Raw genomic sequence first — 111,992 nt, 5'->3', positions numbered from 1 at the left:
TGTTTAGGCAAAATAAGCTGATCAAGGAAAGCTGGGTGTTTAAGAAATGCCCTTCCCACACTGCTGTACACACCCCGGGGCAGGGGCTGCCTGGAGAGCTACCTGTGGCGTCTGATCAACGGGATGCAAAGGGCAAGAGTCAGGTGGTGCAGACCAGGACACGAGGCTCAGCGCCCCAGGCCCTGGAATTTCCTATGATGCACTGGGATTACCACTGGCCCGCCTAGCCTGTGTCGCCCTGCCCTGCACACCACTCAGAAAAACCCAGACTTCAGATAGTTGGTTTATAGGAGCTCTTCCAATGGTTGATGAGAGGCCATAAGTCAGAGGGAAGCGGCTGTGGTGGTGATGGTCAGTGAAGTCCTGTTACCGTTGGCTCTTTCCTGAAGCCTCTGTTCACTGCTGTCGTCAAGCTCATCACTTGCAAGGGAAGAGAGCAGTAGGTTCGTTTGCTGTCTCATCCCTCATGTGTCTGTTCCTACCTCCTTCCTACCCCAGCCGTACCCTGCCTTTAAGATGTTACCCAAGGCATAGGAGAAGTTTGCTGTGCTTAAACCTGGAGAAGTCATCCTGGAGTTCTGTTAGCTGTGTTTTCAGTGTATTTGGACAGTGTTTTTTTCTAATCCGTCAACACTTGGTCCTCCTGGTATCTTAATTCCCTTTGTAAGGTTTATGCACTTTTTGCAAGGAAATCTGTCTTTTCAGGACACTAGTAAGCAGCTCCGTTCCGTCTGGATGCTTCTCTGCACCCCACGGAACTACACAAGAGGAACTCAAGAGCAGCCTAGGGGAGTGAGTCCTGCTTGACCCGGTGACCATGTGCCTGGCCCTCTGTGGTGTTTCCAGCTGATAGAAACTGTTGTTGTTCCCTGTGAGTTTTCCAGGGGATCCTGTCTGCCTTTCCTGCCTGGGGCATCTTGCTGGTACTCCTGAGGCACCAGGAGCTGCCTACATGTGTAGAGGTACAGGTGGCAGTGTTGTGTGTGAAAGAGCATGTCTGGTTGTGGCCATGCTGCCAAGATGAGGACGTGCAGGAGCCCGAGGATGGGAGTGCTTTCTGTGCGACTGCTACTGTGCTGTGCACGAGGCTGGAAAGAAAAGGTTGTGTAACTTAAAGTTGGTATAAATTCAGTATGTGGATGTGGGACCGAGGTTGCAAGGAAAGGACTTAAGGGTCTGGAAAGCTGAAGAAATTCCTGCGAGCTCTGTCGTTGACCATGTGACCAGCCCCAAGCTAGCACAAGATTTAACGTACAAACCCACATCTTTTTCCTCCTTTGAGTCTATAGGATGGCAGCATTTCATGGATGGTCACATGCCACAGGAGAGTACGTAGCTTGGGGAACTTGGATCATCAGACATGCACATCAATCCCCCAAGCCTCTGCCTCTGGGGATTGAAAGTGTTAGCTTGTCCAGGGAGGACCATGCGTAAAGAAGCTTCAGCTGGCTTTGTTGACTCTGGAAGGACACAGTGTTGGAAGTGCATAAGCAGAGGCGACCGCTCTCTTCCGGGACTGCTCTTCCTCTTCAGTCCCCACTCGCCTGTCAGTGTTGAGTGCTGAGGCAGTTGGAAATGTGTGGGAGCGTAGGAAGTGTCTGTGACAAGAAGTGCCATGGATGGACTCGTGTTCAGCTGCCCATTAGGAAAGTACTGCCAGGATCCACTTCTGCATCCTCAGCGTTTGTTCTTGTGATTCCTGGGTAGGCTTAGCTGCCAGGTGCCACCCAAGAGGCTTGTCTTTCCTTCTGCAGCACTGGTCCTTTTTGGGTGTCAGTCTTTGGCATGTTCACAGGCTGTGTTGGGTTGGGACTAAGAAAGCACGGAATCTGAGGGCTGGAACTTCTGCCCAGACCCAGAGAGTGCTGATTCCAGGGTCAGGAAGCAGCTAGCAAGGTGATCCTTTTTTGTTAACGTGCAGGACTCGTGCTTCTAACAGTTCCTCTTGTCGCCGCCTATTGTATGTTGCAAGGTGGGAGCACTGCTGTCACCAGGTCACAGGTCTGGTTACGGTTTTACCGACTTCTTAGCAGAAAAGGCTTGTGGGTCTTCCTGGACCTTCCCCGGGGAAAGGCTGGGAGCCTCTGTCTGTCTTGGACTGTTCCTCACAGGACAGGCTCTGGGTGCGAGCCAGGCTGAATGCCTTTACCATTTAATGGTGAGCCTTGTATTTGTAAGTGATACTTTTGATGTTGAGGTTAAGTCACTACTTGGATCAAGCTTTTTTCCTTTTTGGCAACTAGAAGTTTGAGAATGTGTATAGAAATGGAGCATGTATTTTTAACAGGCTGGTCCCAGTGTTAGTGGTGATTGACTTGTTTTCGTTATTGTGATTATTTGACTCTGAAACTCCAAGATGAAGATAACGTATGTCCTTATCTTCAAGGGGAAAAAAAGTTGAGGAATGCTTTTTCCATTTTTCTAGGCCTTTGAACTGTGGCAGAAAATTTGAAGATATTGCCTGAACCTGGGCCCATTTCTAACTGTAATAGTTAGCTTTTGGGACTCATATAAGGTCAAACCCAAAGATGACAAGGCACAGGCTGGACCTTTGCAGCCTCTTTAGTTTCCAAAGTCAGAACAGCTGGGCTCTCTTTAGTTATAATGTGGCAGCGGCTTAAAAATAAATATTTTTAGTGAAATATTAAGCCGCATTTTCCAAAGGTTGGTTGCTGTCATGTCAAATTTTGCCTTTGGAGAGGCTGGAAGGTAGGGAAGGCAGAGGAACACTTAGGCACTTCCCGTGCCAGAGAAAGCTTTGTGAACAGGCAACCCCAGTACACAGCCTGCAGCTTTCCCCCTTGCCTTCAGGCTGCTGTGAGCCCAGTGTAGACAGAGGGCTGTTTATATTCCCGAGTCCACCTACCGCGCCTGGAGAGAACAGGCCACCTTCAGTAAGGGCCCTTAGGTGGTACTGAGGTGTGGGAACTGGTGGTGGAGAAGTGACAAACCTGCCCACAATTTGGAGGCGTCCACCTGATGGGAAATATCATGTCCCCGACCACTCTCCTCTGGGATACCGTGAACGTCATTAGTTTGGGGAGCCCGGTGGAGGGCTCAGCATCGACCTGGATGTGGTATGTAGTAGGGATCTTGACCTCCTGCCTTTGCCTTCAAATCCCTGTGTGAATCACTTCACACCTCACTGCCCCTGGAGATCATTAGCTGTGCGGGTCTGGGTGGCATGCAATGGACCTCCTGCAGCCTCTGCTGTGCTGCCTTGTGAATTTCATCCTTGGACTTGGTTGGCTGTAGTTGGGAGTCTTTTTTTTTCCTCTTTTGTTTTGATCTCCTTTATTGAAGTTGCTATTGGTACGGGGACAGGGGAGCAGGAAACCTACCTAAGGAAACACTCAAGTTTCCTGGGTGCTACTTTGCGTTGTGTCCCCACTGCCCAACCTCTTCCTGCTGCTCCCCATCAGTCTTTATTTTCAGGGGAGGGGGTCATGGGAATAGGACAGCTGGATATGGATCTCTACAGGGTGCCAGCCAAGTGCGTCACACTCCCAAGAGATCTGTGGACGGACAGGCGAATGCATTATCTTTTATTAGAATCTCACCTCAGATCTGCTGAATTTTCTTCCCCAATCCTACCTTCTTACTGGCTGCCTTTTTTTTTTTTTTTAAATAATAAAGAAAGTCTAGCTATTTAATACTACAAAAATACTACTGCAGCAATAAAGTTGTTAAATGCTATTTTACAGTTACTAAAATGTATTTGCTAAAACAGTGAAACATTTCACTCTGTAAATCGGCACTAAGTGATGCTCCTGTCCTGCTTCCTGTGAGCCTTCAAACACGTTGAACTGATGCACGAAGGGTGCTTTGAGAGGCAAGGAGTGCTGTTTTTAAACATCTTTAATGAGGCATGTTTTACGTATATCATAAAATTCACCCACTTCAGGTGTACGAGTCAGTGATTTCAGTAACCTTCTCCAGTGGTGCAGCCACAGCCCTCTCAGTAAGGCCCTTCATGCTCAGTTACAGTTCATCCCTGTTCCCTCCTCCAGACCCAGGCTCCCACGAGGCTGCTTTCTGTCCCTATGTCTGCCTTTTCCGGACATTTCATCCAGTCTCTGATCTCTTCACGTGGCTCGGTATCTCTGTGGTTCACCCATGACCTGTGAGATGTCTGAGTAGTTTGTCCCATTTCTTGCCGAGCAGCATTCCACCGAGGGGCCACATCTGGTCAGCAGACAGCCTTCTAAACTTGAATTTCAACTTCCTGTGGTCTAAATGGAACCCTCTGGGCATAGGAACAGAGGACTTGTCGGGGAAGCTGCTGTGCACGCCAGAGAGCTCTGCTTATCAGAACCAGCTTTGTCATCAGAAGCCACACAGGAACCTGAACTCCTGCAGAAATCTTTATAATTTTGCAACTGTTTTATAAAGAGCTTTTGTGCTGTCTACAACACAAGGACTTTTGAAGCATCTTCTAACTCCACTTAATGAGTTTGGGCATGTGTCTGAGTGGACATGAAAGTGAAACCATCAGTGCCATGCAGGATGTTCTTTCCTTGCCCAGACTGGATGGGGAAATCTGTGAACTTTCTAAATAACTCATGCAGTATCGTGTCTCTATTTATAAAGCTGAGTATGTATTAAACATCACGCTGCTTGGTCAGACACGTGTCAGGCTGACAGCAGAGGTGGATGGAGAGAAACGGATTGGGGCCTGTGGTGGCAGCAGCCCCCAGAGCCCATGCACGGCCCCCTGGCTGTTGGTGTGGATGGTGCGTGAAGTGCTGACACTATCATGGGGCAGCCTGGCACCTCCAGAAGGAGGGTCTAGACTTTGAACCTTGACCCGTTTCACAAGTGTTTATAAGCTGTTTTTGCTCTTTTTTTCCCTAAGTGAACATGACATGGTAGTTATTAATACTTCTTTGGGGGAGGGACAGGGCTTTCATTGAAAATAATAATTTTCATAAAAATATCAAAAATGAAAAAGTTACTTTAAATTTTTTTGCTATACAAACCAAATGGCAGCTGTTGAAAATCTCAATAAAATGAGAATAAAATGCACTTACTGGCAGTGGTGCCTTTTTTTCTAAAGCCGGGTTACTCTGTACCCGCATACCATGGGGTGTGTATGGTGTGGTGTGTGTGTGACAGACTTGCAAGATGGAGCATAGTTTTAGTTGCACAAAGTAGCAAGATCATGCACTTGGAAGTCACTGGACTGAGTGAGTCCCACCTTTACCACTTCCTCTGTGCCTTTGGCCTGAACCTCAACTTATTTGTAAAGGTGTGTGTGACACATCCCTGCTGAGGCTATTAGAAAACTGCAGAATTTAATTTAAAAATGTTGCCTGGCACATCAAAGGCTCTTAATACCCAGGACCAGTGGTGGCAGTCATTTGTACAGCCCGAACACAGGGTGGTGACAGGCTCCTTAGGTCTAAAGAGAAGCTGGAGTTTCCAGTGTCTGCACAGAACTGATGCCTGCCTGGGACGTTAATGAAGGATTCTGTGCCTGCTACCTTCCAAGTGTTGCCTCAAGCGGACACAACCCCTGCTCTTGAAGGAATGATGATTTGGGGATTTGGACTTGTTTCCAGCTTACCCAGCTGGAATCTCCCCACTGATTTTTTGAGGCATTTTATCATATGGTAGAAACATCTTGGGAGTTTTGAGTACTACTATTTCTTGATCTCCTTCCTAAAACCAGGGAGAAGTGGTAGGGATCTGACCTGACTTGCCTATTTATATATAGCTTTATGAGACACTGTGGTTAGGTAGATATATATGGCTGACCTGTTGGAGTGTAAAATTGTTGAAGATGTAAATAATATGTCCATTTTTAAAAATGCCATTAACTAAAGCTTGATATAGCCAAGTACAGATAGCATAAATGAGCAGTTACATGAATTTTCACTGAAAAAAGATACAATCATTTTTAATCCTTTGAGCACTAGTCACACCTAGAAGATATTCTGAAACGTTTGTGGAATAGTGGCATGGATGTGACTGTGCCGTCAATCAGAGCAAACAGGTAGATAAAAGCAGTGCTGGCCTTACTGGAGCCCAGTGTTTTTGCTAAGTCCTCCTGCCTGGAAGCAGATACCCATGAGGCACTCCTGTTCTCTTGTTGGGGAAGAGATGTGAGTTTAAAGAGAGAGGAAACTCATCAAAACCACACCAACGTTGTGGCACAGCAAGCTAAGCTGCCACCCTGAGATGCCAGCATCCCATTTTGGAGTGTTGTTTCAAGTCCTGGCTGCTCCGTCTCAGATTCTGCTCCCTGCTGATGAGCCCGGGCAAGCAGCAGTGGGTACCCAAGTGCTTGGGCCCCTGCCACTCCCATGGGAGGCCAGATGGAGTTCCTAGCCCCTGGCTTCGGCCTAGCCCAGCACCAGCCACAGCAATCACTTGGGAAGTGAACCAGCAGATGGAAGATACCTTCCTGTCATTCTGCCCTTCAAATAATTAACAAATCAGTGATGTCCAGCTGCGTAAGCTGTGTAAGACAGCTTTACTGACTGGAGAGTAAACAGCCTCATCACATCTACTAAATGTGTTAACTAGTAACATAACTGACCTTGTACCTTTTTAACTAACATTTGGCCCTTACCCACTGTGACTGAACAGCCAGCTATGGTGTGCTCCCTGCTCTGCTCTCAAATTTCCACTGTCCAATGGGAGCTGCAGTCAAGACAGTGGAAAGGCGGCGATGGCTGCACCATACCTCACGTGAAGTACCTAACGCAGGCCTCAGTGTTTATACTCTCCTCACCAGAACTCCATTGACCCTCATCCTGCAGGCATGGCAGGGAACCCCCAGAGCTCACCACTCATCAGAACAGGTATAACTGAGGCCCGCAGGACACGGCAAAGGCATCCCTGTCCTGCAGGCCTCAGTGCTGTTCTCTACAAGCTTTGTCTCAGGTGAGGAACTGGAGACTCCTGACTGCAGGAGTGTAAAGGTTTGGTCACGGGTGGATATAAAAATGGCTGACTGTGTATCCCTTGGAAGGGACCTGGCTTGAGTTGCCACTCAGCACTCCAGCTCCCTGCACCGGGCTAGAGCTGAAGGGATGAGAGCTGCTGCCATCCTGTTCAGTCTGAGTGCTACGTGTGAAGGAACACTGGCATCGGACTTAGGTAGGCAATCAGCTAGTGGGCAAGACCCCTTGGAGGGCCTAATCTGAACGTCTGCAGCAGAAATTACCCAAGGGACTCAGTAGAAGTGACAATGTCCCATCATCCCTGGGGCTGGGGGTAGAAGACAGAACTCAGAAATTGGATTTTCAAACTGTAGACGGATGGGTGTGAGTTTGAGAACTTGAGGTCTAGGACATGCTCCATTTCCTGTAATAGTTCACGCTCCCAACGCCTGTGGAGGCAGCCAGTGGGGATCAAGACTGTTCAAGCTCCACCAGGAGGCAGGGGCAGGTGGCTTCAGGCTTGCCTTCACCCCCCACACCTGGCTCTCCTACTCATGGGCGCTCACTCTCAGCCATACAACACACACAAGCGTCACGCTGGACCCAGAGCCACCTACTTAACTGTGCCTAGCTAGCTGCCTTCTTGGGTCTCCCCGACCCTCATCATCTCCCAGGAACTCATTCATATGAAAAGCTGCAAAGTGTGCTGCCTCCCCGCAGGTACCAAACCCACGGAGACGCACGTTGTCCCAGCCCAGACCTGCACCCTGCAGGGTGACACGCCTGTGCTCTCTCTGGTCACGTTTTGCAAGGAGAGCATTTAGTAGGGCAGGCCTTATTACCCACTCTGACAAGACGAAACAAGTCACAGGTTAAACGCCGCCACACGGCATGTACGTCTGTCAGGTGTGGCTGGGGGAGGGGTGGCATACAGCTCTTATCTGCATGTGAGTGGACACTCCTGAGCCCTCTGGGATGCCGGCTGGCAGGCGGTGTGCTTCATAACACAATCCAATTGGGGAAGTGGGTAAAGTGCGTTTATTTTCTTCTATGTGTTTAAAAAAGAAAAAAAAAAAGACTCCTCTCCTCCAGCACCCAATGTCCACTGGGCTTGGAGAGGGTGGAGCCAGAAGCAGCCCCCTAGGAGAAGGTGTAGGAGTAGAAGGCAATGGCATTGACGTTGTAGTCCATGGGTAGAAGGTGGCCAATGTGCCTGGCCCCTAGGCTGGCCCCGCCCAGGGCAGAGGAGTGTCTCAGCTTCATCAGCGTGAAGCTGGAGAAGGAGTTCTGAGCCTGGATCTCCCGGCCCTGGGTCAGCGCCAAAAGGAAACCTAGAGGGCAGAAGGCCAGGACAGAGGTGAGAGGAGACCGGCTACTTGGAGGAAACCAGGGTCGAGGGAGGGACAAAGGTGCCCAGGCTCTGAGACAATCCTTTAGAGGTGTGGGGGGCGCACCAAGGCACGCGGGCCCAGTGACAGCTGTGGGCACTGGAGCCAGCAGCCTGAGGGGCACCTGGTTCCAGAGATTCCGTGGTAGCAATGGAGGCCCTCAGCTCCTTTAAACTCCTAGTGGAAGCCACCTGGCTAGCTGGGATAAAGCTACAGAGCTCAGCGGTCATCCTCCTCTCCTCCCGGCTAGGGTTGTGCTGACCGGGGAGGTGGCCACAGGAGAGGCTGCTCAGAGCACGGTTTTAAGTCAGAGTTGTCTTTAATGTTGAAACCATGGTTCCATCATAAATCACCTGGCATACACACATCTGTTCAAGCATTCCAGGCAGCTGGGTGGGATGCTACAAAAGGGCTCGAGACATTGTGAGGCCTGAGGCATCAGCAGCCCGTGCGGGCCTCAGGCCCGGGGCCACGTCTTCCCTGGGCCACATCCTCTCTAGCCCCATCCTCTGCCCTTGCCCCTGGCCTCCAGCTCCACCTGAGACTCACCTTCCTTCAGCAGCTCCCAGCTCTTCCACACGGAGCCCACGCACAGGATGGGGAGGCCAATCTCCCCCTGGAACAGGACCTGGGTGGAGAGCAGGAGACAGATGCTGGGGGCCATCCATGCCTCTCCAGTGCTGCAGGGGGGGCTCCTTCTTAGGACCTCCCAGCGCCCTCCCATCCAGCCCAGTGACTCTCTAGCCAAGAAGCAGAAGGGGACTCATACAGGTGAGAGAGAGAGAAGAGGAAAAAGAAGGGTTAAGCAGCAGCAGAGAGGAAGGAAAGAGACAGAGAGGGGAATGAATGGAAACATGGCTGAAAGACATTAGCCCATTTACCGCACACACACACACACACACTGTGGACCAGCCAAGGAGGGAGACCAAAGGGTTTCTTCATGTTACAGACGCTTTGCAGAGTTTAGCATGCCCCACCAGTTCTCCTACAAGTGTCCAGTTCACATAGGGTTTATGGCACAACCCCCTAGTCCCACCCGCGGTGGGCAAGGGCCAGATCCGGCCCAGCAGTTCCCACTTCAACTCACCGGGTCAATCTCAGGCAACACGGCCACAACATGTCTGCCCAGCATCTCCCCTGCCTTCCTGAAGATGTAACGCGACAGGGGGTCTCCCTGCTGAGCACCTGGGGGAGGCAGGAGGGAAGATGGGAGCTGCTAGGGAGCTGCCAAGCCTGGGGTGTTCTCGCTGTTGCAAGGCAGCAGGTGCAGGAGCACCTGGAGCTAGCGAGAGTCTGGTTGGCTGGATGCCCACCTCCTGGCATGCATGCAGCAATTCTCAGTGCCTCCTCTCACCCCCACCCTTCACACACACCAGCTCCTTCCCCAGATGGAGGAAGGGTAAGCCCACCAGAGCAGCACACTGGCGCCTGCTGTATACCTGGCTTACCCCCAGTTACTGTGGATCTGTCCCTATTGAGTCTGTCAGCTCTAGGGACCCCAGACCCTGACTAGGCAGCGCCCCTCTCCCCCAGCTGAGTTCTCAGTCCAGTGGAAACTAAGAAAGCCGTACAAGCCCTGAGATGAAGAGCATCCGAAGCTTACAGTGGACCACGAGCACCGTGTCCACACATGGTCTATGGTCGGCTTCCTGACACCCAACAAATACGCCCAAGCTCTCCATAATCCTCAAGTTCCTTGGATATAATTTTTTTTTTAAATACGGATTTGTTCAAAGGACAGCTGCTTCATATAATTTCTCAGAAACAGGCACAGAGCCTGCACCAGCTACGACTGCACAGGGAATATAAACCAACTGTCAATACAACCGTGCACCCTTCCACTTCCCCTCCATGGCTCACCACCACCAAACACTGTGGTGGCACAGCACCCAGCTCCCTTGGCGAGGGGGAAACTGGCATCCAGCCCATCTATAGCTTACTCCTCCCACCAACAGGGGAAGTCTCTGGGGAACAAAGCCAGAAAAACCCTGCCCCACTTCCAGTACCTTCTGCAATTTTCCGGCAAAACCCAGCAAACCTGCATTTATCAAAGTCCCTATACAGGTGGGTGAGGATTCCTAGCCGATCCGGCACCTGGGAGAGAGAAAGGACACAAGGTGGTCATTGAAAGCAAAGGAAAATCCCAGTCCACCCACCCAGATGGGCCTTCCTCATGTCGCTACAACTGGACAAGTTGGAATAGTTTTGGTTATTTGAGGGTTTGGGGGTTTTTTTAGCTCTAGAAAGTACAAGAATTTAAGATTTCTCATTTGAGAAAAGTTGTTTTCCCAAACAAACTTCACTGCTTGTTACAGATTAGCATGAAAGCAGCACTGTGTTCTCCAAGTGGTCTCTGTGGTTCCTGGACATACTCCTCAAAAGATTTCTTTGGTCAAAGAGATCTAAAGAATATTGCACACTGCTATGCTCCCTTGCAGAGTCACACTGCACGTTAGCAGGTTACAGCCTCTGAGAACTCCTGCAACCAATACATTGGGTTCTCCCAACTTTCTTCATTACAGAAGGTCCTTTTTCCACACCAACACACGCACACTCCCTTAGTTCTTCTCAGGCGTCACTGATTCCACCAGAACATGTTTTTTAGTCAACAGAAGGGGGGGGGGGTGCTAAAATCTGAGCACTTATAGCAACGTGCGAAGTATTTATACACTATCCCACTTCATCTCTGTAGCAAGGTTACAGGGATAGAAGAAGGAGCAACAGACTCACTAGTGGGGTTCAGAAGTAACTGGCTGAGTCAGGACAGCTTAACTCCACTTTTAGGAGCAACCTCCGGAGAAGTGAGTGCTGCTGCTGATCCCTCCCTAGTCCTCACCCTGGCCTGGGGCCAGAGTTCCTCTTCAATCACTAACCCCTACTTTGCAGCACCTCTAATCTCCTCCCTTGGCCTCAGCCCCAGTTTGCCTAAGTGGCTGGACAAAGACTCTGGCCATCACATACAAACAAATCAATCTACCAAGCAAACTTATCTTCCCTCTCCTCTCCCATCTTTCACCTATGGATCTGCTAAAGGCAGCTGTTTCCTAACCCATGACAAATGAGCGCAGCACTGAGTCAAGCCCTAATGCCCTAAGCAGGCTATACCTCCCCTGAACCCTCCCGGCCTACATGTTCAGCCGCTCTGCAGGCCAGCAGCAGTTCGGCAGCCAATGCACTCATTCAGACGCTACCTGCTCTCTCTGCTCCTGACCTCACCCTGCACTTTCCATCTGAGCTTAGAACGCTGCCTTCACCACCCAGCAAGCTCCAGCAGCACAAGCAGAGAGTCTGACTCACTACCCCCTAACAAACCACCCCTTCCTCATGGCTGACACCCTCCTGGAACCCACTGCCTACCTCGCTCAGAATCCCGCCCTCACCAACGACTTCGCTCTTCTACAGCTGACCCACACTACCCTGCTCTCTCCCTCTGGCCCAGCTGTCCCTCTCCTGCATCCAGTCTCCCCATGCCCTCTCCCAGGCACACGTTTGTTTCTTGGGGGCAAGGGAGTACCTGGAAATAGTTGAACATGGCCTGCTTGACGTAGCCAATGTCATGAGGAGCCGCCTCTAGGTTGTCAATGGAGTCAAACACTATTTTCACTGCTTGGTGTGCAATCCAGTAGGCTGCAGAGAGCAGAGAGGACTAAGAGGATGGGGCAGTCTTCCTGAGCTCAGGGAGAAGGAACTCAGACCCACATGGGATGAATGATCTGCTAGAGTTTTATAGCAAACTAGGCTTCCTCATCCCCAGCCTGGAGAGCCTCTATACTATGTTTGATTGTCCCAGATAGGGAAAGCTGGCTGGGGACCAGGTGAAGCTGTGTCACAGGAGCTCCTACCCAAACACAAGACAAGGTCAGTCATTACAAACACCACTGGAGTCACTTCCATGAGCTGGGCCCCAAGGGCCCATATGAAAATATACACACACTACCTCTAAGGAGGTGGGGTTGGGGGAGCTTCTGCACCCCTCTCCCACCAGCAGTCTGATACAACACCTCCTGGCATCTATGGCCTCACCCTTCACAATTTCAACTCCTCCCTAAGGACTCCAAGAGTCAACCCTGGTAGCCAACAACCATTATTATGCTGAGGCGAGCATCTGAATCCTGGGTGCAAGTCACAGCTGAAGAGCAAGGTCAGCAGTTAGCCCAGCATTTGCATCCATGAAATCCCAGTCCTGATCTTGTCTTTACATGGTCAAGTTCAGGAGATAGCCCCAGAGAGCCCCCAAGGGGCAGGGCAAGGGAGAGGAAGACAGGGAGCTGCAGAAAGGGAAGGGTCCACTCACCTGAGCCCTCATCTCCCATCATGTGGCCCCAGCCACCGCAGCCACTCTCAGAGCCATCGGGGTTGATGAGCCTGCAGTTGGAGCCTGTGCCAGAGATGAGCACGATCCCACCTGGGGAGAAGGCATGGAGGCTCAGTGTGGCTGTGGCAACTCCCACCGTACAGACAGGACAGAAAGCAGCCCCAGGCCAACGGGCCACCACCCCCTGCACCAGCTGTTTCCTGCCTGAGGGTGAGGGCTGCGTCTCAGAGAAACTCCAATCACAGAGCCCTTCTCTGGGGGACACGGAGCAACACAGGTCTGCACGGCCCTCAGGGAAGGTGGCTCCTTGCCAGCCAGTCCCCGCAAGTGTCTACCTGCTGTGAGGCCCACTGTGCCAGGGACGGGGCAGATCAGTGACACCCTAAACCACAGGGTGGATACAATTACTCTCATTCTGTAGATGCAGAAACTGAAACTCAAGGGGTTCTGTAACTTTCCCAAGATGGTAGTTGGCAAAACAGGAGCTAGGATTCAAACACTGAGCCCATGATGCCAGCGTCACCCCATCACAGAGCTCCTGCTTTCTCCGGGTCCTCTGGGCTTTCCCCAGCCTGCCTTCAGCCCTGCACTGCCCCCCGGTGCTCGCTCTTCTGTGGTGGGGTCTTACGTTTGATTCCACTGCTCACTTCCCATCAAGATACCCTTCCTGCCCTCCCTCCTCTGGACAGTCTGTCCCCACTCCGGCTGGAGTGTGTGCTAATGAAATGAGACAGGGCTGACCTTCCATGGATCTGCGAGATGAGTTTTGCCAGTTTTTCTACTTAAGGGGCTTTCCCAAGAAGACCGTGCCTCGACCTCCACCCTCCCTCCACATCCTCACCATCTGGCGTAGCTGTGGCGATGGAGCCAGCGGCATCAGTGGTGATTAAGTAGCTTTCACTCAGGTAGGGAAATCGGTCCCTCAGCTCCTCTATCAGGATCCTCACCGCGTCCTCCTGCTCCCCACCGCTCAGGGACAGGCCCTAGGCCATGCAGGAGGTGAACAAGTGAGCAGAGCCCCACACCCAGTTCCTCTCAACCCCCTCCCCTCCTGATGCCTGCCTCCTGCTCTCTCCATCAGGCCATACCCTGCCCATCCAGCCCCCACCCTCCTTCCACCCGACACAGGTGAAGAACCTGGGGCCAGAAATGTACAGAGGAACAAGGGGATTCAATGATGCTAGGTGTGGGGCTTGGGGGGACAGCTTAGGAAACTCCCTCTTCACAGGGGAGTCAGGTGCAGGGGGGTGATGGGTGGGGAAGGCACAGGCAGATGGAGGTAGGCTTGGTCTGGAACACACAGGGTTTGGCTGTGTCTGCACAACGCCTCACTGGCATGTCCAGGGAGCAGTGAGACCTACAGCAACTCAGGAAAAAGATCTGAGCTTCGAATAACAGCTCACGTTTGATGAGCAGAGGTCATGCTCTATGCTAACCACTGTAGGATGCCTCATGCCATTTTACTTTCACAACAGCTCTGAGGTGGCTACTGCTATTCCTGTTTCCCAAATGAGGAAACTGAGACTTGGCGAGAGCAAGCAGTCTGCCCTGCTCATAGTCACGTGGATGCTGAGTGGCAAGCCAAGGTTTCAATGGCTCTCCAACATGTAATGCTCTTCCAGTTGTGGCTTCTAAGTGGCAACTGAAGCCACAAGAACGGGTGAACTCTAAAAGGACACAGGTCCTGAGCCCTGAAGACCCTTGCTTCTACAGCCATCAAACTCACCTAGTCCAAACTTGCTCCCTGTCTGGTGCGGACGGCTTACTACCCAGGCTCCATCCCAGACTCACCAAGCTTCGCAGAGGCACCAGAGGGTCCACCCCTGCTTTCCGCTTGGCCCTGTTCACCATCTCGTTGATCCTCTCCACACACTTGTCTGTCCCGATCAGCTGGCCCCAATCAAGGGAAGGCAGGGTTACAAAACCTTGCAGGACCTGTGTTGCCCCTACAGGCTGCTCTATGAGCCCCGGCCACCATCTCAACAGGAGTCAGAACAAAGTCAGAACCAACCCCTCCGGTCCCCTCAGTGTGGCTTTTACCCAGTGGTTTGTGCTCAGTCCATCTGCTTCTGCCAGGATCTGCCCATCCTCCGAGAGCAAAAGGACCTTGGACCGTGTGCCTCCCCTACAGAACACAAGAGGGCACTCAGTCCTGCTCAGGAAAACATGCAGAGCGAAGCTTCTACGCTTCTCGTCCCAGGCAGAGCCCCACGAGGTAGAGGAGACAGCTTCAGCAAACCCAACTACCACTCTCAACCCGTCTCTGGTTGGTGTGTTCTTGATTGGATCCACAGTTTTTACTCATCCCCTTGGGGAGACCTTCTTATCCCATGTGACCCTTACCTACATCACCAAGTCCTTGAAAGCTTCAACGGGTAGCCCAGCCCACACACTTGCCAAAGCTCCATTAGTGAAGCCTTCCCGGTGCCCCCATTGCTACTACAGAGTCCTTTCTATGAGGAGATGCTCAGGTGTTCTATCTGCTTCTCGCTGGATTCTGAACTCCGTTAGGTCACGTTTAGGTTCATATATTTATCCTTGTAACTAGCACTGGGCCCAATATAGACCCAAGAGAATAGCACATGCGTCTCTGCTTCTCTCACAATGGCTAAAGGCTGTCTTTCAGGACCCAGACCCAGCTGCCAAGGTCTGTAAGACAGCCTTGCAAGAAATGCTGAGCAGATGGCAGGGAGGACACACACATTACCTAGGCACCTAAACCCTCCACCGCTGGTTACTGGGGAGAGAGTTGTTTGGAGGGAGGCGTGTGGTGGTGCGATGTATGTTTCTTTACTGAGCCACACTTCTGGGAAGGTCTTAAAGAGGATGCTGAAGACCTGATCAAACTCAATGATGTCCACAAGTTCCGGGGATAGTCAATGCATGAAATGGTAGATTCAACATATAAAAGAATCTTGTGACAAACTGAAAAAAAAACCTGGTTTTTATCTTACAGATGTATATAACAGAACTAGGTGCATACTTACTTTACTGTTTAGACAAAAGGGGAGGGGGCTATAGAGACAGGATGAGGGAGATCGACCCTAACAATTCACACGAGGACTTTGGGGTCTATGAGTCAGCAGATGTGGCTGCCAGACAAGTGAATCTCAGATCTGGAAGTACAGTGCCCAGGCTGAGATGACAGCCACCTTCTATCGTGCCCTGATTGGACACACCCAGATTCACTTCATGTTGTCACTGGCAGAGGACGTGGTGACCCATCATCTGTTCCTCCCTGACCTCACTTCACACTTGCAGCAGCTGGAACCCAGCGAGGGCATGTGCCTTGTCCACAGTCATACTCAGGAGCAGTTATTTCAAAAAGTCCGGCAGACAAGCTTCTGAGCAGGAAGAAAAGCAGTAACAGAGAGTTCGATCTGGTGTCAGGAGCCTGAAGCGCCGACAGGAGCGGAGGGTTTTCAGGACCACAGCTAGCTAGCACTCTGCAGGGACCCTCCGGCAAGGACTGCGGTCTCCGCCCCTTTCTCACTCCCCACCCCAGCCCAGCAACTTCACACCTGACACCTGTTCCGCCAAACTCTCTCCGGGATTGGCAATGGCGAAACGAAGCTGCTTCTCCAGCGGAAGACAGCGGAATGGGTACCTTCACGGGGGAGAGGGGCGTGGTCCCGCCGTGAAACACAAAGGACCCCCCCGGGGTGTGGCAGGGCAAACGCGCGGCGTCCCCACGAGATACACGGCCGCGCGCGCTGGGGTGTCCGTGCGCGTGCACACACCCGCCCGTCTGCAAGGCCCCGCAGTCCAAACGCCCCAAGCGGCACGTCCTGAGGCGAGAGGCCACCACCTGCCTGCTGGCCTGGCCACCGCCCTCCGCCCCGCCCACGGGCACGGGATGGCACAAGACGCCCCTCCTCGGCTCCCTCCGCCGGGCCTCACTCACCCCTCTACACCCCCGTAGAGCGCGGCCATACTGCTACCGCCGCCGCCGCCGGTCCCGCCGTTTGCTTCCCCCCAGCCTGCCGCTTCCCTCCCTTCAGCCTGCTGGGCACCGCCCCGCGTCACGTGGCTGCCCGCGTAGCCCAGCTGATTCGCGGCGCGCGTGCGCGGGGCGTGGCGCGCAGAGCCGCCCCTTGTCCCAGGTCGGACAGGCTACAGCAAGTCCCCCAGGCTGAGCGAGTGCCGTTCGAAGCGGCTCCTTCGAACCTCGGCTGGCCTCTCCTTTCCTGGTGACCCCGTTTCCGGAGCCGGATCCCCAGCGGAGGGGCCAGAAGGGGAGTGCCAGTTGGACCTGTTGGACACGTCACCGCCCTGCCGGCCCTGTAGCGCCCGGAAGTTGCTGGCAGCCCGACCTGACGCGTGCGCACTGCGACGGGGGGGGCGGCGTCGCCTGTGGCGCGCGCAGTGACGCAGCCGGGGCCGGACCCCCGTGGAGACCCGGGGTGCGGGAATAGTGCGCGGAGAGAGGCAGCGTGGCGTGTTCCGGGCTCGGCGTCGTGTTCAGCGTGGTATCTGACTGGCAATGGAGAAAGCCCCACGTGCGTGACGCACACAGCAGGGTTTCCGCAGCGATTCTGGGACTTGGAGAGTTCGCCATGAAGTTTGGGGGAAATGGAATTAACGGATGCTTATTTTGGTGTTAAAAATAACGAAATCCTTGCACAGTTTTCTCAAAATGCACACTTTCCATGACCTTTCTGAAGACCCCCTTTCATGTGCATGGATTTCAAAACTGGTTGTGGGCTTGCATTGGGGCGCAGCGGAGTAGGCTCAGGACTGCCGGTTCCAGTCCCGGCAGCTCCACTTGTGATCCAGCTCTCTGCTATGGCTTGGGAAAAAGCAGCAGCAGATGACCCAAGTCCTTGGGCCCCTGCACCCATGTGGGAGGCCCGGATGGAGCTCCAGGCTTCCACCTGGCCCAGCCGCCTTTGAATCCATATGGGAAATGAACCAGTGCATTCTCTCTCTCTCTCTCTCTCGCCTCCCATAACTCTACGTTCTGAATGAATGAATCTCTGAAAAATTTTTTTTCTTTTTGTACCGCACATTTTAAATTACATTTTTCCACAAACGTTTTGAGGTACCTTCTCTAGGGAGCCGGAAGGAACTAGAAGCTGGTTGGAAAAGGAGAAAAACCCTGGAGGCAGCCCTGGCATCCCTGAGAAGGGAGCTTGCAGCTTTTACCACCCACCCACTTGAGTTATGTATGGGAGGTGTTTGAGAGGACAAGGGCTACAGAGCCGGAGATGAGCAGATTTGGCTTTACAGGCTTCCGTACAGTGCCTCGGAAAAGGGAGTGCAGGTTGGGTGGGGGAAACCTTGCTCATCAGGGCAGCACGGGACTTCCCCTGCTAGGAGGGCGTTTAGCTGCCCTGAGTGTGGAAACTTCAGCCTAGGGATGGGTCATCCACAGAGCAGTTTTGAAGCTAGCCTGTCCTCTAACGCCCTCCCCACCCTTGCCATTCCTGCCATCTTCTTGTAGAGCAATCCTGTCCTGGGTCCTGACTCCCTCATGGCCAGCTTGGTCAGGCCGTGCTCTGTCGTGAGCATTTGCTGCACACGTGCTTTTTCTACCAGCACACAGGACTCTGCAGCTCCTACCTATTTGGGTCGCTGAAGCACTGGATAATTCACAAGGATAAAAATTGGGGTGGTACATTAGGGAGAGAGAGAGGTAAGACTTTTATGCCTGCCTATATAATTTTTATTTAGCACTGGTAGGTACTCAATCCAACACACACGTACTTTTCGAATAACAGAGGTAATAGATTCTGGTGGTACTAAACTGGGTGAGACTTTCAGAGGAGATGGGACTGTAGGTGGATTTTGAAAGAACTGTTCCTTCTCTACACTAGTGCCATGAGCCTTGGGACCTATATCACAGCCTTGAAAAAGTTAACGGTATGCACGTTATGAAAAAATATGCCTGGATTTCAATATTTTGCACCAAAGTAAACTTATCTTTATTTCCATTTCTCCACAAGATTTTCAAAATATCATCATATGCATGAGAATAAGTTTGCCTTAGTATTGCTTGCTTAGAAAAGAAAGCAAAAAGGAAAGTGCCTAGGTTTGAAAACAAGGCTTAAGTTCACTGTTGGCTAGCACGATGATCTTGGGTGAATTTTACACAGTTGCTGCTGCTTCGGATCTGCAACATGGAGATGACAGACATCCACCTTCCAGGGCCAGCAGGAACAGACTTTGGGAAACTGGAAAGCATAGCACAGACCTTAATTATCTTTATTGACAGTACTAATTAGTGTGTGCTGTCCTACACAGTCTCCATGTGTGACTGTTGAGCGCTTGAAATGTGGCTAGTCCAAAACAAGATGCATCGTCATTGCAAAATACACCAAGGATTTCCAAGACTTAGAACCAAAAACGAACCTACCATGTCTCATTAATCTTTTAAATCCAGGATGGGGACTATCTGGCCCGTGGACTAGGGAAGTCCTGCAAATCATTTGGTCTGGCCCTGCCAAGGCAACCACAGGTAGGATTTGAAATTTAATAAATCTATAGAGGTTAATTTTTAAGCTGAGATAATTTTGTATGGCCCACGAATGATTTCATAAATATCCAAATGGCCCTTGGCAGAAAAACTGTTTCAAACCCCTGTAAATGAATTACACATTGAAATAACACTTTGGATTTAATGGGTTAAAATGATATATTTTGGGGGGCTGGTATTGTGGCTTTAGTGGATTAAACCACTGCCTGCAATGCTGGCATCCCATGTGGGTACTGGTTTGAGTCCCAGCTGCTCCACTTCAGATCCCGCTCCCTGCTAATGTGCCTGTAAAGCAGCAGAGGATGGCCCATGTAGTTGGGCCTGTGTACCCGTGTGGGAGACCTGGATGAAGCTCCTGGCTTCTCGCTCCTGGCTTCAGCCTGGCCCAGCCTTAGGGGATTATGGCCATTTTGGGAGTGAACCAGTGAATGGACTATCTCCCTCTGTCTCTCCCTGTTTCTCTATAACTATGCCTTTCAAATAAATACATCTTTTTAAAAAGATATGTTATTAAAGTTAATTTTGCCTACCTCTTCTTTATTAGCATAGCTGGTAGAAAATTTTAAATTTCCTATGTAATTCATATTCACAACTCAGATTTTGTTAGTACAGAACTGTACTGTCTTTTTTCCTACCCAATCAGATTAGAATATTTCAGTCACTGAGTGCCTATTTATGAAATAAATAATGGCCATATGATTGATTTAAAGAACACAGCATTGAATAAAACATCAATAACAATGCCACTGTATGTTACACTTCTATACAGCTCTTTCTTTATCTTGTTTAATCATCCCAAAAACCTTACAGGAGTGATAGAGATTTCTAACCATATATTACAATTGAAATCAGCCTAGGCTCACACAGATAATAGGTGTTGCTTATTGGGGGTGTGGGCAGTTACTGTAATTGTTAAGGCAGCTAGGTAGAATTAACCTATGTGTGTAAGAGAGGCCAAAGAAAATGAGAATTTTTTTTTTTGACAGGCAGAGTGGACAGTGAGAGAGAGAGACAGAGAGAAAGGTCTTCCTTTTGCCCTTGGTTCACCCTCCAATGGCCGCCGCGGTAGCGCGCTGCGGCCGGCGCACCGCGCTGTTCAGATGGCAGGAGCCAGGTGCTTCTCCTGGTCTCCCATGGGGTGCAGGACCCAAGGACTTGGGCCATCCTCCACTGCACTCCCTAGCCACAGCAGAGAGCTGGCCTGGAAGAGGGGCAACCGGGACAGGATCGGTGCCCCGACCGGGACTAGAACCCGGTGTGCTGGCGCCGCAAGGCGGAGGATTAGCCTGTTGAGCCACGGCGCCGGCCAGAAAATGAGAATTTTTAAAGAAAAATGAATTTTTGTAGAACGGAATGAGGAAACAAGCTCTGAGAGCAAACCAGCAATGACACCTAAAGTCATTGCTCTTGTTCAGTAACCTGGGAGGTGAGCAGGTGAGCGTCAGCCTGCTCCCTGGGGACAGCCTGGGGGCACTGCCCCTGCCCAGCACCAACAGGGCTGTTCGGTGCAGTAGCACCAGGTTGCTAAGGTCCTGGGGTGGGGGAGGGGAACTCCACATCCAGAAAACTCTATACCCACAATTTTCCAGAAGAGGGAGGAGTGGAGAAGAGACAGGGGACTCAGACTCATGTCCATGAAAACTCCAGTCTGCACAGACTAGGCTGCCAGTCCCTTTCTGCAGGACCGCCTGCCCTGTCAGGTGCACTTGTCTTCTTTAAACTTTGCTGCCTCGCTTACCACGCCTGTCTGTCTCACTTCTGAATTCCTTCTCGTGTGAAGTCAAGAACCTCTGAGTAGACATCTCCGGTAGCATAAATGGGAAGGAAATAAAAGATGCTGGGATGCGTTAACGTCCATATAACTTTGCAAAAGCTTACTGTCCCTTTGCACTGGGCTTGCAGCATCCCAGCAGTGGTTCCTGTGATGCTCGCAAGCTTGCTGAAGTCTCCTACAAGCCACAGTCCTGCTTTCTGTCTCCTTTATGTTGTCCCTGTGACCCCAGAGGTGCTACAGTCACAGGGGGGTGGGGTGGCAGGAGGGACAGTGAGAAATCCCTCTCCTGCTAATTCCAGTTATGATCTGGGAGCAGAGAAGTAACCTAATGGTTATGTTGACTTAGCTCATGAAATACAGCCATATCTTTTTAACTCACCACTGAATTTCCAGGTCTAACCTTAGTGCCAGGCAGTCTGGGGAGTGCTTATAAACTAGAAATCACTGTGCCACACACATTAGGGGTAGTAAATGTGCCGTTGCTTACTAAAGGGGGGAGAAAGCAAATTCCATGGCAAAGACAAATTGCAGAACATACTGGGGAAAGAAAGGGGTGTGGGGTGTAAGAGAAGTGAAAATATGAACTGGGGAAGTAGGACTGGGACTGTGGTCAGGGGGCCTCAGCGTGATGGAGCCCTAACCTGTCTTACTCTAGGAAGCTGCCAGTAACGTGTGACCTCAACAATGTGCTTTAGAATAATTGATCTGGCAGGTGGACAAATGGGAGGAGAGAGCTTGGAGCAGGGAGACAATTAGATGGCAAGGCAATGACCAGGCAGGAGATAAAGAAGTGCTAAAGGGACAGGGCAGAGCAGGAGCCCAGGAGAGGGATGCAAGCAAAGAGCGTGCTATAATCCCCTGTGGGTGATCTGAGATGAGGAAGGGGACAGCAGCCAGAGCTGACTTTCCCATAGTGAAAGAGAGGGGTGAGGGGCTGCCTGTCCAGGGGTGGAGGTGGTGTTCAGGCTGGTCGCTGCATAGCAGGGGAAGGGCTCTTCATGACTAACCCAGAAGGGGGTTCCTGGGGCCCCCAGAGTGCAGAGAACACAGCAGGTATAGATAGCTGTCATGAATGCTCTGTCTTTCAAGATGTTTCAGCCACAGTGCAGTTGGTACAGCAATTAGGACCCTTGGGACTCCCACATCCTATTTCAGAGGGGGTCCAGTCTCAGTTCTCTCTTTTCTAACTTCCGCTAATGTGTACCTTGTGGGGCAGCAGGTGATGGCTCAAGTAAAGTTGGGTCCCTGCCATCCACCATCCACATGGGAGATCTGGACTGAGTGCCTTTTTGGGCATTTGGGGAGTAATCAATGTGTGAGAGCTTTTTCTCTCTCTGTCTCTGATTCTGCCCCTCAAAAGTAATTAATTAATTGTAATTTTCACTGAGACAATTGTAGACTCACATGCAGTTGTAACAAACACTTGTACTTCTGAGAGATCTGTTTCCCCCAACGTAACATCTGGCACAACTACAAGACAAGGTTATGACTGGATATTGACACAGGTCCAGTCCTCCATTTTTCTGATTTCTGCAGATCTGTCTATCTCTGTTGTTGTGTGTGTATCACATGTGTAGATCCATGTACCCCTCTACCACCACCACGACACAGAACATTCCCATCTCTACCAGAAGCCTCCCGCTGCCCTTTTATACCCACACTCCCATTCTTTCTTTCCATTTTTTTTAAAAGATTTATTTATTTATTTGAAAGAGTTACACAGAGAGAGGAAAGGCAGAGAGAGAGAGAGAGAATGAGAGGTCTTTTATCCGCTGGTTTACTCCCCAACTGGCCGCAACGTCCAGAGCTGCTCCAATCCGAAGCCAGGAACCAGGGGCTTCTTCCGGGTCTCCCACATGGGTGCAGGGGCCCAAGCACTTGGGCCATCTTCTACTGCTTTCCCAGGCCAAAGCAGAGAGCTGGATCGGAAGTGAAGTGGCCGGGTCTCATACCAGCGCCCATATGGGGTGCCGGCACTTCAGGCCAGGGCGTTAACCCTCTGCACCACAGCACCAGCCCCACCCACACTCCCTTTCTTCCCCCAACCCTGCCTCCAACCCCTGGCACCTCATTTTTTCTTCATTTCCAAAACTTTTTCATCTCAAGGATGTTATTATATTAGTGTACTTCTACTTATGTATGGAAACGCTCTCCAGCCATCATGTCTCCCTGGAGATTCATCCCAGAGGCTGCATGGCCCAGTAGCTGTGCCTTTCCATTGCTGATATGTAGCCCATGTGGTAGATACAACATATTTCTTTTTATTGAACTATCTAGACAAAAACCCATGTACTGCAAATAAGGGCTATAACATCATAGCTTCTTATCTGAGATCCTTGAGCCTCCCAGAAGGACCTGGGAAATGAGAAAGTTTGTGTTTGCAATCAATTTTTCAGCCCCCATGAATGAGCCATCTGTCATCAGGCACAGAGGGGCTGCCTCCTGAGAGTGTGGGGGTGGGGACCTCCGCATGACCAGAAGAGGTAGAGACCAGAGCTTGACCAGGACCAGAGCATGTCTGGGTGCTCAGACCTCTTGGGGGAGGGCCTGGGCAGAAAGACCCTTCTCGGGGTTGGTCACCACCTCTGGCAGCACCAGCTGCTGTCCAGGGATGAGGACAAGTGCAGTAGCAGCCATGCAGCCACATGGGCCTCTGCCAGGAAGAAGTGGGAAGGCAGGACAGAGGCCTCTCTGGGGCCATCTCCTCAGCTCCTCGAACTAAGTCTGGCAAGGATGGTCCAGTAGACACCAACAGTCTGGAACTGAGCCAGGGCCTCCAGGGAGAGAAGGGACTGTGTGGGGAGTAGAAACATTGGGGTTTGGCAGAGCAAGTTGGGAGGGTGAAGGCAAGCAGAGGCTGGGGTACGTGTTCCAGGGCAGGTGGCTGCCCTGACTGGCTGTGCCACTCCCTGCCAGCTGCTGGGAGGGCTCAGCTTCCAGCCTGAGCTCCCTCCAGAGGATTCACACTCCCCGCTCCAGCTGATCAGTTCCGCTGTCCACCAGTGCCTCTGTGTGTGTGGTGGGGAAGCCTGTTCTCACCTCATGATGCCCTCAGGACCTATCTAAGGACAGGCCCCTGACCCAGGGTCTCTGGAGTGGGGATGAGAGACAGGGGCTGGGAGCGTCAACAGCACTCAGACCTCTGAGCTCCTCCCTCGTGCCCGGTCCGACGTTTGACCAGGCTGTCAAACCAGTCTTGGGGTCTCCAGAATCGCTGGGGGGGAAGGTGTGAACTCCTGGCAAGTTAAAGAAGCAAGAGAAAGTCACAAGGAGGCCATGAGTGAGCCCAAGGAGGACCAGGAGCAAACAGGAGGCCAGAGAAGAAAGGGGTTGGAATGAACTGCAGCAACTGGGAAGGCTCCCTGGATGGTACTGGGTCTCCAAAGACTGTAGGGAGCCAGATAGGCAGAGGGAAGGGGCAGGAAGGTGCTTCGAGTGAAGCAGGGGGAGTGGGGGAAGGCTGGTGCCAGAGGCAGGGGACAGGCGGGGCAGGGGTCCTCAGGGAACCCTCAGTGTCTTGTGTGGCAGCTGGGAGGTCAGGTCAGGTGGCTTCCCTCCCCTTCCTACCTGCCCAAGGGACCTAGGCAGTATGATCTGCAGGCAGGAGACAGGACAGAAGGAAGAGGAAGGTCTGGCTGGTAGCTTCATCAGTGGAAAGTCTCCTTGTAGGGGCCATATGGGTCTCAGATTGCGGCCTGGCCTCCTCGCAGCCCATCCTGTTCCAAGACCTGCAAAAGAACAGCAAGACCAACAGTCTGGTTTTCTTGGGACAGAAGGAGTTCCTGGGACACGAGACTTTCAGCTTTAGAAATGAGAGGGGTTGGCCAGCACCATGGCTTAATAGGCTAATCCTCTGCCTGTGGTGCTAGCACACCGGGTTCTAGCCCCAGTTGGGGTGCTGGATTCTGTCCCAGTTGCCCCTCTTCCAGGCCAGCTCTCTGCTGTGGCCCGGGAAGGCAGTGGAGGATGGCCCAAGTGTTTGGGCCCTATACCCGCATGAAAGACCAGGAGAAGCACCTGGCTCCTGGCTTCGAATCAGCATGGTGTGCCGGCCGCAGCCTGCCGGCCACGGCAACCATTGGAGGGTGAACCAACGGTAAAGGAAGACCTTTCTCTCTGTCTCTCTCTCTCTCTCACTGTCCACTCTGCCTGTCAAAAATAAATTAATAAATTTTTTTAAAAATGAGAGGGGTTGCACACCGTGAAGAAATCCCTTCCGGAGAGGGCTGCTAGAGAGGGGTCCTAGAGCAATCGAGGGAGTGACCCTGGGGACCCATGCTGTAAGTGTTTTCAGGAGTGCTCAGTTCTCAGTTTTACAGAACTGTCTTCCAAAGCTGAAGAGAGCAGGATTTACACACATGGCAATAGCAGAACAGTGTTGTCCACAGATGGAGTCAGCATGGTTCCCCAAGCGGTGTTCCCTTGGGAGATGTTAGCTGTTGCTTCTAAAACAAAGGTTTCTTGTGATCCCTGCAACATGGAGCCCTGGAAAGTCCCCTGGCCTAACCCCTACTTTGAGTGCCCATCCGTACAGTAAGGGCCAGAAACCCCAAAACAGAGAACCCTATTTTGTCCTCCTTAACGGCTGAAAGTCAAGGTTATGTGCACAGTGATAGTCTTGTATTTCAGGAGGTATTAAATTTCCAATACATTTTCCCTAAACATTCCACATGTTTTGTCTTCATTCCAGTTTGGAAAACTCTGGAAGAGAATATAGATTTACAGGATCACAGCTTTATGATCCTGGAAATAAGAACTCAGTAATCCCATGGGGAGATTTTAAGGATAACCCAGTTAGAAGCATGATTTTTTAAAAGATTAATTTATTTTATTTGAAAGAGTTACACGGAAAAGGAGAGGCAGAGAGAGAGAGAGAAAGGGAAAGAGAAAGGTCTTCCATCTGCTGGTTCACTCCTCAGATGGCTGCAACGGCCACAGCTGTGCCGATCCGAAGCCAGGATCCAGGAGCTTCTTCCGGGTCTCCCACATGGGTTCAGGGACCCAAGGATTTGGGCCATCTTCCACTGCTATCCCAGGCCATAGCAGAGAGTTCGATCGAAAGAGGAGCAGCCTGGGCTCGAACCGGCGCCCGTATGGGATGCTGGCACTGCAGGCGGCAGCTTTACCTACTACGCCACAGTGCTGGCCCCCATGATTTATTTTTAAAAATTAGGGGCCGGTGCTGTGGCACAGCAGGTTAACACCCTGGCCTGAAGCACCAGCATCCCATATGGGCGCCGGTTCGAGGCCCGGCCACTTCACTTCTGATCCAGCTCTCTGCTTTGGCCTGAGAGAGCAGTGGAAGATGGCCCAAGTCCTTGGGCCCCTGCACCCACGTGGGAGACCCAGAAGACACTCCTGGCTCCTGGCTTCAGATCAGCACAGCTCCAGCTATTGTAGCCAATTAGGGAGTGAACCAGCGGATGGAAGACCTCTTTCTCTTTCTCTCTCTCTCTCTCTCTCTCTCTCTACCTCTCTCTGTAACTCTGTCTTTCAAAATAAATAAAATAAATCTTTTATTTTTTTTTTTGACAGGCAGAGTGGACAGTGAGAGAGAGACAGAGAGAAAGGTCTTCCTTTTTGCCGTTGGTTCACCCTCCAATGGCCGCCGCGGTAGCGCGCTGCGGCCGGCGCACCGCGCTGATCCAATGGCAGGAGCCAGGTGCTTATCCTGGTCTCCCATGGGGTGCAGGGCCCAAGCACTTGGGCCATCCTCCACTGCACTCCCTGGCCACAGCAGAGAGCTGGCCTGGAAGAAGGGCAACTGGGACAGGATCGGTGCCCCGACCGGGACTAGAACCCGGTGTGCCGGCGCCGCAAGGCGGAGGATTAGCCTAGTGAGCCGCGGCGCCGGCCAAAATAAATCTTTTTTAAAAAATTAGTTAATCAGGGGCTGGTACTGTGGTGTAGTGGGTAAAGCCTCCGCCTGCAGTGCCAGCATCCCATATGGGCACCGGTTTGAGTCCTTGGCTGCTCCATTTCCAATCCAGCTCTCTGTTATGGCCTGGGAAAGTAGTAGAAGATGGCTCAAGTCCTTGGGCCCCTGCATCTGCATGGGAAGACCCAGAGGAAGCTCCTGGCTCCTGGCTTTGGATCGGCACAGCTCCAGCCATTGCAGCCACCTGAGGAGTGAACCAGCAGATGGAAGACTTCTTTCTCTCTCGCTCTCTCTGGCTCTCCTTCTCTCTCTGTGTAACTCTGACTTTCAAATAAGTAAATAAATAAATATTTTTTAAAAATTAGTTAACTTAAAAGACAAACAAAGGGAAGTGTGTGTGAGAGAGTGAATCTTCCATCCACTGGTTCATTCCCCAGATATCTTCCAACATCGAGGGCCACACCAGGCAGAAGCCAGGAGCCAGGAACTCCATGTGGTATTCCATGTGGGTGCCAGGGACCCAAGTACTTGAGGCATCACCTTCTGCCTCCTGATATGGGATAGGCAAGTAGCTAGTTAGATCTGCTGAGCTGGAAGTCACAAGCCCTCACTCCAAGTGTAATATTATCCTTCTAATTGTCAATCAGAATGTCTCCCCACGCCCCCCCCCCAGGATGCATCATCCAGGATCTGGGGGAGAGGGTGCCATTGAAATATGTATATTAAGATCCACGAGGAATTTTATGGCAGTATCATAAAACTCACAGGTGTCTTTATGCCCACAGAGGTACACCCTCCCACCTCATGAAAGAGGCCAACAAGTGGGGAGAGCCCCCTCTTCCACTGGAGACCATGACTGAAGGGGGTTCTGGGGTGCTCGCTCTCCTTCCCTTCCACCACCCCTTTCTTTTTGGGGCCCACTGCCCACTCATGATGGGTATTTCTCTGTGTGGGGCAATCCATATGTGCGTGTGCATGTGTTCACTTTCTCACTCTGAATAAAATTTACTTTATTTATGACAGCACCAAGAATTCCTGTCTTTGTGCATGGCAAGGCCCTGGAATAGACATATTAAGACCCCAGCCCCCCAACAACACTGCAGGGGAACACATTCGTCGGAAGCACAGCTGAGACTTGAAACCTAGGTATTCAGATATGGGATATGGGTGTCCCAGGCAGCGTATTCACCACTGTGCCAAACACCCTTTGCCTAAAAGTATAGTTTCTATTCCTGGTCAGTTTCTTTTCTTTTCTTTTCTTTCTTTCTTCTTTTTTTTTTTTTTTTTTTTTTTTTTTTTTTTTTTTTTTTTTTTTTTTTTTTTTTTGACAGGCAGAGTGGACAGTGAGAGAGAGAGACAGAGAGAAAGGTCTTCCTTTGCCGTTGGTTCACCCTCCAATGGCCGCCACGGCTGGCGCACTGCGGCTGGCGCACCGCGCTGATCCGATGGCAGGAGCCAGGTGCTTCTCCTGGTCTCCCATGGGGTGCAGGGCCCAAGCACTTGGGCCATCCTCCACTGCACTCCCTGGCCACAGCAGAGAGCTGGCCTGGAAGAGGAGCAACCAGGACAGAATCCAGTGCCCCGACCGGGACTAGAACCTGGTGTGCCGGCGCCGCAAGGCGGAGGATTAGCCTAGTGAGCCGCTCTTTTCTTTTTTATAAATGTTATATCCTATTCAAAGGCTGCAGGATTTCTCAGCTCCCCAGGAGCCCCACTCAATGTCCCAGGCCTGGGCTTTACTTCCCTTGAGGTGGAAACACCAGCAGCTGGGGGCCCAGCTCCCCCCTGCAGGACACCTGAGGCTGAGAAAGGTGAACCAAGTGGAACTCTGGCTCCCCTCCGCCTCCTTCCTCTTCCCTTTCCCCGGAGGCAGCCCAGAGTCTCTCCCAGGCTTTGTTTCAGTGAAACTTTGACCTACCCTGGCCTTTTCTGTCCCCTACAGAGGAATAGCGAGGGGGCCTTCAATGCTCCAGACCAGAACAGGGACCAGGCTAACGTCAGAGCTGCTCTGGAGCTAGGTGCAACCACCTGTGGCCACATGACGGGCCCCATCCCAAGGCAGGCCCTTGGGGTTGCTGCCCTGGGAAGGGGGTGTTCTCAGTGATGACGCCCACCTGGGGCTCTGGAGGAAGAAGGACAGGAGATGCACGCCCCCACAAACTCTGCCCTGAGCTCTGCAGCCCCTGATGGGGGCAGATGGGCAAGGATGGAACCTCGGGTTACAAGGCTAGGAAAGCCATGCAGTGAGGGAGACCTCCTGGAGGAGGCAGGATTTCAGGATGGCTTGGAGATGGGGGAGGGTATTTCTGTCTCAAACTAGGAGGATGTGTGGGCCATTAAAACACCTGAATCTGGCAAGATTGTAAAGGGGTACAAGTTGGGCTCTGGAGGTGGTAACAGCGAGAGTAGATGGGCTCCCCTGCAGGAAGCCAGGTCTTTTTTTTTTTTTTTTAAGATTTATGTATTTATTTGAAAGTCAGATTTATACAGAGAGAGAAGGAGAGGCAGAAAGAGAGAGGTCTTCCATCTGCTGGTTCACTCCCCAATTGGCTGCAATGGCTGGAGCTGTGCCGATCTGAAGCCAGGAGCCAGGAGCTTCTTTCAGGTCTCCCACACGGGTGCAGGAGCCCAAGGACTTGGGCCATCTTCCATTGCTATCCCAGGCCATAGCAGAGTGCTGGATTGGAAGTGGAACAGCCGGGACTCAAACCAACGCCCATATGGAATGCTGGCACTGCAGGCAGAGGCTTTACCTGCTATGCCATAGCGCTGGCCCCAGGAAGCCAAGTCTTGAGGTTTCTCCCGGTCCAGGTACTGCCCCCTTCTGTGCCCTCAACCCCACTGGGAGGAAGGTCAGGGACGCCAGTCCCCACGGAAGGTCCCAGCCTGGGCTGAGGGCAAGCCGCCTCACCTTCCCTGGGGCCAGAGAGCCGCAGAGCCGCAGAGTCGCAGCTGCTCTCTGACAGCATCCAGAGTCCCTGGAACCGGGGGGTGGGGTGGGGGGGTGGCAGCTCAGAGACCAGACTCGCAGGCTCAGGGGAGGGTCCAGGATGGGATGCCAGTTAGTGGCTTTCCTGTCCCACCCTTCAGAACATGGCCCTGCCCCCTGTCCCCCAGTTAGGGGCTGTGCACTCTCAGAGAAACCCCGAGGGAGAGCCAGGATTGACCTAGAAGATGTCCTGTCCATGGAGGCACATCAGGCCCCTGGACAGGCTCTTCCTCATCCTCCAGTTGTCACCCACGCCCCTCGGATGGCCACCCGCCCCGAGGCCAGGCCTGCCCAATGAGCTCTCTCTGAAGAGGGCGTGCAGTGGGGGCCGCCATCAGAGTCCCACATGGCCAGGCATGTGCGGTTCAGTGGCCGGCTGAGGCCTAAGCAGAGGGGACAGCAGTGCCTTTCCCGAGACAAGTGGGAAGACGGTATCAGCCATGGCTGACCGAGCGGTGACCCAAGGCCCATCACAGAGCCAATTAGCAGCCACAGCAATGGTGGTGGGCTCTTGGCCGCTTCCACTAGAGGCCTCATGTGCAACCGGCGTGTCAGGCCGTGTTAGCACCAGGAGGGCTGAGTAGAGCCCGGCTGGAGGCTGCCTGGATGGCAGAACGTGGGTGATGACACTTCCCCTGGGCTCTGGGGAGCCAAGCCGTGTGAGACATGTGTGGAAGCCTGCCCCTGCTCCTGAGCACACGTGTGGCTGTGCATGTGTGTGCTGTGTGGATGCTCATGCACGGCGTGTCAGTTGTAGCATACTTACTGCATGCCTACTTTGTGTGCACTGAGAATTCTGGGACTAACCAGGCCTGAGCTTCCCTTCTAGTGGGAGACACAGAAAATATACAGCATAGGGGTTGCCAGGGTGGGTAAAGCCACTGCCTGTGACACCGACATCCCATATGGGCACTGATTTGTGTCCCAGCTGCTCCACTTTCAGTCCAACTGTCTGCTAAAGGCCTGGGAAAAAGCAGCAGAAAATGGCCCAAGTTCTTGGGCCCCGCCACCCATGTGGGAGACCCCGGTGAAGCTCCTGGCTCAGAGCTGGCCTTTGTGGCCATCTGGGCGTGAACCAGTGGATGGAAAATCCGTGTCTCCCTCTTTGTAAGTCTGACCTTCAAAATAAAATAAATAAATCTTTAAAAGAAGAGAAGAAAATACATGACATTGATTCTGTTGTTGTGTCATGACAGCTGCAATGAGGAAGGTAAAACAGGAAATGGGATGGAGGTTCCATGTGCTGCTGCGAAGAAGGGGGGCCCTCAGAGGAAGTGATCTGGGCTGAACGACAAGGAAGCAGTCTGTTGCGCATCTGGAGGAGAAGAGCTGTAGACCAAAGGCCAAGAGGAGGGCCACAGTCAGAGCAGCTGGCACTCTGCTCTACTGCTGGTGTGGGTGGCCCATGTAGGAGGCAGCGTGAGACAGCGTGGCTGGGGTGACATCAGCAGCCAGGATGGGGGAAGGAAGAAGCTTCTCAACCAGCTTGCCTCTGACCTCCAGCCGAACTCCAGCCCCGCTGCTTAGCACCCTGGGGGCTTGCCTGGCTCAAGCAGACAGCACCTGGGACTGTCCCCAGGGGATACCCCTAGTCATACAGATCCAACTGTGTCCATGTAGGAGGGCAGGGCCAGGGAGAGCATTCAGGGCTCACTCAGCCAGGCTGGGCCAGGGGACCAGAGCCTGAGACTGCTCCTGAAGCTGCGTCTAGGGGCCAGCAGCGAGACTGTCAGAGTGTGCTCTGATGCCTGGGACCTGTGGGCAGGTTGTGGGGCAGTCCTGCACAAGAAGGATGCTGGAACTCCCAGAGCAGGCTGGCTCAGCCCAGACTTCCCCTCGGGAGTCCAAAGCCTGACTCAGTGCCCAGTCCGCGCAAGGGCAGCAACTAGGGCTGGGCCTTGGGAAAACCTGGAGGCTCTGCCCCAGCCATGCCCCTTCTGTGGAAGGGGTGGGCTCAAGACCCCAGCAAAGGTGTGGAAAGCCAGATTCCAGCTTTGACCTCCATCTCCCAAAGCCCACGGCCCTGACCATCTCTTAGGCCCAGGGGAACAGATGCTGAGCCAGCCTCCCCTTGGGTGGCCTCAAGCGAGGTTGAGTGGATACAAGGAAGGGAGGTGATGAGTGGGGAAAGCAGTTGGCACTATGCCAAGCCAGCCAAAGGCTTCATTCCACCTGGGGAGGGGGATTGATCTGGGTGTCTCCAGAGGACGTCAGGTGTGAAAGCAGTGGGTCTGCCCCACGTGTGTTGGTCTGGCACCCTCCTGATGGCTCCCCCATCTGGGGTGAGTGCCAGGGGCCTCCGCACCTGGGTCTACCCATGCACCGCCTGCAGCCCTGCTCTGCCAGCTGCATGGGGACTACTGTGTGTATGTGCCTTTCTGGGTGTGAGCATGTGAGGGCGTGTGAATGGCTCAGGGCTTGTCACCTGTCAGCCTCTGAAGCCTGTAACACCCGTTTTCTGGCCTGCCCCTGAGGCTCCCATGGGAGAGGCTGCCTGCTCCACTCTCGTCAAGGCTGCCAACAGCGGAGGCAAGGAGCCGCAAGCAGCTCTGGAGAGAGGCCACTCTGCTGCCGTTGGTCAGCAGAGATCTGCACTTAGCATCACCTTCACCTTCACCCTCAGTACATACACGCACACACTTGTGCACACATACATGTGTGCACACACGCTGCTGCCATGCCACTAGTCAGGCCAGGGCCCTGACCCCAGCCACACATTGATCCCGGCCTCTTACTGACCTCTGGCTGGGGTTTCAGACTCACATCCATGCCATGCCCTGAGGGTGATGGGGAGAAAAGGCAGGCAAGGCAGCATGGAGGCAGCTCATCAGGAGTGCTGGGCTCAGAGATTTCAGACTTGGGAGGACATTAAGCAAAATCCAGCACCACTCCCAGCCCAACTTATCAATTCCATTGGCCACTGCCACCTCTCTATGCGTGGGGGCAGGGGGAGAACCTGCTCCTGTCCCACCCACCTAATGAACTCAGGACCTTTCTAAGGATGGGCCCCTGACCCGGGGTCTCTGGAGTGGGGGTGAGAAACAGAGGCTGGGAGCATCAACAGCACACAGACTTCTGGGCTCCTCTCTCATACCCAGCTCGGCATTTGACCAGGCTGTGAGTGCGCAGACACAGGGCTTCCCAGACTGGCTGGGGAGGAACTCCTGGCAAGTTAAAGAAGGGGCCAGCACTGTGGCGCAGCTGGTTGAAATGCTTCCTGCAACATCGGCATCCCATTTGGGCACTGGTTCGAGTCCCGGCTGCTCCACTTCTAATCCAGCTTCCTGCTAATGCATCTGGGAAAAGTAGTGGGAGATGGCCCAAATCCTTGGGCCCCTGCACCCACATGGGAGGCCTGGAAGAAGCTCCTGGCTTCAGTCTGGCCTGGCCCAGACATTGAGGCCATTTGGGGAGTAAACCAGTGGATGAAAGATCTCTTTCTCTTTCTCTCTGTCTCTTCCTCTCTCTGTGTAACTTAAAAAAAGCAAGAGGAAGTCACAAGGATGCTGTGAGTGAGCCCAAGGAGGACCAGGAACTGCAGGTGCAAACAGGAGGCCAGAGAAGAAAGGGGTTGGAATGGACTGGAGCAATCGAGAAGGCTCCCTGGTTGATACCTGGGTCTTGAAAGTGGAAGGAACTAGATAGGGAGATAAAGGGCAAGAATGGTGCTCTGCAGCTGGGTGCTGTGCTGGGCCCAGGGACACGGGGAGGAGTGCACTCCCATGGGCTGCTCAGGAAGTATTTGGGCTGGGTGTTAAAGAATGAATAGGAGTTTTCTGTGTGGAATGGCAGGCAGGGTAGAGGGAATGAGGCTGGAGAGTCTGTTTCTGAGGCAAGAACAGCAGAGATAGAGAAGAGACTGCCCAGCTCTCTCTTCTCTGATGGGGGGAGAGGGACAGTGCCAAGGCAAGGGGGATCTTGAAGGACCAGCCTAGACCCATGTGGCCTTAGGCTTCTGCTTCCCACTGCCCCTAAATCAGATTTTCCTGCTCCACTGGCTCGGTGGAGGCTGACTGCCTCTCCAAGCAAAAGAGGGGTTCTGTTAGGAAGGAAGAACAGGCAAGAGGAGGCAGGGCAGTAAACCCTCATGGCTACACAGACTCACTCCCCTCCAGTGGAAGTACCAGGCACACCTTGGAGGTGCTGCCCAAGGAGGCCATGGGTGTGCTTACCAGGGAAGAAGCTGGCAAAGTGGGTCTCACATGGGCCACGGTGAAAAGGTGAGAAGACTTGGGAGGAGCATGTGTGAAAGAGACACAGGAGGCCGGCGTTGTGGTGTAGCGGGTTAAGCTGCCACCTGCAATGTCATCATTCCATATCGGGGCTGGTTCAAGCCCTGGGCTGCTCTGCTTCTGATTCAGCTCCCTGCTAATGTGCCTGAGAAAGCAGCAGAAGATGGCCCAAGTCCTTGGGCCCCTTTACCCATGTGGGAGACCCAAATGAAGCTCCTGGCTCCTGGCTTCAGCCTGGCCTAGCCCTGGCCATTGTAGTCATTTGGGGAGTGAACCATCAGATGGCAGATTTCTCTGTTTCTCTCTCCTTCTCTGTAATTGTGCCTTTAAAATAACTAACATAAATCTTAAAAAGAAAAGGAAAGGGGGCCAGCACTGTGGCTTAGCAGGTAAGGCCACTGCCTGCAGTGCCAGCATCCCATATGGGCGCTGGTTCATGTCCTAGCTGCTCCACTTCTGATGTGGCTCTCTGCTGATGGCCTGGGAAAGCAGTAGAAGATGGCCCAAGGATTTGGGCCCCTGCACCCATGTGGGAGACATGGAAGAAGCTCCTGGTTCCTGGCTTCGGATCAACGCAGCTCTGGCCCTTGAGGTCATCTGGGAAGTGAACCAGCAGACGGAAGATCTCTCTCTCTCTCTCTCTGCCTCTTTGTAAATCTGCCTTTCAAAATAAATAAATAAATCTTTTACAAAAAAAAAGGAAGAAATAAATAAAGACAAAGAGAAACGGGCTTCTGAAGAGGGGATATTCTGAGGTCGTGTACCTCGGAGGTTACACTTGTGAGTGCCGGTGCTGGGAAGACTGGGGGTTGGGTGACCTGCCTCAGTTTGCCCACAGCTTTCCAAATTTTACTGTCCTACACATAACAGTTCAGTTGGTCACCCTATCTGAGACTCACTGGCTGTGACCTAAATTCTCTGTGCCTCTGGTTCCTGTGTAAAATAGATATGAAACTTGAGAAAGGAATTTAGGACCAGATAAGAAGGACAGGTGTTGCAGTGCAAGGGGTTAAACTCCTGCCTGGAATGTGTGCATCCCTTATCAGAGCTCTGGGTGGAGTGATGGCCACTCTTCAGCCAATCCAGCTTCCTGCTAGTGCATCCTGGGAGGCACTGGATAATGGCTCGGGTGCCCACACCCTTACCATCCATATGGAAGACCTAGATGGAGCCCCTGGATCCTGGTTTCAGTCTGGCCTAGTCCTGGCTGTTGCAGTCATTTGGGGAATGAACCAGTGGATGGAAAAATCTCTCTGTCTCTCTTGTCACTATGCCCTTCAAGTGAATGCATATAAATAAATAAATACAAGCCAGAGAAATTGAGGATCATGAAAACCAGTAGCCTGGGGAAAAATGAGATGGGGCCCTGGTCACACAAGGCCTTGACACATTGGTTAATCCTGGGGGACTCGCTGACGCCATCCGGACAGCAAGTAACTCAGGAAAAAGCATATATTCCCTTAAATAACTCGAGCAAATCAAGCAAACCCCTTATTGCTATTGCTTCCAAATGTGTGTAGCCCAAGGTCACCAAAAGCCAGTGGGCAGCCCGTGCTATTCTTGGTAACCAGAGTAATTGCAACAAGCAATTTGTGGTAACCCACTGTTCTCTCTCTCTCTCTCTCAATCTCGCACATGCAGCTTTGGTCTGTGTATGCCGTTACAGAGCCTCTTTCCTGGGGCAGACACAATCCGTGTTTCCTGGGCTTGGCTTTCCTCACTTTGTCTCCATGTTCACACTTTGGTGTGTCTCAACTTGCTTTAGGTTGACAATAGTATCTATTTTATGGAATTATTATGTTAAACAAGAGAGTTTGTAGCAAGGACTTGGTTCAACAAACATTAACTAGCTGCGTGGGCTTTTTCTGAAAAGTCCCCAGGGGAAGCCAGAGCAGCCTGCCCAGCAGGAGACACTTCCTCCCAGACGGCAGGGCAGGCAGCTGCGGGGCCCTCAGACCCTGGGTGGCGACGAGGAAGGCAGATCTAGCTTCCTCCCTGGCCCGGAGGCGCCCGAGTTCCGGGGCACACTCCGTCTTTCCCTCTCCTTGTTTTCCCTGCGGTGGGGTGCTGGCTTGTGGAAGAGACTGCCTGTTCCTTCTCGTCAGGAAGTCCTGTGGTGGGAGACCACTGCAGCAGCTTAATAAAGGCAGGGAGCGCCTACAGCGCATGGGGATGAGGGGCGAGGCCCCATCAGCCAGCTCGTCCCCTGCAGGTTGCAGAACTGGAACAAGGGCTCTGCTGCGAGTGTGCATGCTTGGGGTGGGAGGGAGGGTGGGCCATGCACGCGGGGTCTTCTGTGACAAGTGCATTGAAAGCCCCAGGTTGCTCCCCTCCCTCACCCTGTCCCTTCCCGTCATCCCCCCCCCCACACACACACACATAGGAGCACCTCCTGGGCCTCATAGCTTAGCTGAAGACAGTGCTGAGGTGACTAATAGAGCTCTCTGAGGACTTGTCACTAGAAAGCTCTCTACCAGCCACCTTGGTAGCCCCAGGCATGGGCGAGGGCGGGAGGAGGGTGCAAGGGCCATGGGGGCAGCTGTGGTGTGGAGACAGGCTGGGGAAGCCTGGGTTCCTGGGCCTGCACACAGATGGTGGGGACGAAGCAGCGGCGCTGTTTCCCACTGTCTGGCTAACCTGCTCCAGAACCAGGAGCCGAGAGGCAGGACAACACACAGCAAACCTGCTGGGCACACGGGCCGTCACAGGCTGTGGGCCCTCAAGCCAGGGTGCCTCACAGGAGACCACGCAGGAGGAAGAGGGGCTTGGAGGAGTGGGGGGGCTGACGTCCTGGTGTCTCTCACACAAGCAAACACTGTTACAGCCAGGCCCAGCCCGCCAGCAGAGGCCCTGGAAGCTGAGGTGGATCCTGTCCCCTACCGCGTGCAGGTGTGTACGTGTGATGGATGTGATGTGGGTGTTTGTGTGTGTGTGTGTGTGTGTTCTCAGGACCTGCCCCAGCTCTAGGACTCCCACGAGGGACCCCAGTCCTCTTAAAGCTTTCAGGTCTGCGCCCCGGTGCTCCGGGCCTGGCCAGCGCCTCGGGTCGCCACTAGAGGGCAGCAGGCGACACGCCCGGCAGGAGGCGCTGGGGCTGCAGACTGCCCGCTCCCCCTGCCCTGGGTTTATTCCACGCAGAATGTACGGGCCCCAGCAGGCTGAGCCAGAGAGTTCACAGAGCCAACTAAACTCCTGCCCCGCGCCTTGGGCACAATGAGTGTGTAGTCTGTGACCCTGTGAGAAGGAGAGTTAGTGACGACACTGAAAGGGAGCAGAGGTGAGCAGAGATAACCCGAGAGCGCCAAAGCCGGCCCCTGTGGGAGTGAGTTCATGAGTTACTGCGAGGCTGTAGGGAGAGGCAGAGGGAGAAAGAGAAGGCAAAGAGCCCAGGGGACCAGGCGGTCGCCAGGGAGTTAAGGCAGGACCCATCCGAGGGGCAAACGTGGCAGGATCACAGAGGAGGCCCGGGACACAGCATGGGTTTTGCTGCAGACTGCCCACAGAAAACCCCAGGTCCTCCAAGCGTGAGCTGTGTGGCTTTGGAAAGTGTTGAACTCCCTGCGCCTCATCTCCCTACCTGTGAGGGAGGCGGCACAGTGCGGTCTGCAGCAAAGATGAGCCGAAACGGACTCCAAGGGGCGAATGGCCGCAGGGGTGCTGGACACACAGGAAGAACGCTGTCATGGCCGGCGGTACCATTGTCTGCCCTTGTTCTGCGTCCAGAGGCCAAGAAGCTGCACAGTGACCATTTTCTGAGAAAGATCCGTATGACGTTCAAACAGCTGGCTTTCCCTCTTGAATCAGCTGGAAATTGGCTCCCGGCTGTGTGGGCATTAAGTTGTAACACATACGGGCATGCGTTTGGCACATAGGTTAAATAGCCACTTGGGATTCTGCCTCCCATATGGAGCTCCAGGTTCTAGTTCTGGCTCCTTTGCTTCTGATACAGCTTCCTAATAATGCGCACTCGGGGCGGGGGGGTGGGGGGAGGCAGTAATGGCTCAAGTACTTTGGTACATCTCTCTCAAAATGAAAATAAACAGGTGCAAGTGTTGTAGTACAGTGGGTTAACCTGCTGCTTGAGACACTTCCTATATCAGAGAGCCTGGTTTGGGTCCTGCCATCTCTGCTTACAATGCAGTTCCCTGCTAATGCACCTGGGAAGGCGACAGGTGATGGCTCAAGGACTTGAGCTCCTGCCACTCACGTGGGAGACTCACATGCACATGGAGTTCTTTTTTTTTTTTTTCCTTTGACAGGCAGAGTGGACAGTGAGAGAGAGAGAGACAGAGAGAAAGGTCTTCCTTTGCCGTTGGTTTACCCTCCAATGGCCGCTGCGGCCAGCGCATTGCGCTGATCCGAAGCCAGGAGCCAGGTACTTCTCCTGGTCTCCCATGCGGGTGCAGGGCCCAAGGAGTTGGGCCATCCTCCACTGCCTTCCCGGGCCATAGCAGAGAGCTGGCCTGGAAGAGGGGCAACCGGGATAGAATCCGGTGCCCGGACCGGGACTAGAACCCGGTGTGCCGGTGCCGCAAGGCAGAGGATTAGCCTGTTAAGCCACGGCGCCGGCCATGGCCCCTTCCTTAGTGCCCTCAGAGAACATCTAGATTCTCAGCTCTGACTACTGGGTGCCAAGTTTTGCTTCAAAGCTGTGGGAACGTGAAAGTGCCCAGTCTGGGACTGGCATTGTGGTGCAGCAGGTTAAGCTGCTGCCTGGGATGCTTGCAGCCCAACATGAGTGCCAGTTTGAATCCTGGCTGCACCACTTCCCATCTAGCTCTTTGCTAATGCGCCAGGGAAAGCTGCCCATGATGACCCAAGTGTGTGGGCCCCCTGTCACCCATGTGGGAGATCCAGATCGAGTTCCAGGCTTCTTGCTTCAGCCTTTCAAATCAATAAATCTTAAAAGAAAGTGCCCGGTCCTGGAACAATGCTGGCTCAGTGAGAGGCAGGTGGACTTCATCTTTTGGGGCCTCCGTTTCCCTTATCTAGAGCAGCATGACGGAGACTCCTCTTTCCTCCCTCCCTGGGAGTATAAACAAGAAAAAGACGATTTGAGAGTTTACTGTGCCTGTTCCCACCGATGCGTTTGTGTCTCAAATATAAACTCCCCAATAAAAGGGACCTGAGCATGAAGCTGCCCCACGGGGCCAATCGGGGCAGACAGGGTCACGTAAGCCAAGGTCAGCTTTTCTCACAAAGCAACTGGGTCACGGCAGGAAATGTAAGGACTCCTAACGCTCCAACATGCCATGACCACTTTAATGTTAAACCTGCAGTTTAATTTTAACTCATTTTATTCATGAATATGTAACACATGTACATATATTTACATAGTTTAACGTTCTAAGGTTATAAAAAGATATACAGTGGGAATGTTCTCTCCCGTTCCTAATTCCTGAACCCGGCTCCTTCTCTTCCTTTGGAAGCCAGCAATGTTTCCATTTCCTAATGTAGCCTTCCAGAGTAAATTTATAGAAAGAAATGCACACATAGTTTCTTTCTGCCCATCAATTTGCTTTTTCTAAAAAGCGGTACTATATAAGTACCTAAAGAACATCCTCATTCCTGCTTATGGGCCTGCTCCTATATATTTATTTTTTAAAAGATTTATTTATTTATTTTGAAAGAGTTACACAGAGAGAGAAGGAGAGGCAGTGAGGGGGTGGGGGTCTTCCATCCACTGGTTCACTTCCCAATTGGCCACAATGGCCAGAGCTGCGCCAGTCTGAAGCCAGGAGCCAGGAGCTTCTTCTGGGTCTCCTATGCGGGTGCAGGGGTCCAAAGACTTGTGCCATCTTCTACTGCTTTCCAAGGCCATAGCAGAGAGCTGGATCAGAAGTGGAGCAGCCAGGACTCAAACCAGCGCCCATATGGGATGCTGACACTGCAGGCAGCGGCTTTACCCACTACGCCATAGCTCTGGCCCCTGCCCTCATATATTTATACACCCACGTATATTTAGCCAGTTTCCTGGTTAATGAACCTTCAGGTGGTTTTAAGGCTCACAGAGCTGCAGGGAAAAGCCTTGTCGGTACAGACATGGTCCTTTGAAGTCTCGCTTCTCCTCCCGTGCCTGCCCCTCAGGAAACCCCAACTGGGTGGCCGGGACCCCTTACAAGTCAGCAGATACAGAATTCAGGGAGAGAAGCTCAAGGAACCTGGAAACTTGGAAGAGAAAAAAGTTCCCTTTTTAAAACTTCATTATTTGAAATCCAGAGCGGCAGAGAGAGAAAGAGAAAGATCTTCCATCTACTGGTTCACTTCCCAAACGCCTCCAACAGCTGGGGCTGGGCCGAGCTGAAGCCAGGAGCCAGGAACTCCAACCAGGTCTTCCACATGGGTGGCAGGGGCCCAAGGGCTTGAGGCATCACCTGCTGCCTTCTTGGGTGTACATCAGCAAAAAGCTAGATCGGAAGCAGAGGAACTAGGGCTGGAGCCAGGCACTCTTCCAAGAGTCCCAAGCAGTCCTTGCGGCGCCGGCACACCAGGTTCTAGTCCCGGTCGGGGCACCGATCCTGTCCCGATTGCCCCTCTTCCAGGCCAGCTCTCTGCTGTGGCCAGGGAGTGCAGTGGAGGATGGCCCAAGTTCTTGGGCCCTGCACCCCATGGGAGACCAGGATAAGCACCTGGCTCCTGCCATCGGAACGGCGTGGTGCGCCGGCCGCAGCGCACCAGCCGCGGCGGCCATTGGAGGGTGAACCAACGGCAAAAAGGAAGACCTTTCTCTCTGTCTCCCTCTACTGTCCACTCTGCCTGTCAAAAATAAAAAATAATAATAATAATAAAATAAAATAAAAAAAATAAAAGAGTCCCAAGCAGTGACTTAACCTCTGCCCCCAAAGCCCGCCCAGAATCGCCTTTCTTTTTCAGGCTGAGTACTATTCCTTTACAAGTGGGCCCCCTTTGGTTTCCTTCCATCCATCCATGGACATCGGGTTGTTCTCATGTGGCGACTGTTGGAAATAATGCTGCTGTGATCACGGATGTGCAAATGTCTGTCTCAGTTCTTTTCAGTCTACTCTGCCCACAAGTGGAATTGCTAGCGTCTGTGTCTTACGTGTTGAGGACCGTGTAATGACTTTTAGGCACAAATTGGGAAGCACACCAGACTCACGTTACAGGGGTCTGTCCTGTTCTGGTGCCCGCTCAGCGCCTCTCCCTGGAGCGGTGCAGTAAGCGCGGGACGTACCCCGACCTTGACCTGGTGGGAGCCGGGCCGGGAATGTCCGATTGAGGGCGCTCTAACTCGCAACCCAGGCCGCCAGCTACAGGTGTGACGCGGGGCAAGGTGGCCTCTCTCGGCCCCAGCTTCCCATACAGAAAATGACCCGCATCAATCATCGGATCCATTTCCTCACGAACACAGAGCCTGGCCCGACACTCAATAATTCTGCCCCTGGCACCTGCGACAGCAAGGGGGGCCACCTGCCGGAGGCTTCTGGCCGGGACTTCCTCCAGGCTGGCGCCGGAGTGCACAGGGAGGGGGCAGGAGGCTCCGAGCCCCCGCACGGCCGCTTCCTTCCAGTGTCTGCGGTCAGTTCCTCGTCCCCCAGCGGGGCAGCCCCCTGCCGGAGTCCCTCCGTGGGGTCCGGGGGAAGTAAGTGGGCGGGCGGCGGGCGAGACGCCACGCGGAGCAGTGGCACTTGGCCCTCCGCTCCTGTGGGTGGCGCTGGCGCCAATCGGGCCGGGGGCGGCGCTCGGGCCGGGCTCCTCTCGGCGGCGGCTCACGGCCGGCGGCCGTCCGCGGGGCGGGGACGCGGCGGCGGTGGCGGCGGCGGCTCGGTGGCGGCTCCGTGTCGCCGGAGCCCAAGCGCGCGGGCCGGTCCCGGCGGCCGGGGGCGCCATGTGGTTCATGTACGTGCTGAGCTGGCTGTCGCTGTTCATCCAAGTGGCCTTCATCACGCTGGCCGTCGGTGAGAGTGCGCGACGGTGGCCCGCGCGGGCTCCCGCGCTGGCGTCTGTGCTCGCCGGGGGTCGCATCGCGGGGTTCCGGGGCGACTCCGGGGGCCCCTATCGGCGCTGCCGACCTGCGCCGCCCCCTCCCCGCCCTGCCCTCCAGTCCTGCCCTTCCTGCTGAGCCCAGCAAACCCGGCCTGGCCGCGGGTCCTGCCAGATGTCACAAAGTTCGCCCTGGCAGAGCCCGTGCCCGCGAACCACCAACCGCTGCAGCTCCCAGCTTGCTGGCCGGAGGCGCCGAACGTCCCCCAACACCGCCCGCCGCTCTTTCCGCTGTGCCTCCCTCTACTTGCAGCTCCTCCGCTTTTAACACCTTTCCCTCTTCCTGCACCTCCTCCCGGAAGCCCTCTGTGGTGGGTTGGTGGTCCAGCAGGTGCCCCGAACATTCCCTAGAGCAGCACTGTCGCACTGGGAGCGTCAGACTCCTTTCCCAAGCTGCGTTAGGAAGGAGCCCTGTCTGCCTTGTTCTGTAGTAGTCTCGGCACTCAGCCTGGCACCTGGTCTCCTCCGTGCCCAGCGGGCGTTTACTGCGGGCGTGAGTGAAATGCCGCTTTCTGGGCAGAGGTTAGCCCGGTGCTGAGGTGTCCGGTGGAGCCTACCACTGCATGAAACCTCTTAGTTGCCCTGACCGAGTTTCGCGTGGGTTCTTTGGTTTACTCCTGACCTGGCATCCACACAGGGTCTGTGGGGTTCGGGGTCGGGGCAGTGACCCTGGCTGATGCTCTCCCCATCCCCTCAGCGGCCGGACTCTATTACCTGGCGGAGCTGATAGAAGAATACACAGTGGCCACCAGCAGGATCATCAAGTACATGATCTGGGTAAGTGGCAGCCTCCTCTGGGATTCTCCCTGGCTCTCTGCTGTACCCCAAAGGCAGGAAGGGAGGAAAGTGGCGGAAATGCTGAGACCTGTGAGCTGTTCGCCGAGGGGAACCGCCCGCAGCCCTGCCCTGTACCCTGCCTTTGGGTCTGCACCCCGGGCCCACATCTTCCCTAAGTGCTGTCTTCACCTCATTCTCAGCTCCTTAAGGTGACAGCCGGATGCACCTTCCCTGTCCACAGGGCCCTGGCTTGGCCTTTGCTTGGCTGTCTTCCACCGCCTCTAGTCCCTTGCTGTGTTCACAGCATTTGGAACTTGGAGGAACCTTCGGGACAGTGTTGAGTTCTTGTTCATTGCCCTCCTCCTGATCCGATCGAGCGATTTGTCCTAAGAGGGGAGGACTTTCCTCGGCCCGGGCCCATGGGAGGCTTCTCTTCCTGGAGACACAGCCCTCGCCATTGATGCCAATGCCACAGCAGTGACTGCCGGGAGTCAGATTGCTGCCGGCTGGAGAAGAGGCTGGGGTGGTGGTGGCAGTGCACTGGGACAGCAGGAGTCCACTGCCCCTCAGGCCAGCCAGCGTCAGCAGCCATTTCCACTCTGGGCATGGCTTAGGATTGGGAGTTAGTGGTGGAGATAAGACCGTAGCCCTCAGCTCTGGGTCCAGAGGCCCAGCCTGTGGGTGTTGGCTCAGGAGTTCAGCCAACTGTCATTTGTTAAGTACTGACAACAGTAAGTCCTTCAGAACAATGCTTTCTGAGTGCAGGCGTGATTCATTATTGGGTTATATAGTTGATTCAGTAGGGCACAGTCAGCATTTTTTTAGAAAAATGAGGTAGAAAAGACTAGAATTAAAGTGTGAGCGCTAATCATGAATTTGTGTGTTGCGGTCAGGGTGCTCCGTGTTTTCTTGCTGTGGCTTGCCATCAAGAAAATTTTGACAAATGACACTGAAAGATGGTGGTGCCCTGTGGAACTGAGAGGCTGGTGGGGGAGGCCACACCTTTATGACCAGAGAGATGGACACGTGTCCATAGCGCAGCCCTGAGCAGGCCAGGGTTGGCGGGTGCAGAGGGGAAGCTGGGAAGGGCTGCTGCACTTGCACCTCTGCTGGGCAGGCCGGGGTTGGCGGGTGCGGAGGGGTTGGCGGGCGTGGAGGGGATGCCCGGAAGGGCTGCCGCACCTGCGCCTCTGCTGGGCTGGCTGGGGTTGGCGGGCGTGGAGGGGATGCCAGGAAGGGCTGCCGCACCTGCGCCTCTGCTGTTGCAGTTCTCCACGGCCGTGCTGATTGGCCTCTACGTCTTTGAGCGCTTCCCCGCCAGCATGATTGGCGTGGGCCTCTTCACCAACCTCGTCTACTTTGGCCTCCTGCAGACCTTCCCCTTCATCATGCTGACCTCGCCCAACTTCATCCTGTCTTGTGGTAAGAGGGGCCAGGGTTGGGGAGGCAGCTGACACGGGCGGATGTGTCTGACTCAGGCCTGGACTTTGAAGGCCAAGTGGCGAAAGGAGGGAAGCCACTGAGGTCCCCCGAGAGGCCATTCTGGTTGGGAAAATGGAGTTCTTGCTCTTAAGGACTCTGGAAGCCCACCTTGTCTCTGTGGCTAGAGTTTGTTGGGGTACGAGGAGGGAAGCATCCGATGCAGGGGCTCTCCCAAGGAGGTAAGAGAATGGGAGGTTGTGGGGTGGCAGAAGCAGGCCCCCAGCAGGCAGTCAGAGAAGCCACCGGGCCACTGACAGCCCAGAGCCCTTCCTTGGCGGGCCTCCGTCCTGCAGCTCACGTCCTGACTGAGTCCGCAGCCTCAGTGGGCCGGGAGCCCCAGCAGACGTGGCCTGGTGTGAGGGCCTCCTGGGACTGCCTTCCCCACCCTCACTGTGAGTGCTGCAGCGGCCGCAGGGCTGTGGAGTGTGCATGGAGGACCCAGGCCTTCCTGCCTTTGCCCTGCCACCATTTTCTGACTCCGGGAAGTCGCTTGCCCTCGCTAGGCCTGCGCTTCTGCCGTCTGTTCAGAGATTTCTGACAGGGCTGCTGGAGCCAATGGCACCTGGTCAGGGATTATAGATATTTTCATTTATTCATGGAAAAAGTCTTGGAAAGTCTTTCATTCCCAGGATTGCCACTTCTTCCACGAATCATTGCTGGTCATCCTTGCCGTGGGGCAGGCTAGCAGATGGAGTGGGTGCTTCTTAGAGCTGCTTTCCTATGTCTGTGGGAGAAGCTGGGACGCAAACGTTACCCCCGGGAGGGCTCACTGTCCAAGCCAGGGCTGGGCTTTTCTCTGGGTGCCTTTGTGTGACTTCACCAGACAGCTGGCTAAGACCAGGTCCCTTCTGCATCTTCCCAGGGCTGGGGTCCCCCTTGGCCTCCATTGCAGCCCTTTAGCTGCCTGTGTTTTTCTGAATGATCTCGGTGAGGTGGACACCAGGCCCCATCCTATCTTCCAGTATCCCTTAGCTCCAGTGTGAGCCAAGCCTAGCAGAGTGTGGCCTCTGCCTTGGAAGAGAGGAAGCAGACAGAGTCGCCGTGTGGCGTTGAGGGCCTCAGCCTCAGGGACACGTTCTCTGCAGTGCTGCCCATCACCTCTCCGCAGGAGCGGGCAGCCATGGCTCTCTGCAGCACGTCTGTGCCCAGTGTCTGCTCGCCTGCCCTCTTGTAAACTCAGCCGCACATGAGGAGGTGCGTGGTGCGCAGCCGCAGTGCAGACCAGCGCGCCTCACCTGAGGCAGGGGGGAGGACACCTGCTCAGGATCGAGAGCAGCCAAAGATGGCAGCTCCAAGCCTCCCGCAGACCCTGCCACTGCATTCCCAAGAGAGAAAGCCTCTTCTGCCTTTTCCCCCTTGGGCGTACATCCATCTCCACGCCCTGGACTTCCCTGCCCCTGCTGCCCATGGAGAGCTTTCTTGAGGACTCACTTCCGCTGCCAACCAGGTTCATTGTCATTGCTTTGGATTATGTAACATGGAAGTCTCATTTTCTAACATGCAGAGCAGCTTCCTTACAGACCTGCTTGTAGCGCCTTCCTGCAGCGGACAGGTTGGAGCCAATGCTCTGATTTTAACGTACAAGCAAAAGATCTGGACAGTAGTATGCTTGGCCCAAAGCCATCCTCCGAGTTTTATATAAAGTTGGGGCACAGACCCAGGGCTCCCCACCCCCAGGGGCTTTGGGAAGTTTAGAAATGCGGCCTTGTTATCCCCCCAAGTTGACTGATTCGCACTCCTTTCATAGGCCTGGTGGTGGTGAATCATTACCTAGCATTTCAGTTTTTTGCGGAAGAATATTACCCCTTCTCAGAGGTAAGAAGTGCGCGGGGCATCAGCCTTTCTCCCGGATGGGGAGTCAAGGGGAAGTGCGTGATTTGCTTGGCAAACGCAGCTATGGTTGAAACTCAGTCTCTTCAGCAATTACAGGTTTAGAAACGTAGCACAGATGATCTTAGAAAGCAGGGTGGCTGAGGTGAGAACATTGCTCTTCCACTGGGGTCTTTGGGATCCCCCTGAGTGGGTCTTGGTGAGGTCAGGAAGGGGCTTTGGGGTGAGGATGGGCCGCAGCCTGGAGCCCCAGCTCCTCCCAGCAGCCTCCCTGGATTTCTCCAGATACCCTGCTGCTCCAGTTTGACACTGTGGGGAAGAACAAGGTCATTTTTGGGGAATGTGGGTCAGTCGTGGTGTAATCCTCCATCTGTACCCTTTTGTCCTGAGGAATTGTCCTAGTGACCAAGATGTGGGGATGGTGGCTTCGCATGGCCATTCTCAGTCTGCTTTTCCCCATGGGGCAATCTCCATGTGCGAAGATGGCCCACCCCTGCCTACTAGGCCCTGGCCTCCTACAGCGGTCAGAGGTGCGGCTTTCTCTGCACCCCTCACTGAGACTCACCGGGACCACGCCCTGCCCTCTCCTGGCACCTCCGGGGCACCCTCTTCTCAGGCTGTCTTGTTGCTAGGTCCTGGCCTATTTCACTTTCTGCCTGTGGATAATCCCGTTTGCATTCTTCGTGTCACTTTCGGCTGGGGAGAATGTCCTGCCCTCCACCATGCAGCCAGGAGGTGAGCAGGGGTCTGTAAGGAGCGGGGTGTGGGGACAGCACAAGGCCCAAGTGCTGGGGGAGCTGGATGGAGCCCAGTCCCATGATGCAGATGCCTGGGCCCCGGGTTGGGAGAGCTGGGTTCACATGTGCACGTGCGTGCACACACACACACACAGTCACACTTACTCATCTCCCTGCCTGTGTCTTCACAGATGACGTGGTCTCCAATTACTTCACCAAAGGCAAGCGGGGCAAACGCTTAGGCATCCTGGTTGTCTTCAACTTCATCAAAGAGGCCATTCTGCCCAGTCGTCAGAAGATATACTGACCCCCTTGGGGAGGGGATGTGGGAGCCAGCTCGGGAGAGTAGGCCCCTGGGCCTCTGGCTAGATGGGGGCTGGGAGCTGGAAGACAGCTTCTTCCAGTCCTGGCTTCCCTCCCCTCGACTGAAGCCCCATCCCGCCCTCCTCGGGGCTCAGCATGGCTCAGAGATGATGCTGCCAGAGGCTGGAACCAGAGAGGGCACCAGGGAGGGGGCAGAACCTGCTTAGCCAGGAAGCCGAGGTGGCCGGGAGGTTCTGGCCCAGCTGCGGCAGGCAGGGCAGGGTCTATGAAGCTGGAGAGCAGACAGTGACAAGTTCTCTGGGCAGATGGCCATATGGAGGGGCCAGGGCTTGCCACTTCCAAGAGAAATAGTTTTTGCTGTTGAACTGTGATTTGTGTCCAATTGCTGATTCCCGTTTGAATAAAGATTTAGGTGGCACTGTTTGCCTTAATACCCTGAAGTTCATCCTCCTTTCTTCCTGCTGACCGTCTGCCCTGAATGGCTTAGTTTTGCTGCTCCAGGGACTCCCTTTCTGGGTTTGGGGCTTGGCCTTCTGAAGGGGACTGCTCTTGTGGCCCTTAGCGGGAAGGGGACAGAGATGAGCTGAGCCTGGTCAGCGAGCGGGGAGGGGGTGGAGGCAGCCTTCTCATGCACCTCCCTTTCCTTTCCATCTCTTCTTTCCCCAAGGCTCTGAGGGAAGGGGAGGGGACAGTTAGGACCAGGCTGGACGTTCACAAGAACATCACAATGTCCTATTTATGTCTTCCTCTGGCAAGCAGGGGTGGTTTCTGGCTGAATTGCAGCCTGGGCTCTAATCTGTTTCTACAGAAATGGGACTGGTGGGAGAAGCTGTTTGTCATTTTTAAGAGCACACAAGATCTGGCCTTTTCCTTGGGGTGCTCTTGGCTCCTGGGGAGGTAATCTGTGCCTTCTAAGAGGTCCTGGGCGCAGAGCAGCATTTGTTGACCTTGCATTCCAATTACAGTGCCTTGCAAGTGCTCAGCACCACATACTAGAATGCAGTCCCCACGGGAGCCATCACTGGCTATGTACTGTACCTCAAGGTGAGGTTGGCAGGTGCACAGATGGACTGCACATGTGTACCTTCACGCCGCTGGGAAGACCCATGTGCTTGAAGCGGGACATCATGCGTGAAGTCCCATCATAGCCCTCACTTCCTTGGCATTAGTTTCCATTCTCCTAAAAATACCAGCCCTCTCCCTTGGCTGGGAGGACCAGCACATGTTGGTCTCCCTCGATGTGAATGAAAGTTGCAGACAAGGCAGGCAAGGTGGAGGATGCTGGAGGCTGACCTCACCGATGGCCCTTCTCTCCCTTGCTGTCCACTTGTTGGTTCCTCACCCTACCGATGAGGCCCCATGCCCTCCATTCAGTCTGCTCCAGTGCCCACCGCGGGGGTTGCCAGTGGCTGTTGTGCTCAGCCCCACTCCCCCGTCCCATGTCCCATCTGACTCTCGAGCTGCAGTGGCCGATCCCCCCCATTCCTGACTCGCCTCCCTGGCCCTTCCATGGCTGCTTGTCTTACCTCTGTCTGCTCCTTGCCATCTCCCGTGCAGCCTTCTCCACTCACCCCACACACTCTGGGGTCCCTCAGGGTTCTGTCTTGGGCTCTCCAGGGGAAGCCCATCCATGTTGATGGCTTCAGGGACTTTACCAAGAAATGGAGAGTTGATTTCCAGTCTCCCCATCTTTCCTGGCCCACAGTTCTGTTGTCTGGGTATACACACAACTCAAGTTCATGGCCCAGACGGTACTTGCTGTCTTCTGCAAACCTGCCCCTTTTGGGTACCTGCCTTGGCCCTAAGGTCACACAAGCCAGACAGGAAACCTGCTTTCTAGGTCTGCTTTGTCTTTCTGCTCTTAACATCCAGTCTCTTGAAAACTGTGAGTCTGCCTTCTTAACATTTCTTGATTCGAGCCACTCCCACTGTGAGCTTTCACCTGGCTTATTGTGCTGAACTCCCCCTGCTGCTTCTCCATCTTTCTAAAATGCACAGTTGATTGCTCACTCCCTGGCCAGGAATCTTCCATGGCTCCCGCTGCCCTCAGGATAAAGTCCAGACCCCTTAGCGTGGCTGTGAGAGTCCTGGTGTCCTGGTCCCTGCCCTCCTTTCAGCCCTCATCAGTGACTTTTCTGCGCTGTGAGTCCCAGCCTCCTGTATCCAGAGAGGCCACAGCACTCCCTTGCTACTTGTGATTCACCTTTCTTGAGGCCACTACTCTGTCACATCCCAACTTAGATTTTACTTCCTCCAAGGAGCTTTGGATGTGCCCTGTCTCCCCCAGCCTCATCCCAGCACACCACACAGGTCCCTCCGGGCTCACTTGCCTGCGTTACCATCCATCCTCACTAGACTGTAAGCTCCTTGAGGGCAGGGACTGTCCTTGAATTTTTTTGTATCAACTGTGCCCGGCTGGTGCCCGGCACATGGAAAGCACTCAATAAATGTTTGTCTAATGAACGAATTGTAGTGATGTGTGCATCAGATTGTAGGAGGCCCAGGTGGCTTCCTGGAGGAAGTGCAGGTGCTTCCCCAGTCCCAGACTAAAGCTACAGATGCCACCACACCTCCCTGCACTGCACTCAGTGGCAGTGGGGAAAGCCTCCCCGGGGTGACACGTTAACTCTGGCTCTGCAGCCAAACAGTGAAGTTTGGAGTCTGCAGCTAGAAGGAGCAGGGGCCAGAATCACCCAGTGGTCCTCTCCATCCTGGAAACCTTGTTCGTGTTGGGCTTGGGCCAGGATGGGAAGGCCCCAGAGATGCCAGAGCGTCAGCTTTTACAAAGCTAGGGCTCAGGAGACTGCCTGCCACTCTGCACTAATCTGGATTCCCAAGGGCTGCAGAGAGTTCCTTGCAGAGAGGAGGCCTGAGGTCTAGACTTTTGTTGAGGGGAAGTTGGGGAGCATGGGCGTCTTCCTGTCCTTGACCTTGGGAGTGGGAAGCCCCCAGACATGCCTTCCCCTTCCTTCCCACCCACAACATGAATCAGCACACCATGGGCTTCACTGGGCTGCCTCATGCCCTGAGGCCACCAAAGGAACTTTACAGAGGGCTTGTGGGGGTGGGCAGAGCAGGGAGCCCCCGATGAGCTCGCACATTGGCCAGGAAGCCTTCGTCAAATGTGTCGCGCAGGCTCATGGCCAGAGTGTCGGTCCAAAAGGTGCGGTTGTCCAAGTGCCGCTTGTGGGGCACGTCCTTGATGGTGACGGCATGAAAGCCCTGGGGTACCTTCATCCTGTACAGCTGCTTCTGTGGGTACAGCTCGCGGACCATCACCTCCAAAGGCAGCCGGGGCACGGGCGCCACCCAGTGGCCATTGGCCGTGTGCAGCCATGCGTAGCCATGGGGGCCGGGGATCACCTCCAGGAAGCTGCTGAAGTCTTGCTCCCTGCAGGAGTCTGGATGCACGCCCAGGCGGATGCCCTGGGGGTAGCTGAACTGGGTGGGGGGAGAACTGGCGGGGTTGTTGCTAGGATTCCACAGTTTGGGCCGCCTGAGTGGGGGCCGCCTGTAGATGGGCTTGGTGGGCAACCAAGCCGGGCACTGCTGTATGCTTCCAATCTGTGCCTTCCTCCAGGGCTGGGAGCTCTGGGAAGTCTGCGGGCCTTGGTATTCTGAGGTTTTGGGGAGGATGGTGGGGCGGGATCGGGTACTGGCCACTTGCTTGTCCTTGGTGAGCAGAGAGTGGCGCTGGTTGAACAACCTGCAGCGGAGCCACTTGGTGAAATCCTCCTCTCTCAGAACCTTGTGTTCCTTCTGCAGCAACAGAGAGCCAAGACGGGGGTGGGGCTGCCACTGGGTACTTCAGTGGAAGGAGGCCTGCAGCCAGACCTTGAACTTTAGGCCTGACTGGCAAGACAACCATCCTCGCTCAGGGCAATCCACTGATGGAGGAGACCCTATGGGAGGGAGCACCTGGGCTGCTGGGGGGAGCAGCCGTCCCGTGGGGGAACCCTGCAGTCTGACAGAGACATGGCCTCTGCCCCGGGTGCGACTCCAGCTCGAGGAGGAAGACAGTGCCTGTCCTGGGGAAGGCTTTAGAACTTATGGGCAGAGACGCCGCTCTCCCCGGAGGAATCCCTGGCCTGACAGGAGAGATGTGCTCTGCTGTAAGGGAGGCTCTGGTTTTATGGGGGGGCAGGGGAAGGCAGATGAGAAGGGCCAGCTGTACTCTTGACCCCAGAAGGAGAAGCACTGAAAGGTTTGGAAGGCCTGGAACTGGGCTGAGCTAATCTGGATGGGCTTCTTGGAAGCAGTGGGCCATGAGGAGTCAGGCCAGGGTGGATACAGTGGGCTGGCTCTCCAGGCTGCACAGCAATGACCGGGTCGAGCTCTGTCCCTGCCTCCACTGGAGTTGAACCTTCCACCTGCTGTCACAGATCCCACCACTGTTGTCTCAGTGTCTCACTTCCGGACTAAGCAATCCAGTGCTTTTGAGATTGACCCGGCTCCAGGGGTAGCCTCTGATTAGGCTAAGCCAATCAACATAATTCCATCAGCCTTGTCCCAGACCCAAGGCAATCAGCATATGGCTTTCTTTTAGTTCTGCTCTCATTGGGACAAGAACGGGCATGTGATCCAACAGAAGCCAATAAGGAGAGGAGATCTGCTAGGGACACCTGGGCAAGGTTAGAGCCACAGGGAACAGATGGGCCTTGCCTCCTGTGGACATGTGTGTGACTAGGAGGGCTGGGGGACTGTGTTCACCAGGCCTCCCCACTTCGAGATCCACTTCAGATTCCCAGATTTTTCTTCTGGCTTTCCTGGGTTTTGTGCTACAGGTGATTACACCTGCGTAAAATCCCCTTGCTTCCTTAGCCCCTGCAGATCTCTGCTCGCCCCTCTCCAGCTCAAATCTGATCCTCCAGATACACCACACTGGCAGCTGTCTGCCCACATCATGGACCTGTGTGCCTCGATGCCTCTCCACGCGGCTCTTTCTTCTACCTGGTCAGCCCTTGTCTACTGCTGCCCATCTGGACAGACACCATCCCTTCCAGTACCCCCAGGACCCCTGGCACCTCTAGGGGGCTATCATCTACTTTCTTCCAAGACCCGAAGCTCCCTACACTTTATACATCTCGAGAGCCTCCGGACCCAGCAAGTGCCCAGCAGGGAGGGAGTGCTGAGCATGTGCCGGGAGGAAGGCTGGGTCTCTAAGCAGAGTGAGTCCCAGTTAGAGGCCAGGCCTCAGTCTCCTGAGAGGCTGGCATTCTGCAGGAGGCAGAGTGCTCAGAGGGGCTCACAGACACCCGCCTTTAGGTGGTGGTGGCTGACTCACCCAGGACAAGACTTTTCCCCATGCAAGTGACTTCTACGACTGGAATTTGTCATTCCGGGGGAGCAGGGGGCCCTTTCTGGGTGAGTGCTTCTAACTGCTCTTCTCGCCACACCACGGGGCCCCCTGCCCGCTTTGCTCAGATGCCCCATAACAGCTGATGCCCGGCACCCCTGCCCTTCTCCATGCCTCGCTGCTCCCATGCCTTCCACAAGGCCTACCCCTTACTTGGTACTCAGTCAGGTAGTCCAGCTCTATGAGGGCCAGCTGCTCCTTGAGCCTCTTCAGTTTCCCCATCTCACGGGCAAAGTCATCCTTGTCCCGTTTCCACATGGCATCCTTCAAGAACCTGTGCAGGGTGGGGATGTGTCACCCCACAGGGGCTGCGCTGCCACAAGTACTGCTGCTGAGGGCCTGGGTAGAGGCGGGAGGAGCTGCCAGCGTCCATGTGAGCAAGAAGTCCCCATCCTTGCTGTGGGGGTCCCCGGCACTTCCTTTGAGGAGCCAGGGGCCCCAGGACAGGCAAGGAAGGTAATGCTCAACCCAGAGGGGTGGGGCCTGGGGAAAGCCCTGCTAGTGTCATCTTGGGCAGGGGGGGCAGCAGACTGATCCCTCTGCTGTCTGGCCTCCCACACCCTCCTCTGAAAGGTGTAGCCTTTGAGGGCCATGGGGAAGCCCTGGGATGGGAGAGGGGAAGGAGGTGGCCACTGCTGGTGGGCCTCGCACTCACCGGGCACAGGTGCGGTGGTTCCACATCTTGCAGTAGTCAATGGGTTTGCAGCCCAAGGCATCTTGGGCGTGGACATTGGCGCCCCTCTGTACCAGGACCTTCACACAGCCCAGCAGGCCCTCACAAGCTGCCAGGTGCAGGGGTGTGGAGCCATTGTGTGTCTGACTGCAGGCCCAGGGGGTGGGGAAGAGGACCAAAAGGAAGGACAAGGGCAGGTGTCCATCAGAGAGGTGGGCAGACCAGCTCTCAGGGCCCGACTGCCTCCAGCCCACAGGGCGGCTCAGCCATGCCCTGCGCTCATCCTGCCCTGGGCTAAACAAGCAGCACAGCTCTGATTAGAGGAGGTGTGCGGCCTTTCAGAACTGCTTGGAGGAGAGCAAGGTTGGTTCAGAGAGCACTGACCTCCTCCGCCCCTCAACCATCCCTCGCCACGCCCTGCCGTGGCCAGCAAGGTCTGCATGACCTGGGCCCTGCCTCCTCGTTGACCTGGCTCTGACCTAGCCCCTCTCTTCCCTGACACGTGGTCTTTGCCCAAGACGTTCGCCCTGCCTGGAACACTTCTCCCGGCTCTGCATGGCCAGCTCATTCCCAGTCTTCAGGTTGCAACTTAAATGTCATCTCCTCAGAGGAAACGATTTGCCCCTTCCAGAATAAGCTCTTCCTACCCCCCCCCACACACACAGCCTGTTATATTCTTCTGGTAACCACTTCCCTCACTCTGGCCACCCAAGAGGGCAGGACCCACTTCTGGGTGTTCTCTGGCGTGCTGCTTAGTACGTACTGCATGTTCGGCAAATATATGGAGTGAATACAGTCTTCTGTACACCACACGCTTTCTCACTTCTCATCATGTGCCATGTGACAGGCACTGTCATCCTCCCAAATTTAAATTGAAGACACTGAGGCAGTGGTTCCCAAACTTAGCTACGGATCAGAAATATGTAGGGGACTGGCATTGTGGAGTGGCAGGTTAAGCCTCTGCCTGCAATGCCACTGGCATCCCATATAGACGCCGGTCCCAGATCAGGCTGCTCCACTTCCAATCCAGCTCCCTGCTAATGCACCTAAGAAAGCAGTGGAAGATGGCCCAAGTCCCTGGGCCTCTGCACCCACATGGGAGCCTGGAAGAAACTCTGAGCTCCTGGCTTTGGCCCTGGCCCTGTGGCCATTTGGGGAGTGAACCAGAGGATGAAAGATTTCTCTTCTCTTTCTCAAAAAAAAAAAGGGGGGGGGAGGGAGAGAGGGAGAGGAAGGGAGAGAGAGAGAAGGAAGGGAGGGAGAGAGAAAAGGGAGGGAGGGGGGAGGGAAAAAAAGAAAGAAAAACATGTGGAGCGCTTTGAAGATTCACAGAGCCCATGCCACATCACAGACCCATGGAACCAGAGCCTCTGCATTGGAGCACATGTCCTGGGGTGAACCCAGTGTACCCATTGGTTTGGGAATCAGAGGTTGGGTGACGTTGCTAGCAAGTGGCAAAGCCACAATGTGAACTAGGTCTGTCCTCTCCCAAAGCCCAGTGTCTTTACCACTGTACCACGTGGACTCACTGGCAGCTTTAGGTGGACCCAGTCCTTGACACCTCTAACACCCCTTCCGCCTGTCCTGCATGGGTCTCCTTGCCCGGAAGTGGGCTTCTTGTCCGCCCAGGCTCCGGGGGCCTCCGCAGAGTGGACTCACGCATCGAGGCTCGCCCCTTTCTCGAGCAGGTACTGAATGCACGGGAGGGCCACGGGCTCGTTGTCCTTGTGGATGACGAGGTGCAGGGCTGTCTCGCCGCCATGGGTGGGCAGGTCCACGGGGAACTCGTACTCGTCTATCAGGATCTGCAGGCAGGTCAGCTGGCCCTGCTGGGCTGCCAAGTGGATAGCAGCGAAGCCCTGTGGAGCCAGAGTGGGGCAGGAGGAGGCTGAGCGGATCCCGCCCAGGGCCCACAAACTAACGGCTGTGCGAGAGTCGGGAGAGCACACTTCCGCTCTGCCTGGGCCGGCGGCAATGGCTCCTGCCCCTTTCCCATTCCTGGGATGTGTTCATTAGCTCACCGGGCGTCCTCCACAGAGGACCTTTCCGACGGCCCTGGGCAGCCTGCGACCGCAGGCGAGGAGCCCTTGGCGGGGGAGGCGGGGCCTGGCTCCCCGCCCCTGCACACCGCGGCCTCACCTTGTCGTTGGCCTCGATTTCCCCGCGGCGCTGGTTCAAGCAGAACCGCAGCCATTCCACGTCGCCCACCGAGGCCGCGAACAGCTGGTAATAGTTCCCAAAGACCCTCTGGTCGGACTCCTCGATGGGGCTAGAGTTGGCAGGGCAGAGGTGAGAGGGGAAAGGGGCGACCCTTCGGGGTACTCAGGGGCGCCGCGCTGGATTCGAGCCCCGGCCCAACCCGGGCCTGGCGGCGTCAGAGCTCCAAGCGGAGCGCCGTGCGCCCCAGGCCTTGCCCGCCCAGTCGAGGTCTCGCGCCCCGCAGCCGGGCCACCTTACCCCCTCGGCCCACCTGGGCAGCCTGGACTCCGGGGTGTTCCCGGTGACCTTCAGGGAGACTCCATGCCCGCCGGAAGGAGCCAGGCGGAGCAGGTCGGGGCTGAGCTGCGCGCCGTCCTTCCCCGCCCGGCTCCCTGCCCGCTCCCGCCCAACGAGAGGGCGCGAGAGCCGAGGCCGTCCCGGGGCTGGAACTTGGTTCTCCCGGCCCTGCGCTGCTCCCAGGGCCCCCGCAGTGCCGCGGGCTGCGCCCTCCAGGGTGTTAGGAACCCGGCCGGCCGCTCCGGGCACTTCCGAGGCCTTCCGACCCCACCCGCCCGGGCCACTGCCCTGGAGACCCAGCATCCAACACACGGCAAAGGAGAACCTTAGCTTTCGTTGCCGCTGGTGCAACGCATACGTAGGAAACCGAGAAGCCGGCCCCGCGCCACAGTCGCGGTCTGTGGGGCCTGTCTGGCGTGTACGCTCAGGCAGCCCTGGTCCCTGGGGGCGCATTGTGAGCGAATTGCCGTTGTCACCACACCGCAAGCCACATTGTGACGCGCCGTCACAAGTGCTGCACAAAACGAGCGGCTGTTTTCCTCCCATGGATTTCTGCAGCGGGCACTCTAAACCACGGAACACGCGTGCGTTTCCCAAATCGCCCTCCACCAGGCTTTTGCATCCACGTGCACTTGCACTGCCGCGAAGCAGGTGCATGGCGCGCTGGTGGCCTAGCTTTGGTGCTGCCTGGCGTCCGCGTGTCAGTTTCTGCCTCTGCAGAATGGGGATAACAGAACCTTCCACGCCAGAGTGAACGGGCGCGAGCCATGAGAACTCGGCCAGCTGGTGCAGCAAGAGACGCACCAGCGACAGGTTTGCTGTGTAAAACAGGAACTGTTCAAACCATCCATAGCCTTGGATAGCTTGATTTTAAATAAATGTTGCTAACTTAGTGGTAGAAACTGGGTTCTAATGTGGCTCTTTGATTACTGGCAAGGTTAAACATTTAATCATTGGCATTTCTTCTTCTGAAAACACGTTTGTTCATATTGCTTTTCTTTATTAGAAATTTTATATTTGGAAGGCAGAGCAACAAAGAAGGACAGAGAAATGGAGAGAGGGAGAGCAAGAGAGACATCTTCTATCCTCTGGTTCACTCCCCAAATGGCCTTGACAACCAGGTTTGGGCCACAGTGAAGCTGAGAGCCAGGAATATCATCCTGCTCTCTCACATGGGTGGCAGGAGCCCAAGCACTTGGACCATTTTCTGCTGCCTCCCAGGTGCATTTACAGGAAGCTGGATAGGAAGCAGAGCAGCCAGGACTCCAGCTGGCATTCTGAGATGGGATGCTGGTGTCACAAACAGTGACAGTCCACTGTGACACAATGCTGGCCCCTGTTTTTTTTTTTTTTTTTTTTTAATCAAGTGAGTTTATTTTTTCATACTTGAAAGGCAGAGCAACAATGAGCAGGTAAGACAGAAGAGAGAGCTTTCATCCACTTACTCATTTCCCAGTCAGTGTCTCCAACAGCTGGTGCTGGGCCAGGCCAAAACCAGGAGCTGGGAAGTCTATCCAGGTCTCCCAGGTGAGTGGCAAGGACTCACGCACTGGAGCCATCACTGCCGCCTCCCTGGGCGCATGAGCAGGAAGCCGGATCGGATCGGTAGCTGTGGAGCTGGGACTCCAACCAGCTGGGTTCCCCAGTGTGAGGCGCAGGAGTCACAGGAGGAGGCTTAAGCTGCTGAGTCACAGCAACTGCCCCTCCCCTTGGTCTTTGAAGGTCTTCATGTGTTTCTCTATGACCAATGAAACTTACCAGCCTGGTGGCCCTTTGTGGTACAAGTTGTCAACATCTCCCTCCGCTTCTTTCTGACTTTTTACAATAGGGCGATATTTGAAAAAGTTCATGGGAAGTGAAATTAGAAGACAAATTTAAATATATTAAAAGATGAATTTATGTTGGTGCAAGCGTTTTTGAAATCCACCCATATGAGAGGTATTCAAAAATTCATGAAAAGTGTGTATTATTTAAAATGATATCAATAGTTTTTGTGCCAAAATAAACTTCCCTTTTTTTAAAGGGACATTCTATTCCAGGCCCCCTGACAAGGAGGATTCTTTTTTTTAAAAAAGTTAATTGTATTTGAAACATGGGTGGGAGTGGGGAGGGAGGGAAAGAGAGAGAGAGAAAGAGAGAGAGAAAGAGAGAGAGACCTCCTTTCTGCTGGCTCACTCCCCAAATGCTGCTGACTACTGGGACTTGCCCCAGCTAGGAGCCAAGAACTCAATAGAATTCAATCTGAGTCTCTGCCATAGATGGCAGGGACCCGAGTACTTGGGCCACCACGTGCTGCCTCCAGGCAGGGGTGTGTATTAGCAGGGAACTGGAATTGGGAGCCAAGATGGAACTTAAAACCAGGTGCTCCAATATTGGACATGCCATCCAAGAGGCATGTTAACTGCTATGCCGAGCACCCAGCCCTCAAGTTGTCTTTTAATTCCACTTTCCCACGAGCCCTTTGAAGTGTCCTCCTATGCAGGAGCCAAGCAGCACTGGTGCTTGGAGCAGCGTTGTCTACTGAGCCATCCCCATCTTCAACCCTTCTGAAGGGGAACGACCCCAAGCTTTCGGAGGTGCAAGGTCAACTTGGAGTTAGCCTGACCACACTGCCTGTTGCTTAGCCACCTGCTCCCCCTACGCACCTCCACAGTCCAGGTATTTCCCCTGGGAAAAGTGGAGGCAGGAGTCCTCTGAAACCACAGTGACCTTCAGGAAGGGACAAAACTACGGCTTCCCCACCCAGAAACGCCTGTCCGCCTGTCCCGCTTTTCAGGGACGCCTCCTCACCCCGTGGTCAGAGTGAATCAGTGCCCCGCCAAGCACCTTCAAACCCCGCCAATCATGCTGGCTGTCTGCCCTGGGCAGGGCATCAGCAGCTGTCTCCAGCTTAGGCAGAAGCGCCATGCTTTGGAGGCACAGAGCATGCTTTTTCCCCGGCAGCTGGAGGAGATGACGGCTACTGCTTCTTCTGGGTGTTCACATTCTATTAAGGATGGCAGGAGCCCCTGCGTGCACTGGGGTTGGCAGGCACATCTCAGGAGCTTCGAGTTCAGCCCCCGTGTCCTCACCAGGGGTAGCTCAGTCTCGAGCCCAGTGTTTGTTTTTTGTTTGTTTGTTTTGACAGGCAGAGTGGACAGCGAGAGAGAGAGAGAGAGAGAGAGAGAAGAGAGAGAGAGAGAGAGAGAGAGAGAGAGAGAGAGAGAGAGAGAGAGAGGTCTTCCTTTGCCGTTGGTTCACCCTCCAATGGCTGCCGAGGCCGGTGTGCTGCGGCTGGCGCATGCGCTGATCTGAAGCCAGGAGCCAGGTGCTTCTCCTGGTCTCCCATACGGGTGCAGGGCCCAAGGACTTGGGCCATCCTCCACTGCACTCCCTGGCCACAGCAGAGAGCTGGCCTGGAAGAGGAGCAACCAGTACAGAATCTGGCACACTGACCGGGACTAGAACCCGGAGGATTAGCCTATTGAGCCGCGGCGCCGGCCCGAGCCCAGTGTTTTGTAACCCCAGCTGTACATCAGAATCTCCAGGGAAGAATTCCAGTACAGAGAACTTATGCCTACAGATTTGGATTAATTGATGTGGTTTGGGGTCTGGGCATTGACATTTCGTGGAGTCCTCTGGATAATTCTCAGGTGTGGCCAGTGTTGAGAATCACTTTGAGGTGTTCCTTGGTCCTCTTTCTGGGGAAGCAAGAGGTTGCAGGTGATCCTGAGAGAGGAGGCGACCGGGACTGAGCAGAGTCCCTGGGAGGAGAGAATGCCTCACCCTGAAGACCCCCTTGGCCAGAGCCATGCACGTGGGCAGGCAGACAGCACCTGGTAGAACGATGGACACTGGGCCGTGGAGAGGGGGGACAGCAGCAAATAACCAAGAAAAGCTTGGCTTCCTATTTGGAAAGGGCAGCTGGTTCTGCAGCATCAGGCGAGTGAGAAGAAAGCACCTGGGGAGTGGTGGGGCAGGACCTGAGAGCAGAGCCTTCTCCACACCTCAGGTCCAGAGTGCAAGGCCGGCTCCTCCCCACTGCTAGCCCCTAGGAGCTTCCACCGGCTTGATGACACTGCAGTCAATTTCAGCTGAAGCCTGAAGTAAGAAGCTCCTGGGCTAAAGCACCATTGGGTAAATTCATCGGGACCAGTGGGATGGTCCCTGAAGGGAGCTACGTAGACCAGGACACTGTGAAACCCCAGAGGATGCTGGGACTGTCCCTGTGCTGTTCTGTGGAAGAAGGTGGGGGGTGGGGGGAGCAAGTGTGCACCCTAGGAGACGGCCAGGTCATGGGAAGGAAAGATTGTGCTTGCAGGGCTGGGACTGGTTTGTCAGGGCAGGGGCACACCCTAGGATGGGCCTGGGGCCGGGGAGGCTGGCACTTTCACCATGTCGTGTGGCATTACGCTTGTCCAAGGATGGCAGCAGGACACGTGCACTCTGAATGGGTCCTTCTCTTCAGCTCCAGGGCAGTTCCAAAGATCTGCAGAGCCCTAGCTGGGCTGTCTTCTCCCTGCCACTGAGTGCCTCCCCGACAGGCAGTGACAGTGAGCTGCCGGGTCCTGGAGGTATGCATCAGACTAGCATCTGAGTATCACGCTTACCCCGAAGGATCCCAGAAAAGGCCCAGAATGCAATGCTGATGTTTTCCGAGCCCCTGAGATCTAGAATGAGTTTTTCACAAATCTCCATGCCGTTTCCACCTCTGGAACGATAGCATGAGGAGCTCCATAGCCCTGCTCCTAGGCAGCAGTTATCATGGGTGAAAATTATGTGAAAAACCAACAGTTCTCTGCACATTGTCCTAAAATATCCAACAAATGGAGAGACGGTTAAGAGAATCTACTGGGTCTCAGTAAGAACACTGAGAATCTGCAGTGCTGGGGCCAAGAGCCAGTCCCTGCCTCCACTCTCCCCAGCTGAGAGAATGATGCAAGCTCCAAGATGGGTGAAAGATGGTGAAGGAAACAGGCTCCTCTCTCCTTGGCCCCTGGGAGATGTGATGTCTCACTGGGAGGAGCAGACTGCCAGCATCACTCACCACTGCCTCCCGCCCCTTCCCAGCTCTGGGCTGCTGAGACTAAATTTCTAATGAGTGTAGCCAAGAGCCTGGAGGAATCCCTTCTTCTATCTAGACCCCCACTAGTGGGCCAGATGCTACAGCCAAGGCAGAGCAGGTGAGGCTATCGGGTGCCTGCCCACTCTTGCCCAGCTTGCTCATGGGCAGAGTTCCATGCTGGGAGAGGCAAACCGAGAGGATCAGAGACCATGACCCTGCCCAGGACCCTGCTTTATTAGCGAATCCTGCTTTGCATCATTGAGAAAAAGTGGGCCCCTGTCCCCGCCCTTAGCTGTACAGCACAGACACAAGGATTATGCCCAGTCAATCCATAAGGGCTTAGAGCTCCTAGGATCTCTGAAATAGAGTCTAATGTGTTAAAATGAATATGATAAGCCCTAGAGAAGCCAATAAGAAAAAAAAAACACTCAAAAAATAGAGTGAAAAAATCATTATGGGAATTAAAATGTTACAATAGAAAATATTCGTTGAATGCAAAAGGAAACATTAAAGGAGGAATAAGGGGACCAAAAAGACATGATACACACACAAATAAAAAGCCAAATGGCAAATGTACATCCTACCATGTAAGTCATAACAGTACACTGGATAAAAATCAATATCCAACCTTATGCTGTCTATAGGAGACATTTAGATTCAAAAATACAAACAGATTGAGAATAAAAGGGGGCCAGAGCTGTGGCATAGCAGGTAAAGCTGCCTCTTGCAGTACCAGCATCCCATAAGGGCACCGGTTTGAGTCCAAGCTGCTCCACCTCCCACCCAGCTCTCTGCTATGGCCCGGGAAAGCAGCGGAAGATGGCCCAAGTGCTTGGGTCCCTGCACCCACGTGGGAGACCCGGAAGAAGCTCCCAGTTTTAGGATGCTCCTCCCCCATTTCCTAACTCGCGGTCCTTCCTCAGCCCTGTGCACCCCACCCCCTTGGGTCTCGCTGTTCCTAAGGCCCCCTTCCTGTCTGCAGCAGGTCCTCCCGGGGTCATGCAGGCAGAGCTGTTCTGAGTGGAACATACAGCGTGGGGGCTCTGGGTGTCTCTTCCGTGGCTCCTGAGCTCAAGCTCCACCCAAGAAATTCATCAAGGTATTTCTTTTCTTTTTTTTTTTTTATTTTTATTTTTTTATTTTTTTTGACAGGCAGAGTGGACAGTGAGAGAGAGAGAGAGAGACAGAGAGAAAGGTCTTCCTTTGCCGTTGGTTCACCCTCTAATGGCCGCCGCGGTAGCGCGCTGCGGCCGGCGCACCGCGCTGATCCGATGGCAGGAGCCAGGTGCTCCTCCTGGTCTCCCATGGGGTGCAGGGCCCAAGCACTTGGGCCATCCTCCACTGCACTCCCTGGCCACAGCAGAGAGCTGGCCTGGAAGAGGGGCAACCGGGACAGGATCGGTGCCCCGACCGGGACTAGAACCCGGTGTGCCGGCGCCGCAAGGCGGAGGATTAGCCTGTTGAGCCGCGGCGCCGGCCAAGGTATTTCTTAACAAAGGTAAATATCCACCCCAAGAAAGATCCCGTAGTCACCTATTAAGGCACTAATGAGTTTTTTTTTTTTTTAAGAGACTAGTTTAATGAACTCCATGTAACCATCACCTGGCAGTAGTAACAATGATCAAATTTTTGCCAATCTTACTTGCACCTGAGATAAATTCCTCTCGGTCACGTCTTATTTGGGGGTCTTTAAGTGAAAATTCAGACGCTTCTGTCTGAGCCAGGCGTGGGGCGTGTCCTTCTGAGCGCCTGGAGCAAGGGAGAGGAATGGGCGCCGAAGCCTCGGTTCCGGGCCAAGGCTGCCGCGGGGCGCGCGGGGCTAGAGCGCGGTGTCGGACCCGAGGTCCTGCGGCGCCCCCTCGCGGGCGTAGAACTCATCGATCACGGCCTGCGGGACGCGCTTCAGCATCTCCTTGGGGAAGATGCGCAGCAGCTTCCAGCCCAGGTCCAGCGACTCGAACACCGAGCGGTTCTCGTAGGCACCTGGAGACAGAGCAGCGACGTGAGCCTCGCGGGTGGACGGAGGAGAGGAAGTGCTCGCTGCCCCGCCGCCGCTAGCGCCGCCTCACCCTGGTTGATGAAGTTCTTCTCGAACTTGTGCAGGAATTCCAGGTAGAGCAGGTCCTCCGAGGTGAGCGCCTCCTCGCCCACCACGGCCTTCATGGCCTGCACGTCCTTGCCGATGGCGTAGCAGGCGTACTGCGGCCGGGGCGGACGTGTCACCGCGGCCGGGGGAAGAGCCCGCCCTCGGGGCGGACCGGGCTCACTCCCGCAGCTCCCGACACCCGAGTGGCGGGCAGTTTCCCCGGGGCCCTGTCCTCCTTACCAGCTGGTTGGAGACGTCGCCGTGGTCCTTCCTCGTCATGCCCTCGCCGATGGCGGACTTCATCAGCCGCGACAGAGAAGGGAGCACGTTGATGGGGGGGTAGATCTGGGGGAGCACAAGGCAGGGGCCGACGGCTGGGCGCAGGCTGACCCTCCCCGTCCACCCTGCCGCATCCCCTTCCCGTGCCTCCCCTGGGGGACTTGTCCTCCGTCATCCCTCAGAGAGGCTGTGCGGCACGTCTTGGTCTCCTGCAGGCGCCCGGGTGTGCAGGCGTCTGCAGCCATGGTGGGCTACCCAGGACGATGGAGGCCGCGGCATTAATTACTGAGTGGCTCGCTGTTTCACAACTTGGGAGTATTTGGACAAAAACCAGGTTGCACCTTAATAAATAGTTAATGGCCACAAAGAACGAACCCGCTGAGCCAACAGGGAAGAGTCCTCAGGGGGGTAGCCTTTAACTACGGACGGGGCTGGCCCATTTTCCAACCCTTTGGCACATTATTCGCAATCTGCTTGCCAAGGCCAAGAAGCAGTGTTTATTTAGTTTACCATCTGCCGGCCAATTTAATGCTCCCTCATGCACCTGTGCCAAGGCATCATTATTGCCACCCTGCATAACAGGAGCCCTAGGGTTTACCTGGGGGATTCCCTCCTAATTCATGTGGTGGGACACAGTTCTTCACAGTCCCTGGGGGTTGGGAGCAGGAAGTGGCTGGGGAGGGAGCCCTACCTGTCGGTTATGAAGCTGTCTGTCCACATAGATCTGTCCCTCTGTGATGAAGCCGGTCAGGTCCGGAATGGGGTGGGTGATATCTACAAGGGAACGCTGGCCTCAGGCTCCACCCACCCAGGCCCCTCCTGGGCTCTGCTACCACCACCCTTGGAGTTACAGCTGATGGGAGGCTACCATCATTGGGCATGGTGAGGATGGGGATCTGCGTGATGGACCCGCCCCGGCCCTCCACGCGGCCTGCCCGCTCGTAGATGGTGGCCAGGTCCGTGTACATGTATCCCGGGAAGCCTCGGCGCCCAGGCACTTCCTCCCTGGCTGCTGAGACCTGCAACAGTGGTGCAATGAGAAAGGGGGCCAGAGGCTGAATGGAGGGAGGGTGAGAAGTGGAGGGGCAGTGACCAAGGGCGTAGCTGCCCACCGCAGCTCCGATAACTGGGCAGGCCTGTGGTGATGGGGGCTCCCCTCTCTTTGCAGGTGAGCCCCTGGAGAAGCAGGGCTGACCCCAGCACCCCTTGCTAGGCAGCTCACCTCTCGCAAGGCCTCCGCGTAGGAACTCATGTCGGTCAGGATGACCAGCACATGCTTCTCGCACTGGTAGGCCAGGAATTCTGCAGTGGTCAGTGCCAGGCGTGGGGTGATGATCCGCTCGATCCTGGAGGTGGGCATGGCCGGCTGGCGTTCAGAGAGCGCAAAGGCCAGGTCTGTGCCCCAGGGCTGAGTGGCTGAGTGTCAGGTGAGCTGGGAGCTTGCTTGTGCATAGTGGCAGGGGAATGGAGTCCCAGCCTGAAGCCCCCAGGGCAGGGCCAGGGTTCCTGGGGCAGGCACTCTCCAGCAGAGCCAGATAACCCTTCACCTAAGCCCGAGCTAGGAAGGGGGCTGGGTGGGAGAGGGCCAGGGCTCAGACCAGCTCAGGTACCCTCACGTGTCCTCAGGATTGTCTGGGCGCTCCCTGTCCCTCTCGCTGCTCCCGAGCCTGCTTAGTGCCAACGTGACAGCCCCCTTAAATTCTTGTCCCATGGCTCCCAGTATCCCGGGCCTGGCTCTGAACCTGGGCATTTGTCTCATGGTGATGTCATCAGGGCCTCTAGAGTTCTGCTGGTGTTTGGAGTATCCTGGATACCCAGGAGAGTTTATTAGAATTTTTTTTCTTCTATCTGACCCCCAGCTTGAAAGTCCCAGTTTCTAAACCTATGAAGAGGCAGTTTCTCTAAATAACCAGGGTCTTCAGTGGGGACCCTGTGGAAGCGACAGAAATGAGGAGCCCTGAATTGGGATGGTGGCCAGGGCGGGTTGTGGGAATGGTAGAGGGGCTGCCCGTGGCACGCAGGGTCACGGTCCTGACCACGGTCTCTCGTGGGCTAGCCTGGCCCTTCCCATCCCTGGGTTCCCCAGCCCTGGCCTGTGACTGTCCTTCTGGGATGCCCTGGTCTGTGGGTCATGGGGGGAGCGGGGCCTGCTGCCTGAGAGCAGTGTGGGCATCAGGGGAGGGCTCACGTGGGATCATTGGCCAAGTTCAGGAAGAGACACACATTCCCCATGGTTCCGTTCTGCTCGAAGTCCGACTTGAAGAACCTAGCTGTTTCCATGTTCACCTGGACACACACAGCAGGGAGGACTGCGGGTGGGGTCCTGGGCCCAAGGGCAGCCTTGGCCACTCTCCACTCTCAGGAAAGCCTTGTGCCCTGCCTGGTTAGCAGGCACTCTGTCGTCCCTGGGGTGCCCCTAAGGCACGAGAGGGCCTCAACAGACCCCAGAGAGGTTCAGATGCCTCAGGTCAGCTGCTGAGCTGCCCACCTTCCCCCACACTTGGGCCCTCCAGCACCCTCTTCCTGAAGTCTTTTTGCCTCCCCAAGCTCCCTGGCTGCGCCTCCTCCAGGCCGCCCTGGGCCTGCCTTTGGGACACCCTCAATAGGGACATCAATGTCAGAAGACATACTGTCCTGGTCACTGAGCGCACCTCACCCCCTCAGGCCCACCCTGAGGCCCATCCCACCCGATAAGCCTAGACTCTGATGGCTTCTTAACAAGGCTTGTGGGGGCTGGTGCTGTGGCCTCACAGATTAATCTGCTGCCTGCAATGCCAGCATCCCGTGGGCGCTGGTTCAATTCCTAGCTGCTCTACTTCCCCCCAGCTCTCTGCTAATGCATCTGGGAAAGCAGTAGAAGATGGCCCAAGTGTTTGGGCCCCTGCACCCACATGGGAGACCTGGAAGAAGCTCCTGGCTCCTGGCTTTGGCCTGGCCCAGCCCCAGCCATTGTGGCCATTTGACAAGTGAACCAGTAGATAGAAGCGCTCTCTCTCTCTCTCTCTCTCTCTCTCTCTGTACACTCCTCTCATCTCTGTAACTCTTTCAAATAAATAGAATAGAATAGAATAGAGAATCGTTCAAATAAATAAAATAAATACATTTTAAAAAAGAGAAGGCTTGTTGCCTCCCCCATTGGATCAGACTGTCAGCGGCCAGGGGAGGCAGGGCTGCCTTCTCACAGCTCCCAGAACTGGCCGACTGGCCCTTCCCTCCTTACCCCCATGGCCGCAAAGACGATGGCGAAGTTGTCGTCATGGTAATCCAGCACGGCCTTGGACTTCTTCACCAGTCCCGCCTGGCGGCAGATCTGGGCAGCAATCTGGGTTGGGAAGGGGAGGTCAGAACCAGAGCCCAGTGCCTGCCTGTGACAGCACTGAGGGTGTGATGGAACCATGGCCACCAGTGTCCCTGCCAGGGAGCCCAGGCAGAGAGGTGAGGCCCCAACTGCTCCAGTCCTTTGTGGCTGGGAGCGCAGTTCCCTGTCTGTGCTCAGGGCAGAGCGTGGTCCAGGGCAGCTGAGCCTTCAGAGAGCCCCTTCGCCTCTGCACAGTCACCTGCGGGTCACTTGGGCACAGTGTTTCCCACCTGGCACCAAACCAGGACGTGTGTGTGTGGCTGGGGGCAGGGAAGAGTGGGGACCCTCCTGGCCTCTGACCACTCAGGCCATTTTGAGGGAGAGCTGAGGTCATCCACGAGTAGTCGGGAAGAACACCCAGAACCGTTGTCACACCAGCTGCTCTGAGGACCCAGACCGTTCCTTCTTGGCAGGGCATGGACAGGTGTGGTCAGCAAGGACCAACACGGGACCAGGGCCTAGATGCTGCTGAGTGGGATTTGGAATGCTGGGGCCCCCAGGGGCTCCTGTGAGCCCGTAAACACCCTACTGGCTCGCAGCAGCTTGAAAAGCTATTCAGGTGCAGTGCTTGGACATGGAGGAGGCCTTATACGGCCTGGGACCACAGCCAGTCTGCATGGCGGTGAGCCCCGCTGGGCCAGCCCCTGCCTGCTTGGCACAGGCGCCCTCCGCGTTGGCCCAGCACAACCTGGCCCCCGCACATCCCTGTCGCTCACCTCGTTGTGGGGGAGCCCAGCTGCTGAGAAGATGGGGATCTTCTGGCCCCGGGCGATGCTGTTCATGACATCGATGGGAGAGATGCCAGTCTGGATCATCTCCTCGGGGTAGATGCGGTCATGGGGGTTGATGGGCTGGCCTGGGGGCAGAGGGGGTGGGTTCAAGCCCATCCCTGCCCTCCCCACCTCTGGCCCAGACTCCAGAGCAGCTCGGGTTAGCACGACTTTCTGCGATGATGGAAATGTGTTCTGGCTACTGAGCACGGGAGATGTGGTTTTGAAGTGCAATTTTCCTTTCGCTGGAATTTGACTACCTTTAAACAGCCACAGGCCTGTGCTGCGTCGGACAGCGCTGCCCTAGTGGAAGGGGCAGGAAGGCGGGCAGTCAGGCCAAGGCTCGCTGTGACCAGGGCAGGCCCTCCCACGGGTGTTCGTGTGGGGCCCAGGACCTGCCTGAGCCGGCGTATGTGCTGCACCTCTCTGTCCTCAGGAAGACTGGCCTGGGTGGGAGAATGTGGGAGGGAGTTTGGGGGAGCGGGGGAGGGGCACAGCGGTGTCTGCGGCATGCAACCCCAGTCCAGCTCGTGGGGCCAGGGCGGGGAACACTCAAAGGCAGGAGAGAGATGGCCTTGGGCCGCGCACAGATGCCGTGCAAGGCAGGGGGCATTTACAAGGGTGGCGCAACCAGTGCCAATGGCGGTATTCAAATTTGGTGGCAGCTTTGCAGAGAGGCCCAACAGGCACCTGACCTGCCTGTGAGTCTATGTGGCCACTGGAGGACCCCTGGGCAGTCACTCTAGCCTGTTCCTGGACAGGGCTCCCAAGGGCAGCACAGTGTGGGTGGGGAAGGAGATAGGGGACTGGGTCCTGGGAGTCGTCCACAGCCTCTGGTCACTCACCATTGATATCTAGAAAGTCCTCGGCCATGACCACTGGCCCCCTGTCAATGGGCTTGCCAGAGCCATTGAAAATCCGACCTGAAGGGGGGATGAGAACTATCAGGGGACGCTCCAGGCTGGCCCTGTGGCCCTTGCCGCCGCTCACCTGCTGGGTACCCAACACTATGGCTGCCATGGCCAGCCCCCTGGGAGTCATCCTGCCTCCCCAGAAGACCTTACAGGCCTGGCCTTGGCCCAGGGCACTGACTAACGTGGGGATCCTGGGGCGGGAAAGGGAGAGGGCAGGGCCGGGCCACGGCAGAGATGAGGGGTGTGCAGGGCCGAGCAGCGTTCTTCACCTGACCCCAAACTGGTGGCTTCCTACTGGGGCTCTAGCTCACTGAGGCTGCCTCCCTCAGTCATGGAGCCCCGGCTCTAAGTTAGGGACAGAGCAGGGGTCCAGGATCCCAGAGAGAAGGCAGTCTCCCGACATCAGGGCTCACAGGGCAGACGAGCAGGGAGCCAGGCAAGGCCCACACGGTGGCCGGAGACACCGGCTGGGGCGCCCCGGGCCTCGCCCGGCCTCACCCAGCATGTCCTCCGACACTGGCATGCGCAGGATGTCCCCTGTGAACTCGCACGAGGTCTTCTGGGCATCGATGCCAGAGGTGCCTTCAAACACCTGCGGGGACAAGAGGCGATCACGCTCGGGGCAGCTCTCTTGTTCAGGCGCTCCCGTGTGCCCCGCTCCTAGGGTGAGGTGCTCCTAGGGGAGGGAACAGCACGCTTCCTGTCCTCAGAGCTCGGAGGTAGGACTTGGCTGCCTCCATGTCCTCTCCCAGCCAGCACATCCTTGCCCCCACTTACCTGCACGATGGCCTTGGTCCCAGCCACTTCGAGCACTTGCCCGCTCCTTCGAGTCCCATCGGGGAGGGTGAAGTTGACGATCTCAGCATACTGGGCAAACTGGCAGGCAGGGAGAGCGGCCCAGGGCGACAGTGAGGCCAGAGGCCAAGCCTCGGCCATGTCCCCCTCCCTCCTGGATCTGCTGCAAGCCGCTCTGTGCCCAGGGACATCCTGGAGACGAGCCCAAGGGGCTGGGCTGGGGACTTCTGTTTGGGAGGCAGTCTGTGGGTGGTTAGGAGCACTGACACTGGAGTGGAAGACCAGGAGAGAATGGAAGCCCTGAGTCCTAACAGCTGTGTGGCCTTGTGGGCGCTGCCTAGTGACGTAAGCAGCTCCACGACTTAATGCATTAACTGAGCCTTAGTTTTTTTGTTTTTTTTTAAGACTTATTTTATTTGAAAGGCAGAGTTACAGAGAGACAGAGGTTCACTCTCCGAATGGCTGCAATGGCAGGGGTTAGGACAGATTGAAGCCAGGAGCTTCTTCAGGGTCTCCCACATGGGTGCAGGGGCCCAAGCACTTGGGCCATCTTCTACTGCTTTCCCAGGTGCATTAGCAGAGATTTGTATCGGAAATGGAGCAGCAGGGACTTGAACTGGAGCCCATGTAGGATACTAGCCCTGCAGGAGGTGACTTAACCCATTATGCCACAGCGCCGGCCCCTAGTCTGCTAATCTTTAAAATGGGATAATAATGATAATACCTAATTCACAGGGCTGCCATGGGCAGGGTATGAGATAATTTCTATAAATCCGCCAGCATGGTGCACAGCACCCTGTAAAAGCTCAAGGGAATGAGTACCATTGCTGTCCTGGTCCCCTGGAAGGCACCGCAGTGCCTGCCCTGAGGACACCCCGGCTAAGTGCTTTCCATGCTCAGGCACCAGGAGGCGCCCCCATGTACCCACAGCAGTGTTCCTAATCATGAACAGGGATTCAGTCACGTGCAGCACTTCAGGAACAAGAAAGAAAGTCTAACATCCAGAAAGCATAAAGAACTCCAAAGGATGTGAGTAGACATTCTCTAAAGAAGATACACAAATGGCCAATAAGCACCCAGTATCATCAGTCATTAGAGAAATGCAAATCGAAACCACAAGGCAGGGCCTGCGCTGTGGCACAGTGGGCTAAGTTTCCGCCTGGGGTGCTGACATCCCATATGGGCACTGATTCAAGTCCCGGCTGCTCCACTTCCGATCCTGCTCTCTGCTGTGGCCTGGGAAAGCAGTGGAAGATGGCCCAAGTCCTTGGCCCCTGCACCTGTGTGCGAGACCCAGATGAAGCTCCTGGCTCCTGGCTCCTGGCTTCAGATCTGCCCAGCTCCAGCTGTTGCAGTCATTTGGGTAGTGAACTAATGCAAGGAAGAACTCCCTCTCCCTCTCTTCCTCTCTCTCTCTCTCTGTAACTCTGCCTCTCAAGTAAAACATAAATCTTAAAAACAAACAAATAAACAAAACAAAACAAAAAAACACAAGGCAATACCACTTCACGCCTACTAGGATGGCCATAGCCAGAAAGCCCGGGGCCAGCATTGCGGCACAGCGGGTAAAGCCACCGCTTGCCAGGCCAGCATCCCATATTCGAGCGCCAGTCCATGTCCTGGCTATTCCACTTCTGTTTGAGCCAAATCATTAACAAAAAGTGTTTAAGAAAACTGCACACATTGGGAAATAAAAGCATTCTGTGCATAGAACTTATGATCAGCATGAGAAGTCACGCAGGAATTATATTTTAACATACATGTGATACAGTTAAAACTTTGAAAAGGTTGAAGAAGCTTAAAAGCATGCAAACTGAGAAGTCAGAAAAAAATAACATTAAAGCCTCAAAGAAGTGGAAGAAATGAGAGAAGACATTGTTACAGCAGAAAACAAATCCATAATAAAGAAGATCAACAAAGATATATTGGTTCTTTGAAAAGCCTCATAAAATAAATAAGCAATATTAAGAAAAAAGAAAAGGCATAAATAAATGTTAGAATAAAAAGTCACAAATAGACATGCTGAAGATAAAAACTTAATGCAACATATTTGACAACTGAAATGAAATGAGTGAAGTCCTAAAAAATATAATTTAAACCAAAACCAACTAAAAATGAAGTAGGAAGCCAGCCTAATCCTATAGTCTTTAAGATACTGAGCAAATAGTTTACAGGCTTCTCATGAAGAAAACACCGGTTCCCACTAGTTCTAGCTGTGAATTCTAACAAATCAAGGAAGAAATATTTTGAAACTTACTTAAACTTTTCAAAAGCCTGAAAAAAAAAAAGGTTCTGTATTTAACTTATGAGGAAAGCATAACCTTGATATGGAAAGAAAATAATTATGGGAAAATTGTAGGTGATCTCACTCCTGAATATGGATGCAAAAATCCTAAGCAAAATAGTAGCAAAACAGATACAGCAGTGTACAAAAAAGATAGAGTCAAAAACTGGAAAAATAAAGACCAGAAAAAACAAAAACACGCACACGCACAAATGGAAAATAAATATGACCACGTTGGAATTATCCCAGGAATGTGAGGTTAATCTAAAATTAGAAATTATAATGTAATTCACCCTTTTAATGGGTTAAAAAAGAAAGCAAACTATGATCATCTCAAAAAGTTGGGGGAAATTTTTTTCTCAATTACATGTGATTAAAAGCAAAGAATAAAATTATTCTTTGAAAACAGGGAATAAAATGGAAATTTCTTAACCCTAAAAAGAGTATTCTCAAAAAAAAAAACCCTACAGAAAATAGTATCTTCGATAATATGATGCATAAAGTATTCCCTTTAAAATTGGGAGCAAAACAACACCTGCTCTTATTCGATTTAGCACTGCACTGGAGAAAGTATCCAAAATAGTAGGAACAGAAAACTTGAAGAATAAACGTTATGAGGAAACAAACTGTCAGGTGGAAAGCTCTCCAGGCACCCATTCCAGTGGACACAGTACTGGAAAGAATTCACACCAACTTCTCTCATTAATATAGACACAGAAATTCTAGATAAACTATTAGTCTGATCAAGCAGTGTGTTATGTGGATGAACAAGTGTGACCAAGTGGGATTCATTACACAAGTGCAAGGCTACTGCCATCAACATTAGAGAATTTGCCATTGTTTGACAGTGTCATTCAGAATAGTGGGGAGTTTGTCCATGTACACGAGAAACGTGTTATACAGCTATATGGCAGACACTTGGGTCTGTGGGACAGACTAGAGAATCCAGAAACAGAACTCAGATTTGACAAGTTCATTATGAAACAAATGTGGCATACCAGTTCACAGGCAGGAAAAGGATGGTTGAACAAATGCCATGACATGACTGGGTATCTAGTGAGAAGGCACTCACATATTATAAGCAAAAAAAAACAAAACAACAACAACAACAACAACAACAAAAACATTCGAGGCCTGTGCAAATTTAAACAGAAAGCCAAGACTTTTTTTTTTTTTTTAAATACTGGATGAGCTCTCTTCCTCAATAGCTCAGTTAGGCATAAGTCTGATGAGAGAGGCCCTTAAAGCAGTGTAAGACATTCAGCACAAAATATAGGGATATTTGGTTATGTAAACATTTGAAATGTATGTGTGGCAGAGACACCAACAAAAGAAGACAGCAGGCAACAGGTAAACCAAGAGCTTGCCCGCGAGAGGATGCACAACTCCACGTGGAGGAAGAGTTCATGCTGACGCAGAGCTAGACACTCGCTTCCCTCATCCCCAGGGGGCTGCGGTAACAGCCGCACAGTACCAGCCTTTATCTGCTGGATAAGCAACATCACAGGAAAGGCAGGGCGGCCAAGGGTGCTGGGCAGTGGAGTGGTTCCCAATGCTTGTGTACGTGGTGGGTGGGAGGAGGAATTATCACTGTTCCCCAAGCTGACAATATCCACTTATCAACAAAAATTCTCAGAACCAGCAATCCCACTTCCGGCGTTCTATCCGCATAAGAGGGATGGATCTACCTGCAGGGTGTGTGATAGGCATAGCCACTGGCAAGGGTGGGGCTGCTGAATGAGTCACAGTCCACGCAGGCTGCAGGCTGCCAGGAGTCGTGAGTGCCGTGTGGCTCTGCGGCCGCCCAGGGCATCCTTGGTACTAAAGGCCAGCACCCCTGCCAGGCTCTGAGCGTGTGTCCTCCTGTGTGGGAGCAGGCCCTCCTTATCTCGGGCTGCTGGGAGAGAAGCAGGCAGGGGCAGCCAGGCCACTCTGTGTCTTGTCTTCGCTTCACCATAAGCAGCGTGTATATTGCTTTGTAATTAAAATGGAATAAAACTCCAGGGCAGCTGGCCTTCGTTACTATCTGTATACCCTCTGCAGGCCACAGACGAGTGCCCTTCAGGGAGGGCAGATGGCTGGATTCCTCAAACACTGTGGCCAGGAGAGGGACCAGTCCCTCAGGGCACCCCTGCTTGGGTTGCGTTGGAGGCGCCAAGGGTTGTAGCTCTGGCAGTCACTGAAGGAAGCTCTGGTTTGGGGCCCCTCCCTGTCCTGTGAAAAGGACGTCAGAAAGCGGATCCTAATGCTCTCCCAGGCTTCACGGAGTGGGGGCCCCAACCTGAGGCGGCCCCAAGAGGAAAGCTCCGAGGTCGCAGGTGCTGCTAATGCCCAGCCGACCCGGGCTCTGGACCACGAGAGGGCGCCCGCGAGCAAGGATCCCGAGTGCCTGGGACCTGAGTTCCGTGAGCCCTGGTGCCTTCTCCACTCCCTGTGGTCCCCGTCTCCACGCGCAGTCTCATCGTTTGTCACCTTTCTGCGGGTGCTAGTGGACTGCTAGCGTTAGCGGGAAAATTACTAGCTAGAGTGTACCCCAAAGAAATCAGGCGCTTGGCCCAAGAAAAACCAGGAGGGTTCCAGGGTGCAACAGTGAGGGAGCTCACGCTCCAAGGCGCCCTGCTCCCCTGCTGTCTACAGCCACACACTGAGCAAACCGGCTCCTTCAGCCTCGCTGTTGGCTACTAAGAGGATTGCTGGGAGTGGGGATGATTCCATACAGCCCCCCCCCATCCCCACCCCGAGATTCAGCTGTGTTCCCAACAAGCCAGGGGGGGCAAGCCTGGGGGAGGACCTGGGAAATCCTAGACAAGTGCTCACCAACACGGCCTCTCAGCCGACCACGCCCAAGGCGGCGTGAGAATTGCTCTTTGCCAATTGTCTTCAGGTGCTGTTGAAGCAGCCATAGACATGTGGGATCAAGACTAACGGGTAAGGCAAGTGCTTATGCCAGTCTCAAATGAGGGCCGACGCAGATCAGGGGAGATGGGAGCTGGAAGCTCCTCCTGAGCAGAGGTCCCAGACCAGCCGCGTCGGCACCACCTGGGCACTTGTTAGAAACACAGACCGCTGCTCCCGTGAGTCCTCCTATTGCTTGCAGTGTTTGCGTGGGGGGTTGAGAGCGGGTATGTGCCAGTGTGTGAGCTTTCGAGGGAGTGCGTGAAGGCGCACGAGGACGCGTGTGCTTTGGGGAGATCAGGCCTGGAGGTGTAGGCGTTTGTGATCTCAGAGAGTTAGTTCTGTGCTCTGTGGGTCAGAGATTTAACCTTATCTGTGTCACAGACTCTGGAAAAGTCAGATGAGATCGTGGAAACTCTCCCCAGAAAAATACACAGGCACATGTTTGCGTACAATTTAAAGGGCCTTGTTCCCTGGGCTAAGAACCTCTGATCACACAGGATTCTTCCCAGAATGTTTTTCTCTTTGAGGATGAAAGCAGAGTAATTGCCTGAGTGACTCAGTGTGGGCAGGAGGTGGCGCTGTAGAGACAGAGTTGTGGAAGAGTCTGAAAGAGGAAGAGGGTGTGTGACGGTGGAGCGCGTTCAAGGGATGCCGTCGTCTTCTTCTGGACTTATGAGACTACAGTACCAAGTCCTTCCCTCCCTCGGCGAGCCCAGGTGCCCTGGGTGTCCCCACCACCCTGTTGGCTTGCTCTGCCAGAGTTTCAGGTGCATCCAGTAGTCCTAGAAGTGTAGCGCTGGACCTGGTTCTGGATTCCTGGTCCACCAGGTGTTTCAGTTGAGGGAACGGACACCTGTGCAGGTACTGACCAGCCTTCCCATACTGGGTCCTATACAGGCCGACAGGTACAGCAGAGGATGATGGCTGAGGTGAGGGGCGGGGATGGCACACGTGTTTAATCAGGCTTATTAGCACGGCTACATTCCGAGCAGAGGTAGTGCTGGCTGTTACCTGGTTTGATGCTCACAACCCTGTATCATTTAGTAGATGAGAAACTGGGATTTGCAGTCCTACATAAATGGTTTTCCAACTTCTCTGTGTGTGTGTGTGGGGGGGCATCAGACCATCTCTGAGCTGTGTCCCAGCTCCCTGTCAATCCTGTCTCAACAGTATCTACACTACCTGAGAACTCCTTAGAAACACAAAGGACAGGATCTGACACTCTGAGACTAGGGCACAGAATCGTGCTCACAAGCCCCACCCCACAGTGGGATGGAGCTCAAGAGGCCCGAGTCATCCGACTCCCCGACACACCCAAGTACTGAGCCACATGAAGGTGTCAGGCAGCTGGGTCCGGTGAACCTGGGATTTGTTTTCTAACCACAAGTGTGGCTGAATTCTGTAACATTCAGTCTTGCATTGCTTAACCACGGACACGGGTTCCGTGCGCTGCGTCATCATTGCGGGAACACCACGTCGTGCACACTCAGCCAGCTTGGACCTCCCTGGCTGGGATGGCCTTACAGGACGAGGTCGCCACTGGCCTGGCGACTGTTCTGCGGTGCACAGTAGGGGGTGGCTCGGTTTGGAGAGGTCCATATGTAGTCATGGTGACCTTCATTCATTGGATGCAGGTGGGCAGGGAGCTGGGGAGCAGTGAGGAGCTGAGGACTGCCCACACCTGAGTCTCAGCCGCCACCCAAACCCCCTCAGCTGCCTGCACACTCACTGCCCACCACGCTCCAGTCGTGCACCAGGCACCATGATACCACGTGTGTGTGCTGCAGCCCACCCCAAACTGCCTCCTTTGAATCTCCAATCAGGCCCCGCCCCAGTCCCTGCTCCTTATCCTATAATAGGCAACTGCAGCCTGGGCGGGGCAAATCTCCCTCAAGGGGTTCCCCGCACTGACGTCCAGCAATGTAATAACTCCTGCTTTTCTGCTCACTCCTGTCTCTACCTCCTGGTTGCATCCCTATACTGGGGAAGACCAGAACCTGGACTGAGTCTAGCCAAGGGCCTCCCGGAGCCCAGCTTGGGGTCCTGATCCCACCACGCAATCACATTCAGCCCACTCATTGACTCAGCCTTCCTTCGGACAAATCCGTATTGAGCACCTGCTATAGCCTGGGTGTGCTATGAAAGGGCTGCACTGAGCTCCCAGAGCTAAGGATGAACTAAACCTGCGCAACCCCCCCCCCCAGGGGGGCCAGGAGCTTCTGCCAAGAGGGAGGAGAGGGCGAGGCAGCCTGGTGAGCTCTCAGCCTTGGGGCTGAGTCAGAGGGAGGCCGTGGGCAGCTCTAAGAGAATTTGAAGCAGGGGATGGAGCAGTGGGGGTTGGAACAGCAGCAGGGTGGAGAGCGGAGGGAGGGTCCCAGGCTGGGGGCCCACAGGCCACGGTCATTGACAGTGTGGCAGAGAGCTGGCACCAGCAGAATGAGGTTCGGGGCAGGTGGAGAGGCCGCTGGGGGCTGGAAGCGCTTGGTGGGGGGAGGACTGAGGAGTGACCGTCCCAGGACTCTCTGACTCGGCAATCCCGGCCCCAGCTGAAACGCATCAGCATCTGCCCAGCTCCTCCCCTGCCCACACATACACCCCCGCCCCCGCTCCTGACACCCCACAGCTCTGCAGACCATCACCCCCCAAGAAACCTCTGCTGGGACGCACCAGCTGCCTCCCACATTTCCGCTTTAAAAGAAGACCCCGTGAGGGTTGCAGGTGGGGAAGCGGGGGCGCACTGGGGCCCGATGTGGATCTGCCAGCTGCTTAGTGGTACAAGCCCAAGGCCCAGAGAGGGGTCTCACTGTTGTCTTCAGGGCCCCCATGAGAAAGCGGGAAGGAAACAGCTCAGGGAGAAGGTGGGAGTGGGGGGCTGGGGGTCAGAACGGCACAGCCCACCCCCAATTAGGGGAAGGGCAATTTAGAGGAAATCCTTGGAGGGGGAGGGGGCTGGGATTAGCCTTGGAGCAGGAAGAGGCAGCAGAGCCTTACCTTGACCTGGTCCAGCACCACCAGGGGCCCATTGACGCTGCACACCGTCCTGTAGGCTGGGGAGGGGCAGTGGGTGGGTGAGGATCTGACACCCAGACACCCCCGAAACACACAGAGGCATCCTCTGCTTTCCCTCCCTCTCTGCAGCCACCCCCTCCTCCCAGTCTGGGCCATCAGGGTCATTAGCTGTGACAGGGCCAGCCACCATTGCTGTAAGGGTCATGCCCCTGCCCGCGGGGCCCCCGCTGCCTTGGACACCTGCAGAAGGCTGGGGGAGGGCAGAGGCCTCTGCAGTCCTTCCCGGCCCTGCAGGGGTCTTTCTCATCCCCAGGGCTGCTTCCCCCTTGGCCTCCACCCCCAACTCCAAACATTTTCCAAAGGCTTCTGATCCCCAGCTGCGGCCCCTCCCCGGGGCCACACTTCCCTCCGCTCACCCCGTACTGATTGTGTGTGTGTGTGTGTGTGTGTAGGAGGGTTGCAGAAAAACAGAACAGGGCCTCGGCTCTCATCACAAGACCCTGGGGAGCCCCGCCAGGGAGGCTCCTGGCTCCCGGGGTGCACGGTGGGGACAGGAGAGGAAGGAGGAAGAAGTGGGGTATCTGGAGACACAGTGCTTGGACAACGGAAAAGGAGCTCAGGGCAGGGTTGACTGGGAAATCAGCAAACACCTAATCCCCTGGTGGGGCTCTGACTCATGGGTGCAGTGCGGCATCAGAACCTTGCTGGGGTTCTGCCCCGGGGCCCCTGCGATCCCAGTGCCCTTCCCCAGTGCACTTGTGTGGCCCTAGAGACACAATTGAGATGTAGGAACTTGGCAGAGCAGGATGGCCTCCGAGCAGGGAGCAGTGAGGTTGCTGGGTCACTCGCAGGCTGGGGGACCTCAGCGGGGACAGCGATCCAAACCCTCCCAGTGAGGAGAACTGGGTGCAATTGGGTGAAAAGCCTGGCCAGGGCCCCATAGTGTGTCTGCGGCTGGGGCTACTTCTGGGTGAGCCTGGCCCTGAGCCACGCACACCAGAGGGAGACCGAAGCCCCCGCCCCTCCCGTCACAGTCTGCGCGTGCGCCGTCACATCCTGATTTCCGCTTTGAGCAGGGCGGTTCCTGCACAGCTCTTGGCGAGGACCATTCGGAAACTGGAGGCAAGCGAGAGAAGGGAAGCCCTAGTTGGGCTTCGTCCAGAGCCGCAGAGCACCCTACTGCCCTGCCTTCCAGCTGCCCGCGGAGCCTCTGGGCCTGGACACCGCCTCTCCTTCCTCCCCATGCCCACGGAGAAGGCGTCCTCCCTTCAGACTTAGGCCTGTCCCAGCCCTGACCCAAGACCCTAAAGATGGCCCCCTGGGGCCAAGGGCCAGCTCGTCCCTGCAGCCAGTGCCAGGGTCTCCTTCTGCCCCAGCCCTCCAGCTCCTGCTCCCTGAGGCCTGCTCTCCTGGTGCCCTCTCCCCTGTCCCCACTTCCACCCTCTCCTCAGCCCCTTCCACTCTGGCTTTGATCCCTTAGGGTCAAGTGGAACTCTCCAGGCACGTGGGGTAGAGGTGGGCAGCCCAGATGAGAAGGGGTTTGCTTGGTGCTGTTGGAGAATAGAGCCAAGAGCTCAGCCCCGGCTCAGCCCGCAGGGAGCAGGTAGCCCTGTTCGCCGCTGCCCCTCAGTGCCGGGCGTAAGGGACGCTCAGTGAGGATTTGCTGGAGGGACCGTGGGAGCCACTAGCTGGCCCCCTCTGCTGCTTCCCGTATTTCCACATCAGAACCGATATGTGCCCCTCCGCTGCCTCCCGGCTCACAAGCCTAAGCTGGACTGTTGCCCAGCCCAGGGCAAAGGAGATGGGAAGAGATGCCCCTGGCTCAAGGGACAGTAGGCATCCAGACACCCCCACACACACAATGAGGAAGGTGGGGACTGAGGCTGGGGTGTCACCCTCCCCACCAAGAACAAGTCACCAAATGCCATGGGAGCCCCTTCCCGCCCACACGGTGTTTTGGTGACGTTCCCTGGGTGACCGGCCTATGTGGTACCAGTTGAGCAGGTGAGTGGAGCAGAGGGATGGCACTGGCTGGGACGGGGCAGGAGGATGGCAGAGGTCCTCCTTTGTGAAAGCCCCGGGGGAGAGCCAGAGAAAGTCCCAGAGCGGCCAGAAAGGCTGAGCCGGGGTTAGGGCACTGAGGAGATGGGGGGGGGGGGGGTTGGAGCGAGGTAGGGAACTGGGTGTGTGGAAGGGGGAGAGGCCAGAGGCCAGAGACCTCGGGAGTCAGGTCCAACTGCACAGCCTGGGGACACCTTTGCACTTCCTTCCTTGGGTCACTGCTGGCACCCCCCACTTCTCAGCCTTTTCCCGACAGCCTGCACTTGTAGCTGGGGGTGGAGGACTGGGGGGCTGGGGGCCAGGCACATTACCCCCCGGGACAAGAGGGGCTGCCCTGGAGGAGACCAGGGACCGCCGCAATATGTTTGCTGCCCCAGGCCCCTGCATGGCCAGCTTCTCTGGCCCACTCTGGGGGCAGCCAAGGGAGCTGGGTGCCGCCTCCCAGCCAAGGCCACAGGTGACCAGCCCGGGGCTGTCAGTCTCCTGTTGCAATGCATCAGCCTGCTCGTAAGCCCCTCCCAGGCACCCAGCAGCCTCAGTGCCCAGCTCTGGGGGGCTTTCCCGCAGCCTGGCCCCTTCCGTGCGGCTCATGCAGTTAGCTGACTGCGTCGGTTCAGTTCTGGACTGCTTGCCCCTTTCTTTCTTTTTTTTTTTTTCTTTTTTTATTTTTGACAGGCAGAGTGGACAGTGAGAGAGAGAGAGAGAGAAAGGTCTTCCTTTGCTGTTGGTTCACCCTCCAATGGCCACCGCGGTCAGCGCGCTGTGGCCGGCGCACCGTGCTGATCCGAAGCCAGGAGCCAGGTGCTTCTCCTGGTCTCCCATGGGGTGCAGGGCCCAAGCACTTGGGCCATCCTCCACTGCACTCCCTGGCCATAGCAGTGCTTGCCCCTTTCAAGGCCTTGCCCTCCACTGACTCCTGCAGCCCACCTGTCCCCCCCCTCCCCGCTGAAGCCCCACAGCAGGCGGACACCCTTGAGGCACAGGGTCTCCCCCCTCTGATGAGGATTGCCTCCCCTGTCAGACTGGACCTGATCTTTTCTCAGAAGCTGCATGGTTCGGCCGCAGCCAAAGTAGTGGCAGAACCACGCAGGTGTTCTTGTCTGGAAGTCAAGCCCTGCCCTGCCTGTGTCTATTGCACAGAGAGGCAAACTGAGGCCCAGAAAGTTGGCTGATTTCCCAATTCAGGGCGGGAACTGTGGCACGTCAGGGACCCCGGCCACTGGCCAGCCCCGGGGCTGCACCCCTTGACCCTGGAGGAGGGGGCGCAGTGCTGCAGGCAGAGGGCTGGATCAGAGGACCTGAGGGGCACTGTGTCAATGGCCTGCAGGGACTGCACACACTCCCTCCAGCTGCTCTGCCCACCCCCTCTCCATTGTCCTAGCTGACACTTTGGGTTGCACTTTGGACTGCAGGCTGGTGGCGGCTTCCCCACCCCCACCTCCCCACCGCCTGCCCTGTCAAAGGCCCAGCGGGGCTCCCGGGAGGCCCACTAATTAGCGCCGGCCCAGCCACACCTGCAGCGTCCTGGGAGAGGGCTGAGACAGGCGCCCATGCGTGAGGCCAGGGTTGGGGCAAGCCCGGGGCAGCAGGTCCCGCACCTCCTCCCTGATCCCGCTGGAGGGATTAGGGGAGGGAGGGCAGGGGCTCGAGTTCTTAGAATTGGTTGGTTGGGACTCTCAGTGGGCCTCTCTCCTCTTTCAGGAAACTGATTGGGGGCAGGTGGCCAAGTCCGTGGCTTGGCACTCAAGCCCCTGAGTGATCTGACCTGGCTCCATCCTTCCAACTGAGTGGCCAGCTTGTCCTTCCTAACCCCTGCTCCTGCTGGGCCCCCCAGCCCAGCCCAGCCTCCTCTGCTGCCATGGCCCCAAGGCTTCCCATCACCACCTCCCCAGCCAGGAGCCAAGGCCCTTGGGGAAAGACCCCAGCTCCGTGGGAGGTGAAGAGGACCCTCCTCCTCCAGGCTGGGCATGGCCAGGGGTCACCCCACCTTGATCTCCCCTGCCTCCTTTTGGGCTGATCCTTTCTGCCTCTGTGCTGCTGTCCCCTTAATGCCTCAGTGGTGTGAAGGGAGAAGGGGGAAGCGTCTCAAGGTGTTTGCCCCCTATCCCAGCTCTCCCCCAGGCTCTGGGAGCACTTAGAGTCCCAGGATAGAGGCCCGGGTATGCAGGGGGAGGCAGAGAGGGACAAGGCAGTCCTTCCTGGAGCCCAGCCCCCCGGCTGGGAGGTATGGAGGCTGTGTCCAGGGGCCAGCCTCTGGATACGTCCACAGGAGGAGCAAAGCCCCTGTGGCTGTGGTCAGCTGTTGGGTTTGCAGGGGTGGGGCCACAGGAACCAACATCATGATGGGCTTGCACGGCACCCATGGCCCCCGCTCACTCCTGGGTTCCAGCAAGGGTGTTGACAGTAAATAAGGGGCCATCTGGGAAGGAACTGGCCAGACACTGCTCCAGGCCTGGGCAGGCCTGCTGGAGGAGGAGGTGGTGGGGTGAGGTTGTACCTGCAGGGTCTCTGGGAGGGCACATTCCTGGAGGACAGCAGAGCAAGTCAGTCCAGGCCCCGCCCCCCACTTAGCTCCCCCCAAGTTCTGTGTCCAGGAGACGGGGGTGGGGGGGGTGGGGGGAAGGGGCGGGGCAGTCATCGTACCAGACTGGGCAAGGAGCAGATATCCCAGTCTGAGCACAGAACCCAAGGGGGTGTGCTCACTGCAGAGTCCTGGGCCATGATGACCCCAGTGTTGGTCTAGGGAGAGTCTGAGCCTCCCATCCTCCCCCATCTCTGAGATTCAAGGCCCATAGGGCTTCCTTGGGTTCCCTGCTGCCCCCTTTCTCCTTCATTGGAATGTACTCTACCCTCTGCACCTGCTCAGGCCTCAGGAGGTACCCACACAGGCACCACCCCACCCCGCCAGCCGGCTGCTTCTGTGCTGGCCCTGAGCTCCCACTGCCCCCTCTGGGATTGGTCAGCTATAGAGGGATGGAGGAGGGGCCGCCGAGTCAGGTCTGCTCCCACCCACCTCACACGCCCTGCTAGCAGCCTCTGGCTCTGCTCAGCCGAGGCCAGCCAGGCTGGTTTACTCCAGTGGGCTGGGCTCCGCAGTTACCAGGCTGGGGAGAATGACCTTGGACAAGGAGATTGGGGGATTCCCTTCAGTGCCCGGGGCCTTGCCAGGCTCTCTGCCCCAGACACCTGTGTGTGTTGCACTCCTGCAGGACAGCCACAGGGGCCGCACACAGGGCTGTTTCCCTCTGACACTTAACAAAGGTACCTTCCCCAACAACTCAGCACTTCTCTCCAGGCCCACTGCACCCATGCGCACACACACACACACGTACTGGTGCCCCGAGTAAGCAAGCACACACAATGATACATTTCCTCACCCCAGGTGAAGGCGGGAGCACCTGCCATTGCACACAGACATCCGCCACCAGGCTGCTGATGTGACACACACTGGGGCACCTACTTCCTCCTGCTGAGAACGCCCTCCTGCCTCACGCTGCCGCCCATGTCACCCCAAGTCCACATCCCACACAGTCGCTCATGCTCAGTGTGCCTTCCTCACACACACACGCCCTCACAAGTGCACATGGCCTCCCTCTCTCAGGGGCAGCTGGGAGTGCTCTCAGGATAAGGGTGATGACAGGTTCTCCCCAGCCGTCTCTGGGGACCTCCCTTCCCCCACCTGCAGAAGTGGCCTCTCTTCCAGGCTACATCCTTCCCACCCCTCAACTGAGAGCCTTAGATCTCCCCTGGCCATATGCCCTCCTCCTTTTGGAGACCAGAGGCTGGGCCTGGGATTCAGCAGCTGCCCACGGCCTCAGCCAGGTTGGGGGGGTGGGATACTCACTGATTCGAGGGTGGGTGATATAGTTTCGGGTGACAGCCTGTATATGCTCTCGGGCTGTGCCCAGGTCACAGGCACTGCCAGGGAGCCCTCCGGGCCTGCTGTCTACCTTCGTGGCCATGGTGCAGGGAGCCTGGGAGCCGAGTGGCTGAGGTGCTGGAGAGATTCAGCTGAAGCTGGAGCGAGCTGCCCAGTCTGCCCTGTGGCCACCCCTCCCAGCTCCCCTCCCACTGGGCCCACTCCTCCCCTGCTTGGCTGTAAACACGGAAGCCCAAGCTCTGGCTCCACACACCCCGGCTGTGCAGATCTGGGACGTGAGCTGGGCTGGGGGTGTGGAGGGAGAAGGGCAGAGGTGGAAGACTGGTTTTCCCTCCCCCTGTGCTTGGCTATTCCTCCACGCCCAATACCCAACGAGTGGGAATTCACTTCCTTCCTGCAGAGTTCTGGGTGGGTGCTTTTAACAGCCCGGCGGTCCTCGCCACGTCTCTCCTTGGTCTGCCCACACTCAACTCTGGCAGGCTGCTCCCTTCCCAGTGTCGCCTCCGCCTGCCCTCCCCCGCTCCCCAGCACCTCTCTGCCCTCACTACTCCTGGGTATTTCTTCACCTGCATAACCCCACCATCATCTTTTTGAACACATATAGCAGCTCGTTTCTTGTGCCACCTCCCACAGGAGGCCATCCCTGGCTTCTTCAGCACCCTGGATTCACCACACAGCTGATCTCCTTTGGAAGAGAACTCTCTTGTTGCCACCAGGAGGCTGGGAGCCCAAAAGCAGCACTTGTGTCTTTGCCATCACTCCCGGGTCTCCATAAGCCTCTCAGTTTCACACTGTTTTTTAAAAGATGTATCAGGGCTGGTATTGTGGAATAGCAGGTAAAGCTGCTGCCTGTGATGCCGGTATCCCACATGGGCACCAGCTTGTGTCCCAACTGCCCCATTTCTGATCCTGCTCCCTGCTAATGGCATGGAACAAGCAATGGAGGATGGCCCAAGTGGTTAGGCCCCTGCCACCCATGTGGGAGACCTGGATGAAGCTCCTGGCTTAGGCCTGGCCCAGTGCTGGCCACTGCAGCCATCTGGTGAGTAAAACAGCAGGTTGAAGAACTCTCTCAGCCGGCGCCGCAGCTCACTTGGCTAATCCTCCACCTGTGGCGCCGGCACCCCAGGTCTAGTCCCAGTTGGGGCACCGGATTCTGTTCTGGTTGCTCCTCTTCCAGTCCAGCTCTCTGCTGTGGCCTGGGAGTGCAGTGGAGGATGGCCCAAGTGCTTGGGCCCTGCACCCGCATGGGAGACCAAGAGGAAGCACCTGGCTCCTGGCTTCAGATCAGCGGTGCAGTGCGCCAGACACAGCAGCCAGTGGGGGGTAAACTGACGGAAAAGGAAGACCTTTCTCTCTGTCTCTCTCTCTCTCACTGTCTAACTCTGCCTGTCCAAAAAAGAAGAAGAAGAAGAAGAAGAAGAAGAAGAAGAAGAAGAAGAAGAAGAAGAAGAACAACTCTCTCTCTTTCTCTGTCTCTTCCTCTCTCCCTGTAACTGTGACTTTCAAAATAAACAAGTCTTAAATAAGACTTACTGATTGAAACTCAGGTTTATAGAGAGAGAGATGGAGAGACAGAAGAGATCTTCCATCCACTGGTTCACTTTCCAAATGCCTGCAGCAGCTGGGCTGGACCAGGCTGAAGCTAGGAGCTCCATCCAGAACTCCTACATGGGAGGCAGGGACCCAGGCACTTGAGCCATCACCTGCTGCCTCCTAGGATGCACATCAGTAGGAGGCTGCATCGGGAGTAGCCGGCACTCAAACCAGGTACTCTGATGTGGGATGTGGGCATGCCTAGCTCCAGCTGACCCTGCTGTGCCACAATGACCACCCTCTGTCTCACACAACTGAGAACTTCTGGTCTCTCCTGGCCTGATTTTAGGACCCTGTCCCACCTCCTTATATATACCTCCAGGCTTCCCTACAGCAGCACTGGCCTGACATTTCCAGTGCAGAGGGAAAGTGTTTCACGCAGCAGTTAAGTCACTGACGGGGATGCCCACATCCCACACTGGAGTGCCTGGGTCCCATTCTGGCACCTGCACTTCTGGTCCAGCTTCCTGCTAATGCACACCGCAGGAGGCAGCAGTAATGGCTCAAGTGTTTGGGTTCCTGCCACACTTGTGGGAGACCTGGCTTGAGTTCCTAGCTTCTGGTTTTGATGTGTCCAACCCCAGTCACCACCGAGCCTTATCCCAGACAGGATTTCTCCTATCCCAGTGGTACCACCCAAGCAGACAGAAGGGACAGTGCCTGGGTTCCCCATTCCGGGAGACTCCGGGAAGACAGCACGAAGCCAGAGCAGCAGCGACTGCCTTCCTGAGAGAGCAGACTGTGTTCATGTCTCCCGGCCACAGAGGCGAGAGCTCACCTTGGCTCTCCAGCCTGAGCTCTGGTTCCAAGTCTCACGACTCACATTCACAGTGGGAGTGACCAGACAGGGGTGGCCCAGGGGGGCCTCTGGGCTGACTGCAGGGGTGGCTCCAGCAAACTACCCAGGTGACAGTGCACACACATGGGACTGCCCTCAGCTTCCTGATGTGAGGTTGTGCTACAGTCAGGGAAGGAAGGAAATGGAGGAAGGCTTTTCCCCGCCGTGCAGCCACCCCTCCGTCTGAGCCACCACAGAGTAACAAGTCAAATGACAGTGTTCTGAGCAGAAAAGCCACCTTGTCCTGCGCCCTGCTACAGTGTCTGTGACGGCAGCCCCTCCGGGTCTTGCCCCGGCTTAGCTCTGATGTCCCCTCGGGCTGTCTGCCGCCTACTCTCACCCTTCACCCTTCACCCCTGGAGGGACTTGGAGTCCCGCCTCAAGCACTTCCACAGTTGAAGGAGCTGGCATGGGTGCCTGGGAGGGCGCTATCCTGGGTGTGGTTGGGCGCCCGGACCACCCATGCCCTCAGCTCCTGCCCCTCCCCCTGGAGGTCCCCTCGACCCTAGGCCCCTCTGCCTTGGCGGTGAGGACGATGGAGGGAAGGAGGCGGTGCCGTCGGGACTGGTTCCCTTCTTGTCATTGTTGTCCTTTTATTTCTGTGAAGACGCACACGCACACTGCGCTCACACACACACAAGCTGCGGGACCAAGGCCTTTCGGTCGAGTCTCTGAGCCCGGGGCCAGGGGCCTCCCGTGGGACCTGCTCGGTACCGTCCGCCAGGGCGGCGCCATGCCGGAGGGTCTTAGGTGCTGCTGGCTTTCTTGCCGCCGCCGGGGCTGCCGACTTTCCGGTCCAGCCGGCTGTAGGGCTCGAAGGCGGAGGAACCCAGTTCGTAGCCGGGCGACAGGTCCAGCAGCGGGCCCGCGGAGAAGCACACGGCCGGCAGCGGGGGCGGCAGCGGCGGCGACGTGGCCGCCGCGGGCAGCGGGTGCAGGCGCGGGGAGGAGTTCCTGGGGTCACCCAGCGAGGTGGCTCTGGGGCCGGCAGGCAGGCTTGGCAGGCCGGGGGTCAGCGTCAGGAGGCTGGGCGCCCTGGGCACGGAGAGCAGCCGGCCGTGCTCCAGCAGCCGCAGGATGTTGGAGGTGGCGAAGGCCTCGGAGGCGGAGGAGGACGCCCGCTTCTCCAGGTCTCTGCTCTGGTCTTTCTTCTGTTTGGTGCGCCGGTTCTGGAACCAGACCTTCACCTGGAAGGGGCGGGGACGGGGGTGGCAAGGGAGGGGCCGGCGCAGACACGTGGGGCAGGTGGGCGGGGCATGGGGGCCAGGGCGGAGGGAGTAGGGGCGCAGGGCACAGAGACAGACCGGGGAGAGAAAGCAGGTGGTCACTGAGGCCTTCCCACACCAGTCTGCTCTGGGTGGACCACGCCCCCAAATTATAAACACTTATACACGGCTGAAGCTCACTCTGTCCTAGGCTGGCTGAACAGATTGGCAGAAGGAGGGGGGAACCTGGGGGTACAACTGAACCTCCCCTCTTGGTCCTCATAGCCAAGTTCATGGCTTCAGTAAGCTTTTATGTGCAGGTTTTCCCCAACTGGATCTCAGGCCCAGCGGTCTGACCTGAGATCCAGGCCGTGCATCCAACTGTCACCGTTGCCTGGTACAGCCTCGGAGACAGTCCGAGTGCACCCACAGAGACCCAGCCCTCGTCCACTCCTCTGGGCAGGGGCCTCTCCGCGCAGCCCCGCATCAGGGCCACCTGCATCCGCCCGAACAGAGGGGCGGTGCTGAAGGCGACCCCCCCCCCCCCCATGCTTTTCTCCCGCTTGCCCTCTCTCACCCGCACTGTGGCGCTGTCTGGACAGCAGCGCCCTCACCCCTGGCTGCTCAGGACAGCCACCTGCCTCCTTGCTCACCCCAGGGTGAGGGTGGCAGGAGCTCACCAGATACTTCAGGCTGAGGAAAACCCGGCTCCCACGGTCTCCCTGCTTTGGGGCCCCACCCTAATGTGTGCAGGGCTGGGGACAACAGGATGAGTGGAAGGCTCTCTTATAGCTCCCAGGGCTCTGGGTATGGGCAGGCGCTGCAGCCTGGGTCCCACTCAGCAGACAGCTCCCCACTTGCCAATACTAGGGCCGGGGCTTCTGAATAACAACAGCGGTCTGTGCAGTGTGGGGAGGCCCAGGCAGGTCCTGGAAGTGGGCTTGGGGCTGTTGGCAGGGAATTCTGGGATTCTGATGGCAGGAGAAACTGGTGGGCATCAGAGTCCTCCACACCTGCTACCTCCAACCCCGCAGGACAGGGCCCACTGTCACTGCCCAGCACCCAGTCCTTCAAACCCCTTCCAAGATGTGGAGCAAGGCGGGGCAGGGGCTGGGAGGGAAGCTCCATAAACCTGAGGGTGATGAGGTCTCTCCTCTGAGTAGGAAGGAGTGCTTCCCCCACAAAAGGCAAGTCAGAGCCCCGAGAGAATCATTTATAGGCATTAAAAATGCCTGCAGGAAGGGGAGATTGGCACTGGTGCCCCAGCCGGAAAACTCATATGAGCACTGGTTCAAGTCCTGGCCGATCCACTCCCAATCCAGCCCCTTGCTAAAGCAGCGGAAGATGGCCCAAGTGCAAATACTTGGGCCCCTGCACCCACATGGGAGACCAGGATGAAGTTCAAGGCTCCTGGCTTCAGCCTTTGCACTCACCTAACCTCTGGACTGGGCTAGTGCCACTGCCCAGGAGCCCCTCTGTGACCTGAGGGCGGCAGCTTCACCTGTGACACTGAGGAGCCATGGGACAGCTTCTGCTCTCTGAGCTAGAGGGGACCTGGGAGGCCTCCTCATCCTTGCCTTTCAGGGCCCTCCGCTCCAGGGCGCATCCCTTCCTGCCTGCACAGGCTGCCCCTGCTCCAGGCAAGGCGCTCCCTGGGACGCGAGTCTCTTGCTCCCAGGACAGGGGCCTGCAGATGCTGTGGCCTGACTTGTTTTCCAGCTGGGTTTATGGAACAAGGTCTGTTTTGTACAAAGCAGGGATCCGCTGTACATAAACAACCCTGGGCCAATTATTGAACCTCTCTGAGGCTCAGTTTTCTTACAGGGGGATAATGTTCCCAATAAAGCCATCCACTAAAGATTAAACGACGGACAGGCATTGCAGTGTGGAGCATTACTGAAATGCTGGGTCCAGTCCCAGCTGCTCTCCTTCCAATTCAGCTTCCTGCTAATGCGCCTGGGAAACCAACAGATGATGGCCCCTGATAGCCACATGGGAGACCAGGATGGAGTTCCTGGCTCCTAGCTTCAGCCTGGCTCAACCTGGCTATTGTGGCCACTTGGGGAGTGAACCAGAGGATGAAAGACTGATCTCTCTCTCTCTCTCTCTCTCTCTTTCTCCCTCTCTCTCCTTCCTTCCCTCTCTCTCCCTTCCTACTCCCTGTTTCTCTTTCAAGTAAATAAATAAATCTTTTTTAAAAAGACTAAGTAAGCTAATGGATGTGTCTGCTTTAAACCTTGAGCTAGTTATTTTTCTGTGCGCCTCTCTCTCTCTTTTTAAGATTTATATTATTTATCTAAAAGGCAGAGTTACTGAGAGAGAGGGAGAGACAGAGAGAGAGAGAGATCTTCCATCCACTGATTCATTCCCCAAATATCCAAAATGGCTGGGGCTGGGCCAGACAGAAGCCAGGAGCCTCATCTGGATCTCCCATGTGGGTACAAGAAACTAAGCTCTTGGGCCATTTTCCATTGCTTTCCCAACTGTGTTACCAGGGAGCTGGATCAGAAGTGGAACAGTCAGGACTCAAATTGGTGCCCTTAGGGGATGCTGGCATCACAGGTGGTGACTTAACCTGCATGCCAGAAGGCTTAATGCCGGTCCCTGTCTCCTTCTCTTTAAAGTGGAAACAATACAAACAATACAGACCCATTGAATAATAATAATAATAATAATAATGCTCCTCACCCTGGTTCCTGGCACAGAACTCCTAAACCCTTGGGATTTCTTAGGAGATGGCAGTGTTTTTGCTCCTCATAGGAGCCCCTTTGACCACACCTAGATTCATGCTTGTGATCCTTTGGGATGGATCTGGTCTCAGAAAGACCAAACAAGTGATCAGAGGGCAGGAACTTTCAGTCACCTAGCCCCACCTCCAGGGAGAGAAGCAGGCTGAAAGTTGGGTTATAAAATTAAAAAGAGAGAGAGAGAGAGAGAGAGAGATCCCATCCACAGGTTCACTCCAAATGTCTCCAACAGTCAGGGCTGCATCAGGCTGAAACCAGGAGCCCAGAACTCCATCATCATCTTCCATGTGGATGGCAGGGGCCCAGCTACCTGAGCCATCACCACTGCCTGCAGCAGAACCAGGATTGAAGCAGGTGCTCCAATATGGTATCCCACATGGCATCTTAGCCGCTGTGCCAATGCCAGCTCCCCTATAAAAACTCTTGGAAAAAAAGCAATGTGGGGAACTTCCGGGACGAGGCCGCAGAGAAGGCATGGGAGCACCCAGCACCCTCCTTTCACCTTGCCCCGAGCACCCTGTCCATTGGCCGTCCCTGACAAGTGTCCTTTACGATAAACCAGCACTCGTAACGGGAGTGTCTTCCTGAGTTCTGGGAGTCAGTCTAGTGAATTAACAAACCAGAGGAGGAGACTGTGGGAGCCCCCAAATGCAGGGCCATTCAGTCGGAGGCACAGGGGTCTCCTGGCCCTTGTGACTGGCATCTGCCATGGCCCTCGACTTGTGGGTCTGTGCTGCCTCTGAGCAGTGGGGTCAGAACAGAGTCGCTGGGCAGGCAGAAAGTGCTGGAGAACTGGAGAGTCGGCTGGTGGCATTTTGGAACACAGCACACATTTGGTGTTAGAAGGAAAACCACACCCCCATGCCACAAGGTTGTGGTGAGGGCTGAGCTAGTTAGAATTTGTCAAGCCTCGGAGCAGGGCCTGGTGCCGAGGAAACGAGGAGGTGCTCAGCAAGTGATGGCTATGGGGCACCTGGAAAAGGTCTCTGGGGAGGAGATCAGGTAGCTTGGGGGTGGGATGAGCATTTGGCACGGTGGTTACGTGGCTCCCTGGGACACCTGCATCCCATATCAGAGGGTGTGGTTCGAGTCTCAGTTCTGCTTCCAGTCCAGCTTCCAGCTAATACATCCTGGGAGGCAGCAGGGATGGCTCGAATACTCAGGTGCCTGCCACCCATGTGGGAGACCTCGAATGGGTTACGGGCATTTGGGGGAATAGGCCAATGGGATGAAGATCTCTCTCTCTCTGCATTTCAAGTACAGTAAAAATCAATAAATTAAAAAAATATTTAAAGTTCTAGAACTTTGTAGTTGGATGCCTTAGTGCCAGCATCCTCCTAAGCCACTCCCTGCCTCTGGGGTACCCCTTCCCCTTTCCTAGCCTCTCTCCACATTCCACCCAAAGCACCTAACGGATCTGGAAGACCGCAGCTGGCACTGACTGGTGCCCTCTCTAGTAGCCCTGCGTTTATTTGCTCTGGTGTGCTGCAGCTTCCGGTCTTTCCTTCACGCTTATCCGAATTCCTCCAAATGTGGGTTTCCCTTTAGCAGCCTACAAGCCTCATACCCCAGGGGGTCCCCAGGTTGCCAGGACGAGGGAGGAGTGGCCTGGCCCGGCACTCTTACCTGGGTCTCGGACAGGTTCAGCTGGCGAGCCAGCTCGGTGCGCTCACGGCCCACCACGTACTGGCAGCGCTGGAACTCCATTTCCAGGCGGTACAGCTGCTCGGCTGTGAAGGATGTGCGCGTCCGCTTGGGCCGGTCCAGGTCCAGGCCCTTGGGCAGAACGATTTCCCGGATGGTCCCTTTGGCATCTGTGGGAGCCGTGAAGGGAGCCAGGTTAGTTCACCAGCTGGGGAGCTGGCTCGCTGAGAAGCATCCGAGCTAGAGGCCATACGATCTAGCAAGGAGCGCTTTGGACCTGGGCCTGGCTGTGAGATCCCTGAGAAGGTGCTCATCCTCTCTGGGTGCAGCTTCCTTGACCACCCAATGCAGGATGCTGTATCTAATGGGTAAATGTAATGAATGGACCTCAGGACAAATGTCAGGTGTGCCGTGAGAGGGCCTGCACACAAGGGACTTGCTCGGACCCACCCAGACTGTGCTCCCTCAGTAGAGGAAGGGGCAGATGTAAAGAAATGGAGTCTTCGAGGACAAAGGGAGAGAGGCTGGCATTGGGTGTGATCAGCAAGGGAGGCCGACTGGAGAAGATCCCCCGAACCAGGTCTTCAGCCGTCCGTCCGTGTGTGCACGTGCATGTGTGTGTGTGTACACATAACCATTCTGCAATATGAAGAGGTTGTCTGGGTGAGGGAGGGGACAGGCTAGTGAGTGGGGGGGGTCCCCAGGAGCTGCCCAAGGACAATTGCTACCACATTAGCGCCTTCCAGAGGGGGGACTGCCCCTCTCCATGTATGTACCTAGTCCCGAACGGTAGGGCCCTCAGCTGGGTGCTGAACCAATGCCCTCCACACACAGCATCTGCAGTATGTTAGAGCCCACATAAGAGGGGTGCTGGAGGCCTGTTTGCACCAGCAGCTCTGCGACCACGCGAGTGATGTATTGTGCTATGACACGACAACAGCTGCTCCTCTAGGCAACGGGACCTTTCCAGCTCCGTTTTACTCTGTGCGACCACTGCCGCGTCCAGTCCATCGCTGACGGAAATGTCATTCTGTGGCACAGCAGCTAGAGGGGTGGCGATGATCCCCATTTGAGTCACACACACGGATGGCTTCAAATGTGGTGACCAGAATACTTTACGTTAACAATTACGTTGTAAAAATAGGCAGCATTGTATCCTGTAGAATGCACCAAACAACTCCCAACAGACGATGCTGCGGGAGCAGTAAGTTACCAGACAGCCTTGAAGAAGCCCAGGAACAAAGCAGCCTCCGCAGCTGCAGGACCTCCACCTGCCTCCAGGGGGCGGGCACGGTTAGAATTTGCAATATGGCCAGGCGTGGTGGTGGCTGGGGCTGCTCTTATCTGGTTGTCAAAGCAGAGTCTGCAGAGCTTGCTCTGGGCCAGGCACTGTGGTACGCACTTTATCTGTGGTAAGCACAATATCTCAATGAAGGTGAAACCACAATCATTCCATTTCACAGATGAGGAAATGGAGGACCACCTTAAGTACTGCTGGTGGTCAGGAACCTCTAAAGCACCCTCATTTTACATAATAAACATCCTCTTGGTAATCCTCAATAATGCAATTGATGCGATATAATGAAAAGAACATTTTTTATTTTATTTTTATTTTTTTGACAGGCAGAGTGGACAGACAGAGAGAGGCAGAGAGAAAGGTCTTCCTTTGCCGATGGTTCACCCTCCAATGGCCGCCGCGGTAGCGCGCTGCGGCCGGCGCACCGCGCTGATCCGATGGCAGGAGCCAGGTGCTTCTCCTGGTCTCCCATGGGGTGCAGGGCCCAAGCACTTGGGCCATCCTCCACTGCTCTCCCGGGCCACAGCAGAGAGCTGGCCTGGAAGAGGGGCAACTGGGACAGAATCCGGTGCCCCGACCAGGACTAGAACCCGGTGTGCCGGCGCCACAAGGCGGAGGATTAACCTGTGGAGCCATGGCGCCGGCCGAAAAGAACATTTTTTAAAAACATTTTGAAAGGCAGAGTGGCAGAGAAGGACACACACACACACAGATCTTCCATCTCCTGGTTCACTCCTCAAATGGTCACAACAGGTGGGGCTGAGCCAGGCCAAAGTCAGGATCCTGGAACTCCATCCGGGTCTCTTATATTGGTGGCAGGGGTTCAGGCAGACAGGCCATCTTCTGCTGCTTTTCAAGTGCATTAGCAGGGGGCTGCGTCGGAAGTGCTGAGGAGCTGGGACTCAGATATGGGGTGGGGGAGTTCCAAGTGGCATACCCGCTGTGCCACAATGCCTGCCCCTATGAGGAGAATTTTGGTCCTAGTTAAAAAGTGGAATTTTCTGGATGGTTCAAAATTTCATTAAAGAACGCATGAACGGGGATGCACTTGGGAGGTGCTGTCTGCTGGGGCTCCTTGTGAACCCCCCAGGACCGGGTGCCCCTTTTGGAATCCCCAGTCTGGGTTAATCCAATCCCCCTCTCTCCTAATTCCTGATGCGTGAGACTGCATCCAGTCCATGTTCACCTGCAGGGTGCCCTCTGGATCCTGAGCCCTGCCCCAAATCACAAAGGTTCTCCATCAGCCTCAGGGCTAAGGTGGGTCAGGGTTAGGACAAGGTCACTGCTCACAGCTGGCCCAAGCCCGCCTTGAATTCAGCAAGTCCTACCAGCCTGGGCAGAGCACATCAAATGAAGTGGCCCTACTCTTGAGTGCTTTTAGAAACCATAGGCCCCTAGGGACAGCTCCAGCTCCATAGCTCCAATTCTCTCCACATAGCTCAAAGGGTAATGTTTGTAACTCTGGGACTAGTGTGTGACACAGCAGGTTAAATGCTGCTTGTGACACTGGCATCCCATATCTGAGGCCAGTTTCATTGTTTCTGATCCAGCTCCCTGCTAATGCACTTGGTAAGGTGGCAGATCATGGCCCAAATACTTGGGTCCCTGCCACCCACATGGCGTTCCAGGCTCCTGGCTTCAGCCTGGCCCAGACCTGGCTGTCAGAGGCTTTCAGAGACTGAACCAGCAGACAAAAAGATCTCTCTCTCCCTCCCTCTCTCTCCCTGCCTATCAAATAAATAAATGAATCTTTTAAAAACTTCATGGAAAATGGAATTAAAATATTAGTTTATTTGCAAAAAGCATGATTCATCATAACAAAGTTGGCCTCCTTTGCTCAGGTCCCAGCATTTCCAGTTGTGAGGTCAAAGTCAGGACTTCTCCACAACACGGCAGGTGCACCCATCTCCCATGGCATTGCTTTAATGAAACGTGTCCTGGGTGGTATGGACAGGAGGAAGGATGCCGTCACACCCGGCCCCTCCTGAGTCAGCCTCCTGGAGCCCACTGTGAAGCCCCTGGATTGGAGAGCTCTAACCATGAGGCCAAACCCCATGTGGACACACCATTTCTCTTTGAATGAGAGCTAGGAGGGCCACTGCTCTTCAGGGAGCAGCCAAGGGCAGCTGTCTCCCTCAAGATCAGGGAAGCAGGTACCAACCACACAGGATGGGCAACCTCAACCCCCCACTTGCCACCAGATACCAAAATGGGCTGCAAAATTAAGCACCTGGAAAGATGTTCCCCAGCACCAATCCCGTCTGAGAATACTGGGTAATAAAACCGTGGGAGGAGTTTCGCCAGCTAGGAAACCCTTGGTCCAGGAGAAGAGGGCCGGGGTCAGGAGAAATGGCAGACAGATCTGGGCCCCTACCCTTAGAAGCCCCAGTCTGAATGCAGCTGAGAGGCCCACCTGGTGTTCTCCCTCCATTAAGCTTTGCTACCTTGCTTAACGCTACTGCATGTACACGGGGCACTCTCAGATTGCTCTGAAGAGGTGCCCGTCCAGGCTGACGGATGCGCTGCCTCGTTAAACCTTGCTACCTTGCTCTCACATCTGGAACTGTTTTCTTTAAAGGATGTGTTTATTTGAAAGGCAGAGTTACACAGGCAGAGGCAGAGAGAGAGAGAAGACTTCCATCCACTGGTTCACTTCCTAGATGGCTGCAATGGCCGGAGTTACACCAATCCAAAGCCAGGAGCCAGCAGCTTCTTCTGGGTCTTCCACAAGGGTACAGGGGCCCAAGGACTTGGACCATCTTCTACTGCTTTCCCAAGCCACAGCAGAGAGCTGGACTGGAAGTGGAGCAGCCGGGACTAGAACCGGTGCCCATATGGGATGCCAGCACAGCAAGCTGGGGCTTTACCTGATACACCATAGCACTGGTCCCGGAAATCTCTACTTCTGGGAAGACAAGAACCTCTATTCCAGCCATCTCTGCTCACACGGTTACCTAGGTCCCTTCCAGTCACGTGGGAGACCCAGGTGGAGGTCCCTGCCCCTGGCTGTTGTGGGCATTTGTGTAGTGAGCTAGTGGATGGAAGCATGCTCTTGCTCGCTTGCGCTCTCTCTGTCTCTCTCACCCTGTCACTCTGCCTTTCAAATAACTAACTAACTAAATAGAAAAAGAAATAAATCTTTTTAAAAATGATAAAATCATAGAGGTAGAGAACAAACCATTGATTGCCAGGGTCTGGGAATGGAAGAAGGCTGTGGCTCCCAATAGGTAGTATGAGGAAGTCCCCTTGTGGTGACACAACAGATTTGTATGTTGATTGTGATGGTGGCTCCGTGGATCTACAGAAATATGACAACATGTCATAGAACAACAGTTGTCCCTCAGTACCCACTGGGGATTGGTTCCAGGACCCCCTGTGGACACCAAAATCCCAAGACACTGAAGTCCCTCACATAAAATGGTGCAGTGTGTGCACGCGACACATCCTCCCCTAGACCTTAAATCGTCTCTGGGTCACAGACTGCAGACACAATATGAGTGCTGTGTCGATATTTGTTATACTATATTGTTTAGGGAATAATGGCAAGGGAAAAAGTCTTTGTCCTGCATATTTGTCATCCATGGTTTGTTGAAAGAGTGCATGTGAGATCATGGATATGGAAGGCTGACTGTGGATACAGAGGCCAAAAAATGAGTGCAAGGAAAGATGTGTGAAATCCAAGGAAGGTGTGTAGTCTGATTAGCCATATTGTGCCAAAGCCGATTTTCTGGTTTTGATAGTGTGCTGTAAGATGCCACCTTTGGGAGAAGCTGGGTGATTGAGGCACAGGACCTCTCTGTACTATTTTTACACCTTCTTGTGGGTCCATAACTATTTCAAAATAAGAAGTGAACAGCAACAAAAGCACACCTTATAGCTAGATCGACAGGTAGGCACGGACATTGAGAAATCCAGTAACGGAAAGAATACAATTGTGCTTCCCCAAAGTGCCTCTGCATTCTGCTTGTGGTCTGTGCGATGATTTAAAATGGAACACAAATAATATTTGTTACTCCGAAGTAATTCACTTCCTTTAATATTTACTAAAAAAAATTAAACCCATGATTTCACATGCTTAGAATGAAGCTAAAGTGAGCATTTAATTTTAAAATGCATTATGTGAGGCCAGTACTGTGGTGCAGCAGGTTAAAGCCCTGGCCTGCAGTTCTGGCATCCCATAAGAGCAGTGGTTCAAGCCCCAGCTGCAACATTTATGATCCAACTCCCTGTTAATGCACCTGAGAAAGCAGCAGAGGATGACCCTGGTGCTTGGGTCCTTGCATCCACGTGGGAGACCTAGAAGAAGCTCCCGGCTCATGGATTTGGCCAGGATGGAAGACCTTGCTCTGTCTCTCCCTCTCTCTCTCTGTAACTTTCAAATAAATGAAACATCTCTTTTTAAGAAAATAAAATGCATTACATTATGCTAAATTATTAAGTATATAAATGGAATATGAATAAATAGAAATGAAGGTACTCAGATGACCAAATATTGGAAACAATGAAATGAAAAGTATGCTATAATGTGTGTGTGTGTGTGTATATATATATATATATATATGTATTTGAGGACATGTCAAAGGTTGGTGGACAGTATATATGAAATTTGTTCCCTTTATATAAATTTTTAAAAAGTGAAAAAATGATTTGTGGACAAATACAATTAAAAGATAAGTTTATTTTGGTGGAAAAGAATTTTGAAATCCATGCATGGGCTTTTTAAAAATATTTATTTATTTATTTTAAAGGCAGAGTTACAGAGAAAGAGAGAGCTTCCATCTGCTGGTTCACTCCCCAGATGGCCACAATGGACACAGCAGGGCCTGGCCAAAGCCAGGAGTCAGGAACCAGGAGCTTCATCAAGATCTCCCACATGGTTGCAGGGGTCCAAGTACTTGGGCCATCTTCCACTACTTTCCCAGGTACATTAGCAAGGAGGTGGACTGGAAGTGGAGCAGCTGGGACTTGAACCCGCATCCATATGGGATGCTGGTATCAAAAGCAGCAGCTTAACCCACTGAACCATGCATAGTTTTATCATAGCTCCTTTCCTATGAACTTTTTGAAGATCCTTTGTATATATGGTAATAAAGTTTATGATAAAGGATCATTCTAAATTTAAAAAAATCTATTTTCATTTTATGTAAAAGGCAAAGAGACAGAGATGGACTCAGATCTTTCATCTATTAGTTAATTCCCCAAATGCCCACAACAGCTGGGAACTCAATCCAGGTCTCCCACATGGGTGGCAAAGGACCCAAATACGTGAGCCATTGCCTCCTGCCTCCCAGGGTGTGCAGCATTGGCAGGTAACTGGAAGCAGGAGTGGTGCCAGGACTAGCCCAGACACTCAATATGGGATGCGGGTATCCTCCATGGCATCTTAACTGCTGTGTCACTGTGCCTAAAGGGGCATTCGAAATGGGGTCAAGGGGCTGGTGTTATGGCTCAGCAGGTTGAACTGCTGCCTGCAATGTCAGCATCCCTTATCAGAGTACTGGTTCAAGTCCTTCCTGCTCCACTTCCCATCCAGCTCCCTGCTAATGTGTCTGGGAAAAGCAGGAGAGGTACCAGTGCTTGGGCCCTGGCCACCCACATGGGAGACCAGGAGGAAGTTCCTGCTTCCTGGCTTCACCTGGCCCAGCCCAGGCCTTTTCAGCCATTTGGGGAACCAGCCAATGGAAAATATCTCTCTGTCTCTGTCTCTTCCTTCTCTATTTCTAGCTCTTTTCTTTCTTTCTTTGTAACTCTACCTTTCAAATAAATAAGTCTTTTTAAAAAATGGAGCTAAGTGACCCTAAGTTATGTTAGAAATGAAGTCAGGGCCGGCACTGTGGCATAGCACCCACGTGGGAAGCTGTGGAGGAAACTCCTGGCTCCTGCCTTCGGATTGGCACAGCTCCGAACGTTGTGGTCAATTGGGAAGTGAAGTGAACCAACAAATAAAACACTCTCTCTGCCTCTCCTTCTCTCTCTTTCAAATAAATAAATAAATAAATCTTTTTAAAAAAGGAATACAATCAAGTAAATCCCTGTCATATACCATAAACAGCAATAAGTTTCAAGTGGATTATGGAGAGAATCATGACTGTAAAATGACAAAGCCATTGCAAGAAAATATAGGGAAATATTTTCTGTAATCCTAGGCTTGGAAAGAGCTTTTGAAGCAGGGTACAAAGCCAAAGGATGTAAAAGAAACACAAAGGATGGCTCTGACCACTGAAGCTGACCTTGTATGACAAGTGCACAAAAGTCAAGGCAAAACCGACCAGGTTTAAAGAAATACTTCTAAAAGGGGCAAAGAAATAATACCCAGAATATACAAAATGCAATTATAAATAGACAAATTTCTTTATAAAAGGGAAACAAACCAACAGAAAGTGATCGAGTTGTCTGGGTCATTCACAGAAAGAGATCCAAATGCCGACGAACAAGGTAAAGATGAGAATAGCTTCACGTAAGTGGGCACTAAGAGGCAGCCATGTATCATCCATGGGTGTGGAAAGACATTACTAGGTGACTGACAAAGCAATGATGCATGGAAGGGAAATCTACATTCCTTATATTGCATTGTGGGAAGGACCATAAATTGTTATAAGATTTAAAGATTGCATTTATCAAGATTAAAGAGCCAAGTAACTCTTGCTACAGTGATTTAATTTCAGGAGGTAATTGTCCTAGAAAACACAGGCTCCTGTGCTCCAAGGTGTTTATGGCAAGAATGTTATATTATAATGTCGTTGCAGCATTGCTTAAAATATCAAAAATTTGAAAGCATCTTCAGTGTTATCCACAGGGAAAATGGCTGAACAACTTATCCTACCTTCACACTATAAAATTTCACGTATCAGTTACCACAAGAGCCAGGGTTTTCAGCCAGGCTGAAACAGGAGCCAGGAATTCAACCTGGGTCTCCCACATGGATGCCAGGGACTTAAGTGCTTGAACCTCGGTGCCCAATAGCAGGAAGCTAGAATCAGGAGTGGAACTGAGACTTGAACCAAGATATGGGATATGGGAGCCCCAAGCTTTGTGTGTCTTAACTGCTGTACCAAGCGCCAACCCCCAACATGTATTTAATAAGTATCTTCTAAGTGGCAGGTACTTTCCCAGCGTCTGAGGAAACAGAAATGAGCAAGACAGACAAGGGTCTGTTCTCTGTAGTGGAGGGAAGACAGATAACAAATTTAAAATAATTTATTTTTTAAAGATTTCTTTCTTTCTTTGAGAGGCAGAGTGACACAGAGAAAGTAGGAGAGACAGATCTTCCATCTGCTGGTTTACTTCCCCAGTGGCCTCAATGGCCAGGGCTGGACCAGGCTGAAGCCAGGAGCTCCCTTGGCATCTCTCACAAAGGTGGCAGGGGCCAAGCATTTGGGCATCCTCTGCTGCTTTCCTAGGTGCATTAGCAGGGAGCCAGATTGGAAACGGAACAGCCAGGACTTGAATCTGGCATTCCAATATGGTATGTTGGCGTTACAGGCGGCAGCTTAAGCAGCTGTGCCCTGACATCGGCCCTTAAAAGAATTTGTTTTTATAAAAATAAATTAGAGGACTATTACCATCTCCCTTCCTCCCCCCAAGTAACACAAACCCAGTAACTACAGTGTGTGTGTGTGTGTGTGTGTCACACCCCTTCTCTCTGAGCAGGTCCTGGAAGCAGGAATGAAGGTGAATCTTCTTATTGTTTTTTTTTTAAGATTTATTTTATTCATTTGAAAGACAGCCAGAGAGAGAGAGAGAGAGAGAAAGAAAGGGAGAGAGAGAGAGAGAGGTCTTCCATTCCACTGGTTCACTCCCCAAATGACCGCAACAGCCAAAGCTGAGCTGATCCGAAGCTAGGAACTTCTGGTCTCCCATGAGGGTGCAGGGACCCGAGGACCATCTTCCACTGCTTTCCCAGCCCATAGCAGAGAGCTGGATCGGAAGTGAAGCAGCCAAGACTAGAACCGGCGCCCATATGGGATGCTGGCACTGCAGGCTGGGGCTTTACCCCCAGTGCCACAGCGCCAGCCCTGAAGGCGAAGCTTCTTTAGTGTGGGCTTCTTGAGAACCCAGATGAGGCCCTGGCCCCTGGGGATGAGCTCGCATGAGTGAGAAATACACTGTATTTTTTAAAGCTTCTGAGGTGCAGCCATGTCTCTGCTCAGCATCTAGCCGTTCTTACAAAGCCTCCCCTGCACGGCCCCTTTCCTGTGGGGAGAGCTGGGGGAGCCCCAGCAAGGAGGGGTGGCTTTCATCACAGGGCCTTCTTGTGGGAAGGGCACTTGTCAGGGTGACAATGCTGGAGCAGAAATGGAAGATGGCTCAAGTCCTTGGGGCCCTGCACCCATGTGGGAGACCCGGAAGAAGCTCCTGGCTTCAGATTAGCCCAGCTCTGGCTATTGCAGCCATTTATGGAGTGAACCGGAGGATGGAAGACCTCTCTCTCTCTCCCTCTCTCTGTAACTCTGCCTCTCAAGTAAATAAATAAATCTTAAAAAAAAAAAAAAAGCAGGCATCACTGAAGAAAATAAGTTCCTAAAAATTAAAAATTAAATAAAACCGAATTTTTAAAAAGAAAAATAAATGAAAGCTTTGAGTACTTAGAAATACAGCATGAGAGACAGTTGAAAGACAAATGACAGGTAGGGATAAAATATTCCTAGTATATGCATAACAGTCCTGATGGCTAGTGTACACACTGCTTCTGTGGAATAGTGAGCAAAGTCAGGCATTAGTAGTTCAGAAAAGAGGAAACACGAGGGCTAACAAATACGAACAGGTCCTCGAGCTCCCAGGGAATCAGAAATAGAAGACAGCAGTGAGACACCACTGCGTTGCCATACTTAATCATTCACCGATAAGCACTGTGCAGGAACAGGGGGTGGAATCGGGTTCTGCGTGCTCTCTGTTAATACCATCAAATGATACAATATTGGGGGGGGGGGCAATTTCATAATGTTTTGCTAAATTCAATTGCAGTCCCTTGCCCCAGAGATTATAGAGTTTTCTATCCTAGAGAAATATTGTTTCTACCTGATAAAAACACATTTTTTTTTGCTTGTTTATGTTTGTAGCATAGTTTGTAAGAGGAGAAAAACAATAAGGAAATAGTTGAGTTTATCAAAAGGAAAATCGTTGATGAAATTACAGCATAGTCATGTGCATGGCTACTGTGACCAAGAAGGCTGCACGTCTCCACATACCGGCCTGGAAGCATGTTCGTTACCGCTGCTAAGTGAATACAGCACTGTTTATGTACATATATGTTTTTTCTGTCTGTATGTGTCTGTATGTGCATGTGTGTCTGTGTGTGCTTGTGTCAGCATGTGACCACATAGGAACAAAGACAGGACAAAGATCGCGGTCTTCTGCTCTTTCTGGAGAGTGGACGCTGGTCAGGAGGGAAGATGTCTCCCATCTCACCTTGTGCATTTCCTCGTTATTTGGTTTGTTGCAAAGACGATGTAACAACAACAAAAAAGGTTGTAACAAAACATTGTAGAGAGATGCATACCGGTGTGTTTAATCATATACTCATTTTTCTGCATCCACAGATTAAACTGACAGGGGACTGAAAATATTCAGTAAAATATACTTTCGTTCCCCTTGTCATTATCCACTGAATGATACGGTAGAAGAGGTCTGTAACAGCATTTACACTGCACTAGGTATAGGTAATGTAGAGATGATTTAAACGTCTAAGGGAGGCTGTGTGTTGGCTACACACAAATAGGACACCATGTTATATAACGGATTTGAGTGTCCATCCACTGCAGGTCCGGGAACCAGTTCCTTCACAGATGTAAGGAATGACTGTATGTGCCTGTGTGTGTGCGTGCATAAAATATTTTCAACTCTAGATGGAGCAGACATTTCTCATCAGGAACTAAAATCTAGAAACCAGAAGGAAACAGCCGTATGATGTGATCACTTCAAATTTTAGTTTTTAAAAAAATCTTAGAATCTAAGGTTTTTAAACAAGCAAAAAACCTGGGAGATGTTTGCTACACATGTCACAGCAAAAAGGCTCCTTTCTTTAGTATGTAAATAGTGTTTATGACTGTCGGAAACCAATAAACAATCCGATTGAGAAACGGCTAAAAACATGCATGAGGAATCCACAGGAGAGGAAATTAAAATGAAGACCAAACATGTGGGAACATGCTTAACCTCACTAGCGATGAAAATGAGATTTTTTTTTTTTCATTTGAAAAGGCATCACTTTAAAAGACGGCTCCTATGCTGGGTCAGGGGTTCGTGGAGTAAGGGCACGTTTAGCTGCAGTCGCCAGGAGGATGACGGAGCACACTCGGCCTCCATATTGTGAGCTCCACATGCTGGGACTCACCCACCACTGATCAAAAATGCCCAGAAAACAAACTGCACCTGTGCTGAACACGTACAGACTCTTGTCATTAGTCCTTGAATACCACGGTATAACCATTCTGTACGTGGTACTTAAACTGTGTTAGGGATCCTAAACCTCCAGGGTGACTTAAAGTCTACAGGAGACGGTACCTAGGTTGTATCTAAGTACGATGCCATTTTTTGTAAGGGACTAGAGCATCTGCAGACTTTTGTATCCATGAGGTGTCCTAGAACCAATTCTCCTTGGATACTGAGGGACAACTATAAATATATTTTTGGCATAAAATTGGGAAATATTTGTCCTAACTTAAGTGTGTGCCTGGATTTAAAAAGTTAACTTCTAGGAATGTATCCTGTAGTTACACTCAGATGATATATCATGTATATGTGATGTGATCCTAATTATTTTAAGCACTTTATTATAACAAACTCCAAATATATGCAGAATTAGAAAAGACAGTATGATGAGCACTGATATATGCAGCCTGCAGCTCCAACTTTTACCAGCTCTGGAACAACCCCATTCTATACTGCCATAATTTTTTAAAGCAAATCATCTCATTTCACCTCTCTACAGAGTATTTCTATTACATTATGTATTACAAATAATTAGATGTTATAAATAAAATACACATTTTAATATACGTCTCTAAGAAATGAGGACTCCTTTAAAAAGTGAACTACAATACTATTATCACAACCCAAAAAATTAACATTCATTTATAATACAATAAAATACATCACTTTTTTTTACATTTTCCAAGTTGTAAGGTCATAAATTAGACCTTTAAAAATCATTTGTTCAAAAAAAGATACAAAGATGTTTATCATAGCACTGCCTGTAATAGTGAAAGAAATTGTGTGATATCCACCAACAGGGAATTGGTTAAACAAAGGAGATCTACATGGTGGAGTGCAATGCAGTTATTAAAAAGAATGAGCCAGTTCTAGATGGAAAGAGTTCCATAAATATTTGCTTCAAAAAGGAATTCACAAAAAGTGCATTTTTGCAATATGTAACTGATACACTTATATATATATATTTTTTTTTTTTGACAGGCAGAGTGGACAGTGAGAGAGAGAGACAGAGAGAAAGGTCTTCCTTTGCCGTTGGTTCACCCTCCAATGGCCGCCGCGGTAGCGCGCTGCGGCCGGCGCACCGCGCTGTTCCGATGGCAGGAGCCAGGTGCTTCTCCTGGTCTCCCATGGGGTGCAGGACCCAAGGTCTTGGGCCATCCTCCACTGCACTCCCTAGCCACAGCAGAGAGCTGGCCTGGAAGAGGGGCAACCGGGGATACACTTATATTTTTTGATTACAGGGGAAATTTGAGAGATAAATCCTGGGACTTGAAGTGCATTACATGGGAGAAATGAGGGACCTTCTACTTTTAAATTGCATAGTAAGACACTATGAACTGTTTTATCATTTAAAATGATATTTATGCTTCATAAAAGATGTCATAAAATTAAAAGACAATTTATAAGCTCAAGAAGACAGCCCATGTGCTTGGATCCCTGCCACCCAGGTGTGAAACCAGAATGAAGCTCCTGGCTCCTGGTGTCAGTGCCAGGCTGTTGTGGCCATTTGGGGAGTAAATCAGTGGATGGAAGATCTCTCTCTCTCTCTCTCTCCTTCTCTCTCCATGTAACTCTATCTTTCAAATAAATAAATAAATTTCTACTAAAAAAAAAAATGAACTGCAAACCATACTGGAAGCAGTGGGACACCATCCATGAATCAAATCAATAAAGAGAGGGACATCTGAAAATTAAAACTAGCCAATGGAATGGACGACTAGACGGCCGCAGAAAAAACACAACCGTCTAAGAAACAGAAAGCCGCTCAGCTTCACTGGTGACTACACTGGGAAATCTTAAAATGTCAAGGAGGACTGTTTACCCCACAGAGTGACAAAGCGAAAGAGATGATGTCCTAGTAGGGAGAGGACAAAGGTGGGAGTGTATGTTAGCAAACTTTCCTGCACAGAATAACTTGACAATATCAAGAGGTATAGTGTACACAGTGTGAACAGTGGCGGCAAAGTGCTCTTGTAAGCACTCCTGGTGGAAGTGTAAATTGTTACTATCTTATGGAAGGCAATTTGGCGTTATCTTCCAAATTACAAACAAAAGATACCCTTTGACCCAGTAACCCACTTACAGGAGCTTCCCTCACAAGTGGAGAAATGACCAGGCAGCAAGTGTATTGCAGCATTCTATACAATAGCAACTGGTACGAGGCCAGCAAAATGCCCCCCATGGATACTAGTTACATAACACACACCACACCCATCTATACATGGAGTATAGTTCCTATACATGGAGTACTATGCATCTATAAACAAGCTAACAGAGCTTCGAGCATGAGCATAAACACCATTTGGAAGGGCTCATTGGAAGGCTGCAAGCATGGCTGCCTTCCAGGCGTATGTATGAGCTGGGCCACTGTGGCCATATGGGAGAGGTCTCCCCCTGGGTACTTAAAAAAATGTTTTGATGCTTGGGAATGCAAATGTTTTGATGAGCTATCTACTTTTACAATTTACTTGTGCAGATTTTACCGTTGTGCGCAAACCTGAAGCAGCAATGACACTGCTGGGGACTCATCCCAGGGATATGCTCCAAGAAGGGAGCAGAGACCTTTGCCTTGGGAATTCACTTCACAGCGCTTCTCTGAAGGACAAGTAACCCAAAGAATATCCTCAGGGAGGCTGGGAAATTTACACTCTGCCCCACCAAGGGGTGCTTGCTCTATGCTGGAGGGACCACATCGACTGGCTGAGCTGAAAAGATAAGATCACTGCTGATTAAATTTTTAAAAGGTAAGTTGCAAAGCTGCCTATGATACAATTTTGCTTTCATTTGTTTGTATAGAGCGTGGAAAAACTGCCTGGAAGGTCACACCAGGAACTATGGCTCTTTGGGAGGGCACTTGCCCCTTCTGTTTATTGTTTTTGTGGCGCACTAAATCCACCTGCCTTGCGGGAGGCCTCCTGGGTGCACCCCTTTCCCCCGCCCCACCAGGGCTCCCGTGGCCCCCTAGGTGAATGCGGGAGTGGGGGCAGACTCCGGGGTGTGGGGGTTGGGAGGCGGTTTGTTTTCAGTCAAACGCTACAGAAACCCTTGCTTCCGCCGCCGGGGGCGGCAGGCGAGAGCCAGGAGGGTAGGAGCGCAAGTTTCCCTGGTTGTTTCAAAAAGCCAAGAAACTCCCGGCCGCCCTCAACCTACCCTGGCCACCCAGCCGCCAGCTGCAGCGGAAGTTGTGGCTTGCTAAACAATTCCAAAGACAATAGGGCTGTGCACCTTGTAGGTTAGCAAGACTCTGGGCTCGGCTGTGCTTGCCCTGCAGTGTGGGGAGGGCTTTGCAACCCTAGAGGGTACGGTCCTTCCAGGCCGGCGCCATGCGCCCCAGCGCCACGGAAACCCTCCTGTCATTTGTCTGACACATTTACCTGACTACTCAGAACACACCTGCGGCGTAGGCGGACCACCTCCCACCGGGTCCAGGACTCCGGTCCAGAGAGGGAAGCTGCGTGCGGGCAGCCCTAGCGCCCCGATGTGGCATGGTGTACACGCACGTTTCTGACATCCGTCAATGAACCAACTAAGTCCAGGCTTTGGGATCTTGGGAGAGAGATGGTTCCACAAGCCCTAGGCCTTGGCAGGCCCCCACTGCGACCTTACAGATCTCCCCTCGCCCACGCAGCGCCCTTTCCTGGCTGCGCCACCACTTGGCATAGTGGCCAGATCCTGGCCTGGAGCCGCCACCTCTTCCCGCAGTAGCCGATGCCGCCCGAGCACCGTGGGCGGTGAGAAAGCCCGAGAAGCCGATCCCCATCCCACCAACGTCCGCATCGTGGGGATGTCCAGTCAGGCGCCCCTACTATCCCGGTCCCGGGGACTCCTGGGCAGGCTCCGTGCGTCTCTGGCCGGAGAGTAGGAACAGGCGGCACGCAGCCAGGTAACCCGCTACAGGCTCTCCAGGAAGGATTAGATTCGTCGCTATTTTATAAAAGCAAAATTTATTCGCTCTAACAGCCCCCCCCCCCCCGAGTTAAAATAGAAATCAAAGAAATTCAGCGAACAAGACGGGGGCTTGGGGTCAGGGGGTAATAGAATGGCGTCCAGGCCAATATCAAGTGTAGACGCTCGATCTCCCTGCGGCGGTGCGAACAGGGCGGGACCGTAATCCTGGGCGTAGCCTCGCGGGGCCTTCTGCTCCCAGGCCCCAGGCCTTGGTATCCACTCACTGCCGGCTTCGGAGGGATCTGGCTTCCTCGCTGTGTAGGGCTTGCGCTCACCCCGGGGCTCCTTGGGGGTCCGTTCTTGGGGGGGGGGTGTGGGCGGGTGGGAGAAGGTGATGGGGTGGAGGCCCCATGAGCGCGCTGGGCAGAAACAGCCTGAGAAGGGGAGGCACTGGGTAACTCACCCCGCATGGGTTCCTGAAAATGAACACTGGGCACACAAGATGCACCACCAAGAGAGGAATTCGTCCTGTTCCGCGTGCCCGTGCGTGTAAAGGGAAAATAAAGATCTGAGAGGGCCAGGGATGACCCGGTATAGAGAACGTGGGCCTCTTGCTAAACCAAAAGCAGCAAGGGGAAAAGATAGCAAACCAAAGCGACACAGGGGCAGGCGTTTGGCCTAGAGCTTAGGAAGCCTGTGTCCTACACGGGAGTGCCTGGGTTCGGGTCCGCTGTGGATTCCAGCTTCCTGCCAATGCAGATCCTGGAAGGCGACAGGATGGCTCAAGGGTTTGGGTACCTGCCCCTGCGGGAGTCCCCCAAGTCCAGTGGGGCCGTGGCAGCATTTGGGGAGTGGACCAGTAGATGATGATGGTGGGCTCTGTGTGTGTATGAAGGAGACTTTTTAAAAAAAGAATACAAAAGGAAATATGAAACCTATTAACCACCACAAACCCTAAAACTAAAAAAAAAAAAAAAAATTAAAATATAAAACCAAAAATAAATCCCCAAGTGCGGCTCCCTGCAGGAGCCGTGCCTGGGGAGGGCTGACTCAAATAAGGAGACGAAGGTCCCAGCGCCACCGGCCGGGCGAAGTCCCGGACTCCTTCCAAAGCAGCCGGGCCCTCAGCTGCGGCCACAAAGGCCGCCCCGCACCGCCAGGCCTGCGCCCGGGCCCAGACTCCCTAGGCCCAGCGACTGTTGGAAATGCAAGCAGAAAGCAAGCGGACGCCAGGAGGCTCTGAGCCCAGATATGGCTGCGGGAGGAGGCCTCTATGCCCGCAGTCGGTTCCTAGCCCGAGCCCCCGACGCCGCGGGCCTTGGCGCGGCGTCTTCCGACGCGTGCAGGAGAGCCAGAGCCTCGCCAGGCGCGCTTCATAGAGCGGACTCCACTAAGAGCAGTCCGCCTTCCCCCATCCACTCCTGGCGAAAAGTGCCCAGCCGGAGCCAGAGGCCCAGCCCCCAGCCGCCGCGCTCCCGGGTGACAGCGCTCTCACCGGTGTGTGGGTGAGGGGCAGCGAGCCTCTCAGGCGAGGCATCCTGCAATTTAACCCAACCTCCTGCTTCGGGGCGGAGGGGTACCGAGGGTGCGTCTCCAAGGGGGTCTGGGGACCCGCAGGGACAGAGCCCAGCCCCGAAGGTCGGGACGCTTCGGCTCCACAGAAGGCATTCTCTTTCAAGGTCGCTTGGGGAATTCGCGCTGGATTACTTTGGGAAGCATTCAGGTGCGCCCCGAGTCGCGGCGCGAGCACAGATTGTGGGATAGCAGTACGTTTGGGTTAGAAAATACCCGCCTCTTGGGAATGCCCGGATCCCGGCTCCATCGAAAAGGCCAGAGCGCTACCCACCGCTGCGCCGGGAAAGGCCTGTTCCTTGCAGTGGCTTCCTGCTGGCGGTTGGCTTGCCCTTCCCAAATATGAAACAAAAGGATCCCCCCCTTTCCCCGCCCCTCCCCGGCTCCTGGACGGTGCACACCGGCCTGTGCCGCCCTGCCTGGCGGTAGGGTCTGGGCGGATGCCTCGCTGTGTGGGCCGCGTGGGGTGCGCGCCCTGTATGCGTCCGCGCTTGGCGTCTGTGACTGAAGCAGCCTCCATTTTGACGTAAGGCGTGCACTGTCGCGGGCCGCCCTGGCTCCCTACCCGGAATTCGCAGCCGCAGGCAAGGCTTCAGTCCTTGACCAGTGGGGTCCTGCCCACAGGGCTGGGGAGGGCCTCCCCCTGCGGTCTGCAAGGTGGCACTGATTCTTCCTGGGCTGCTCAGCTCCCAAAACAATCCAGCCCCTGGGCCCGGGGCCTAAAGGAGACCAGGCGAAGGGTGGAGTGAGTTGGGAGAGGCCCTGCCCTCCCCACCAGAAGTTGTCTGTGGGTGGCCTCAGAGCTTCCCGCCCCTTCCTTGGAGAACTATTTCTGGAGCTCCTGCTGGGTGTTTGTAATCTGCGGACAGCACCTCGGGTCCTTAGCACCCCCTGCAAGGTTAAGGGCTGTGGGTCCCTAGGTGCAGATGAGGCACAGAGACAAAGGAACTGGCTCAGGCTGCAAGGGCTGTGAGTCCAGGATTCTAAACCAACTCTGCTTAGCGTGGCCACCCAAGGACGCCCTCAACCCAACGGAAGTGGGTGCCCTTGGAGGAGGGGGAGGGGGACTTACACAAACACAACCTGGGACCGAAATGGCAGCACCTCCCTTCCGCCCTTCAAGGTACTAGGGAGAGGAGTGTGTGTTCTTGGTGGTTAAGGGTACTCAGGGCCTAAGGAAGGGACGTTCATTCTGGGGCTGAGGTATTGTGGACTTCCCAGTTATCAGAGCCTCTGCCCTGAGCCACAGTGGGGCTGTGAGCCACACAGGTGACCCTGACTGGGAGGGATTAGTGGGGAAGGGCAGAAGGATTTATAAGGGACCCAGTTTGCTTTTCATTTTCATTAGGTACACAAATATATCTGCTATGCTTTGTATCTAGTATCTCCATTGTATTTTACAAATATAAGGGCATGGCTGTGTGCAAGGTACACCCCCTAAAGATGCACCCAGGCTGCTCCATGCCTGCCTGACTTGGGTGGCCCCACCCTGCAAGGTGCTGGGTTTGGGGTCGATTCTGACTCTCACCGTGTGGTGTGTGAGTCTCTGCACCTAAAGACTGCTTCATATCTGTACACAAAATTTATTTGTTCCACACACAGGGTTAGTGGTGTGCAGTGTGGGCAACAGATGGGCACAGAACTCGCAGCTGCCATGGCAGAAAAAAGATGCGCATCTGCAGACAGGGTGTGAGGTGATGAGTGTCACGGGCACAGACTTGGCAGTGTGTAGGCTTGGGACACTGATTTTTTCATCTCTGGAAGCCCAGTAGATTTCCTTAAAGCAGCCACACCGGCTACTCACACCTCACACTCAGGACACCCTGCAATCTAGAGAATGGAATCTCATTTAATCCTCGGTGCACAACAGGTCCCAGTACCTGCTAGAATTCCTCATGGTCTAACTTCCTTGCCCTAAGTGTGTTCCCAAAGCAGCACTGGTCACTCCAGTGACCACAACTGGCACCAGCAGTATTTCTGGAAGCCAGGGTCCCTGTGCCTGGGTTCAAGACAGTCATCAGTTGCCTTCTTGTGTGGTTGCCTCCGTGTTCCATCCTAGCCCTGGCCCCCTCTCAAGGGCAACTCACACCCAGCGGCTGCAAGGAGGTTGTTGCCAAATAGGCCAAGGTATTCCAGAGATCAGTTCAGCTCAACTTGGGATCCTGGTGCTACTGCGACCTGGAGCCAAGTCCAAGCCGGTTCCCCTTCCCTGGTGGAGGGCGAGAATCAGCTGCGGTTGGGGGTCTCCAGAGGCCCTTCAGCTCCCAGGAGGGGCCGGCGGGAAGAAGGGGCTGGAAAGGGCAGCAAGGGGTAAGCCGGGAGAGGGAGTGGAGGAAGGAGTCCCGGCGAGCTGGGCAGCAGTCAGTCTTGGCCACGGCCTGGGGACAGGCTGAGCACAGGACCCTGGAGACCCCTTTCTCTTTTCATCTCGCCGGGCGGGCAAGGCCCGGATGAGTGAAAGAGGACCCCGTACTTCCCACGCCTGAGGAGTCCCGGCTTCGCGGGGCGCTTGCGGGAAAAGGGTACTGGGAAAGCGAGTTTCGTGCAAAGAAATGGCCGGGAAAGAAGAGAGGAGGGCCAGGAGCGAGGGAGGCAGAAAGGGACGCGAAAGGCCAGGAAAAGGCGGTGCCGAGAGCCGGCCGGGCCCCGGGCTCCGCGAGGAAGTGAGAACCGAAAGAGCGAAGCCCTAGCCGGCGGGCGCCGCGCACGCCATTCTCCGCATCCCGAGCCCTTTGCGGCAAGCAACCGGTGCGGGTCCCCACTCCTGGGGATGGGCAACAGCAGGCGAGGAAGCTCCCCGGCCGCCGAGCGGAGCCCGGGCCTTTTCCTCCCGGATTGACCGACGCTGGTCCCTCTTCGTCCTGTCCCCTCAGAGCGCGCGTGACGCTTTTCTCTGCACCTGCCGTGAAGCACGCGGGGCGGGGACTCGGCGCTCAGCATCCCGCGCCCCCATCTCTGCCCCCGCCGGAGCAACCCGCCCGGCTGGGCCTAGGGAGAGGGGATGGGCCCCAGAGGCTAAGAACTGCAAGGCAGAGGAACAGGGACCTCCTCGGTCCAGTCGCTGCTTTGTCCCCTGCACTCAGCCCGGTGTCCAACACACAATAGACGCTCAAAATATTACTTGCTGAAGGAATGACTGAACGGTGAATGAATGAATACAGGAACAAGAAAGAGGGGGCCGCCGAAGGTCAGAGACCCCGAGAGGCGTGAGGCGGGGGCCCCGGTGGCCTCAGACTACCGGCCGTGCCCTTACCTCGCACCAAGATGCGGCGGCAGTGGTCCGCCTCGCCCGGCCCGGGCTGCCCGTCGCTGTCGGCGCCGCTCTCCCTGGAGCCCGCGGGGCTGGAGGCCGAGGTTCCCGCAACCTCCCTTGGGCTTCGGCCGCCCGCAACGGCTCGCGAGTCCTCCGCTCCGCCAAGGTCCCCTTCGCGCCGACCGCCGACACCAGACTCCGCCCGGCGAGCGGGGCCGCGGTCGCGCTCGGCGCCCCCATCGCCCATGCCGGCCGCCACTGCAGCCCTCGCTGCCGCCTAGCCGGCCTGGGCTGGCCGAGCCCGCGGCTCCCCGCCCCTCGCGCCCCCCGCCCGGCTCCTCTTTCCCCGGCCCCGCCCCCGCCCGGCTGCTCCGCCCCTCCGCTCTGATTGGCCGCGAGTGCGGGTTCCCGGAGTCCCGGCGGCTCACCCGGACTCCGCTCCCGGGGCGAGTGGGCAGGGGGCGGTAGCTCCACGTCTCCACCCCTAGTCTAGCCCCGCTCGGAGCCGCGCAGAGGGAGGCTGGGGCGG

The 111,992-nt window shown here is 54.5% G+C and overlaps 5 protein-coding genes across 6 annotated transcripts; 1 reads left to right on the top strand and 4 right to left on the bottom strand.

Moving 5' to 3' along the window:
• Nucleotides 1-7,907: 7,907 nt before the first annotated feature.
• NAGK (N-acetylglucosamine kinase) lies at nucleotides 7,908-16,582 on the bottom strand. Of its 2 annotated transcripts, none has more exons than XM_062209617.1 (10): nucleotides 16,495-16,582; nucleotides 14,631-14,715; nucleotides 14,382-14,480; nucleotides 13,432-13,573; nucleotides 12,570-12,680; nucleotides 11,790-11,902; nucleotides 10,282-10,369; nucleotides 9,363-9,460; nucleotides 8,825-8,903; nucleotides 7,908-8,218 (listed from the first exon to the last, which is right to left on the bottom strand). In XM_062209617.1, the coding sequence occupies exons 1-10, from the start codon at nucleotides 16,521-16,523 to the stop codon at nucleotides 8,028-8,030; spliced, it is 1,035 nt and encodes a 344-aa protein (XP_062065601.1). In that variant the 5' UTR covers nucleotides 16,524-16,582; the 3' UTR covers nucleotides 7,908-8,027. The 2 variants fall into 2 exon arrangements, with proteins under 2 accessions (XP_062065601.1, XP_062065602.1); XM_062209618.1 differs by lacking the exon at nucleotides 16,495-16,582 and adding an exon at nucleotides 15,298-16,292.
• A 25,114-nt stretch (nucleotides 16,583-41,696) lies between these two features.
• On the top strand, nucleotides 41,697-47,520 carry TEX261 (testis expressed 261). Its single transcript, XM_062209616.1, has 6 exons — nucleotides 41,697-41,854; nucleotides 42,637-42,716; nucleotides 43,985-44,138; nucleotides 45,946-46,013; nucleotides 46,661-46,763; nucleotides 46,957-47,520. Exons 1-6 carry the CDS (start codon nucleotides 41,785-41,787, stop codon nucleotides 47,070-47,072), a joined length of 591 nt encoding a protein of 196 aa, XP_062065600.1. The 5' UTR covers nucleotides 41,697-41,784; the 3' UTR covers nucleotides 47,073-47,520.
• A 2,614-nt stretch (nucleotides 47,521-50,134) lies between these two features.
• On the bottom strand, nucleotides 50,135-60,291 carry ANKRD53 (ankyrin repeat domain 53). The gene is given in 8 exon segments (XM_062208848.1): nucleotides 50,135-50,848; nucleotides 52,599-52,719; nucleotides 53,101-53,265; nucleotides 54,778-54,977; nucleotides 55,258-55,387; nucleotides 55,589-55,639; nucleotides 55,641-55,716; nucleotides 60,204-60,291. Coding segments are annotated over 8 exon segments (1,545 nt in total).
• A 2,186-nt stretch (nucleotides 60,292-62,477) lies between these two features.
• ATP6V1B1 (ATPase H+ transporting V1 subunit B1) lies at nucleotides 62,478-83,074 on the bottom strand. The gene is made up of 14 exons (XM_062208708.1): nucleotides 82,957-83,074; nucleotides 77,034-77,089; nucleotides 68,843-68,941; nucleotides 68,564-68,657; nucleotides 67,997-68,074; nucleotides 67,098-67,237; nucleotides 66,244-66,345; nucleotides 65,212-65,309; nucleotides 64,246-64,369; nucleotides 63,892-64,042; nucleotides 63,715-63,797; nucleotides 62,985-63,089; nucleotides 62,728-62,857; nucleotides 62,478-62,641 (listed from the first exon to the last, which is right to left on the bottom strand). Exons 1-14 carry the CDS (start codon nucleotides 83,072-83,074, stop codon nucleotides 62,478-62,480), a joined length of 1,542 nt encoding a protein of 513 aa, XP_062064692.1.
• Nucleotides 83,075-86,172: 3,098 nt separating this feature from the next.
• On the bottom strand, nucleotides 86,173-111,710 carry VAX2 (ventral anterior homeobox 2). The gene is made up of 3 exons (XM_062208847.1): nucleotides 111,464-111,710; nucleotides 91,005-91,192; nucleotides 86,173-86,613 (listed from the first exon to the last, which is right to left on the bottom strand). Exons 1-3 carry the CDS (start codon nucleotides 111,708-111,710, stop codon nucleotides 86,173-86,175), a joined length of 876 nt encoding a protein of 291 aa, XP_062064831.1.
• Between the last annotated feature and the right edge of the window lie 282 nt (nucleotides 111,711-111,992).

The sequence above is a fragment of the Lepus europaeus genome, chromosome 13, assembly GCF_033115175.1.
Source record: "Lepus europaeus isolate LE1 chromosome 13, mLepTim1.pri, whole genome shotgun sequence".
NCBI lineage: Eukaryota > Metazoa > Chordata > Mammalia > Lagomorpha > Leporidae > Lepus > Lepus europaeus.
This window is presented reverse-complemented; position numbering and strand designations above follow the sequence as displayed.

Excerpts from the sequence above, each read along its gene's own strand:
- NAGK (XM_062209617.1), bottom strand. The coding sequence starts at position 16,523 with ATGGCCGCGCTCTACGGGGGTGTAGAGGG. Across the intron at positions 14,716-16,494 it reads CTCTACGGGGGTGTAGAGGG|GGGAGGCACACGGTCCAAGG; the intron begins GTGAGTGAGGCC and ends TGTGTTCTGTAG. Across the intron at positions 12,681-13,431 it reads CGCCACAGCTACGCCAGATG|GTGGGATCGTGCTCATCTCT; the intron begins GTGAGGATGTGG and ends CCTTCTCCCCAG.
- TEX261 (XM_062209616.1), top strand. The coding sequence starts at position 41,785 with ATGTGGTTCATGTACGTGCTGAGCTGGCTGTCGCTGTTCATCCAAGTG. Across the intron at positions 41,855-42,636 it reads CTTCATCACGCTGGCCGTCG|CGGCCGGACTCTATTACCTG; the intron begins GTGAGAGTGCGC and ends CCATCCCCTCAG. Across the intron at positions 44,139-45,945 it reads CAACTTCATCCTGTCTTGTG|GCCTGGTGGTGGTGAATCAT; the intron begins GTAAGAGGGGCC and ends CTCCTTTCATAG.
- ATP6V1B1 (XM_062208708.1), bottom strand. The coding sequence starts at position 83,074 with ATGGCCACGAAGGTAGACAGCAGGCCCGGAGGGCTCCCTGGCAGTGCC. Across the intron at positions 66,346-67,097 it reads CTGGGCTCCCCCACAACGAG|ATTGCTGCCCAGATCTGCCG; the intron begins GTGAGCGACAGG and ends TTCCCAACCCAG. Across the intron at positions 63,798-63,891 it reads CCTCACCATGCCCAATGATG|ATATCACCCACCCCATTCCG; the intron begins GTAGCCTCCCAT and ends GTTCCCTTGTAG.
- VAX2 (XM_062208847.1), bottom strand. The coding sequence starts at position 111,710 with ATGGGCGATGGGGGCGCCGAGCGCGACCGCGGCCCCGCTCGCCGGGCG. Across the intron at positions 91,193-111,463 it reads CCGCCGCATCTTGGTGCGAG|ATGCCAAAGGGACCATCCGG; the intron begins GTAAGGGCACGG and ends CGGCTCCCACAG. Across the intron at positions 86,614-91,004 it reads TGAACCTGTCCGAGACCCAG|GTGAAGGTCTGGTTCCAGAA; the intron begins GTAAGAGTGCCG and ends CGCCCCTTCCAG.